The sequence below is a fragment of the Octopus bimaculoides genome, chromosome 4 (genome assembly GCF_046866305.1).
Source record: "Octopus bimaculoides isolate indiv1 chromosome 4, ASM4686630v1, whole genome shotgun sequence".
Classification (NCBI taxonomy): Eukaryota; Metazoa; Mollusca; class Cephalopoda; order Octopoda; family Octopodidae; genus Octopus; species Octopus bimaculoides.
Window position 1 is genome coordinate 92,499,297 of NC_142931.1, and position 140,000 is coordinate 92,639,296.

The following is a 140,000-nucleotide window of genomic DNA, read 5'->3' on the forward strand; positions in this document are numbered from 1 at the left end:
TATATAGTATATATATATATATATAATATATATATATATATAGTATATATATATATATATATATATATATATATATATATATATATATATATATATATATATATATATATATATATATATATATATATATATATATATATATATATATATATATATATATATATATATATATATATATATATATATATGTATATATATATATATATATATATATATATATATATATATATATATATATATGTATATATATATATATATATATATATATATATATATATATATATATATATATATATATATATATATATATATATATATATATATATGTATATATATATATATAGTATATATATATATATATATATATATATATATATATATATATATATATATGTATATATATATATATGTATATATATATATATATATATATATATATATATATATATATATATATATATATATATATGTATATATATATATATATATATATATATATATATATATATATATATATATATATATATATATATATATATATGTATATATATATATATATATATATATATATGTATATATATATATATATATATATATGTATATATATATATATATATATATATATATATATATATATATATATATATGTATATATACATATATATATATATATACATCATAAGGGTTTTTTTGTTGTAACACTTTCTTTTTTAGTTGATTTTCACCTAGCAAGACTTATCGTAGATAGCGTAATAAGTCACACTCGGACAACGTCGGGTTATACTGCTAGCATATATATATATGTATATATAGATAAATATATATACATATGCGTATATAGATATCAGTACATTTTGTAAAGCTGAGTTTGTGAGTGTGTGTGTGTGTGTGTGTGTGTGTATGTGTGTTGCATCTATAGAAATTCACACCTTACAAGATAGCAATCTGGGAGTCGCACCAATGGATTCCTCATGGGCGAAAATGCCCGGAATCGGCCATTCGTTTTTTTTTTTTTGTTGCTTCCTAACATGTGAATTTTTGCATTAAAAATAATTTTAAACCATAACTTCTAACAATTTTCAAGTCGCAGCCATTGGCTAAATAAACCTGTCGCCTAGCTTCCCTTCTGGCAGATGTGTCTATATATATATATATATATATATATATATATATATATATATATATACATGTGTGTGTATGTATATAGATTTTATATTTTTATATATATATATATATATATATATATATATATATATATACACACACATATATATATTCATTGACATAGTGGCAGAAGGAAAGAATGCAATAAAATACTTACCACACATGACATATAAAAATGCGTAAATAGTGCTTTTTCAGGCATAAAAGAATTACGTCAGATGAGTTAGAGAAATATGCATACTAACCTGCTGAGCAGCAAATAACACTGGTGCTGTAGCTAGACCAAGCCTTAAGTCAGCTGCTGTTGGTTTTCCTATAGTTTTATCGCAGGCCACAAAGTCCAGCAAATCATCCACCAACTGTTGAATAGATTACAATATGTACCATTATATATATAATATAATATATGTTTACACACACACACACACACACACACAGTTGGATATATGTCACAAGACTTCCTGAAAACAGAAACAAGAAATTATGGATTATCCTAGAGTAATAAGATTATAATAAATAATAATAAATGCGCCCTTTTAAAGCCTAGCCAGGCTCATGGGCCCGGTTTCAATGGCATATGTGTTTCCCAGCTGGATGGGACACCAGTCTATCGCAGCGTTACTCATTTTTGCCAGCTGAGTGGACATGAGCAACATGAGATGAAGTGTTTTGCTCAAGAACACAACGCGTCGCCCGGTCCAGGAATTGAAACCATAATCTTACGATCATGATGCTGACACCGTAACCACTAAGCCACGTGTCTCCACTAATAAGATTATACTCAAAGACAATTAGTGAATACACACACACACACACACACACAAACACACAACATACATAATTAAGATTCTGTTGAATTAGGTATTTAAATTGAGGCACCCTGTAAGGTCTGTATAATCTGCACACCCAAACAATATTAATTGAATATTGAATATCAAAACTCTGTGCAGGAGTGTTTGCACCTGATATTCCTGCTGTGTGTGCAGACAACACAACCCAGCTGATTGAAGAGATCTGCTCCAGATAGTTCAGACATGTACTTTACATAAAGATACTTTTTATAGTATTTCCAAAGTGCAGATTTCAAGGTAGGTGAATAAAACATAAATGAGTAATGAAGATGTACAGGTGTCAATTCATTACAGCCATTTCAAGTGACTCCTTTAATTGATTAATGAAAACATTACATAATATGAAAGAAACTGTTGTCATCAGATGACTGCATAGGCCTCAAACATACAGGATAAAAACCACTGCTTTAACATATATATCTACATATCAGGTCATCTCATAAGTAATGTCCAGATTTTAAATAAGGAAAACAAGTGATCAAATCTTACATTTTAATGAATATAGTTTCCATGACCATCTATGACATCTTCCCATCTACTAGCAAGCTTTTTAATCCCATTAGTGAAAAACTCTTTTGGTTTCAAAGAGAAGAACTCTGAAAGGTCAGTTTTGACTTCCTCAGCTGTTTCAAGAGTTAATCCATCCAAATGATTCTGTAAACTACAGAGCAAGGTCTGGGGAATAAGGCGGATGAGCAATTTTCTCTCAGCCAAGTTCCTTTATCTTTTATGATGTGATCTTTGCAGTGTAGGGTCTTGCATTGTTCTGATGAAACACCACTGCCTTTCGATTCACTGAAGCAAGCCTTTTTTTCTTCAAAGCAATGTTCAAATGCTCTAATTGCTGATAGTAGAGTTGAGCATTGATTGTTGCATTAGTTGGTAGCAACTTAAAGTGGATGACTTCTTTGCGATCCCACCAAACAGAGAGAAGAACCTTCTTTGCACGGAGTTCTCTTTTAGTTGTGGTTGGGCCTTTTCCCCTTCACCAAGCCAATGTCTATGATGCCTAACATTTTGATAAAAGACCCACCTGTCTGTCCAAAAAGGGCGAGATGAGTTCATGAGAATGAAGTGAAGGGCAGATGTACACTCAGGATTTGTGGTTGGCTTCAGATAAATCATGAGGCACCCATTTTTCAAGTTTTGGGTCCTTTCCAAGCTCTTGAAGATGGTGGTGAACAGTTGTATGGCTTGACTGAAGCTTGCTTGCCAATTCTTCAACTGAAACTGTATGATCTTTTTCAAGTTCTGCCAAAAAGGAGCTTGTCATCAAACTCAATTGGCCTCATCCTCAAGACTGACATCTGCACTTTTGAGTTTTACAAACCATCTCCATAAGCTGAGTGAATATTTCAAGTTACTTCAGCTGCAGAGATCCCCTTTTTTTAAACTCATAAATGCTTCTCAGACACTTCCGTGTTTGAAGAGCTATAATTAGTGAAATTTAAATTAGATTATCCTGCAAAATGAAATTTAATTACTTTAAATCTGTCCAAATACATATAAATATTACTCGATGCCATTAGATATTCTAAAATACTGTTAAAGAGCATACAAATTGAAAATATAGAAGTCCAAACATTATGTGTGTACCCACATACATGCATTCATCTACATTTTGATGTATGTGGAGTGTGTAAAGTGTTATACTTAAAAAATATGTGATGACACATTTACATACAAATGTAAGCATACATATATAATATATTCTCAAATGTACATGTATGTTTACACTTGCATTTGAATGCTTGAGAATATATATATATATATATTTGCATGTATGTATATATATATATATTTGGTAAATAAAGCAATTAAGAGTATGAAGACAGGGAAAGCCCCCAGCCCATCAGGAATCAATGCAGAGATGCTCAAAATATCTGGCAGTGTTGGCTACAGCCTAGTCACCCGTATTGTTAACCAGGTGATACACGAAGGAGTCATACCCAATGACTGGTGTAGCAGCACCATAGTCAACTGCTACAAAAGTAAAGGTGATACTTTAGATACAAATAATTACAGGGGTATCAAGTTGTTGGATCAGGTAATGAAAGTCACGGAGAGGGTCATAGCCCAATTAATTAGGGAGAGAGTTAGTCTAGACGAGATGCAGTTTGGGTTTGTGCCAGAGAAAAGCACCACTGATGCTATATTTCTGGTAAGACAACTGCAGGAGAAATCTCTATACCTGGCTTTAGTTGACATGGAGAAAGCCTTTGACAGGGTCCCCCGATCCCTTATCTGGTGGTCAGTGAGGAAATTAGGGATAGATGAATGGTTAGTGAGAGCTGTGCGAGGGTTGGCAACAAGTACAGTGAAGAATTCCAGGTAGAGGTAAGGGTCCACTAAGGTTCAGTCCTCAGCCCCCTATTATTTATCACGGTCCTCCAGGCAATAACACAGGAATTCAAGACGGGATGCCCCTGGGAGCTCCTCTATGCTGATGACCTTGCTCTAATTGCTGAGTCACTAACAAAACTAGAGAAGTTTCAGGTGTGGAAGCAAGGATTCGAATCGAAGGGCCTTAGAGTCAACCTAGCTAAAACCAAAGTCCTAATAAGTAGGAAGGTAGACAAACCACATACCCCTTCAGGTAGATGGCCCTGCTCGATTTGTAGAAAAGGCAAAGGTAGAAACTCTATAAGATGTACCCAGTGTAAGCTATGGACACATAAGAGGTGCAGCAATATCAAAGGAAGGCTAAATAGGAAGATAGTTTTTGTATGTGGCAAATGCTGAGGGGCAATAAACACTGAAAATGTGCAGTAAACAGCTTCTGTCACATTGCAGGGGAAAAAACTACAAGTAGTTGGTAGCTACAATTACCTAGGTGACCAAGTCAGTAGTGGGGGTGGTTGCTCTGAGAGTGTGGCTGCCAGAATAAGAATAGCTTGGGCAAAGTTCAGAAAGCTCTTACCTCTGCTGGTGACAAAGGGCCTCTCGCCCAGAGTAAAAGGTAGACTGTACAACGCATGTGTGTGAACTGCCATGCTACATGGCAGTGAAACATGGGCTGTGACTGCTGAGGACATGCGCAAGCTTGCAAGGAATAAAGCTAGTATGATCTGCTGGATGTGTAATGTTAGTGTGCATACACAACAAAGTGTGAGCACCCTGAGAGACAAGTTGGACATAAGAAGCATCAAATGTGGTGTGCAAGAGAGACGACTGCCCTGGTATGGTCATGTGTTGTGTATGGATGAAGACAGCTACGTGAAAAAGTGTCACACCCTAGCAGTAGAGGGAACCTGTGGAAGACCTGGGATGAGGTTTTGAAGCAGAACCTTTGAATGTTGGGCCTCACTGAGGTGATGACAAGTAACCAAGACCTTTGGAGACATGCTGTGCTTGAGAAAACCTGGCAAGTCAAGTGAGACTGTAATTGTGGCCTATGCCAATGCAGCATAATCAGCCTATTTAAGAGTACCCTTCAATCATTGGGCAATAAACTGCACTTGCAAAGACCTGTTGAGGCAAGTCAAGTTGTTGTTGTGGCCGATGACAGTACCGCCTGATTGGTACATAAAAAGCACCATTCGAGCATGGTCGATGCCAGTACCAACTGACTAGCCCTTGTGCCTGTAGCATGTAAAAAGCACCCACTACACACTTGGAGTAGTTGGCGGTAGGAAGGACATCCAGCTGTAGAAACATTGCTAGATCGGATTGGAGCCTGGTGCAGCTTTCTGGCTCGCCAGCCCTCAAACTGTCCAACCCATGCCAGCATGGAAAGCAGACGTTAAACGATGTGTGTTTTTATGTGCATATATACTATATTAAAACAAATATATAAGCATAAATACAGTATATCTGAACTTACATACACAAAAACAAGATTTCATACAATGTATATGATTAGTCCTTGAAATTCATATTAACACAAGCATTAGGTCTATAGTTTTACATATAATATGTTCTATTGTAAAATATAGAGACATTTTTATTTGCTGTAGTATAAATTCATGTAATATCATTCCAAGTGTGCGTACATAAGTGTTTACACATATATTTTATACACACATAACAGATCCATAAATGTAATTCTATATTCAATAACTATACAAATATTTTTAGAATAGAATCATTATTTAAAATTAAAAGATATGTAATATATTTTTACAGTATTATTAATGTTATGATTGTGAAAATGATTATTTAATTTATGTAACAGTTTTATTATTGTAGTTGTTATTATTTACATTATTGATTTGAATATCTCTTATGTTACTTCATATGTTGAAACAAATCTTGTGTATTGGGAGGGTCACTACATCAATAATAATAAACATATGCACTGGTTCGATATTACTTCTTTATTGCTAGTCAATCATTTGTTTAATGTGTTGGTTAAACAATCAATCAGTAGTTTGTTTGTCGAAGTCCTTTTGTCACTATTGGTGATCTCATCAATGACATGCCTCTTCTCTTCAAGAGTCTGTCTGTCTGAGAATTAGCCTTATGCCTGTGTGTATGTGGATGTGTGGTTGCTTACAAGAGAAGGGAAGGCTGAGAGCAAAAGAGAAGAGAGAGAGTGTGTGTGTGTGTGTGTGTGCGCGCATTGGCCATCCATAACCTCTTTAAGGCTTTAACCTTTCGCTGAAGGTCAGTTTGGTCTCAGATCTGCTGGGATTTGCTTGTCATCCCATAAAGATTTATGGGTGGAGTTCCTTATGTGGGGAGTGAGAGAGAAGGGGGTGGACAGCATAAGTGTGTGTGGGTGTGAGAGAGCATCCACATGAGCATGCGTGTGAATGTATGTGTGGTTGAGTTGGTTCTGTGAGTGAGTGTATATGTACATATGTGTGTGTGTGAATGTGTGTTTGTTTATGTGAGTGCATTCCAGTATGTGTGTGTATGTGTATGATCCTGCATATGTGTGTGCCTGTGCATGTCTGTGTTCATGTGTGTGCATAGTGCATAGTGGATGAGTATGCTTGCGTATTGGAATTGTTTATAATGCCATATATTTTCTTGTATCCTACTGTCATACAAGCCCTGCCCTACATGTACCTAGCTATGTGTGGATGTGTGGATGTGTATGCTTGTGTATTGGATTTGCTCATAATTACACATATTTATTTGTATGGATTACCTTGTATTCTACAAGGATAAACATACATTAACACACACAAGAATGTAAGAACAAACCACCACACACCCATCCAAGCTCAGGTACACATACATACAGACACACGCATACAAGAATGAACACAGACACATACACAATTGAATCAACCTAAATTGGCCTCTATATAAAGTTAATTCGAGACCATCTAGCTTTTATATCCTTTTTTGAAACAATTAGTAAAATTAATCTCAATAATAGAAGTGTTATGAACAGCAATATTACGAGGGTAATATCAACAGTACTAATAATAATCCATGATTTGGGTGTAGAATGGGGCCAGATGTTTTGTTGTGAAAAGCAAAGGGTAATTTAGATCTTCCAAGGAAGCAATTAAGCAGAGAAATGGTCAGTCTTCATCACTATATTAAATTAGCTCAAAATCCTGAATTTTTCTTCATCATATTTTGCCTTTTCTTCCTTACAATTTGACCATGAATTTTTATTTGTCTGTTTCTTTATGTCTGTATTTTGTATTTCCCTTATAATTGTGTTTTGTCTGTCACTATATCTATGGGTTTAGTTTGTCTACAAATTACTGAAAATAGCACACTGCTTTAGGTATTCATTCTAACACTGAGTGAAATGACAGTATGATCTAATGAAGGACTTATTTGAAATAATCACTAGAAGAAACATATTTTATGCCTTTGATGGATGATTGACATTACACAATATGTTAATTATATAATATCATCAATGTACTATAAATGTAAAAATGTGTTGAAACAATTGTAGTGATTTTAGATAAAGAACAAACAAACAAATATCCATCCATCCATCCATATATATATATATATATATATATATATGTTTCTCCCTCTACCACTCTCTCTCTCTCCCCCTTACCCCTGCATGGTCACATGCTTCCGGTCACTAATCCTTTTCTTCCTTGGCTATCGCCGAGCAAACACGCGAACTTACTTCGTCCCCACTTTCAAGTTCGTGCCTCACAGCGTTCATATACACATAATTTTTCACGTCTGGCCGTATAGCCTTTTCCGTTTGTTTTCCTGTCTTGTTTTTTGTCCGCCACTACATTCCTCCATGGCACAGGTTTAATTTGTGTATACAAATTTAATTTGCGGTCCATGGGAAGAGCCGTTTTAATGATGCGTCCTGCCCAACTCTTCGAAACGCCGGTGTTAAAACGGGGGTAGGAAAATGTTCTCTATGTGGCTTGTGTGGTTTCTGTACTCTGGTTATTATTTTTTTCTTGTCTACGTTTTGTTTGCAATGTCCTGTACCCAGATATGCACCTATATATATACAGGTAGACGTAGGTATGCACATACCTGTATGTATATAAGCATATACTCATTTATTATTTGTTTTTATATATATATATATATATATATATATATATATATATATATATGTGTGTGTGTGTGTGTGTGTGTGTTATTAATAAGGTATTATCAATCTGGGAAAAATACTTAGTCTCTTTGCAAATACAGATATATGAAGCTAAACAAAAAGTTCTTTGATTGATATAGAACTCTAGGTAATCCTAATACTCAAACGTTTAAAGAAGTAAAGCCTCTGATGTTAAAGAATACTTACATATAAATGAATATAAGTCTTGTATTAGCATTAATGTGATAATAGCATTAATACTTGCTAATTTCTTATTAGAAAAGGAAAAAAACCCAAAACAAACAAACCTGAAAAGCTAAGCCTATGTGTCGGCCATAAAGGTAGGCAGTATTCACAATGTCATCGCAACAGTTTCCAAAAATAGCCACCTATAACGACCAAAGCATTATAATTCAGCATGAATATTTCTCTAATATTAATTTTTGGGGGTCAAACATAAGATACATTTTTGCAACTGATATATGATACCTATTATATCTCCAGGCATGAATAGAAGCATTGATCGTAACACAAATTGAAATGGGAATTTTAAAGGACTAAGTGAATAGTTAAAAAGAAAGTATATGTTTGAACATTTTGAAATAATATAAAACATGGAAAATTGCAAATACAAGCAAAAGTGATATGCAATAATTACAGAGTATTAACTTATTATTCTTTTACAAGTTCTCTCTACTGAACTGCAATCATGCTGTGGTACTACTATTAATGTAATCTTCAATCTGAGTTTGGTATTTGGAGAATGTTGCTGCTTTCATATGTGTTTCTTGCTGTGATCTTACAAAGTTGAACATCAAATTGTCAGTTAAATTTGTTGACATTAACTCTATTACAGATCCTTTATATTTTGTGGAAGATATTGAAAAGCTGTGGTCCTTTGAACCGGAGTTATTGCAGTACAGTCTAACCTGTCAATAACAAACTTGTTGTTTCACGAAATGTTTGAACATTCATTACTGAGCAAGTTTTTAATATAAATATTTGTCAATAACAAACTCTTTTTTGAGAAAAAAGTTATGAATTTAAGTTGCTTTCATGTATTTATTTACCTTAATTATGATTTATGATGCTCAATTCTTCTTTGCAGATGTCAAATTCATAAGTCTTTTTTAGTCTCTTTTTACTGTTAATTGAGAGAATATTTTTTTCTGCTGAAAATATGTGCTTTAAGACTTTTTCCAATAAAAATGGGTTTTAACTTCTCACCAGTTGCACTACATGTCAATAATATTGTAATTCTCTCTTTTGATTCCTTTAATTTTGTATTATCATCGTTAAGAAAAACATAACTCTTAGTCGGCAATTTTTTGGAGAACAATGCACTTTCATCAGTGTTAAAGATATTTTCTGCATTATATTCAAGAAGCTTGTCTTTAAATTTATCATGAAATTCATTTATTTCATTTTCAGACAGGTCAACTTTAGTACCAGTTAGAGTTTTAAATTTAACCTTATTTCTTTTTAAAAAAGAATTTAACCACCCATTACTGGCCTTAAACTCCTTTTCATCATTCTCTTTCACAATATCCAGAGCATTTTGTTTGATCATATTTACTGGGATTTTTAGTGATATAATATTTTTAAGGTGAAGTATATTTGCCACTTAAATGTGGCTGACCCCTAAGGGTGGATGTTACTGTTGCTTTTAGCCCCAGGAGAACATCTCCTCCAGTTCTTCAATAAGTGATTCATCTTCTTTGGTCTTAATTGGCTGTAGTTTTTTTGTATTTAAATTCTTTCCTGATTGAAGCATGTCATTATAAGTACAAATTATTTTTTTCTCATTTTTTTAAAGTTTGGATATTGTTGATTTTTGTATGTTTCTTTTTTATATTACAAATGCAGCTTTGTTTTGTTTCAAATCATCAAGAATTTCATTTTTAGTTTTGATACAATATGCATTCCATTTATGTTCTGCCATGTGGTTGTATACTATTTTGCTTGTAATTTAAAAATGAAAAATATAATTTGTTAAGAATTTCCAAGTAAACTATAAAGATTTTGAAATACTAATAATGCTGTAAAAATAAAAACAAAAATATAAAGAAGTCTTGGAAGCCTTAACAATGCACATGGGTAAATCTCCAAGTAACAAAAAATCTGGTGGTACTGAGAGAAGGAGACGTAAGAGGAAGTGTAGAAATGCAGAAAGAGATGTAGAAGGTGTAAAAGAATGCAGGAAAAGTGTAAAATCTCGTCTCACATCTCTCAGATAGATTTTTAATCAAAAGTGCTTCCTTGATCCTTAAAGTCTATTAGTGTTAGTTTCCATTGTAGACGAAAAAAAAAAAATCTATTTAATGAAAATCTGCTAATAACGAACTTTTCTTTGGAGTTCGTTATATAGAGGGAAAATTCATTATTGACAGGTTAGACTATATATAGTTTTAACATGGATCAGAATTTTTGGGTATTATAAATTTCAGGTGAAAGTCTGTTCCCAGATCTTCCAGGTATAATTAACTGCAAATTATTGCTGTTTATTAGAAACAGTAATGACATAAGACCATTCCTTAAAGCACTCCATACTGAATTGTTGACTTTTTTGAAAGATTACTATTAGCAGAAACAATGTGACTTCAGTCTCTTAAAAGTTACACAACACCATCCCAGTTTTCTAACAATGCAGGGGACATATAACTTATGGTATATTATCCATTGAAAAGCTTTGCAAAGTACAAGGATACTACTTCTGGCTGATTACTTGAGTAGCTTCTACAACATCTAGTTAAAAATCAGTTTCTCTTTGATAACTTCTTCATGACCTTCATTTATGTACACACAAGAACAATCAGCTGGTTTCTAAATTCAAGCTCAGTTTATTGTAGGATTTTATATCATCTTTAGCATCAATATAATTGATGTCTGCCATTGCATCATCATCATCATTTAACGTCTGCTTTCCATGCTGGCATGGGTTGGATGGCTTGACTGAGGATTTGCAAGCCAGAAGGCTGCACCAGGCTCCAATCTGATCTGGCAAGGTTCCTACAGATGGATGCCCTTCCTAATGCCAACCACTCCAAGAGTGTAGCGGGTGCCTTTTACATGCTACCGGCACAAGGGCCGGTCAGGCGGTACTGGCATTGACCACGCCTGAATCGTGGTTTTTACATGTCACCAGCATGGGGCAACGACCACGCTTGAATGGTGCTTTTTAAGTGCCCGCGGCACGGGACCAGTCAGGCAGCACTGGCATCGACCATCCTGTGCATAATTAATTAAAAATGAAGAATTTTCTGGCTAATCTAATGTGTACCATTAAAGCTGTGAAAACATTTAAAAAATAGATGAGCTAAAGGAATCAATTCAAATACATCAATGACATGAATTTGAATTAAGGGGTAAATGCTGTACCAAAAAGCTTAGGGTACTGTCTTACAATTCTATATTTGTGAGATGCAGAATGTATATTTATATTAGTTGGACTGGTGCCCCCGTCTTGATTGCTGATTGTTGTATCAGAATTCCGAATGCAGAGAGCAGAATGAGAAGTGTACCCTGTGGATCAAATAAAAGGTTAAGTTTGAAATTCTGATACAACTGAGTTCAATGCAAGACACCTGAAAAAGGCTGGAGCATACAACAGCCAAAATGTAGTGAAATCAACAATCAAGATGAGGACATGAATCTGACTAATACAAATAGTATAAGTAATCTCTGATCTTGGTTTACAGGCAAGAGATAATTATGGATTTGTTTCAGTTTGTCTCATTAGCAAGGTATAGTCAGCTCAGTTAAAAAACTATTTTACATACAAAGAAACAATTAGAAATAATTTTTGATTAGTATAACTTGCATAATTAAATAAATGAGTGAAGGGAATTAAACTCAAACAAGTCATTGGCAAAACTAGGTCAAATAAGTTTAGTGGTAATGTATTGAATGCCACACACAAAAAAATTCTTAACAGAAATTTTCTTCCAAATTTAAGAAAGAAACACATACAAAGAACAGCAATTATTATTCATAACTCTTTTTCTGTGTATAAATATAACTGTCAATTGATGAAGCAGACTTGAATAGACTATACTATCCTAATGAGTATAGGCTAAAAGATGTCTATAGCTGTTGTTCCTTGGCTGCAAAGAAAGATCAGACTTTTCCTTATGCAAATAAATTATCTTTGAGATTAATTTTTAATGTCTTGAAATTACCCCTCCTTTCCTTTAAGTGTTGCCAACAATTACCTCTAGTTTTTTATGAAAATATTATTAACTGTTCAGTTTCCTACTTCCTTTTTGAATGAACCGTTTCCTTCAAACAATGGCTCTATTTGCAATATACTGAAGATATTTTCTTTTTTTAATCTTATGAATCTGTAGAATGCTTTAGAATTTTTTTTTTAAATAGTTTTCTGCAGCATTTCTACTCTCTTATTTTCATGAGAACATAATATTCTGAAGTGGCATTTCCTTGTCAGTGTTTTGCCACTAAACAACTGAGATCTCTATTCATTGTCTTATGAGAATTATCTTCTCCCAGGGAATATTTTAATTTGGCCTTCCTCATGGGACATTTCTTTTTGGATCATATACTCTTTTACTTGTTTCAGTCATTTGACTGCAGCCATGCTGGAGTACTGCCTCTAGTCGAACAAATCGACCCGAGGATATATTCTTTGTAAGCCTAGTACTTATTCTATCGGTCTCTTTTGCCAAACCACTAAGTTACAGGAACATAAACACACCAACATCGGTTGTCATGTGATGGTGGGGGGACAAACACAGACACACAAACACACACATATACAATGGGCTTCGTTCAGTTTCCATCTACCAAATCCACTCATAAGGCTTTGGTTGGCCCAAGGCTATAGTAGAAGACACTTGCCCAAGGTGCCACGCAGTGGTTGGGAAGCAAGCTTCTTACCACACAGCCAATCCTGGTCAGAGAAAACTATAGGTGGATTACCTTCACATAATGGATGTATTCTGCTAGTTTGTGAAGCAGATACTTAGAGTGCTGTTGCCTCTGGTTGGGTAGAGGATCATTTATTCCATTAATAACAGAGGCCAGTCAGAAATTCTACTTGTCTTAGGTTAGGCTGTGACATTCCTGAGAGAAGATGGCCTTCTGATTATCTGAAGCTGCAAAGATTGAAGTTACACAAAAAAAAAGACATTTAAATGTCGATCCACTTGGTTAATAATTGATCTGCCTTTCTGAGGATTTCCTCAAGTTTTGTACCATGATTTGAGGCACCAGATTTGTGATATGTATCAATGTTTTGATTCCTTTTATATATATATTGTTAATGTGTCTGACAATGAGTTTTAGTGTGATAACCAAATAAAGAGACATCCTCATGAGTGTACACGGCAACTCCATCATAAATTTTTTCTTCCCTATAAATTCTGAAGATGATGATGATGATCATCATCATCATTTAACATCCATTGTTCATGCTGGCATGGGTTGGACGGTTTCACCAGGCTGGTGCGCTGGAAGGCTGCACCAGACTCCAGTCTAATTTGGTGTGGCTTTCTATGGCTGGATGCCCTTCCTAACACCAACCACTATGAGAATGTAATTGGTGCTTTGATGTGCCACTGGCATGGGTGCCATTTGCATGACATTGGGGTGTTTTTACATGCCAATTTGCGTGACTCCGGTATCTGCCATGACTGCGATTTTGCTCGGCTTCAGGGGTCTTCTTCTCAAGCATGACATAAGGCTAAAGGTTGCAGTCTTTGCCTCTGTGACGCCCAACACTTGAAAGGAACTCAGCCACTTTGCCTCCATGAGGCTCAACAATTGAAGGGTATTCTTTATGTGCCACCAGCACAGGTGTACTTGGTTTGTCAGGTCCTCTCAAGAACAGCACAGCACAACATCAAATATATTTTGAAATGTATATTTCTGCAACTGAATTGTTTCTTAATAAATATATTTATCTAAGTATCATACAGTTAGTAAGGTCTCTCTCAGAAGGAAATTTTTGCTCTTATTACTCAGTTGTAAGAGTTTGCTTACTTATTTTATATATTTTAAAATGATGATATTTTTGTTTATTGCTTAAATGCAAAATGATGATGTCAGTTTTTCATAAACAACCACATAAATTGTATCTATATTAAGTTATTATTGGTGCCATTTGGGGCTTCTGCACTATAAATCATTTATTTTGTATATTTATTTACACCTCATTTTATTTAGTTTATTAGCTGATATGCACATATTTTGAGTTTGATCCCAAAATGTTATAAAGCTGCATGAAAAAAAAAGTCATTAAATCAAACCAAGTCAAAATATAAATGCACAAACAGCACACTTAAGAGGACTGAAACCAATGTAGATAGAAATACTATTTTTTAAATGATCATTCTTCAAAATCTTTTTTTTTCACAGTTCTTAGAAAAAAGTTGAAAAATGAAATAAGTGAAATGAAAATACTTACTGCTTTGCAGCTATTAGCAATTAGACTAGCAGTTTTTTTGAAAGATTTTGTTAAATAGTGATTAAAACGTTCAGTTTCATCTTCTTTAGAACCTAATTGCATAAATTCCCCTGAAAAAATATGAACCAATTTGCATGCATATAAGATATTATTCAACAATTACCTTCAACAATTCTTAAAATTTCTCATTTTTAATTCTCAACATTCCTTAGAATTAATTACCCTGAGAATTACCTTTAACATTATTATTCTTAACATTCCTCATTACTAATTTGTGAAAGGTTACGATACTGGATATGTAATATAACGAGCATAAGCTAAAGCCCTATCACAAATGATTACATTGTGTCTTTCAGTCAACAAGATGCCTGATACACTTTATGACAAAAAGATTGTTCTTAAGAAGATTATCAAATTGTTAATTAAGAATACAAATATTTATTTTTTACTGGTTTCAGTCATTAGACTGTGGCCAAGCTGAGGCACTTCGAAGAATTTTTAGTTAAATGAATCGATCCCAGTCCTTTTTTGTTAAAGTCTCTTTTGCTGAACTGCTAAGTCACGGGGATGTAAACACACCAGCACCTGTTGTCAAACAGTGGTGGGGGCGACCAAACACAGACACGTAAAATACATACACACACATATACACGACAGGCTTCTTTCAGTTTCCATCTACCAAATCTACTCTTTGGTCGGCCCGAAGCTATAGTAGAAGACAGTTGCCCAAGACGCCATGCAGTGGGACTGAACCCAAAACCATGAGGTTGGGAAACAAACTTCTTACCACACAGCCACTCCTGCACCTGATATTAGTATCATTAAAATGTTTTAACACATATGGAGAATTAGTTTAAAAAAAGACATAGGTGCAGGCATGGCTGTGAAGTTAAGAAGTTTACTTTCCAGCCACATGGTTTCAGATTCAGTCCTACTGGATGGCCTCTTGGGCAAGTATCTTCTACTATAACTTTGGGCCAACCAAAGCCTTGTGAGTAGATCTGGTAACGGGAACTGAAAGCCAGTCAAATAAATGTACAAGTGAGTGTGTGTAGTTCTCCTTGTCTTGATATAGTGTGACAGTTGTGAGAGTCCTTTTTTTATATTCTGCAAGAACATATCCGGTTATGGGGAGATATTATTTTGCTTAGAAACAGGTAAGGGTTGGCAATAAAAAGGGCAACTGGCCATAGAATACCTGCCTCAATAAAATTTATCCAATCCATACAAGCATGGAAAAGTGGATGATGATGAAAGAACAGTTGTATAATATTCTGTGTGCTTACATTATTTGCAAGATCTATATTGAATCTCATAAGTTACAAATTTGAGAAAGTGGAAAAAAAAAATTGCAAAACAAAATCACTACCAATAACTAAATTATTATAATCCATATGAAGTTGATATGTTATCATTTAAATACTGTGAAATATACACTTACATACAGAGCAACTAAAATTTAAGCACAATTTATCACATGTAATAACCTTACCTTTTACTAAGTCTTCTATAACACATGAAATAACAGATATAACATATTCATTTTTGAGCTTGGCTAAAGCTGATGATGCACTCCCAAGTATGAAATTTCCAGCAAATACTGCCTGTAAAATAAATAATAAATTATGTGTAAATGTCAGATATATATATATATATATATATAAGTACTTGTACCCGATTTAGCACCACTGAATGCAAACTTTTATAGTCAATCATAAATGGATTATGTTTAATATATTTCACTCTAATTTAGGAGACAGAGTGTGAGTGTGTATGTGTTTGTGTGTGTGTGTGTGTGTGTGTGTGTGTGTGTGTGTGTGTGTGTGTGTGTGTATAATAAGTGCGAAAACGAATGTCAGTGTGTCACACTTTTTCAACTTTACTCCTCCGATCCCCTCTCTCACTATTCAATGACACTTCTACTTTTCTTCATGCTTTACCCATCTTTCTCACTATTCAATGGTACTTCTACTATTTCTCATGCTTTACCCCTCTCTCGCTATTCAACGACATTTCTAACTGTATCAAGTAATTTAACCATAACATGTACTTCATAACGTTTGGAACTGAAATATGTATTGAACTCATTCTCTCATAACTCTCTACCATAAAAAAGTTGGAAACTTAGTATTTTTTCAGATATTAATAAAATTTGTCAGACCTATTTTCATGCCGTTGGAGCTATGGAAACTTAGTGCACCCCGACTGAATGAAAATAAATTCAATTAATTTTATTATTACTTTAAAAAATACTAATTCTATTCTCTAAAAAAGTTTCTTTCTTAATCCTAACATTTTGAAAAAAATCTGTCTCTAAATATTATAACTGTATCAAGTAATTTAACCATAACACTACTCTCTAAAATGTTTTTTCTTAATCCTAATATTTTGAAAAAAATATTTCTCTAAATATTATAACTATTTCCAAAATAAACAGTTTGAAAAAAACTCTCTATATATTATAACTGTATCAAGTAATTTAACCATAACATGCTTCATAACGTTTGGAACTGAAATACACATTGAACTCACTTTCTCATACAATATTACATCTCATAACTCTCTACCATAAAAATGTTGGAAACCTAGTACGTTTTCAGATATCAATAAAATTTGTTGGACCTATTTTCATGTCATTGGCCGTTGGAGCTATGGAAACTTAGCACACTCTGACTGCATGAAAATAGATTCGACTAATTATATTATTTCCTTAAACAAATACGAAATTTCAAATACCTTTATGGTCAAATATGTTTAGAGCAATTCCAAACCATAAAAATCACTCTTTAAAATAGTGTTTAGCAACAGTGGTGTAATTTTCCTTCAAACTATAAACAGGAGTTTGGATATGTACCAGCTACTATAAATAATTGTCTGAATGAAAAGTAAGGCCCTACGTACATCAAATTGTCTTTAGATTAAGTGGCAGCAAAAGAATTATTGTTGAACTTTTAAAAGGTAAGTTTATTGTTGCCTATGGCTAGCTATAATTTGGTTGTTCAAGGGTAGGGAATGGAAACAAGCTAGTTGTACTGACCCTGAATGGGAAGACAAAAAATGTTTATCATGCAGCTTTGCAATAAGTTCCAATCGACAAATTATTGTTTCAATGAAAATTGTTCATTGCTGGAAAAATATTGCTCAAGTTTAATAAAATTTAATATCTACTCAATTGCTTGAAGTGTCACTGTTGGGCCCAAGGCTCAATGAAGAGCCCTCCACAGGAGCTAGCTTAAAAACCACCCTGTTGCGCAGCTTTTAAGCTAGTGTGTGTATATATACAAGGGTTGGACAAAATAATGGAAACACTTAGCATCATAATTTTGAAATACCTATAAGACCATCAAAAGCTTGTTTATTTTTATGTTTCAAATTGCTGTTTCCTTTCAGATATCAGAAAAAGGTAATTAAAATTCATTAAAATAACAGATCTATTGGACTTTCAAACAGGTCAAATTGTTGGTGCTCGTATGGCAGGCATGAGCATAACGTAAACAGCGGAAATGTTCAGTGTATCAAGAAGTACTGTCTCGAAAGTAATGACAGCCATTGAGAAAGAGGGAAAAACTTCTTCGTCGAAACAAAACTCCGAAGAAAACCAAAACTTTCAGATTGGGACTGTCAGACTCTTACGCGAAAATTACTGCAGAACTTAATGACCACCTTGAGAACCCAGTTTCCACAAAAACTATTTGCCAGGAGCTGCACAAAGCTGGATTTCACGAGAGGACTGCAATCAGAAAGCCACTACTTTCAAAAACAAATGTTAAAAAGCATTTAGAGTGGAGTAAAAACTACAGAATTGGTCCCTAGAACAGTGAAAGAATGATATATTCTTGGACGAGTCATCCTTTACCTTATTTCCGACCACCGGCCGAGTATACGTGTGGAGACAGCCAAAAGAAGCATTTGACCCAGACTGCCTTCTTTCAACTGTTAAACATGGAGGAGGATCTGTGATAATCTGGGGGGCTATATCTTGGAAATCCGCTGGCCCAAAGGTTTCCCTTCATGGCAGAATTAATAGTCAAGACTATTTAAGCATTTTATCTGATCAAATTCATCCTATGGTTGCGGAACTGTTTCTGGAGGGAAACGCAATCTTTCAGGATGATAATGCACCAATTCACACAGCTAAAGTTGTTACTGAATGGCACGAGGAACATTCTAGTGAAGTTGAACATCTTATCTGGCCATCACAGTCCCCAGATCTCAATATTATTGAACATTTATGGTGCATTTTAGAAAAACAAGTAAGGAGTCAATATCCTCCACCATCATCACTACAAGAACTGGAGACTGTTTTAGCTGAAGAATGGACACATATTCCTTTGGAAATAATTCAAACTTTGTATGAGTCCATAACTTGTAGAATTCAAGCTGTAATTACTGCCAAAGATGGTCCTCATATTAAAATAAATTTGTTTGAAATTTTAAGGTGTTTCCATTATTTTGTCCAACCCCTGTATATATAGTAAGCAGGAAAACAGACAGGCTGCTACATTTTCATGAAATGATTCTGTTTAGTATGTAGCAGAAGTGTAGGTAGAAATTCCATATGATGTATATAGTGCAAACCATGGATTTATTAGAAGTTCAATGGAATCATAGGAAGGTTAACAGAGAAAGTAGACTTTGTTCATGGCAAATGCACAGCAATATTAAACACAAAGAACATGCAGGAAATAGATTTTCCTCAAATGACCAGCAGTGTCCCTAGAAGTAGCAGATACTTTCTGTTATCCAAGCAAGCTAATTAGCTGTGGAGGAATAAGTTCTGAAAGTATAGTAGGTAAAATAAAATATGGCCTGATAATGTTTAGACAAATATTACATTTGTTGGTAACAAGGAGCCCCTCTCTCAGAGTGTAGAGTAGATTGTATGGTGCTTATGTATGAACAGTGATGTTATATGGTAGCAAAATGCAGGTTGTGAATGCAGAGGACATGCAAAAACCCGAAAGAAATGAAGCAAGCATGCTCTGTTGGATATGTTATGTTAGTATGCAAGTACAACAAAGTGGTAATATGTTGACAGAAAAACCGGACATAAGAAGATTCAGATATAGCGTGCAAGAGGAGAAGACTGTGCTAGTATGAACATGTGATGTAGATGGATGAGGACAGATGTGAAAAATGTTGATTGCTAAATGCAGATACAACCTGTGGGAGAAGGAGATCCAGGAAGATGTGGAATGAAGTAATGGAGATTGACCTCAGGATGTTGAGCATTTCATTTCTGAGGAAATGAGAAAGAGCCAAGATGACTGGTGATTTGCTGTGCTCAAGAAAAGTCATCCATTTCTGCCCTGCTCCCAAGAAAAGTGGTACTTAGAGTATATAATTTATGTTTATGCCCCTGCAATGAATCTACATCTGTCAAGCCTTCTCCACAATTCAACCTTCTAAATCTCATCCCTCTATCAATCTTTTTTAAACTACAGCATATTTGCTCAGCTGCTATAAGTATATGAAAGTAGAAATGCATATATTTTGTTCCTTACTACATTATTTTCCCCTGAACACCCTCTCATATCTACCATTGATGGTCTGTTACTGTTCATCCCTCCTTTGCCCTCAATTTCATATCATCTCCCTATTTCTCATTTAAGGTTTTATTATACTGCTGTGCTTCACCCTCTAATGTACTGCAACTTATCACCTCCTCCCCACTAACTTGTTCCTATTTCCTTCACCTTCTCCTCCAAACTGATAGTCAACACTGACCACACTTCCACCTACATTAACCATTTACTGCATTCTCCTCTATCTCCATCTCTAATTATCTGTGACTCTCGTTTCACACTCTCAAGAACTTACCAATCCACTTTCCTAATTCTCTGTCCCTATTCTCTCTTATATTCACCTTCCTGTACTATGAGAGTATGTGCTGACAACTTGTCACCATTGTTTCTTTCTAGCCAGGGTATCACCTCTACAGCAAGACACTTGTACCAATCCTTCAATCATACTTTGGCTTCTCAGCATCTGGTATAATGCAATGTCCCTTAATACTACATCACCACTCAATCATGGGGTTTTGTGAGTTACTTGGTGACTTCACTAGCAATAGAGCCTTGAAAAAAGCACCCAGTACACTCTGAAGAGTGGTTGGCTTGATGCGGACCTCTACATCAAATTCTTGTCAAACTGTCCAACCCATGCCCACATGGAAGATTGATGTTAAATGATAATGATGACCATGATGATGATATAGAGACTTTTAAGGGAAATTCTTGTAAATCACATTGGGGACAAATACATTACTTTTAAATATCTGCCTTAATAATATTTGTTCATCAAAGCAGTGAATGTATCACTGATTAATAGTAATGACATTTTATTTACTAACTCATAAAGGAAGGCCTCCTACTCTTTGAAATATTGCAGGTAACATTTTTCCAAATAAGGTTTGGAAGTAATAAAAATATTAGTTAACATCTTTCAAGTGTAACACAAATATTAAAATATCAATCTAACAATTTTTATTAACTAACACTAATATTTTATTCTTTTTTAAAATTCTTTTTACTTGTTTCAGTCATTTGACAGCCAACCATGCTGGAACACCGCCAGGGTGTTTGTCAAAGAAATGACCTCAAGACCTATTCTTTCTAAGCCTAGTACTTATTCTATTGGTCTCTTTTCCCGAACTACCAAGTTACGGTGACATAAACATGGGCATCAGTTGTCAAGCAATAACAGGGGGAACAAACATGAACACATACACATAAATATATACATACATATATATATATATATATATACATACATATATATATACATACATATATATATATATATATATATATATACATACATATATATATACATACATATATATATACATACATATATATATACATACATATATATATACATACATATATATATACATACATATATATATACATACATATATATATATATATATATATATATATATATATATATACATATATATATACATACATATATATATATATATATCATCATCATCATCATCATCGTTTAACGTCCGCTTTCCATGCTAGCATGGGTTGGACGATTTGACTGAGGACTGGTGAAACCGGATGGCAACACCAGGCTCCAGTCTGATTTGGCAGAGTTTCTACAGCTGGATGCCCTTCCTAACGCCAACCACTCAGAGAGTGTAGTGGGTGCTTTTACGTGTCACCCGCACGAAAACGGCCACGCTCGAAATGGTGTCTTTTATGTGCCACCCGCACAAGCCAGTCCAGGGGCACTGGCAACGATCTCGCTCGAAAATCCTACAGGAGCCAGTCAGGCGGTACTGGCAACGGCCACGCTCAAAATGGTGCATCTCATGTGCCACCCGCACAAGAACCAGTCCAGGGGCACTGGCAACGATCTTACTTGGCTTGCCGGGTCTTCTCACGCACAGCCCATTTCCAAAGGTCTCGGTCCGTAGTCATCGCCTCGGTGAGGCCCAATGTACGAAGGTCTTGCCTCACCACCTCAGCCCAGGTCTTCCTGGGCCTACCTCTTCCACGGGTTCCCTCAACTGTTAGGGTGTGGCACTTTTTCACGCAGCTATCCTCCTCCATTCTCACCACATGTCCATACCAGCGCAATCGTCTCTCTTGCACGCCACAACTGATGCTTCTAATGTTCAGCTTTTATACATACATATATATATATATATATATATATATATACATATATATATACATACATATATATATATACATACATATATATACATACATATATATATATATATATATATACATATATATATACATACATATATATATACATACATATATATATATATATATATATATATATATATATATATACATATATATATACATACATATATATATATATATATATATATATATATATATATATGGAAGGACTGGAAGAACGGTGGTAGCAGGGAATTGTACCAATGTGCCAGAAGGGAGGCTAGGCGACAGGTTTATTTAGCCAGAGGGGAAGCAGATAAGGAAAGATTTGCCAATGTTCTGCGCCGTGAGGACCAAAGACTCGAGGTATTTCGGGTTGCAAGACAGTGTAGGAGAGAGAATAGTGATGTTGTAGGAGAGAAATGTGTTCGCATGGATGATGGTACGCTTGCATTAAATGAGGATGCAAAGAAAGAGGTCTGGAGATGCCACTACGATAGATTGCTTAATAAAGAGAATGAATGGGAGAAAGAGAGCCTGCCTTATGTCGACCCAATAGAGGGACCAGCTATCCGAGTTGATAGTACCAGGGTAGATAAAGCAATTAAGAGTATGAAGACCGGGAAAGCCCCCGGCCCATCAGGAATCACTGCAGAGATGCTCAAAATATCTGGCAGTGTTGGCTATAGCCTAGTCACCCGTATTACGAACCAGGTGATACACGAAGGAGTCATACCCTATGACTGGTGTAGCAGCATCATAGTCAACTGCTACAAAGGTAAAGGGGACGCTTTAGATACAAATAATTACAGAGGCATCAAGCTGTTAGATCAGGTTATGAAAGTTACAGAGAGGGTCATAGCCCAACTAATTAGGGAGCGAATCAATTTAGATGAGATGCAGTTTGGGTTCGTGCCAGGTAAAAGCACTACTGATGCCTTATTTCTAGTGAGACAGTTGCAAGAGAAATACCTAGCCAAGGATAAACCTCTGTACCTGGCTTTCGTTGACATGGAGAAAGCCTTTGACAGGGTCCCCCGATCCCTTATCTGGTGGTCAATGAGGAAACTTGGGATAGAAGAATGGCTAGTGAGAGCTGTGCGAGCCATGTACAGAGATGCGGCCAGTAAGGTGAGGGTTGGAAATGAGTACAGCAATGAATTCCGGGTAGAGGTAGGGGTCCACCAAGGTTCCGTCCTCAGCCCCCTATTATTTACCATAGTCCTCCAGGCAATCACAGAGGAGTTCAAGACAGGTTGCCCCTGGGAGCTCCTCTATGCTGATGACCTTGCCCTAATTGCGGAGTCACTATCAGAACTAGAGGAGAAGTTTCAGGTGTGGAAGCAAGGTCTAGAATTGAAGGGCCTTAGAGTCAACCTAGCTAAAACCAAAATCCTAATAAGTAGGAAGGTAGATAAAACACAAACCCCTTCAGGTAGATGGCCCTGCTCAGTATGTAGAAAAGGAGTAGGTAGTAACTCTATAAGATGTACCCGGTGCAAGCTATGGACACATAAGAGGTGCAGCAACATCAAAGGCAGGTTAACTAGCAAGTTAGTTTTTGTTTGTGGCAGATGTTCAGGTGCAATAAAGACTGCAAACAAACAGGAAACAACTTCTATCTCATTCCAGGGTGAAAAACTAGAGGTAGTCGATAGCTTCCGCTATCTGGGCGACCAAGTTAGTAGTGGGGGTGGGTGCGCTGAAAGTGTAGCTGCTAGAATAAGAATAGCCTGGGCAAAGTTTAGAGAGCTCTTACCCCTGCTGGCGACAAAGGGACTCTCACTCAGAGTAAAAGGCAGACTGTATGACGCATGCGTACGAACAACCATGCTACATGGCAGTGAAACATGGGCTGTAACTGCTGAGGACATACGTAAGCTCGCAAGGAATGAAGCCAGTATGCTCCGTTGGATGTGTAATGTCAATGTGAATACCCGTCAGAGTGTAAGTATCTTGAGAGAAAAGCTGAACATTAGAAGCATCAGTTGTGGCGTGCAAGAGAGACGATTGCGCTGGTATGGACATGTGGTGAGAATGGAGGAGGATAGCTGCGTGAAAAAGTGCCACACCCTAACAGTTGAGGGAACCCGTGGAAGAGGTAGGCCCAGGAAGACCTGGGCTGAGGTGGTGAGGCAAGACCTTCGTACATTGGGCCTCACCGAGGCGATGACTACGGACCGAGACCTTTGGAAATGGGCTGTGCGTGAGAAGACCCGGCAAGCCAAGTAAGATCGTTGCCAGTGCCCCTGGACTGGTTCTTGTGCGGGTGGCACATGAGATGCACCATTTTGAGCGTGGCCGTTGCCAGTACCGCCTGACTGGCTCCTGTAGGATTTTCGAGCGAGATCGTTGCCAGTGCCCCTGGACTGGCTTGTGCGGGTGGCACATAAAAGACACCATTTCGAGCGTGGCCGTTTTCGTGCGGGTGACACGTAAAAGCACCCACTACACTCTCTGAGTGGTTGGCGTTAGGAAGGGCATCCAGCTGTAGAAACTCTGCCAAATCAGACTGGAGCCTGGTGTTGCCATCCGGTTTCACCAGTCCTCAGTCAAATCGTCCAACCCATGCTAGCATGGAAAGCGGACGTTAAACGATGATGATGATGATGATGATACATATATATATACATATATATATACATATATATACATATATATATATATATATATATATATATATATATATATATATATATATATATCCACACACACACATATTAGGTTGTCAAGATAGTTCTTGCGGAATTTTTAATTTTGGTTTTAAATGATGTATTTTCAAATTAATTTTCATTAAATTACTTTGATTTTATATATCATTTTAAAGCCTGCTTTTTGCTCTATCTAATCGTGTTACGCGTTTTCTTTTTGACTAATCAGGCCATTTTTTCCAGAATGTTGAATATAACATGGATAAAAAGTAAATTTGCACAATTTTCTTATTCCAGTTCAAGCTAGGCCGAAAAGCTGCTGAAACAGCTCGCGATATCAACGATGTGTTTGGCCCAGGAACCACTAATGAATGTATAGCACAATGGTGGTTCAAGAAATTTCGTAGCAGTGACAAGAGTCTTGAAGGTGATAAGCGAAGTGGTTGGCCATCAGATGTTGACAACGATCAACTAAGAGCCTTAGTCGAAGCCAATCCACGCACAACTTTTTGAGACCTTGCTTCTGAATTAGACGTAATGTATATGACAATTTCCAACCATTTGAAAGAGATTGGAAAAACAAAAATACTTGAGAAATCGGTGCCACACAAATTGAACGTCAACCCCAAAAAAACCCCGCCGTTTGCCGTTTTGAAGTGCTGTCTTCCTTCCTTTTACGCAACAGGAACAACCCGTTTCTCAACTGAATTGTGACTTGCAATGAAAAGTGGATTCTTTACAACAACCAGCGATGCTCAGCTCAGTGGTTGAATGCCAATGAATCTCCACGGCACTTCCTGAAGCCAAAGTTGCACCAAAAGAAGGTCATGGTGACTGTTTGGTGGTCTGCGGCTTTTTTGGTTCCAGGCGAAATCATTACGGCGGAGAAGTACTGTCAGCAAATGGATGAAATGCATAAGAAACTCCGACAACAACAGCCAGCATTGGTCAATAGAAAAGGACCAATTCTTCTCCACAACAACGCTTGGCCGCATGTCGCACAACTGACCCTGCAGAAGTTGAATGAATTGGGCTATGAAACTCTGCCTCATCCGCCATACTCACCAGACCTCTCGCCTACCGACTACCACTTTTTCAAGTATCTCGACAATTTCCTGCGTGAGAAATACTTAAAACACCAAGACGATGTCAAACACGCCTTCAACGACTTCATTACCACTAGAACCCAGGATTTTTATGCTACTGGCATGAATAAACTTGTTTCATGTTGGCAAAAGTGTGTTGATTCTGATGGTGTTTATTTCGATTAATAAAGCTTTTTTGAGCTGAGATATGTGCATCCGAATTTAAAGGTTAAAAACCGCAAGAACTTTCTTGACAACCTAATATATATGACAGGTTTCTTTCAGTTTCTCTCTACAAAATCCACAAGGCACTGGTTGGCCTGGGGCTATAGTAGAAGATGCCCAAGGTGCCGTGCAGTGGGACTGAACCTGGAACCATGTGGTTGGGAAGCAAGTTTCTTACCACACAGCCATGCCTGTGCCTAGCAAGCTTCTTACCACACAACCATATAGAAACTGAACTTTTAGAAATATCTGTACTCTGCATGATGGATATAATTTTATTTTCCTACAATGAAAAATACTACATTAAGACTGCATTATCAATTGACTTTAAACAATTTCTAAGTAATTCAAATAACTTCTATAGTTTCACTTTTTAGGATCTCAACAAATGTTACAAAAAATGTATTTGAAGCTTTGATTTTTATCTTGTGACTTTTACTAAAACTACCAATTTTATATCACCCATGCAAAGATTTAGATGTTTTTGCAAATTCAACAATCCCATACATTTATAAAATATCAAAATGTGATTAGCATTTTAATACTTAAGTTATCCTTTAAAGAATCCTCAAATCTAACTGGAAAAAGTGCTGCCTGCAATATTTAAAAGTTAGGTTCCTGTAACTTAGCAGTTTGGCAAAAGAGACCGATAGAATAAGTGTGAGACTTAAAAAAAGGTACTGTTGTTGATTTGTTCAACAAAAAGTCCTTCAAGGAAGTGCCCTAGCATGGCCACAGTCTAATGACTGAAACAAATAAATGATAAATTCTTCAATTTATTTATTTTGCTGCTTCAAATACATCTTAAGTTTGGTCTTATCACCTCTAACTTTGGAGATACAGCATACCCCATGATGTACCCACTTGTGCACTGAAACAAGGGACCTCAAAATGCCCTTTACATTTTAGGATCTTAGAAGTTAGACCTATTTTTTAATCTAGTTGAATCCCTAATTAATTAATGAGCTGCTATTCTGATACAAAAATAACAAGAATACTAATGCCATGACAATATTATATGCTTCTGAATGAAATACTTATATTTCATTACAAAAACTTAGAGTGCAGCACTATAATAAAATCTATAGCAATTGTAATACAGAAATAAAGATGAAACATGTAATTGGTTTATCCTTGCATGTTTTTGGATTTAGATACATCATCATCGTTTAACGTCCGCTTTCCATGCTAGCATGGGTTGGACGATTTGACTGAGGACTGGTGAAACCGGATGGCAACATACATGATACAATAAAAATTATTTTGTTTCCATGAATCATTTTGTAAAATAAAACTGTACATTACATAATCTAAATCACAAAAGCAAAAAAGAATTACCTTACGCTCACCCCACACAGCTTTCACACTTGGCTTTCCTCGCCGTATGTCTGATTGGTCTATAACATCATCATGCATGAGGCTGGCTATATGAATCATTTCCGAGATCATGGCTATCACATATTGTGAATGAAGGATACTAAAGAATAAAAGAGATCACAAAAGCATAAAAAAATAAATAGTGGCTCTACACATTATGTTTACATATATGGCACCAAAGATATAATTGTTCTACGAGGTCTGATCAATAAGTATCCGGATTGTTGCCATAGTAACGAAGCTAAAGCATGCAGAGTAAAGCCGCTTGGCAAAGATTGACCTTGAACTCTGCTGTGCATGTGCACTAAGTTTTAACTTTCTAGCTCACTTCTGCTGTTTACAACAGTGCTTGGAAGGAAGGTGTGTAGCATGTGATCGTCGCATTGACCATGAAAGAGAAAGTTGTCATGGCAATACCTGCTCAGAGGCCTATGCAAGGTTGTAGAAAGTATATGGAGAGGAGTATATGAGCTGTACACAAGTATATGAGTGGTTCAGACGTTTTCAAGATGGCCAAAAAAATGTTGATATTGATGATCGTTCTGGGAGACCTGCAACCAGTAGAACCGAGAAAAACATTGCAGATGTGTGTGCAGGTGTGATGGGAAATCAGGAAATCACCAAATCAACGTCTGTGAATTATCAGAGGATGTACAGATTAGTTACATTTCAGTTCAGTCCATTATCACTGAAGATTTGGGTATGAGACGCGTGTCTGCCAAGTTTGTACCAAAACTGCTTTTAGCTGACCAAAAAGACACTCAAGTTTCAGTTGCACAAGATACCCTTGATTGTGCCGAGAATGATGAAAACGTTTTGAAAACTTTGCATAGGCCTCTGAGCAGGTATTGCCAAGCTTTTGGTAAAAGTTGATGCAGATTTTCTACTCAACTTTCTCTGTCATGGTCAATGCGATGATCACACGTTACACACCTTCCTTCCAAGCACTGCTGTAAACAGCAGAAGTGAGCCAGAACATTAAAACTTAGTGCACATGCACAGCAGAGTTCAGGGTCAATCTGTGCCAAGCGGCTTCACTCTGCATGCTTTAGCTTTGTTACTATGGCAACAGTCCAAATACTTACTGATCAGACTACGTATATTTTCTAACATGTTGATAAAATCACTACTAATAGAAAAGCTGGATGATATACTTCTTGTAAACAATTTAACAGCATAGTTCACACTTGAATATTTGATACTTCTGTTAGATTTTAGAACTAATATATGTCTCTTGGTTTGTGTTAATGATTTTCTGTATTTTAACTAAAAAAAAAAATGCTTTAACAAAACTTTCAAGCCAAAAGAAACGTATAAAGAATGATATTTTGCAAACAAAAAACTTGCAGTTGGGAAAATACTTTCAGTAGCAAACAAAGAAATAGAATTCAAATGCAACAGAAAAACTTTGAATCTGTGAAAACCAAGACTACAACCTATCAAATGTCTAGCAAAATTCTAGAATGTGCACAGGTACATACACAGGAAAAAATTACATGAGGTGAGGAGATGCACTCAGCTAAGATATAACCCATTTTCAATATTATTTTTTAATTTTTTATAATGCAAAATGTAGTTTCAGTTCATAAGTTATAGAACAATAATTGTCAGTTATTCATTGGTATAAATATTCTCTCATTCATCTGTCTTCCCATTTCTTTAAAGTCCATCAGAATAAACTATACTGTGACATGGAGATAACTTCATTCTCAGACAGCTCTTTGTATCCTACCTTTGCCTACCTACATAACTGAAGCAATCTTAGACTGGTAATATTAACTCTTTGATAGCTAACCACTTCTCTACATCATACAGAATGCATGGCATCTTAATTGTAGTGAAGGCATCTATCTAACAAATTTCAGTTCTCCAAAGAAACTCATTGAGTAGTATCTCTGAATAAAGGGTGATCAGTGGAGAGCAGACAACCACTCTAATGCCAGGAGTATGATAAAATGTATCCAGTCAGTACTATAAAGTGGTTGGTGATATGAAGGATACCAAACTATAAATACATGACATCCAAAGCAACAAAGTTGGCTAAATTTTTCTGTGTGCCAGATGATGAGATAGGCTGATGAATGGCAAGACAAGAGAATGGAAATGATGATGATGAAGATGACTGATGATTACAATGGTTATAATGATGTTGCAGACTACACAGTAGGTTGCCTAACAATGTGGCAGGTTGTACCAGGTTACATATTACCAGTGGCACTAAGAGTGACCTGACAATAGTTTGCCTGCAATCACTGAGCTGTGTATGCAACTACTTATTTTCTTGCTCAGGAGCCCAGGTGAAGAGTAAAGTTAAACACAAGGGCCCAAGTCTGAGAGGGTTAATGCAAATATATTTGTATAATTTTTTGCATACTGAAGTTAATACTACATGGAAAAGGTTACAAAACAACTTTAATCATAAGGAAGTCATATAGCTAAATAAATCTACCTTCACCTCTCACAACTGCTTTACTTTATGCAATATATATCTCTCACTGAATAATTGATCATTTGGATTTTTCTGGATTTTCAGTTACACAGACTTCTGGAATGCACACACACACAAATACATCATCATTATCACCCTTTTAATGTGTACTTATCCATACTCACATAGGTTGGATGGAAATTGTAGAGATGGATTTTCTACAGCCAGATGCCCTTTCTATTGCCAACCCTCACCTGTTTCTAAGTAACATCACTAGCATGATGGTGATACTTGTTTTACAATGTGATGACAAGGCAAGTAGACATAACACACACACACACATATACAATAGGCTTCTTTCATACTCTTATCTACCAAATCCACCCAGAAAGCTTTAGTCAATCTGGGGCTACAGCAGAAGACACTTGCCCAAGGTTCCACACAGTGGGACTGAACCCAGAACCATGTAGTTGGGAAGCAAACTTCTTACCACACAACCATACCATATAGAAATGTGTGTGAATGTGTGTATATATAATGGGCAAGAATACATAAAAAAAAACAACAGACACAGAGAATTAGTGTTCAAACCAGACAAGATATGTAAAATCTAATGCTGATTGAAGGGACAGAATCCAGGGAAAGAGTTGGCTACAGGCAATGTACCAGTTGAGCTTATGAAAGTACAATAAAATAAAATATAGGCAGGCAGTTGTTAATGGCTTCAAAGCATAAAATAGTTATACAGGAGTATGGAAAATATATATATATAATTAAGCAGAAATGCAAAAAAAATCAAGAAAGCAAGAGTTCATAGAATTCTTCATAGATAGGTATATATCTTCAAAGTTCATACTCAAACCTCACAAATAGGACAGTGGATAATATAGTAACCCTTTACAATTGTGTTCAGTAAGTGCTGTATTGTGCATCATGTGTATATGTACATGATGTAGATTGGTGTTAGCAAATGTATATGAAATAACACAATAAATGAATTTTGTCTATCCCATGCAAAAGTAGACATTAAAAAAAAATGAAGAGAAAAATAAAATTTCATGGAAATTTTTGCAATAAATATTTAAATATAATTAACTCACGTTGAATCACCAATATGGTGAAAATTACATGATTTTGCCATGAGCATGACTGTCATGGGTCGCAGAGATTTGCCCCTGCCATCCAAATGGTAGTGTGCAATTTCCTGAAGGTCTGGATGGATTGTATAAATTAACTGCAACATAAAAGAAACAACTTAATTAAACTTCAATAAGAGTATTTTTTCATATGATCTTTACTGGAGCCAGATCCATAAATCAGGCATTGAATCTTGAATTGTTACACATTAAACTGAGATTTGAAGCAACTTATTTGGTAGAAAAACAGAAAAAAACATAAGTGATATATGAACAGGGAGACAAAGTAGAGCATCACATTTCTAAAATAAATGCTTATGTGCTGGTGTCACATAAATTGCACAAGTGCCAATGCTACGTAGATGCAACCATGCCAATGGCATGTGAAAAACACCTGGCACACTGAGTAAAGTGACTGGCATCAGGAAGGGCATCCAGCCGTAAGAACCATGCCAAAACAGATAACTGGAGCCTGACAGCATGGAAAATGGACATTAAATGACAATGATGATGATGATGAGTGTACAGGAAATAATTATAGTGTACTGGACAATATAACTATTTTCTGTACACTAAGTATTTTAGGTGCAATAAGAAATATAATAATATGAGCAACCATCAAGCAAAGACTTTCATGACATAAGTACAGGAAATGGAGTAGTGATCAGTCTTCTCATGTCTTCTAGGTAGTGAGAGCTAGTTTAGGTTGGTTTGAATTGTAGCAGATTTGTGATAAGAAAAATGTATATGAATGTAGTTTTGGTAACGAAAAATGTTTAGTGAGAGTTGAACACAGGGATTGGAACAAAAAGTATGCAATATGTTATCATTAGTTGTACATAGGCCTCAAAAGCAGGAAATCTACAATGACATATTAATATAATGTGCAGAAGTGCTATACAAAGCTTGTAGAAGAAGTTAGTCATAATTGAGTAGAGATCACTGAATGTAGGATGATACCTTTGCCTGTAAGGAAAAGATACACTCTGACTGAAAACGATCTCAGAGCCGGTGGTTAGATACTTGTAATAAATACTAATCAAAGAGTTTGAAGCAGTTAGGATTACAGACAAGATAATGCAGAATCAAGATACAGAGCTGTATGGTAAGAAGCATGCTTCCAAGCCACATGATTCTGGGTTCAGTCCTACTGCATGGAACCTTGGGTAAGTGTCTTTTACTTGTGAGTGGATTTCATAGACATAAACTGAAAGAAGGCCATTGTATGTATCATCATCATCATCATCGTTTAACGTCCGCTTTTCATGTTAGCATGGGTTGGACGATTTGACTGAGGACTGGTGAAACCGGATGGCAACACCAGGCTCCAATCTAATTTGGCAGAGTTTCTACAGCTGGATGCCCTTCCTAACGCCAACCACTCAGAGAGTGCAGTGGGTGCTTTTACGTGTCACCCGCACGAAAACGGCCACGCTCGAAATGGTGTCTTTTATGTGCCACCCGCACAAGCCAGTCCAGGGGCACTGGATGTATATATGCATATGTGTGTATGTGTATTTTCCACCACTGCTTCACTGTGTTTATATCTTCATAACTTAACAGTTCAGCAAAAGAAACCAATAAAATAAGCCATCATCATCATCATCACATAAGTACCAGGCTTAAAAAAAATAAGACATGGTGAGGCAAGTGAAATCGAAATCGAACTAAATTTGTAGGAACACTAAACTCGGCTTGTGAAGACCTGTTGGGGCAAGCGAAAGCGAAATCGTGATTGCACCTGTACCAGTGGAGCACTAAGAGCACTGTCCAAGCGCGATCGTTGCCAGAGCAGCTGTCTGGCTTCCGTGCCGGTGGCACGTAAATAGCACCAGCGTGATCGTTACCAACGTTGCCTTCCTGGCACTTGTGCCAATGGCACGTGAAAAGACATTTGAGCGAGATCGTTGCCAGTGTCGATGGACTGGCTACTGTGCAGGTGACACGTAAAATACGCCATTTCGAGCGCGGCCATTGCCAGTACCCGCCTGACTAGCCCTCGTGCCGGTGGCACGTAAAAGCACCCACTACACTCTCAGAGTGGTTGGCATTAGGAAGGGCATCCAGCTGTAGAAACTCTGCCAAATCAGATTGGAGCCTGGTGTCGCCTCCTGGTCCACCAGTCCTCAGTCAAATCGTCCAACCCATTCTAGCATGGAAAGCAGACGTTAAACGACGATGATGACTGGGGGTCGATTCATTCCAATAAAAATTCAAGATGGTGCCCCAGCATGGCTGTAGTTTAATGACTGAATTAAAATAAAACAAAAGAAAGGTAGAGGTGTAGCGAAGCTTCTCTCTCAGTTATATACATGTGAATGCGGACGTAGCGGGTAACATCTAGCTTTCGGCTGCATCTTTGGCCTGTTGTGTCCACCACTCCGATTGGTTGGTATTGGCGCACTTTTGTCTCTAGTTCTATTTTGCATCAGGGTGCATACCAACCAATTGCAGCCTTCTGATAAGGTCACATGGAACAGGTTTTCTGAACCCCTGCTTGAGCCGATTTTTCCTCTTAAATAGCTTGCCTGTCTGCACTAAAGTTTGTCGCGACTTTAGACCTTCTGAGGTCTAGTCGCTGACCACAGAGCACCAGCCAGTTCCAGCGACAACATACCACCGTTCAACACCTTGCTGCAAACTCCATCTTCGTTGCCACTTCCAGCTTCTTAGCGTCTACACCGTCGTCTCAACATACACACCACCAACAGCGCCTGCACAGTTTCTCTCAACACTGTTTGTGTGAATTGCTTCACCATGAATAACAGCCAGAATTCAACCTGTGAGACTCCTGTACCAAGTAACCGGCCACAGCATTGAAACCTCAACTTCTTATGTGACATGTCTTACTACGGCTCTGCCTACTCGACGCCATAACCTCTTGGTACAGCATTTCAACCTACTGTGTACCTTAGCTACGAACTGGTAATTCACATCCTTGTGTCTGAACTTTTAACGTCCTTATTTATTGACTTTTCTATGCTCTGTATCTCTTGCATCCACATACACATATTTGTATACACTCTTTTGTATACATGACGGCCTGTCTTATATTGTGTTTTATTATGTCGCATTCACTCTCACACAGACATACTAGTTGACAACCAATAAACCTTACTTCTATACATGTTACCAGATGAGTCTCTCTTTCTTTCCTTGTTAGCACTTACCTCATTCCATCTTTTGTACAAACTAGTTTGTAGACGACTGTGCGACCAAGGAGATGGTGACGAAGGAACGGCTCCTTTTAGCGCGTCGCACGGTCGGCAGAAATATAAGAAAAAACAAAAGATGGAATGAGGTAAGTGCCAACAAGGAAGGAGAGAGAGACTCAACCGGTAACATGTATAGAAGTAAGGTTTATTGGTTGTCAACTAGCATGTCTGTGTGAGAGTGAATGTGACATAATAAAACACAATATAAGACAGGCTGTTGTGTATACAAAAGAGTGTGTCTATACAAATATGTATATGTGAATGCAAGAGATATAGAGCATAGAAAGTCTATAATAAGGACGTTAAAAGTCCAGACACAAGGATGTGAATTACCAGTTTGTAACTAAGGTACACAGTAGGTTGAAGTGCTGTACAAGAAGTCGTGTCCGAATAGCAAAGCCTGGAGAAATGGTACATGTTACCCGAGAAGTTGAGGCTACGATGCTGCAACCGATTACTTGGTACAGAGGGTCTTGCTGTTATTCGTGGTGAAGCAATTCACACAAACAGTGTTGAGAGAAACAGTGCGGGAGCTGTTGGTGGTGTGTACATTGAGTAGATGCTGGCGACGAAGAAGCTGATGGTGGCATCGAAGATGGAGTTTGCAGCAAGGTGTTGAATCTCCATGAAGCTGTGTCGAGTTGTCGCTGGAACTGATGAAGCAAGCTATTTAAGAGGAAAAATCGGCTCAAGCAGGGGTTCAGAAAACCGTTCCATGTGACCTTAGCAGAAGGCTATGATTGGTTGGTATGCACCCTGGTGTGAAATAGAACTAGAGACTAAAGTGCACCAATACCAACCAATCAGAGTGGTGGGCACAACAGGGTCCAAAGATGCAGCCAAAAGCTAGATGTTATCTGCTACGTCTGCATTCACATATATATAACCAAGAGAGAAGCTTCGCTACAGAGGGAAGATTATATTAAGACAGAAAAAATAAAACATTACTTAAATGATGATGATATAAAAATATCTTTACCTTTTTTATATCATTATTAAGCATTAAAAATTCATCTTCAACTAATTTATAAGAATTTTCAAACTGTTTCATATGTACATCCTGATTACTGTGATGAGTTGATGCATGCTGCTGGTAAGAATATAGTTTTGATGGTATTTCTGAGATCAGGGGCGAGACAGTGTTAGCTGGACGATTTCTGATTTGAAAAATCTGCAAAGAGATAACTTTTCAATGAAATATTTACCAACCAGAAATCCTATGCAAGAACAAAGACAAAAAAAAAAACATTTGAAAGAAAATGAAAAACCCAATTTTTGGGGTAGTGTTTCTATGAATGTTTTTTTTCTCATCTATTTGATTTAATTTACCATTTTTGTAGGTTATAAGGAAAAGCAAGATATAATATCAAGGACCTTGACTGACTGATGATAAGCATTGATCTTGCAGATTTCTGAAAATTCACAGATTAATACTAGTCTATCCCATAAGTTCATATTGAAAATCATAGAGGTAAAAATTTGGTGTATGCAATTGGGTAGTATTTAAATTAAAATAAGCCATCCATGTATCAGTCATAATGCATATATACACCAATGACAGGCAAATTACTGAGGCTTCTGTTTCTTATAGAGGGAGATGAAAAATCAAGTGAGACTGCTAGCAGCATTTTGGCCTTTCTGGGTCTTGTCAATGACATGTACTTACAGCCAGCCATATGCCTGGATGAGATTTGTCACCTCCAACATAGGATACAAATCTTGTCTAGGTGTGTGGCTGGCAGCAAGCACACATGATTAACAAGGCTCCAAGAGGCCAAAATACACCTATCATTCATGCTAGCTGCTGCTGGGACGATTTTTCGACGCCTTCCAATCCATATAGTGTGTTTTTAATTACAGCACATCTACAAAAACAGACAAAAACTGCAGTAATTTGCCCGTCACTGGTGTATTTACATTAAGCATGATACTGGGATGGGCTATTTCGTTGAGGTAAGTTTAAGTTTTTCTAGGCACCTAGTACATTGCTCCTATTACAGTTAATTAGTAGATCCAGTGATTTTTGGAATTTTAATTTGGAAGTAACTCACAATCAAAGCAATAGAATTGTTATGTTTCTTGGACTTCTAAAGTGTAGACCCAGATTCGGTGTGGTTCTTTATGGGTTTAAATGCAAGTGATGGCAATAGATCATGCTTTACTTTTCTTTTGCAAAAACTAAATGATTTTATCAGCTGCAGCAAGTTCCGATTCGGTAAATGGGTGAATACCAATGTTGTATGTTTCAATCCTTAATGTAGGTATTCTCAGTTGTTCTAAAGTTCTGCTCTTTTTAATACTGTTTCTCTGTTAGCCTCTTCCATTAGATTGACTTTTAAGATATTCACACGCAACTCACACTAACATAAGTCTGATATAGATCTAGTTCAAACTTATTTTTGAGAGAGAGAAAGTTATTCTTTTTTAAAGTGTTTACAGCATAATTCATATCCATAAAATTAATCTTTTTCGAAACTAGAGATATCTATGTGTTCACAACTGATCATTGTAGGGAATGCGAGATGAAGTTCCCACTAAATAAAACGTTAGCGAAAGACTTACCATTTAAAAAGTAACGTACTTTAATTGTCTCTTATTCTATTTTTTTATTATCAGTTTAATATAATGTAATTATAACAGAAGGTATGAATATTTACATCGTTCGGCGTTAATTAGCCGTTCACGTAATATATGGCAATATCATATTTCTGAAGGGCAAGTGTGTTTATTATATAACAAATAACAGCTCGGTACACCTTACCTAACGCTTAGCTAGGTTAATATACTTCAGATTAAAATATATTCTAAAATTGAAATAAAAAAAATATTTATTTCATTTTCGATCAACTTCAGACAGCAATTTAGCAACTTAAAAACAAGGAGAAATATGTATAAGACACAAGGTTAAACTTGCCGGGTTTTTAACTCCAATACAAATAGAAATACTTACTTTGCGTTTCAAAAGACATGGAGTACAATTATGAACAGGATAATATTTTTGATTAAATGTAGTATATATCCTTCGTATCATCCAGTCCACAGACACTCGTGATATTGAGAAAATTCTAACACTACAACAGCAGCTCCTTACAAAAGTCATACCTCAGATAATCAGGTTCACCATCCCAATTAAGGACATTAATACAAAGACAGTAAGTTTTACTTTGGCATTTTATTTTAAAAACTGCATTTTAATTGTCAATAAAAATGTTTAATTAATTGTAGTAGACAACTCATAATTATGAGATCTGTTATTTAATATACTGTAATAGTACGCAACTATCTAACACTTTTGAGAGGCATTATTTAAATTACCTAAACACGCCCTTTCATTTGTGCAAATAGGCTTATTGCCATTCAGTGAGTTTTGCTGTGTATCTAATGATCAGGCTAGTTAAACGATTGAGACTTAGGGAATTTGTTTTTGTTTTCACCTAAATTTATATTCAGTAAAATCTAAACGAGAACGAACATAAACAGAACATTACTCTTCCTACTCATATGATAGTTAACGAAAAATACAACAAAAAATTTGTGTGAACGGCAACAACTTTGCGCTTAATCATTTTTCAGTATTCTGTTAATCCTTTTGTTTTATTAACTTTGTATTTAGTCCAAACTTGCTCCATTTTAAGTTTTGTAATTGAAATTAAAATCTTAGAGCATAAATGCATTATTATATGGAGGATAACATTATATTATTTCAAAGAGTATTTACTGTTTGTCCACTAACTTCTTGATTACTTCCCTTCGTACACTTTCCCCATTAGGTAACTAGTTAGTCGTTTAATAATCACTCATTTGATTTCCAATTTGAGTAAATTGTTTATATATATATTTACGTCCAATTTTTCTTTGTATCCTTCATCCGTACGATAGTACTCAATACGAAATAAATTTCGGGCATAACTTCAGAAGTGTGTACCCTATTGATTCTGTTTCCGCATAACTTTCTGGAAATGTATATTTTGATGAAATTCTCTGCAAATATATTTCAGATGGCGTAGATTACAGTCATGTCGGAATTTATCGTGAAAAACCTTTTCATTACCTGGAAGCTATCAGAAGAACAGTCAGTTTCAGACTCTCTTTTAGAACCTGTATAGTTGCAACTGCTCGGTGATCAAAGTAAATGGCCACCTGTTGGAACTGTTCCTCATTGCACACTTAATTCATCAACAGTGTTCCATCTCGCCTTTCCTGTATGTGTTGCCTCTCGAGCCATTGGTGAAGAAATTGCAACAGTTGAGAGGGTCATGTCAGTTTATGTGAATGACAGCACCGTCATGATGTCGAATGCCACTAAAATAGAGGCGGTCGGCCCCAATCTAAAGAAATATGAGATGCTACCAGAGGTTAAAATCAATCTGGACAAACCAATAAGTAGCTGCTTGACATTTGGAAAAGAAAGTTCATGACGACAGACATGGTGATCTATCTTTCTGTATCAGGTAGACTGCATCATCATCCTTCATGCAACATGCTTCTCTTTCTTTTTTTTCCTCAATCAATTTTCTACGTAAATCCCCCCACCTTATATATGTCTTTGTCACTGCAAACCCCTTATCCATTGTCCTGGTGGCAAAGAAGAGATATCATCATCATTATCATTATCGGTGATGGTAGTAGTAGGAAAAAAATCGCTTTGTGGTATTTTGCCAACTCTCAATATTCTGCTAAGCTTGACTTTGTTCAAATTCTGCTTATCTTGTATAGAAACAATTTCTGTTAAGCTTGACTTAGCCTTTCATCCTTTTTTTTTGGGGGGGGGGGAGAAGGGAAGCGGTCAATAAAATAAGAACCAGTTAAGTATCAGTGTTGATGTAACTGACTACTCCTCCTCTAAAACTGCCGAATTTCTGCTAAAATTTTGAAACAATTGTTATGATCCATCTATCAGTTTTTTCCACCCATTATTTCTTGGAGGATCATGTAGAGGTAGAGTCCTCATGTACTGTTTCCATAGGGTCCTATCAGAAACAGCCACCATTAAACTTCCCTGCTTGATTCCCAAACATGACTAACTGAGACTATTATCAAACCATCTCACTTATGATTTACCCCTAGGTTTCTTACTGGTTGGCTCTTTCATGTGATTCTTTCCTATGGCATTCCAACCACATGTCCATAGTACAAGAGCTGTGCTCTCTTAATGCAGAGAAGTACTGGCTCAACCTGGAGAGACTCCTTAAACTTTGAACTACTTTCCTTTGGAGGAATCCCATTTCAGGCACTTGTACTCATGGTTGTAATCTTTTGGTCATTATCCAACATTCATTTCAGCCTCCTGCTTCCCCATCACACATGAATCCAGCCCTTGAGATACTTCTTATATGACCCCTACACAAAACTTCAAATACTTATTATACAACTTCTTCATAGAAAGTTTATAAAACATTGATAAGTCTGATATGTCTTGGAAATTTTAAATACACTGTTTTATAGGATTACAATTTTTAAACTGGATAATTGAACATTTTATTTTCAGCATCCATTGCTTGAAGAAATACCATAGGTAAAACTATTTTTACACATACTTAATATTTATACAAAGGCACCTAAAATTACACATAATACATAACTAAAACTTTCAGTCTACATCAAACAAAATACCCACCCCTTATGGTAACCACACATATACTGCATAGTTAAGTTATAAGATTTGTTTTCTGTTTCGGAACCAGCAACATCCTATATCATGTGATTCTTTACAAGATAAAAACTCACACAACACTGAAATAAAGCTAATTCCTCTGTCTCCCATGGTATTTTGATAATTGTGCTAACAGGGATTTTGTTAAGGCAGATTTTCTATGGCTGAATGCCTCTCCTATCATAAAGTCTTGTGTGTTTCCAAGCAAGGTAATATTTCCTTATAGCTGGACATGTTTTTCCAAAAGATTGGAAATTAATGGACACCGCTTGTATGACAAGGATGTTTGTTTACAACAATCATGCATTATCAAGCAAGGAAACCCAACCACACACACACATGATGAGTGTCTTTCAGTTTCCAACTACCAAATCCACATACAAGGCTTTGGTCTTGTTGTGGCTACAGTTGAAGCTACTTGTCCATACTGCTGCATGGTAGGACTGAGTTTAAAACTACATGGTTGGGAAACACACAGCCATAAATGTTTTCTTTTCTTTCCAAGTACACAATTTGATTTTAATTCTTGTTGAAACTTATGTTTTTGGAAAAATCAACTTTTAAGAATTAGTTTCGAGAGGAAGATTTTAGTTTTGTTAGAACTAATATATTGTTAGAGGTTCTGGGGGAGAAAGATTGGTTTTTTGTATCAGGAGTGAGACACAATAAAAGTAATACGAGCTGGGAAAGTATAGAGTTGTATTTGGAAGAATAGAGAATATTATAAACCTTTCTAAGGTTTGTAATATGTGGGGAAGGTAAAAGGAAATGGTTGAATGCTGTTGAGTGAAGTTTTGCTTCTTAGGTGAATGGTTTCGTTTTTATGGGTTATAGATGTATGGTGGGATCACTGTCATTGAGGATTTAACTTTATTTCAGTGTTGGGTGAGATTTTATCTTGTACAGAATCACAAGATGTTTAGAAGTTGCTGATTCTGAAACAGAAAACAAATCTAAACTATAAATTATCTTGAGTTGTCTAGTATTAATATTTTGCTGCTACTAAAAATGAAACTTGGTTGTCATCAGTTCATAAAAGTTATTTTTGTAAACTATTTGACCATAGATGAGATTTGAGTACTGAAACATAGGAGTACATGTTCATTCAAACAACAACAAATTGGTTATTAATAGAAAGCTTTGAGGTACATCTATTTTGACAGTGTGCTTTGGGTATTTTCCCAACAGAAGTTCAATACTATACAAATAGGCAAGTTTGGTAAATCAGTTTGGAAGATGGTTTCATGCTAAAAACACTACTTTTGAAATCTTGGAGTGAGCTATCAATATTTACTGAAGCAGAATCACTTGATAGGAGATATTGAATCCAGTAGCAGTGCCTAATGTTTACTGGTTTAATAGAAAAGAAAAAAAAAAGATTGAAATGTGCAGATATAAATATGGTTAACTTTTCAAAGATGTGGTTAATAGGAGAAAAGAAATTAAAATCTTATTAACAGTAAGTTACCTCATTTTCTTAATTAGATTTCTGATCTGCATTAGATAACTAACGCTCAGTTAATGGTACAATTCTTTCTTTTTTTTGTTTCAGTCATTTGACTGTGGCTACGCTGAAGCACTGCCTCAAAGGGTTTTAGTCAAAGAAATCGACCCCAGGACTTATTCTTTGTAAGCCTAGTACTTATTCTATCAGTTTATTTTGCTAAACCACTAAGTTATAGGGACATAAACACACCAGCATTGGTTGTCAAGCGATGGTGGGGGGACAAACACAGACACACAAATACATGCATATTGGCTGTGTGGTAAGTAGCTTGCTTACTAACCACATGGTTTTGGGTTCAGTCCCACTGCGTGGCACCTTGAGCAAGTGTCTTCTACTATAGCCTTAGGACGGCCAAAGCCTTGTGAGTGGATTTGGGAGACAGAAACTGAAAGAAGCCTGTTGTATATATGTATATACATGTGTGTTTGTCCTCCCAATATCGCTTGACAACTGATGCTGGTGTGTTTACGTCCCCGTAACTTAGCGGTTCGGCAAAAGCAACCAATAGAATAAGTACTAGGCTTACAAAGAATAAATCCTGGGGTCGATTTGCTCAACTAAAGGCGGTGCTCCAACATGGCCGCAGTCAAATGACTGAAACAAGTAAAAGAGTAAATATATATTTTTATATACATATATGGCAGGCTTCTTTCAGTTTCCATCTACCAAATCCACTCACAAGGCTTTGGTCAGCCTGAGGCTACAGTAGAGGACACTTGCCCAAGGTGCCATGCAGTGGGACTGCTGGAACAATGTGGTTGGGAAGCAAACTTCTTACCTTACAGCCATGCCAGTACCTATGCAGCTACAAAAATCATTTATGTTCAGTTAGATAAAAATAATATACAAACTATGGGGAAAATATATACATCGCAAAAGCAATGTTAAAACAGTACTAAGGCTTTCATAGAAAATTTTATTAGGAAATGTGCAATCAACATTTCTGATAGCTTTGAAATGCAGTTAGTTTTGTATTGCATATTGAATATTATTGAAGAGAAAATATGGACATTAGTGAATAAGAATCATGTGTGTGTGTATGTGTGTGTAACCAGTTGTATTTTGGGTGACATTTCTTGATTGAACCCTTTAGCATTCAGATTACTCCGGCAAATGTAATGCTTATTTATTCACTTTGTTTTAAATTTACTCATGCATTATCTCATAGCTTCAAGATTTCAAGGATGTGATTGTTTATTTTTAGTATGACATTTTAGTGGGGTAGCTGTGAGAGGATGAACCCTAGTGGCTGAGACTTATAAATGGGTGCATATCCTGGGCGCTGGAGAATGCCAGCAACATTGACAAGAATAGTAGCCTCTCCTGGACCTGCGATAAGTACATCACATCTCATCATGAAGTCTATCCAAGAACAGGAGATAGCCACTAAATACCTCATCAACAAAAGTGATAGAGAAGTCTGATGCCATACCAGTGTGGAAGGAATCACTCATATCATCAGTAGCTACCCAGAAATGACTACAAGATACTCCTTCCCCATGAGACATGATATCATTACCAAAATGGTTTACAATGCTATACACAAGTAAGAAGGATTGTCCTGATGGCCATGCTGAAGGCACACAAGGACCAGAGAGTATCTACAACTTCAAAAATAAAGAATGCTGGTGGAAGATTCCAATAAAAACAGCAACATAGTGTAAGCACAACAGGTCAGATGTGGTTGTGTTGGACAGGGAGCAAAAGTCATGTATTGTTTTAGAGATCAGCTTCTAAGCAAATGTGAATGTTGCTTCAAAAATCATGGGAAAAGAGAACATCAATAGTGAACTGATGAGAAATCTAAAGCTCTTAAAGCCATGCTACAGATTTTCATTTGTTTCTGTTGTACATGCACTGAGCTATGTTCAATAAAATCTAGAAAGGCTTGGTTTCTCAAAAGTAAAAAAATGGGAAAAAAGTGAGAACTGATTCACATTCTCCAGATACAATTGATCAGAGGAACGGTAAATATTTGTACAACATTTCAGGGGTTCTCAATTTGAGTATTCATGGGAGAACACATCCACAAAACGATATATACATGTGATATACACATACAACAGTAATGAAATATGCACATTGTTCTATGTGACCCCACCCAACACAAATGCATATTTATCCACACACACATATATGCATAAATCAACCGATTCCGGTAACCACAAAACCCGAGAATTGCATGACTTAAGAGAGCCTTGCCACTTTGGCTTGAATTTTGCAGCGGTAAAAATTTAAAATAAACGTTAAAGAAACATACATATGCATGAATATATATGTGTGTGTATATATACATACATACATTTATATGTAGATAAAATCACTATATTTTTGATTAGTTCCTTGAAAAGATGCTGAGAATCAGCAATTTGTCTGAGAGGATTGTTTCACTAGAACTTGTTGCATTTTAGAAGATGGTTGAAGTTGAGCTTCACATGAGGACTTGCCCAATACATATACCAGCATAAAAATGCGAATGTAAAATGTATTTAAACTGGTAACCATGAATATTAGCAACATACATTTTCTAAATACTTTAAGGAATCTTTTCATTCTGTACATATCTTTTACTTGCATTACATAGTCAAACCAAAGCAGCTGTTTCTCTTGCATACCCAGCTAATTTAGATGTTCAGTGTGTAAATTATCTCCCCTCTTCTTTGAGAACTGCAAATTACGGCCTAATTTCTTTTTTCCTTTTCCCAAGAAAAATTTCAATTAAGAACTTTATGCATATATCATCCCTTAACTTGTTTAAATCTTTAATTTCTGTTCAGTCTTTCCCATATGTTTCACAATACTTAGCTTAATCTTTTCTAATTGTAACAAATCTGCTTTCACTGTTGTGCTGCTCCTTACATTAACGATCAATTCATAAAATATACCTTTTTTTTTCAGAGAAAACTCTTTGCTGCCAGAAATTCTACCATATTGTCTGCAAAACAGTGTCTCAAAGTCACCTTATACTGGTGAGTCACATATTATGAACACATATTTAAAAGGAGGAAGTATTGTCTGGTGATACAAAGCAACAGTGATTAGGTGTTTATGGTTGAATCTGCAAGAGCATATTAAGAATGAATTTGATTACATTGAAAGTAAAGTTCAACCACTGGAAAGAAGCGTGTAGCTGTTTTGAAATAAAAATGATTTTGAACTTGATTCTTCTCTAGTGCTAAAAGTGATCTACACCCAGAACCATGCTAATAGCTTAGGAGTGAAATTTAGGATTTCTCAGTTTTCTGTGAATTGATTTTGATAAAACTTTTCCCAGCTGGTTTGCACACTATGGCAACACCATTGTTATATTTTCATTATTCTGTGTAATGTCCTTTCTTTTATATTTCAGATTCTTCAGTTTTTGGGTGAACCACACTAATAGCGTCTCTCTTCTCTGAGAACGATGTGATGTGGAAAAGGCCTTAATGATGAAAAAAAAGTCTGTCATTATCAAAGAAAGTGCTAAAAGCACCTCTCTTCATGTTACTGCAGAGAAGTTAGGTTGTCATGTGGACACAAATCATTCCTGAAGGACCCTTTGCCAAGGAAGAAATGATCTGATTGTGGGACCTCCAAGACTGTGACAGCTAGGGATTTAAGGAATATTTGCTACAAGTTGCGTGGGAAACCTGGACAAACAAGCAAATACATTTTCACCACCCCTGGACTTCCCCATGTACTGAAAACCATCAGAAATCATACCTTTGGGACCATGGCTTCTGTGTGAGAACCCCTGAAACTGCCCCACTTAATGCACCATCCCAAGAGTTTGAGGCTTTAATAGGGCCAAAAGTACATGATGTTAGACATGAGTTGTGTTCTGTTCACTGATGAAACCAGGGTGACCCTTGATGGTTGGGTCTATTTTGGAGATGAGCATCAGCATCAGGGTGGAGGGTTCATGTTGTGGGCTGGTATCATTGGGGATAGACTTGTTGGCCCAGTCAGGGTGCCTGAAGGGGTTAAAATGACCACAGCCGCCGACTGAAATCTCCTGAAGGTCTTGGATCCCTGGCTAGATGACATACAACTTGTATTCATGCATAACGCTCCCTCCCATTCTGCTAGGACCACCCAAACATTACTAGGGTCTTACAGCATACAAGCTGAAAGGCTGATGGTGTGGCCGCCAGCATCTCCAGATCTCAACCCTATCAAAATTCTTTGGTCCATCATTAAACAAGACGTTTACGCTGATGGACACCAATTTACGTTGAAAGATGTCTTATGGGTGACCATCAAAACTGCAGCAGAGGCAGTCCAGCCTGCTACTATTAAGCAATTGACAGATTCCATAACTAATAGGGTTTTTGAAGTTATCCGTCGAAATGGCGCTTGTTTGGCAAAATAATTCATTATGTCAATAAATGTTATAATATTATTATGGTTTTCTGTTAAATAAATATTCAATGTATGCTTAATATGTAACATAACCCTTCATTTTCTGAAAAAAAAAAAATGTCTAGTTGAGCTATTTTCATTCAAAAGCTATTAGCATGGTTCACCCCAAAACTGAAAAATCTGAAATAAAAAAGAAAGGACGTTACACAGAATAATGAAAACATAACAATGGTGTTGCCATATTGTGCAAACCAGCTGGGAAAATTTTTGTCAAAATCGATTCACAGAAAACTGAGAAATCCTAAATTTCACTCCTAAGCTATTAGCATGGTTCTGGGTGTATACTTATGTCCTATTTTCTTAATCTTAAAATGAGCTAAATCTGTCTCTGGATTCAATAAAATCAAATTACAAATAGATAAATATATATTTACTAGCTAGGAAAATCTGAAGCTAGTTGGAGTTAAGAAAATGAATTACAATTCTTTGCTGATTTGTTTTTGTTCAGCAACAAGTTTGGAAGAAAACTAACAAAACAAAAATACAAGGGTCTAAATTTTTTTTATATAAATATTTAAAGTTTATACATGGCTGACACTATATGGTATCCCTAAAGCTCCACTGTTGGTATCTTCATCACTTAGTCTTGATTCAAGAATTCAATAGCTATCAAGAATACATCTCAGAATCAGGATTTTCTACATCTGTGACACGTTTCACTGAAAAATAGAAAATAAAATAATTCAACAAGAATTCAAATAAAAAAAACCCTTTAAAATTTATTAAATTGTAATATATTTCACAGCATGTATTTGAAGCTTAATGAAATAGGTAATATCTATTTCCCGACCACCACAACTTGTACCTTCTTCCCTTGACCCTCACAAATCTTGCACCCTGGCCCCTCCACCAAACCTCTTGCACACAGTACACATCCACCCTCCTCTTCCTCAATTCCCCTTCCACACAGACTGCTCATTTCCAACATCCCAACCTCACCCCAATCTTCTCCTCAGGCCGTCGGCTATCATAAGGCAAGTCATGTTTGCACAACCCAGGATAAGGGTTTGCACCTTCCTTTTTCAGGTAGACAGGTGCAGCCCACCCCAACCCTTTGGATTGGCTGGTGCCCATTCTCCTTTGCTATTATCATGATGCTTTTCTGTAGCTAGATTTTCTATGGGGAGCATGCCCTTGCTTACCCCCAACCTCAGTTTCTAGACATGAGTGGTCCTGAGACTAAGGCCTCTACCATGATTTTTAAGAAATGTGGTGGAAAACTAGCTCAGGAAGGCAGGGACGCTACTCTCTGAGACCCCTTATCAGAGACCCCCTCACACTGTGTTGTAATATTTATTTGATATGGAATTATATGATATATGTAAGAAATTACATATTCAAAAATACTTATATATGTTAATATATGCATTCACATCATCCACTGAAATGCTGGATTTAGTATCAGTTTTGATGATAAATGCTCCAGTTGTTCAATCAACAGAATCACATCCTCACTATATTATATAGTAGAATGGCTGAGTATCCCAGACACTAGTTGGTATTTTGAATTACTGGAAACTATGGTATTTGACACCCAAGCTACTGCATGGTAAGATGAAGCACATATACATTCATATAAATACAAAATACAAGCATCTCATACATAGCATGAATCAGACCCAGTGCATACTTTAAATAGAAAGACTAACGTGAGGTTATGCAACCTAGACTTGCTTTCCACCAGCTCTGTCAAATGGTTTGAATTTAACATAACATGTCAATAATGTATTTCCAATCTTCAGGGCAATTAAATACTCTATAAGCAATTTATTATTTTTTACAGAGTAATTATACATGAAATTACTGTCTAAGCCTGTTCCAAATAGTACTTAAGGCAACTTCTTCTCATTGTTTAACCATGTGGTTTCAGGTTCAATCTCACTGTGTGGAACCTTGAACAAGTGTCTTCTACTAAAGTCATGAGCTAAGCAAAGCCTTGTGAGTGGTAGACTGAAACTGAAAGAAGGCCATCATACTTGTGTGCATGTGAGTGATCACTTCTATTGGAGTGCAGTGTTATCAGGTTTTCAAGTCAGCAAATTGTTTCACTTCTTTCTTTGGAAGCCAAATAGAAATCCCTTACTAGAAAATCAGATAAGGGTCAGTATCAGGAAGGGCATCTGGTCATAAAAAAATGCCTCATCCAACCCATGCAAAAAGGGATACATTTGAGCATTTTAAATATGAGAAAATAATTTAAACTGAACATAATAATTTAAATTAAAGAGGCGCAGGACTGGCTGTGTGGTAAGTAGCTTGCTAACCAACCACATAGTTCTGGGTTCAGTCCCACTGCGTAAAACCTTGGGCAAGTGTCTTCTGCCTTGGGCCAACCAAAGCCTTCTGAGTGAATTTGGTAGATGGAAACTGAAAGAAGCCAATCGTGTATATATACATATATATATATATATATATATATATATATATATATATATATATATATATATATGTATGTATATATGTGTGTGTGTTTGTCCTCCCACCAGTGTTTATGTCCTCGTAACTTAGTGGTTTGGCAAAAGGGACCAATAGAATAAGTACTGCTGTTGATTTGTTTGACTACAGGCAGTACTCCAGCATGGCCATAGTCAAATAACAAACAAATAAAAGAATGTAACTGGGGAATTTATAATGAATCAATAAATTAAGATAAAATCATTACTTACCAATATAGCGTTTCTTGTACATGTATTTGTTTTCTCCGAGATGATTAGAATACTGTAGCAGTCCAAGCCAACCAATAACTCCTGATTAAGGTATAAATAGCGTGACATTGTGTGTAAACAATATAAAACATATAACAATTTCATAATCATCATCATCATCGTTTAACATCTGCTTTCCATGCGGGCATGGGTTGGACGGTTTGACTGAGGACTGGTGAGCTAGAAGGCTGCACCAGGCTCAATCTGATCTGGATGCCCTTCCTAATGCCAACCACTCTGAGAGTGTAGTGGGTGCTTTTACGTGCCACTGGCATGAGGGCCAGTCAGGCAGTTCTGGTAATGACCACGCTCAAAAGGTGTTTTTTACATGCTACCTGCATAGGAGTCAGTCCAGTGGCACTGGCAATGACCACGTTAGAATGTTGTTTTTCACATGTCACTGGCATATGTGCCGGTAAGGCGATGCTGGCAATGATCACGCTTAAATGGTGCTTTTTATGTACCACAGGCAAGGGAGCCAATCCGCGGCCCTGGCAACGATCACGCTCGGATGTACTTTTAACATTCCACTGGCACGAGTGCCAATCAGGCAGTACTGTCATCGGCCACATCAACAATTTTGATTTTGATTTCACTTGCCTCAATAGATCTTTGCAAGCAAAGTTTATTGTCCAATGAATGAGGGGTATTCATAAGTGGGCTGGTTACGCCCACTGACATAGGCCACGGGCTATGGTCTCACTTGGCTTGTCGGGTCTTCTTAAGCACAGCATATTCCGAAAGGTCACGATCACTAGTCATTGCCTCGGTAAGGCCCAATGTTTGAAAGTTGTGCTTCATCACCTCATCCCAGGTTTTCCTGGGTCTACCTCTTCCACGGGTTCCTTCCATTGCTAGGGTGTGACACTTTTTCACACAGCTGTCCTCATTCATTCGCAACACATGACCATACCAGTGCAGTTGTCTCTCTTGCACACCACAACTGATGCTTCTTAAATCCAACTTTTCTCTCAGGGCATTTACACTCTGTTGTGTATGCACACTGACATTACACATCCAACAGAGCATACTGGCTTCATTCCTTGCGAGCTTATGCATGTCCTCAGCAGTCATGGCCCATGTAGCATGGCTGTTCGTACACATGCGTCATATAGTCTACCGTTTACTCTGAGTGAGAGGCCCTTTGTCACCAGCAGAGGTAGGAGCTCTCTGAACTTTGCCCAAGCTATTCTTATTCTAGCAGCTACATTTTCAGAGCATCCACCCCCTCTACTGACTCGGTCCCCTAGGTAATGGAAGCTATCAACTACTTGTAGTTTTTCTCCCTGGAATGTGACAGCTGTTCTCTGCACATTTTCAGTGTTTATAGCACCTGAGCATTTGCCACATATAAAAACTATCTTCCCAGTTAGCCTTCCTTTGATATTGCTGTACTTCTTATGTGTCCATAGCTTACACTGGAGTTTCTACCTACACCTTTTCTACAGATCAAGCATGGCCATCTACCTGAAGGGATTTGTGGTTTGTATGCTATCCTACTTATTAAGAGTTTGGTTTTAGCTAGGTTGACTCTAAGGCTCTTCAATTCTAATCCTTGCTTCCACACCTGAAACTTCTGCACTAGTTCTGATAGTGACTCAGCAATTAGAGCAAGGTCATCAGTATAGAGAAGCTCTCAGGGACATCCTGTCTTCAATTCCTCTGTTACTGCCTAGAGGACTATGATGAATAAGAGGGGGCTGAGGACTGATCCTTGGTGGACCCGTACCCGGAATTCTTCACTGTACTCATTGTCAACCCTCACCTTACCGACGGCATCCCTGTACATGGCTTGCACAGCTCTCACTAACCATTCATCTATCCCTAGTTTCCTCATTGACCACCAGATAAGGGATTGAGAACTCTGTCAAAGGCTTTCTCCATGTCAATGAAAGCCCTGCTAAATACAAGGAAAGCTAAAACTAATTGATTTAGGATGAGAGAGTACTTTGCTCAAAGTACATGCTGATAAAATTTGGATAATTCTACAGAGATATTTGTTTGAAATTTTTGGAGCTGTATACCCTTAGTTTTCAAAATGAAAGAATATACTTGGTAATATTGTTTTCTCCACTATATTATTTATCACAAGTTTTAAAGTTCTTTTATGTCCCAAGGCAAGCTTTAACACAATAAAGAGTAACTATAACATTGTCCAAATGGAGGAATAGTATCTAATGTTTAAACAAAAATTTTCTTTCTAACTACACATCAACATTTCACACATTTTGCTAGTGACCTTGCATTAATAAAGACCATCATCATCATTTAGTACCCATTTTCCATGCTGGCATGGGTTGAACAGTTCTCATGAGAGCATGGAAGATAGGCATTAAATGATGATGAAGATGATCTTCATTAATGAAAGGTCACAATTTCTATGAGAAGGCATTCAGTAGGCTTTTCTCTATCAAATTCGATTTATCATCATTAATATTTAATGTTCATTTTCCATGCTGGCATGGTTTCTACAGTTGTATGCTCTTCCTAATGCCAACCATTTTACGGAGTGTACTGGGTGCTTTTATGTGACAGCAGCTCTAGTGCTTTTTACGAGACACTAACACCAGTGGTTTTCATGTGGCACCATCACCAGTGCCTTTTATGTGGTACCAACAATGACAGAGTAATGAAGTACCTTGTAAGACAAAACCCCCTCAACTAGGAGGAGAACAGTATTGAGAGGTGTGGCTTTGTGCCAGTTGAGTGATTTAAGGTACAGATATAGGTGTCTTGCTGTAGAATAGATACTCACAAGGAGTATATATATATATATGTAGTGAAACTACCTATCGCCATTAGATACAAAACTACTATCGCCATTAGATACAATCTTCTCATTTAAATATAAATAAATGCGAGCGTAGTAGAGAACCCATTCCTTGTCATCACGTGACTGATCATTATTCGAATCGGCAACTTCTTCGAACCGTTCCCGCCAGACCGCAAACTGACCAATCACGGCCCCTAATAAGGTCACGTGATAGAGTATATTTCTACCATCTGGTGAGCCAATAGTTTGTTATAAATAGCTTTAACTCGGCAGCCAAATTTGTCTCGGTCCAGTTTCTCTTTGAGAACTGTTCCGTGTACCACACGACAGCAGCAGCAGTTCCAGCGACCACTTCAACAGCTTCGTCCAGCCAACGATGACCACCGCCGTCGCCACATCAGCAACAAGAGTCTACGACTACTATCCAGCATCATCGTCATGACCAACACGATTCTACGATTACTACTACCAAACAGCCTCTACACCACCAGCGTCAACACGACTTACTATGTACACCAAACAAAACCTCCGCGGCACATCTCTCTCTTCGATTCTGTTAGGTGACTCAGCTTCACCACGGTAAATAAACAGACAAGAGTTCTCAGCCAGCGACGAACATCTGTATCACAAGAATCACGGCCCGGCATCGATGCCACGACATCACAACTAGTGATCAGCACTGCCACACTCAGCCTCTCCTCACTTTCACATACAGAACTTTTCCTATAGTGTACTAACGAATTGGTATAATTGCTCACGTGTCATTTACTGACTCTTTCTATCTGCTGTAATAACTCACACATGTATCACTCACATACACACTTTTCTTTGTATGACGGCCTGTCTTTGATTATGTTCTTATATGTCGCATTCACACTCTCACACAGACATACATCTTTAACGCTACAATAAATATCTCTGTTATTCATCTAATACGGTTGTGGTCTTTCATTACTGGTCATCTATGTTATCGTCGCATAACATATCATCTATATCATCCATCGATATATTATTGTGTGTTCGACCGTGTGACTCGTTTCAATAAAAGGAGTCCTCTGTTTTTCCATTCGTCACCATATCTCCTTTTTGAGTTCGCACGGTCGTCCCTTACATATATATATAAATATGCAAATATCATCATCATATAATGCCTGTTGTCTATACTGGCATAGGTTGGATGGTTTGACCAGAGCTGGCAAGCTGCACCAGACTCCATCTGATTTGGCATGGTTTTTACAACTGGATGCCCTTCCTAATATCAACCACTTTACAGAGTGCACTGCCACGAGTGCTTTACATCATTGGGACTGGTCTTAGCACTTCTGCTGTGAAGTATGGGTCTTCTTGAGTACAGTAAAGTGCCAGGCATCTCAGTCCTTTGTTATCTTGCCTGAAATGATCGGCGTCTTCAGTATTTCATCCCATATCTTCCTGGATTTCCCACTTTCAGATGTTCCATCCACTTTGAGAGGTTGGTACTTCTTTATGGAGCTGTTGGCATCCATCTGCATCGCATGACCAAACCAGTAGTCTTCTCTCTTGCACACAGCAACCAATTCTGCTTATGCCTAACTTCCCTCTCAGAACACTGACACTCTGTCGAACATGTACATTTACATTACACATCCAGCGGAACATACTAGCCTCATTCCTTTCTAATTTGTGTATGTCCTTGGCATTCAGGGTCCACATCTCACTACCAAGTAGAATTGCTGTCTGGATACATGCATCATACAATCTTCCTTTCATTCAGAGAGAGAAACCTCTTGTGGACAACAGAGGTAACAACTCTGAATTTCCTCCATCCTACCCTACTACTAATTTGGTTCCCTAGGTAGCAGAAATTATCTACTACCTCTAATGAGCTACCAGGGCATTTGAAAGTATCAATTTCCCAGGTCTCTAAAGTTTTTACAGATCCAGTGCATTATCCACATATGAAAACTATCTTCTCTGATAACCATCCTATTAATCCAGTGCAACTCTTGTGTGTCCATAGCTTACACTGGGTATATATATGCATACACACATACAGAATTGGTTGAGGCAGATTATCCTCTTTAGTACACACTCTTAAAATAATGAAAATATATGTATATAATCACATATTACCTATAGTGCAATAAACCAAGGATCCTACAATTTCAGGATTTTCATGCCAGCCTTCTTTAACAACTTGGACAAGACCTAAAATAACAAATACAATATCAATATATAGATCAACATAATGAATAGAGAATCAAGAATAGCTTTAAAACCCTTTTTTGAAATAGGCAAGGTTATAATGTATATAACATTAGATAAAATTGCATCTGAAGCTGATATTGAGAATATGCTGGAAAAAATACTACATGAATTAAAAAGTAAAGTTATCCATTTCAGTTTGTAGCATTGTTAAATTTTAGAGGTCCAGAATCTATAATATCACTAATAAGTATTTTAATGCTTTTTCTTACTCATTATCTCACACGAACTCTTTGGATTTAGCTGATAAAAGTGGTTCAGTTTTCTCAGCATGTGTCGGACTAAACCTATAATTTGTTAAGCATAATATCTTTTTAATGTTCTCATTCGATCATAGTTTCATTATTAGCTCATGAGATGAAGGAATTCTCTTTTCAGATATATTCATTCTCAGAAAAGTCAGATTTGCTTTGGAGAATGGCTTTTCTTTGTTTGTAGAGAATTTTACCTAAGTTAATCAGAATGATACCTTAGTTAATCATTCTTTATTTATTAACTTTGATTCAGTGTGAAGTGCAGAGTGAAGATATCTTGATATACTTTTACTACCCCATTCGTTTTTTTTTTACAGTTCCCATGCAGTTCTGAAACACACCTATTAAATCTTTAAGACCTATCTAATGTTTGCCTACTAAGTACAGATCATAGATTGTATCAATAGCAAAAATATATCGTGCATCCTGAGCTAAATACATTTGCCAATATGCATGCTTTAAATGAAGCACTAAGAAAAATTTGTATCTCTCGTGCCACAGAAAATTGAATCGATTGATGGCACGGGAAAGAATATGTGCATTTTAATCTGCCTTGTAATTAGCAGATACGAAAAGACCCACTTCATTTTCTTATACTGATCACAGGTGAGGCACAAGCTTCAGGATGACACCTTCAATTAAAATCCCTAACTTTACATCTGATGATAAGTCAGTAATAAAAACGAGTTTGTTGATTCTGTCTGGATTTTCTTTCTTTCTATTCAACAATCACGACATAAAAGAAACTGTCAAAAACCGAACATTTACACAAGAATCATAGCGGTAGGGAAAAACTAAAATTCCCAAGGAAGATGTTCCTGTAATAACAAATCTATTGTACATTTATTCAAGGTCGTTTATCAAATCGAGATATTACGATAAAATTTACTTATTTGTGTCCTTGTTAATAGGCGAGAAATATTTACGTTTATCTTAAAATTCGTTAAATAGATTTTTAAGAATGCTAGTGCTCATGTAAAGATACTTTTTAATTTTACAAAAAAGAAATATTTGAATGATATTAACATTTAAGTAACGACAAGACCTTAAAAGAATGAGGAAAATATACTAATATTTCAAAGAAGACGACTAGTTTCCTTTGTATGCAACGATCTTAACTTACTTTTGCCCTTGAAGATACGGGTCCAACCTCCAATGACAGGACGCGACATTTTGAATCTGCAAAATGTAAACAGGAACCGGAATTAAATATCACGTGATCAACAACACATTTCACTCTCTGTTTTGGTGTCTTTTTCTTAATGTTTAGTAAAGTTTATATGCCAACAGAATGTGACAGTCCTATAAAGGAAGATGTTTCTGTTGTTTTACCCCAGGAAAACATCTTTTCCAGCTATCGACTTCTGACGTAATTTAGTTTGGTGAACTAAATACATGAGAATTGACAAACGAAATGCAGAAAAATATAAAATACCCGATTGAATTTTTTTTTTAAATGGGCTATTTTTCATTATAAAACGTAATTTGGAGGCTGTGTTGCGGTTAGATTTTTTTTGCGTCATTGGTGTACACACATACACACACACACACATGTAAAAATATGTGACACTTATTCAGTAGCCATGATAAAACTCTGAGTTTCGGATGCCAGGGTGGGAGCCCACGCCAACATCTCTTCAGTTATCCGGCCAATTAAAAATTCCTCGGAGTTTTATCATGGCTACTGAATAAGTGTCACATATTTTTACAGATAAATTCCTCTATTTGCATAATATCGAGGTCTCTTTCTTTCTTTTGTTGTCCTTCCTGTCAAATATATATATATATATATATATATATATATATGTATGTATAAAGAAGACTTCTAGGTGGACGGCTAATGTGCTAGAAGAAGATCACATTCTTCTAGCACATTAGCCATCCACCTTGTGGTCTCCTTTATATATACATATACAATAATCCTTTGAGACCTCAGATAATTTTTCTGAATCTCCTGATTCTTTCAATGTGTTAGTTCCATGGTATTAAATTGATATTAATTAATATCCAATTTTTTACCTTACTGTTTTAATTTACGCACACACACACACACATATATATATTCACAGCAAGTTGTTTTACACCTATCACACTAATTATTTTTTGCTTTTGAGCTCGGGTCAAACACTGTAGTTTAGAAGCCATGGACTGACGATGTGAATGTTCCGAGTCCTCTCCCCACCCCGCCTTTTGCGAGAGCCTATTTTTTTTGTCATATTCGTTCAGAGCAAGTCATTTTACATCTATTACACTATTTTTCTTTTGCTTCTTGGCTCTGGTGAGGCGTCTTGGAATATTCACATCGTGAATGTTCCGAGTCCTCTCCCCACCTCCCCGTTTGCGAGCACGCATTTTTTTCTTCTTCATATTCGTTCCCAGCAAGTTGTTTTACACCTATTAGACTAATTAAAAAAAATTTTTATCGCCGGGTTAAACGCTTTAGTTTGACCCAGAATATTTCACTTTCAAACAGCTTGCACGAGCACTTTATGTGTGCATAAAGGAAGTTCAGCAAAACAAATAAAATAATGAAGAGAATAAATACTTATCTTTGTGTTTGCGTACTATAACGACAAAGACAGATAAAATAGGAGGCAACTTTACATGTAGCTTATTAATCCATCCATCCAGCTTTCCATCTACCTCCCTACCTACCTACCTAAAACCCATTAAGTACATGCCAGCATGCACTGAATGGATTTACTACTGAGTGCTGAAAGGTAAGGATGAGTGTTAGTGTTGCGACGACTGAGACATTGGTCCCCTCAAGAAAGTCTTCCATGTTAGTTAGAACATCATTGAGGCAAATGGAGAAGTTTAAATATGTCGAGGCCATAATCAAGAGCGATGGGAAGCAGGAGGCTGAATTGGATGCCAGAAATGCAGGTACTGGCACAGTAATGCACTGACTTCAGTATTTGATCCCCAGAAGGGTGGGGTGGGGGTCGGTAAAAATAGCCAAAGTTACTATCTTCAGTTCAGTTTATGTGCCTATTCTTATCAATTGTCATAAATGTTGGGTAATGGTCGAAAGACTACAATTGTAACTACAAGCAGCTGAAATTGGGTTCCTCTGAAAGATCTCTTACCTGTCAGGGTACATAACTCTTTCCAGTTCGAGCCACTACTACGGATGTATGATTAGAATGTTACAGGAAAGAATCGCTAGATGCATTCTTCAAACCAAGCCAACTGACAGGTTGGATAACATCCTGATATGACGTACGACTTCTTGTCGTCACTGTTATATCTGAGCTGTTATAATATCAAACGTTCCTGATGTTCTCTTATTACTCTCCAACTGCGTATCTTCAACAAGCACTCCATGATATCTCCATTCGATAATTCCTACGACTTGTATACTATGACTGTGCATATGACACTCTTTTCAGAGTGTTCTGCACATGCTCATTTATACTAACTAGTATAGTTCACTTAGCCAATCATGGAGGTGTACAGATTCCCCTTACAACACATCCATATTCTCAGTTTGTCACACTTGGGAACCCATTAAGGAAAGTGTAATGATGGTCGTTTCTGATAGGATGCTTCAGGACTCTAACACGACGACCCTTCCAGGAATGGTGAACGGAAAAAATGGATAGTTGAAAGACTTGGAAATTAACAATATGAAAGTAATTGATACTGTGACAGAAATGTGTGTGTGTTACGAGGTTGGGCTGAAAAGCTCATAGGCTGACTATAAAGGAGTGATATTAGAACTGTGAGATTTTGCATGCATCAATTTCAACACTTCTTATTAATAACTGTAATGTTTCTTTCTAGGTAAACTAGCACCTGACTGTTCAAAGAAGACTTCAAAAGTAACTTGTAGCAACTTCTCTTAAAAATCGACAGAATTAGGCGTCAATGTGTTATCAAGTACCTGCGGGAGAAAACGGATGCAAAAGGTATTGTGTTTATTGACTATCTTCAAAAAGGCCACACTATCAATGGAGAGTAATATGCTACTTTGCTGAGGCAGTTACGAAAGGCTATCAAGACCAAACGCTCAGGAAAACTGATGAAATGGGTCTTGTTTCATCAGGACAATGCTCCAGCATACAAGTCCTTGCTTTCAATGGCTGTTGTGCGTGACTATGGCTTTGAACTGGTTGATAGTCCTCCCTATTTTCTTGATCTGGCCCCATCTGACTATCAGATGGAGCCAGATCCTCAACATGAAAAAAAAAACACTTGACTGGGAACCTGGCTGCTAACTTTTTTTTACCAACAAGATGAAAGCTTCTTCACTAATGGGATCCAAGCCTTGCAACACTGATGGAAGCAGTGTGTGGACCGCAAAGGGAACTATGTTTAAAAATAAACTTCAGTTGGTCACATTCCATGAGAGTATCTTGGCCAAGCTATGAACTTTTCAGCCGACCCTTGTAAAAAGAAGAGGATAAAATACCTTACTGTTAAACTAGGTTTATATGTGTACTTTTGCTACTGTTGTTTAACAGGTGCTGACTGAAAGATACTATGCAACATTCAAAGGCTGTCCCAGGAACCTACCTCCTTCAAGTAAGGTCTGCATATTGCTTTCTGTGAAAGTTTCTAATTGATGGTTGAGTATCAGACAGTGAAATTTTTCCGAACAAAATAAAGGCATTATTTTAGGTCAGGGCACTTGATTCACACAAAGAATCTGAGTTTCTTTTTTTCTAAGTGAAAAATTGTGTGGGTGAAAAGGTCAATGGGGGTGGGGGATGAAATTTCCGAAGCTTCCACCTCATCCCACCCTGTTTTCTGAACACCCCACCAAAAGTTTTGTAGCTTATGAGGAGGTCACCGGAATTCATTCAACGCAAAAAAAAAAAAAAAAATCCCAATGATTCTGGGATATAGGGGGGGGGGGGGTCCGGCCCCCACCTTTTTTTCTGAACAAAAATAAGGAGTTTGCAGCATATTAGGAGGTCAGGGTAGGTACTTGATTTCACGCAAAAAATTCGAGGTTTATTTTTCTTAGTTAATATCATATAGGTGAAAGAATCAAATAATACCTATAATATAATTTAATATAATATAATATATTAAATGAAGCACGTTTCTCATAAACATATCTTTGAAATTTTTATATTAGTTTATAAAACTAAATTTGAGATAAAACATATTTTAATAGTAATTACAACTTTAGTGTACTTAGTTTTAATATCAATTATCTATAAATAGTATCTGTTAATGTTTAGGTTTTGCTTTTGTTAACAAAATTTATATTGACCGTAGATTTATATGTAAATATTGATGCAATACTATTATATGGTAATTAACTAGCAGTTTTGACACATCATATTTTTGTTGTCTTCAGTATTTTTAACAAATGGATGCACCATTCTATCTCTCATTCGCTTTAATCTCTCTCTCTTCCTCCCTATAACATCTATTTTGACCTAACTATTGTACCACCACCACCACCAACAGAACCATCATGTATCACATATGCATGCGCACAAGTATATCAAACATGTTTGTTTATATGTAAATATATGAAAATAATGGTTTTTTTAAACAACGCACACATTTGAGTCTGTTGCAGATCAACCAACATGTTGAAATGTAACTCCTTTTCGGGAAAATTATTCCCTGGTGAAATATCCAATTAACCAGTTTCAATATGAAAATTTAAATTAATTTAATTTAATTTAATTTAATTTCTGTAATTGAACTAGTTGGATATGGAAACGGCTGTAAGACAGGAGTTTCATCATATGGTTTTTAATATCTTTGAATAAATTGATGTCTGCATGTGAATTTCTCCACTTTCTTTTGTCATCAATATATGCTGCCTCCTAGAAGTAAGGTGAAGAGGAGGTTCCGCTAGGTTCCTCACAGGCAAAGAACACGGGTACAAGATTTTCTGGGCAGGGAACACAGATGGGGTCGGGGGCGTGGGTATACTTCTTGCGGAGAAATGAGTGGATAAGGTAATCGAGGTAGCCAGAGTATGCGATAGAATACTTAAGATTAGATTAGTCCTTCACCATGGTTTAGCAACCATTATCTTGGCCTATGCCCCTCAGCCCAGGCTACCCGATGTACAGAAAGACCGATTTTATGACACCCTCTTGCAGACTACCTCATCGATGAATGACAGGGACCTTCTCTTTGTGGCTGGTGACTTCAATGGAAAGGTTGGACAACATGCAGGGGGCTTCCATGGCATACATGGAGGCTATGGCTTTGATTTCCGCAATGAGGAGGGAACCAGGCTGCTGGAGTTCTGTGATGCAAATGACCTTACGGTTTGCAATACTAACTTCAGGAAACCTGCCAGTCACCTAGTCACCTACCGTTCTGGCAGGCACACCAGCCAAATTGACTACATCCTCGCTAGGAAAAGGGAAAGATGGCTGCTTATAAATGCCAAAACCTTCCCAGGCGAAGAATGTACCCCACAACATAGACAAGTAGTTAGTGACTTCAGAATCAAGGCTAAGTAGTTGCCCACAAGATGACCAGCATAGAGGAGAAGGGTCTGGAAGCTCAAAGATCCTGCGAATGGACAGAAATTTAGAGACTTATTACTCGAAGCCTTTGACGAAATAGAAGGGGATATAGCTTCACACGATGTAGAAGACAACTGGAAGTTGACAACATGCAGAGGGCCACTGACCAGATCTGTGGATGGTGCAAAGTCCCCTCTTGACCCAAAATAACGTGGTGGTGGAACAATGTTGTTGACAGGGCTATTAGACAAAAGAAACAGGCTTGGAAGGACTGGAAGAATGGTGGTAGCAGGGAATTGTACCAGACTGCCAGAAGGCGACAGGTTTATTTAGCCAGAGGGAAGCAGATAAGAAAAAAATTGCCAATGTTCTGCGCCATGTGGACCAAAGAGTTGAGGTATTTCGTATTGCAAGACAGTGTGTGAGAGAGAATCGTGATGTCGTAGGAGAAAAATGTGTTTGCATGGATGATGGTACACTTGCACTAAACGAGGCTGCAAAGAGAGATGTTTGGAGACGCCACTATGAAAGGTTGCTCAATAAAGAGAATGAATGGGAGAAAGAGAGTCTGCCAAATGTCAACCCAACAGAGGGATCAGCTACCCGAGTTGACAGTACTATGGTAAATAAAGCAACTAAGAGTATGAAGACAGGGAAAGCCTCAGGCCCATCAGGAATCACTGCAGAGATGCTCAAAATATCTGGCAGTGTCAGCTATAGCCTAATGACCCATATAGTTAATCAGGTGATACACAAAGGAGTCATACCCAATGACTGGTGTAGCAGCACCATAGTCAACTGCTACAAAGGTAAAGGTGATGCTTTAGATACGAATAATTACAGAGGTATCAAGTTTTTGGATCAGGTAATGAAAGTCACGGAGAGGGTCATAGCCCAACTAATTAGGGAGAGAGTCAGTTTAGATAAGATGCAGTTTGGGTTCGTGCCAGGGAAAAGCACCACTGATGCTATATTTCTGGTAAGACAGCTGCAGGAGAAATACCTCGCCAAAGATAAACCTCTGTTCCTGGCTTTCGTTGACATGGAGAAAACCTCTGACAGGGTCACCCGATCCCTTATCTTGTGATCAATGAGGAAACTAGGGATAGAAGGATGGTTAGTGAGAGCTGTGTGAGCCATGTACAGAGACGCTGCCAGTAAGGTGAGGGTTGGCAACGAGTACAGTGAAGAATTTCGGGTAGAGATAGGGGTCCACTAAGGTTCAGTCCTCAGCCCCCTCCTATTTATCATAGTCCTCCAGGCAATACCATAGGAATTTAAGACAGGATGCCCTTGGGAGCTCCTCTATGCTGATGACCTTGCGCTAATTGCTGAGTCACTATCAGAACTAGAGGAGAAGTTTCAGGTGTGGAAGCAAGGACTAGAATCGAAGGGCCTTAGAGTCAACCTAGCTAAAACCAAAATCCTAATAAGTAGGAAGGTAGACAAAATACAAACCCCTGTTGAGGCAATCGAAATCGAACCAAATTCGACAACTGGCACCCATGCCAACCTCTCCTTCATTGGACACTAAACTGGGCTTGCGAAGACCTGTTGGGGCAAGTGAAAGCGAAATTGTGATGGCACCTGTATCAGTGGAGTGCTAAGAGCACCGTCCGAGTGTGGTCGTTGCCAGAGCAGCTGTCTGGTTTCTGTGCCAGTAGCACATAAATAGCATGATTGTTACCAGCGTCACTTTCCTGGCACTTGTGCCGGTGGCACGTGAAAAGATATCCGAGTGACGTCATTGCCAGTGCAGCATATATAAATCAAAGTGTCCTGTATTATATATCCATTATGGCTGATCTTACCAATAGGTTTTGCACTTGAGGTTCAAGGGAGTGTTAGGTAACAGTCCAATTATGTAAACCTGCACTCATCAGAGGTAGCCATTATGGAATGAATCGACCTCAATACATATATATACCCATCTTCGTCTTTTGTTTTCCTATAAATTTCAACTATATATATATATATATATATATATATATATATATATATATATATATATATATATATATATCCACAAAAACACGGACACAAATCTATGTATCTATAAATTTATGTGTATGAGTCCTTGTGTATGTGTCCTCCACCACCGCTTGACAACCGATGTTGGTGTGTTTACGTCCTTGTAACTTAGTGCTTCAGCAAAGGGAACTGATAGAATAAATACCAGGCTTTAAAAAATATGTCCTGAGGTCGATTCATTCGACTAAAAAGTCTTCAAGGCGGTGCCCCAGCATGTTCGCAGTCTAATGACTAAAACAAGTAAAAGATAATTTCATAAATGATTTCATAGTGTATATGAATGTTCACTTCAGAAATTACTTGTATAAAAAAAAAATTACACATACAAAAGCAGGGTTAATAAAGACTTACATTCAATACAAATTCAAATAAAAATCCCTTATTTATTTTGATGGTAAAAAATATTTGCTTGTTTTAGCTTAGATATTCCATAAAAGTAATTGCAATCATTATCTAAATTTTCATGGGTTCTAATTGGTGACTAAGAATAATTTATTCTTTCTTATACCTGTTTTCACATTTTTCTACTTTTTGTTTACATATAACAATCGAAAGTGCATTGTTCTAAATAACCTTCTTATTTATAAACACTGATGGAACTATGAAAAAGTAAAAAAAGTACAAAACTATATTAATAATTTTAAACGGTATATTTCTACAGCATGAATTGTTTTCGATGGCCACCGTTTAAGTAATTTTCTGTACACTTTCCCAAAGCAGCTGGGTTGAATGCTATTATGATCGAATCCCCTTGCAAATCATTTGGGTTGGATATTTCCTTTTCGTGAACAATGAGGTAACAAACTATTTTTACTTCTGACTCCACTATATTTATATTAATTATTTACCTTACAAACAAACAACTATGAGAAAGTTACAAAAATGATTTGTTTTTATTTCAGTTTATATTTTATTCAACAACTATACTGCTGCAGATATTTATGAAAAGGATCTACCCTCACATATTGATCCGAAATAAAATTTGCTGTATTTCTCTTTCACTATATTGAAACTAAAAAAAAAAAAACAAACAAACAAAAAAACCTCCCCATAAAAACCCGGCTCGATGTTTCGGTAGCTACAATATAAGCATGTTCTATATGAGCTAATAAATTGTTAATTACCCTTTGTCACTGACATACATGACCAGGGAGATAACCTGTGTCTCACTCATGTTTTTATTTATCAGAAACATTCACAAATGATTGCTTTTTGTCATGAATTTCCCCTCTGATTAGTTAATTGCTCATGGAAAACTCCTTGACGTTTAAAGACTCTTCATTGCTTTTTATAGGTATATTTTTTATCGGGTGTTTCTTATTTTAGTAACATGTCGAAATGGTTCATCCGTAAAACGGAAACGACGAAATGTACTTAGTTTCAAGTTATGCTGTTATGTTCTTTGTGTACATTTACTGTTGTAATGTCATATACTTCTGTTTCAGTAACCCGCTGTGAATGAAGATAATACAGGTGCTCCAGCAGTGGCTATCCAGTCAATATGTCGTTAAATATAGAGTTTATATAAAGATGTGAAGCGTATGTATCTTATGCAAATAACACCTAGAATACCTTCGTGTTATTTCCAATTATAGTGTTATTGAAACGGAAGTATAATTTGAAGAACTATACGATCTTGCAAGTAGTGTAAGTCAAGATTGTAGCAGCGTATGAAGTGAAACTAAGTAATTTTATAATTTCCATTTCAGTTTTTCATTTCACTTGTGAATCTTTTCGACGGGTTAGTTAAATATGAAATAACTTCCTTACCACGCATGTCGTATGCGCTTACCAACACATAGACACGCACAAACACACGTGTGTGCGTGCGTGTGTCTATGTGTAAAGTATTAAATCATTTTGCCGGCTACTAAATTGTAAGTGGCTTCTTGGTGCATCATATTGGATATGAAGATTTTTTATTTGTTTAAAATTACTATTTATAGGATTATTGAAAACCACCACAATTGCTGGTGACATTTCTGTTGTCAGTGTTGTAGTTCACGCGAAAATATTCTCTGGAAGATCATTTTTATCAGAGCAAGCAAGTTATGTAACTAACATCAAAATATTTTTTGCGTGTAAATGCATTTTTTTTCTTAAATACGAGATATTGCATGTAAGTATTTAGAATATATGATAATATATTATAAATAATTAGTGGAGTAAACAATAACCAGCCTTACAATATCCTATTCGTTTTATCACGATCTGAATACAACTACAACTATGATTGTATCGTTATTCGGGAGACTATATTCCTCCACCCCACCCCAAATAAAAGGGAATAGCACAGAAAACCGTTTATTATTGTTAACATTTTTAGTATATGAATAAATAAAGAGATCACTTTCTAGTAACATAACTAATTTTTTCTCATACATGTAATTAAAGTATTTCTGAATTGCTCAGCGTGTTCCTAGAGAGGGTGTAACGATATGTACAGCCGGGATCAGATATAATCGACCTTACTCCCTCCAAATTTAATGCTCTGTGGTTGAAAGCCCTCCCTTTCAGTTTTCGGCTATGAAAAGCTTACCGTAAGTGATACGCTGTCAGACCAAATTCGAAACCATGTGGTTGCCAAGCAAAATTCTTAATCACACAGCGATGACTGCCCATTCACACACACACACACACACACATGTATTCTTATAGGTGGATAATACCTATGGAAAAAGACATCATCCTTATGCGTTCATTTGGTTGTATAGGTACAGTTACGTGTATACAATTGTTCATGGTAGAAATTCTAACAAATATCTATAGTAGCATAGTCTCCTCAGTCGTACACTTCCCAACATATTCAGTTTAAAATTTCTTAATAGACAGCTAATAACACCAATTCAACCTCAGCCTGACCCACAAAAACTGTTTCCCTACATCCAGCCAAATTAAATCTCCTTACCATAGCTTTGTATCAACCCACGTTCTATAAACATATTTTCTTCCTATCTCTATCTAGCCTTCCTTTCTACACAATTAGTATTTCATCTGTATCACACTGTATCATTCACGAAGTCGCCGACCTTACTAAAACTTGCCAAAGACTATATAAAGCTACTGCCTCCCTCCCCAATAAATCACAGCTTGATGAAATTGAACAAGCCAAAACTTCGAAGTCACTATGTAAAAAATTAATATGTACTCTAGCAAAAAAATATCGAGTAATGTTAAATTGTCTCTATGACTTGACATAAAAACAGTATTAATATTCTTTTACTTGTTTCTTGTGGCCCTTGCTGGAGCACCACCTTGAAGGGTTTTAGTCAAACAAATCGATTCCAAGGCTTTTATGTTTTAAAGCTTAGTACTTATTCTATTGGTCTCTTTTGCTGAACTCCTAAGTTATATGGACGTCAACACACCAACACCGGTTGTCAAACGGTGCTGGGGAGACTGGACAAACACACACACATGACAGACTTCTTTCAGTTTCTGTCTAGTAGAAGAAACTCCCAAGGTACCATGCAGTGGGACTGAATCTGGAACCATGTGGCTGGGAAGCAAGCTTCTTTATTTCTTTTAAATTGCCATAAAGGCATTACATAGAGGAGGACACTACAACACGCGGGGATATATAACAATTAAAATATGATGCTATGGATGACATATGAAAATGAACATGAAAAACATTAAAATCAAAATATTAAAATTATGATTCATGAATGATAAATGAGAAAGGAGAATATGAAAAGTGTGTTACTCACCCCACACTGAGTAACACTACTCGCCACCTCTGAGTCTCAAGTCCTCTTTAGTCTTTGATCTAGTCTTTCGTTTAGCGTTTTCCCTATCGCTCAGTGACAACACTCTCTCCTCCATGTACTCTTCTCCCCTTTTTTACCAGGGGTGGGGCTTGTAGATTTTGTGGTGTCTGTTCTTTTTTTTTCCTGTGGGGAGAGAGGGTGGGTGGGTTTGGTGTTTGTATGGGGAGGGTGGGTCAGAGTAGTCTTGGGTGGGATGGAGTTGGTCTGGGGTCCCACATCACACTGACTGTTCTTCCTCTTTTTCCCTTTATTCTCTGTCACAGCCCATTCATCCTCCTTGTTCCTTCCTTCTATCTGTACTTCTTCCTTTTTATCCTCCATCTCCACCACCACTTCTGCTGTTTTCCACTGCAGAGGGCAGTGCGTTCTAATGTGGCCCTTTTAGCCACATTTAAAACATCGTAGGATTCTGCCCTCCACCCACACTCTTAACACAATCTCTCTCAACGTCACCGTTTCCACCAAACTCTCCAATTGCCTCTCCTCTGCCTGTATAATGAGGTCCAGTGTTGTTTTTCCTCTCCATCCTCTGTCCTCCGTTTCCGTGGTTTGGATGACAGCCATCTCCTCCTCACTTCCAACGAGTACGGCTGCCGCAACCCAAGCCACTTCTATATCAGGTGGAATTCCTTCTACCCTCACCTTAGAAGTCTTTCTTCCAAGGTACGTGGGTAGAAGTACCATTTCCTCCATTTTTACAGTTGCACTCACTAGCCTCCTTGCCTCCTCCGCTGTCCTAAACTGGACAACCACCGTCCCATCTCCATTTCCTTTTGCTATGTATGTCACTTCCTTCAAAAGCCCCTTAAATGCTTTTTCTACTTTTTCCATCTCCATCCGCTCCACCTGCCTATTCTCCACTGAGAACATCTTGTAGGTAATGGTCTTCTTTTCCATATTTTCCATAACCCTTTTTGGGGGTAATGACTTTACGTCACCGTCCACCTTCTGTGTCATCTTACTCAGCTCCTTCAGTCCGGCTAGGTCCACTTCCCTTTTCTTCACATCTGCAGCCTCAGCAAAACTCTTTATTCTTTCCAAATGCTCGTCCATTCTATTTACCGCCTTAACGAGCTCCTCCTCTGCTGAGGACAGCTCATATTCGCTAAGGTCCAAATACATTCCTTTCCACTGGTACAACACTCACCGACAAACCACTGCCAAGCAGCACAAAAATTCCGTCCGACTCATCAAAAATCAACACATCGAATAGACCGACAGATGCATGGGAAGCAAGCTTCTTATCATACAGCCACGCCCGCACCTATAAATATACAGAAGCTACCAAAAAATGTATACACACTTCAGGAAAAGAAGAATCTGTATGAATACTTAACTTGTAAAAGTATCTTTATAAATACAAATACCTCTTCCGATGTTTTATCAAATTGCAATAACACTGAATAAAAATATTTATGCAGATTTTTCCACAGCAACCCTCAAGAAGCATGGAGGTGAGTTTAAGAGAGGGTATGGGTGTCCATTAGGACGGGGAAAGGAGGGAGAATAAAAAATGGTTAGAGATGAGGGTAGAGGTGAATGTAGTGAGTGCTGAACAGAAGTGGAAGTGTAGCTTGATGGGAAATATCAGTATGGGTGGGGTGGAATAAGATGTGAGAGATAGGAGTAGATCAAGAAATAGGGGGAAATTAGTGAGGCATTAGAATGGTGGGGTGGGAGTACAGGAGTACATAAGGGTGGCTAGAGTGAGTGGGGTATAGTGGCAGATACTAGAGGGCATTGATAGCAGGTATGAGAGGTGTTACGTTGAAGTATGATAGAGGAGAGAGAGTGTAAACTGGATGCACAGAAAGGAGGTGATCAGGGAAAATAATGTGGGAAGAGGTGATGAGAGTGAGGCATGGAAGTGGTATTTAATATGTGCTGAGACTGGATGGATGTTAGGGGAAGATGGGGGTAATGGAGATGGGATGTGGGATATGTTTGATGAGACAAAATGGGTGTAGGGGTAAAGCCCAGCATGTACAAGCATAAACAAAGTGTTTTTAGAATCTCCTTTTTGCTGTGATGGAGAGATCTTCTTGAGAAGCAATTTGCTTCTTGTATTTCCATAGGTACAGCATATGGGATTTGTACCTATCCTTTTCTGCATATTGAGCAAGGTTATTTCCCTGAAGATACTAGAGTCCTGTTTTCTTTTCCGCTAAACCTTTAGTCCTTACTACTTTCACCTTGAGGCTCTTTGATTCGGGGTTTAACTTCTAAGTCTGAATTTCCTTTCTTATTTCTCTGTAGACTCAGCTATGAGAACTAGATTATTAGCATACAAGATTTCCCATGTGCAGCCAGTTTTAAACTTCTCTGTGTTAGCCTGTAGAACTATGATTTATTGGAGGAGATTGAGGTTTGAACCTTGATGGATTCCTACCCTCATGCCAAATTCCTCACTGAAATTGATGCTGACTCTCACTTTACCTACTGCATCTTTGTACATAGCTTGTCCACACTCACAAGCCATATGACTACACCTAGTTTCCTGGATGACTACCAAATTACTGAGCATGGCACACTGTCAACTGTCTCCTCCAAGACAAAGAATGCTAGGAATAGTAGTTTACAGTTAGCCAAGTACTTCTGAAGTTGACTTACTAGGAATATTGCATCTGTAGTACACTTTCTGGGCACAAAGCCAAACTGCTTCTCTTTTAGGTTATGGATGAATTTTGCAATAACTTTCTCCATGGTCTTCATAACCTGATCCAGTAATTTGGTTCTCTCATAATTAACAAAAGGGTGGAGAGCAGCAGTGTAATGAATCTGTAGATAAATGAAAGTGGTGCAATGATGTGTGGGATGAAAAAGAGAGAGAGAGAGATGTAGTGACAGATGGTGGTCAGAGATACACAGGGGTGGATATAGTGAGTAGCAAAGTTAGGGGTGTTTATGGTAAATATTAAAGCAGATAAGAGAGAGTATTACAGATGAAGTATGGTGGTCATAAGATGTAGCTCAAGGTGAAGGGAAAGATAACTGGTGGCACAAAAGAAATGATCGGGCAAAAATAAAGTGAGAAGGGGTGATGTTGAAATGAGGGATAGATATCAAAAAGAAGTGGTTCCTAAGACAGGAATAACTGGTGGCACAAAAGATGGCATTTGTGCAGTTTGTTTCTCATATACTTACAGCAGCTGAATAATACTGTAATTAGAAGAGTAATGGAAAGAAGAGGTTAGGTGAGGTGGGGAAGGCCTGACAAGAACAGATTGAGTGTGGGAGAAAGGCCCAGTGTGTGTTTAGACATAAACATAGTGCTTTTAGGACCTTAATTTTGTTGTGGAGGGTGGGTCTTCTTGAGCACAGCAAAGCACCAACTGTCTTTCTTTTTTTCATTTCCTCTGTGAGTCCTGACATCCTGAGTTTGATCTTCACTATTCTGTCTCATGTCTTTCTGGATCTCTCTCTTTCATAGCTCCACCCAAATTTACTATCATTTCTTTATGTAGCATAGCTGTTCATAAAGAAGCATCATACAATCTGCCTTTCACTCTGAGGTGGAAACCTTTACTTATCTACAGAGATTATAGTGTTCTGAACTTTTTCCAGCTTATTCCTATTCTAGCAGTTATACTTTCAGAGCATCCTCCTCCACTGCTAATTAGGTAATCTTAGTAACAAAACCTATCCACTACCTCCAGGTCTCCTCCTGATCGTTTGATAAAATCTACTTTTTGTATGTTCTTACTGTTTATTGCACCTGTGCATCTGCCACCTTGTGATTCCATGTACCTCAGGTGTGTCTACAATTTGCATTGGGTACACAGTATGGCATTTCTATGTACAGTAATCCCTTGATTATCGCAGGTGTTATGTTCTAAAACCTCCCGCAGAAATAATTAAAATCTAAAAAAATTATAACTACCTATCGGTCGCAGAAACCTAGATATACTGAGTGCTCGATAGGTGAACCATGATATGGTGAGGGATTACTGTACATCTTTTCTACATAATGAACAGGACCATTTTCCTGAAGGGTGTAGAGTCCTGTCTATTTTCTTGTTTAATAGAATAAAACATTTTTGGCCCTTTGATTCCAGAATTTGCTTTCACACATGGGATTTTATAATTTTGCTACAGATTCAGCTATAACAATGACATCATCATTGTAAAGAAGTTCCCATGGGTAAGTGGTCTTAAACTCTTTAGTTATGGCTTGAATGCCTATGACAAATAGGAGGGGACTAAGAGCTGACCTCTAGTGAACTCCTATCTGCACACTAAATTCATTGCTGTATTCATTGCTAACTCTTGTAACATGGCTTGTATGGCTCTCAGAATCCATTTGTCTACTCATAGCTTCTGCAGCAATCACCAGATCAGAGATCAAAGAATTCTTTTGAAGGCTTTCTTCAGGTTGAAGAATGCTAAGTGCAGCAGTTTTGGCTAAATACTTCTACATTACTAGAAAGAGTACATCATTTAGTACTTCCCCGATATAAAATCATAATCATCCAAGCTAATTCACCACTTCATCAATTGAGCTCTAGCTGTTTCCATAACTTTTGTGACCTGGTCCAGCAAATTGGTACCTCCCTCTAAGGCATCTCCATTACCTTTGTGACAGTTGAATATAATGTTGCTATGCTAATTGTTGGGTATGATACATTCCTGCACAACCTGATTAGCTATACAAGGGACTAGGCAATATCATACTTTGCCAGATATTTTAAGCATCATATAAGTAATTTCCAATGGACCAAGGGCTTTCCTTGCTGTCATATCCTTAATTGCTTTATCATACTGCTGTCAGACCAGTTATTCTGGCTGGTCTCTCTGACAGGTTCACATTAGGAAAAGTGTCTTTCTCCCATGCATTCTCCACATTTAATAGCCTTTCATAGTAGTACTTCTCTATCTCGTTCTTTTCAGAATCACTTATTACCAGTGCACCATTATCCCTCCCTACACACTTCTATTTACAAAATCTTGATTTTCTGATACTCACACTGTAGAACATTAGCAAACTTCTTTCTGCAGCTCCTTTTGTTAAGTAACCCTATTGCCTAGCTTCTTTTCTAGCTAACTGATATAATTCTCTGCTGCCCCCATTTTTCTCGTCTTTTCAGTCTTGTCACTTCTCTTATATGGCATTGTCTACCTTATTGTTCTACCATGACATTATCCCTGGTCTGTCTGGAACTTTGCACCAACTACAGATGTTGTCTAATCTTCAATAGTTTGTCTCATAGGAAGTTCTAGTTGCCTTTTGTGCTCTTCACCTCTCTGTCTCTTTCCTTCTTGTCAAATACTTTGACTAGTATTTCTCTAAATGTCTAACTGTCCAATGGATCTTTAAGCTTCTATATCCTTTTCCAAACTAGTTTGCATATCTGAGTACTTCTAGTTCTAAGCTACTAGCCATTAACCTATGTTGGGTTGTACATTCTTTACAAGAGAAGGACTTCATATTTACTAGTGTCTGTCTATTCCATTCTCTGGTGAGAATGTAGTTAAACTGACTTGTGTACATACCAAATCAATGGGTGATCAGGTGGTTGGAGTCCATTGGAGTGCTGCTCAACATGTCCATTGAAGTCATCAGCCACAATGAGGTCATTGTCATTTATCATTGAGGTAAGCTGCAAAAGGGCCTCATAAAATTGCCCCCTCTCTTCACATGCGTGTCCAGTGTTTCCAAGCAAAAGGGGTTACTGGTAGCACAAGGGAAAGGAATATGTGTAGTTCTGCTTCCATATAATTACAAAAGCTGAGAAATAATATAATTAGTGGGTGAAGGAAGGATTAGTGTTATGCAAATGAGTTGCTGGAAAGGCTTGACAGGTAGAGATTGGGTGCAGGGTCATAAACATTAGCAATATGCTTTTAGGGCTTCCTTTTTGCTGAGGTCTTTTTAAGCTTGGCAAATAGTCATTCATCTCAGTTATTTGTCATCTTGCTTTGTGAGGCTCAATAACCTGAGGTCAGACTTCACAACTTTCTTGGTCTCTCTCTTCCATGAGTTTCATCCTTATTTAGTGATTGGCACTTCTTTATGTAGCTGTCCTCATCCATATGTATCTTTTGCACATTACAGCTGATGCCTCATATGCTCAATTTTTCTCTCAATAGATTTGTACTTTGTAGTACAAGTGCACTAACATTGCACATCCAGCAGAGCATGTTTCTAGTTTTTGCATGTTCTCTGCATTCACAGCTCATGTTTCACCACCATGTAACATTACTATTCATACACAAGCATCCTATAATCTACCTTTCACTCTGATAGAGGCCTTTTGTAACATAAGAGTTCTCTGAACTTTCTCCTACTGGTTCATATTCTAGTAACTGTACTTTCAGACCACCCTCCTCCACTACTAATTTGATTACATTGATAACAGAAATTGTCTATTACCTCTAGGGATCTTCCTGGGCATTTGAGAAAATCTGTCTCCTCTGTGTTCTTAGTGTTAATTGTTCCTGCACATCTGCCCAGAGTCTACTTTCTCTTTTAATCTTTCAGTTATTCCATTGCATCTCTTACGTATTTATAGTTTCCACTGGACATACTGGATGGAATTACTACATAAACCATTTCTGCATACAAAACAGAACCATTTTCCTAAAGGGATGAGCATAGTGTCTATTCTACTTCTTACTAGAACTTTGGTTTTTTTCTAAGTTAACATTAAAGTACCTTGATTCCAGGTATGGCTGCTATACATGAAATTTCTTTTCTAATTTTGCTATAAGACACAGTAATCATCATAAAGGAGTTCCGTGAGCAAATGTTCTTAGAACCCTCTGTTATGGCCTGGAGAAGAATGATAAATAGGAGGGGACTGAGAACCAAGCCTAGGTGAACTCCTACCTACTCACTAAATTCGTCACTGTACTTGTTAACTCTCACCTTACTAACAGCTCTCACTAGCCATTCATGAACTTCTACCTTTCATGGCAACCTTCAGATTAGAGAGCAAGGGATCCTGTTAAAAGCATTCTCTGGGTTGATGAAAGCCAAGTGGTTTACTTTTGGCTAAATACTTCTGCTGTTGCCTTACTAGGAAGAGAGAATTAATGGTACTTCTTCCTGGCACAAAATCTAACTGTATCTCATCTAGTCTAACCCTCTTTGTAAGTAGTTATTCTATCACTATAAATTTCATGACCTTGTTCAGCAATTTGAAAGTGTTGTAATTACTCCTGTCTAAGGCATCTCCTTTACCTATTTAACAAATAAATGATGTTGTTACACCAGTCATTGGGTATGATACCTTCCTGTACAACTTAAGTAACTACATCAGTGACTAGGCCATATCCCTCCACCAGATATTTTAAGCATTTTAGTGATGGGCCAGGGGCTTTCCCTGTCTTCATATCCTTAATTTGTTTTTATTTTTCATACTACTATCAATGAAAATGGCCTGTCCCTCTGTCAGGCTCACATTTGGAAGGATCACTTTCTCTCATGCATCTCTACATTTAGCAACCTTTCGTAATAGTACTTCTATGATTTTTTTTTCAGAACCATTAAGTACAAGTGTACCATTATCTATCCACACACACTTCTGTCTGTCTGATTGACCATCCATAAGTCCGTGTGTGTGTGTGTTTGCTGGGATTGTATTTTTATCTTTAGATTTGAAAGCTTTGTAGGCTTTCTGTTTAAAACAATGTTCTCTAGATATGGTGTATGTTTGTAATGAAACCTACTTGGTTTGATAGAATATATAGAAATAATATCTCAAATCTAAGATATGTTTGTGACCATCATTAAAATTCAAAACCTTTTGTATTATGTCTGAAATAGGTTTTTTGATTACTGAGTTAAAGACGTGTTTGCTAACTGATTAGTGTTTCACATTGTCACCAGTGCTGTGCCCATAGTTTACATATTTAACATTCACTAACCTAGATACAGAATGGCTATTAAGAGAAAGTACTTATCACCACTACTTCAAATTGTATAACTAACGCATACTTTGGTCAAATGCATTACTTGAATTAAGTTTCATTGAGCAAACTCTTTGATAGACTGGACTCCTGTACATGTGTAATGTAGAAAGGTCTGATCTCGATGGAGAAAGAGAGAGAGAGAGAGAGAGAGAGAGAAATGACTCAAACACACAACTCTTTGAAATCTTACATAATTTTATTCTATAGCACATCTTCCAATATTAGCAATAATAGGAAGAAAACTTACGATTGAAATAGCTTCCTAAAATCCAGATGACTATGCCTCAGAATAGTTTCCAGATAAATCAAATTCCTATATTATATCTAAATATATTGAAAAATAGTAAATAGGCACAGGAGTGGCTGTGTGGTAAGTAGCTTGCTTACCAACCACATGGTTCCGAGTTCAGTCCCACTGCGTGGCATCTTAGGCAAGTGTCTTCTACTATAGCCTTGGGCTGACCAAAGTCTTGTGAGTGGATTTGGTAGAGGGAAACTGAAAGAAGCCCATCATATATATATATATGTATATGTCTGCGTGTCTGTGTTTGTCCCCCCCCCCCATCGCTTGACAACCAATGCTGGTGTGTTTACATCCTTGTAACTTAGCGGTTCGGCAAAAGAGACCGATAGAATAAGTATCAGGTGTTGATTTGTTCAACTAAAGGTGGTGCTCCAACATGGCTGCAGTCAAATGACTGAAGCAAATAAAAGTAAAAGAGTAAAGCATATGTCATAATGAAACCCTTCTAATCATGCTGGTATAGAAGAATGATTGTTAAAAGGATGATAATTTCTCTCTATATAAAATCTTTTGTCTGTCTGTTCCCTATGCATTCTCAAATGGCTCCAGGAAACCAAATCAAATTTTATAAGGTAATAGTATTAGACCCTGTGAGTGTGAACATGTAATTTTTATTTTCATTTGGGTTAAAACAATATAACATTTTATCTCAAATAATCTTTCTATAGTCACTATAGTAAAGGACATTTTATACAACGACAACATCACAATTTGTATATGAGTGTGTCTGTGAAAGCGTGTGTGCTTGCGCATTCATTACATATGACATAGTGAAGGATATTTCTGAGTGTGTGTGTGTGTATTTGCGCGTTTGATATGTACAAGATAGTAAAGGACATTTTACACCACCATGACACATTTTGTATATGAGTGTGTGTGTGTTTGTGTGTTCATTACGTATGATATAGTAAAGGACATTTTACTTGATGATGACACATTTTCTATATGAGTGTGTATGTGTCTGTAAGTGTGTGTTTGCATGTTCATTACATAAATGTATGTCTGTGTGTGGCTGTCTTAGTATATGTATGTGAGTGTATATGTGTGTGTCAGTGTATATGTGATTGCCTATTACACTGATGTAAACTGGCCATGTGAAAGAGCTATACTGGCTCCAACTAATGAAATGGTTGATAAACTCAATCATGAACTTCTTCAAAAGTTAACAGATACATGAGAAATTACTTTTCCATCAATTCATGCAACAGTTGATCAAGATCAGGCTGTTCAATACTCTGTTGAATTTCTGAACACACTTAAATCCACTGGGATGCCACCGCATAACTTGACACTAAAGCTGGATGCTTCCATTATGTTGCATAGGAATCTTGACCCACCTTACCTGTGTAATGGAACTCACTTAATTGTTACTTCTATGAAGTAGAATTGGAGAAGTTTCGGGTTTGGAAGCAAAACTTGGAATCAAAGGGCCTTGAATTTAACTTAGCTAAGACTAAAGTTGTTGTTAATGAGAAAGGAGATAAGACTCTCATTCTGGCTGGCAAATTGCCCTGTTTAATATGTAGGAAAGGAATGGGATGTAATTCCATTCATTGCACCAAGTGTAACCTATGGATGCATAAGAGATGCAATGGAACCGTGGGAAGATTGTCAGATAAGTTTGTTTTCGTGCGCAGGAACATTAAGTACTAAGAGCACGAGGGACTTAAACTCTCTCAAATGCTCAAGTGGCTCTCTTGAGGTAGTAAATAATTTCTGCTATTTAGGTGACCAAATTAGTAATGGCGATGGATGCTCTGAAAGTAATGTTTCTAGAATAAGAATGAGGTGGAGGAAGTTCAGAGAACTACTATCTCTGTTGACAGCAAAAGGACTCTCTCTCAGAGTGAAAAATAGGTTGTATGATGCTTGTGTGAGAACAGCTGTGTTACATAGTAGTGAGATATGGGTTCTGACTGTGGAGGACATGCATAAGCTGGAGAGGAATGAAGGTAGTATGCTTTGTTGGATTTGCAACATCAGTGTGCATAACTGACAAAGTACAACTGTGTTAAGAGAAAAGTTAGACATAAGAGGGATTAAATGTGGTATGCAAGAGAGGAGACCGCGTTGGTTTGGACATGTGATGCGTATGAGTGAAGATAGCTGTATACAGAAGCGCCTGTCACTGAAAGGGGATGGTACCTGTGGAAGAGGGAGACTCAGGAAGACATGGGATGAAGTGGTGAGGACTGATCTTAGGATGTTGGGGGCTCATGGAGGAAATGGCAGTAGACTGAGATATTTGGCGCTATGCAGTCCTAGAGAAGACCTGTCCATGAAACTGAGTGCTAGAAGTGTTGTATCCCACCCACATGTAACAACACACTCTTCACCCACTCTACCCTAAGAAATCAGACTACAATTCCTCTTCTAAGCGCATCTTTCTCTTTCTCACATCTCCTCCGCATACATTATGATTGTTTTCCAATCCCCTTTCTTGCCTTCACTGCTGTGCTCACTGTATTACTGCTCCCCACCACCCACACCCATTCCCTATTTTTCTAACCAGGTTCTACACTCATATTCTTGTTACTTGTGAGTATACCCTAGCACTACACTATCTCTCTTCTGCTCTCTCTTACACTTTTGCTGTTTCCTACTCTCTCTCTTTCTCTTTGGTCACTCTCTCTCTCTCTCTTTGGTCACTCTCTCTCTCTCCTTCTCTTGTTTTCCCTCTGACTAAGTAACCAAGTATCATCTTCACACTTGTTTCTGGCCTCTTTCTGTACCGCTCTATCACTGGGTAACCATGTACCTCCTCTATAGCAAGGTACCTATTTCTACCTCTCTATTTCTCTGTTACGCTGTAATCTTTCATCATTTAATATTGGATCACCTCCCCTAATGCTCTGTCTGTTGTGGCAAGACACCTGCTTCTGTCTCTTTGTCACACTCTAATTTTCATCCTCTGACACAAATGCCCTGCCCCTCTCATAATTCCTTGTCTTGTGAGTTACTTTGTTACCCTGCCAGTGCTGGTGCCATGTTAAAAGCATCTGTAATGTGGTTGGCATCTCGAAGAGCATCCAACTGTAAAAATCTTGCCAAAACTAACTTCGCCTGTGCTAGTGCCATGTAAAAAGCACTGAGTCCACTCTACAGAGTGGTTGGTGTTAGAAAGGGCATCCAGCCATAAAATTCCTGCCAAAACAAACACAGTAGCCTTGGGTAGATTTTCTACCTGGCTGGCTCCTGTCAACTGTACTATTCATGCATGCATGGAAGATGGACATTAAACAATGATGATGATACCCCATGTCCTACAGGCAACAATCATAACAGGTAGTCACAAAGAAAATGTCTTTATTCCAAAATTTCCTCTCATACCTACAGACGTTCCATTTGAATTTAAGAGGCTTCAGCTTCCAGTCAAATTAAGTTTTGGCATTTCAATTAACAAATCTCAAGGTCAATCCCTCAAGGTAGTTGGACTTCATCTCTCTACTACATGCTTCTCTCATGGCCAACTCTATGTTGGTTGCTCTGGAGTTGGAAGCAGCAACAGTTTATTCATTTGGACACCAACAAAAAATTACACAATGAATATTGTTTACCCTGAGGTGCTTCAAGATTGACAGATTTTCAGTTCTAAATTCTATTATCATTACAATTTGGATATTTTAAAATAAAATATAGATATTTTGAAATAATTATGTGAAAAAAGATATATCTTCATATTTATTGTTTACTAATCTAAATAAGAACAGCAGTGACCTGGGCAAGACTGGGTGATTCAGCTAGTATATAATATGTGAAAATGACATGATCTTTTGATTGCCTAAAATGGAACATTTTTGCACTTGATATGTCAGAATGGGAGAAATCAGTTATTACTAATCTCCATGGTTTTGATGGGTTTATATAATAGTATTTTTCTAATAACTCTGTATCTTTTTATTACTCTAAGTGTGTGTCCCTAAAATTAATTATATGTAGCCATTTGTCTCATTTGGCTACACTTCCTAAATTTATTATTGAATACTTTCTGCTTCAGTTTACATAAGTTTTTATAGTTGTAAACTTATAAACTTATAAAAATTTTAAGTAACTTTTTTATACCTTCTTACAATTTGAATTAGCTACAGTAAAAGAATGATAAAAGTAACCAAACAATGTAATTCCAGATTTAATTGTATGTGTGTTTGTGTGAATTTGTAAATAAAGGATGCATTTGATATAGGTTTATTGTTCTAATTATAACTAAGAAGTAACAGCTATACCTGTTTAGTTTAATAGCTGTTGTTAGCTCTGAACAGACTATAGCATGTGAGCAAAGAATCAAACACTTGAATACCTTGTCTGTTTTATCGAGTTGAGTTTTCAGGTCAGGGCCATCTTGTGTGAAGTTAGTTGATCTTCCTCAGGTATTAGAATATAAAAGCTTTGAGACAGCAGAAAAAAATTAAAAGCACGAGTTGGCTTTAAAACAGGCAACTCAGGTGATAGGGTGATGTCATTTTATTTTACTATTTATTCCTTCCTAATTACATTATTACTTATTCCTCAGGTTTCTATAATTGTTCTATCTGACCTTGTTACAAATTTGCACATATCTGAGGATAAATGCAATGATAAAAATATTAAAACTTAGGAAGGAACCCAGTGAAAATGTTTAGGAAGATATTTGGATCAACTGTTGTAAAAAGATAACTATTTGTCGTAAATGTACTGACATGGAAGGCAGATGTAATAGAAAATAACCAAGAAAAATATTTGTTATGAGGTTAGTCTTAAATAATTATATCTATAATCAAAAATTTGTTATTGTTAGACATTTTCACATTTAAATTTCTTTTCATTACAAGTGATAATTATTTCATTGAAACAATTTGATAAATAAAACAAAAAATGGTTTACATTTAATGCCATCAAAACTGTCTCTCTGTCTCTTTATCTCACACCATATTTCCCTTTGCATAAACATTTAGTACATATAATATAGTTTCAAGATGGATTGATGTTCACTTTGATCCTGTGTCTCAAATTGCTTGAGGTCATCTAAACTCCTTTAAAAGAGTTCCTACTTTAGATAACTCGAGTGATTACATAAATATTAAAATGTAGATGTTTACTATTCAAAACTGTTAACACCAAAGGTTATTTCTAATTGGTAATATTATCTAAGTCACCTTAACTGTTTCTGTATTGGTGAAAGGGGGTAAACTTGGTAACATGTTGGTGTACATGATTATGTTGATGCCACTGGAGATGTTTTGTGGTAATGCTGGATAAATACAATAATTTATATAGAATTGTGTTATTCAGTTTTATTTTGTTGCATGTTACTTCTGCAATTTTCTTGTGAAGGAAGACTAATATTTTATGAGTATAATTCATTGGTTTTTAATATTTTACTATTAGTATTTCTGAAAATCTTGATGCTAAAGGAATATATCTGCAGATATAAAATATCATTTTCTTAATTTCTTTTTTTTTTTTGTTTCTTATAGGTAAAATTGACGTTGTTTGGAATTTTTAACACTTCTGCTGAAATTTGACAATTTATTCTTCTGCTGTCATTAGAGACTTGGTAGCAATATTATAATGGCATCTGATTATCCAGAATGTTCCAAAGCTACAGAATTAGAGGAAATACAAGAAAAAGAATGGATTGAACTACCAGAATCTTCACCAGAAGATCAGCTACAAGATAATGGGGGTGATCAACATTTTGTGACATTGACTGGAACAGTTGCTCGTGGCTACCAAGCTGGTCAAGTGGTAGATGTCCAGCTACAAATTTCTCGAGATGAGTTACGTAAACTAACACTTGAGAGAGGGACGAAAGAGGAAAAGCTCAAGTACAAATCTTCACCATGTTCTTGGGGACTGCATTCAGGATTGCATATTGTATTTCTGAGCATCATCTGTATACCTCTTGCTTGGCTTGTTTCTTTAGGATATTCCTTCTACATTGGCTGCAACACCTGGTATAATATTTATTTGTATTTTTCTGAAGAAAAGACAATCTGGCATAAGATTTCTATTTGTCCTGTTCTCATATTAACATTTCCTTTCACTGTTGGTTTGTCATCTCTCATCATAAGTTTATATGCCTCAGTTATTCAAATTTCATGGAATTTCTATAAATGGCTGCAAGAATTTCAAGATTATGAAAAAGGCTTTTATGGCTGGTTCTGTAACTGGATTGGCCTGCACCAGTGTTGTCCTTATGAAGTGGTGATACTTGACTGCCCTGAATCAATAAGAGAGACAAAATTACCTTCAAGTTAATTACTTAAAATATGCTCGCCAGATGCTACACAAACACCCACCGTTTGTTCTGGACTTATATTAGCTGACCTATAACTACTGGTTCAATTTGTAATTTGATGGAATTTTGATTTAGATATATTGCTGGTGTATTAATCAATACATACATATGTATATGGTGCGCGTGTGTGTGTGTGTGTGTGTGTGTGTGTGTGTGCGTATTTGTGTATGTATGTGTATGTGTGTGTATATATATGGATATGTACAAATATGTTTTTATATGTCTCGATGTATGTGTGTGTATATATGTATGTATATGTGCCTGTATGTATATTTGTGTATACATTTATTTATCATAGTATATATATATATATATATAAAATATATATATATATATATGTATGTGTGGGGTGTGTGTGAATGTTGTGAACAGTGTAAACCAGTGCAAAACTATGAGTAAATGTTTGAACTATGTAAAATGTATTTCTTTTTTGTTTTAATATAATTTATAACTAAGATCAGTGAGCTGGCAGAATTGTTAGTATGGTGGTCAAAATGCTTAGCAGCATGTCATCCATCTTTATGTTCTGAGTTCAAATTCCACTGGGGTCAAACTTTGCCTTTCATCCTTTTAAGGTAGATAAAATAAGTACTTGTTGAGGACTGGGGTTGATGAAATTGATTTATTCCTTCACCTGATTTGAGCCAAAATTTGAAACCAATATAACTTATAACTTGTATATTATAATGTGCGTGCGTGTGTGTGTGTGTGTGTGTATGCATGTGTATGATTATGAGTGTGTATGCATGTGTATATATGCATATAGATTTGTATACATGCATGTATATATATGTATATATGTATACATATATGTACATATATGTATGTGTATGTATATCTGGATATATCTACACATACATATGCACATGTAAATATATAGGTACCGTTGACTGAACACTATTCAATTTTTTTTCTCCGTGTTTTTCTCCTTGTCTCCGTATTCTTTCTGTTGAAGAGCGTAGCTCGAAACGTCAAAGACTTTCCGTATTCCCGAGCGTCATACTAATATATACTTTTGTTATTTACACCACCTGTCCTCGTCTGTTGTTATTATTTGTATATTCTCCCATATATATATATGTATATATATATATATATATATACATACGTACATGTATACATGTGTATATATAGATAGATACATATGTATATATATGTGTGGGTGTGTATCTATATGATAGATGATGATGATGTGTATATATATATATATATATATATCAAACTATAATAATTTATTTTCACTGCTATTATGTCCCACCTGTGACTTTATTTTTCTGCACATTCTAATGATCTATCAAAATTTTCCAGTCAATATCTTTCATAATTCATTTAGTAATTCATTTGTAAATGTTTAGTTTATCTTGTTTTAGTTGTTAAGGCAAAGTGGTTCAGTAAAATTTGCCAGTGCTGAGATTGTGAATTGTTTATCTTGTAAGTTGTTATTGTTGCAAGTGAAACAAAATTATGGATTTCAATTTGATGTAAAATTTATTTGAACTGAATACCAAATTATGTTTCAACAATACAAAAATTTTTGTTAGGACAGATTTTTGCTAACTCTTGCCTATAGATTATTTTTATGATGATAAGAGAAATGATTTCTATAGTTAGAGCATATCTGCTATCCTATTAATTCTAGGCAAATACACATATTCACTCACGAAAGGTGAAGTAGGTTTGTAACTGTAATTTTTTTTTGACTCTTTACCTATAATTTGTTAGTGAAATAGAGTTAATTCTTTCATTAAGTATAATAATATGCATTTATTTTATAAGTGTAGGTTATTTCAGGTACACCATATCAAGTCAGTAGGTTGAATTTATTAGGAAATATGCTGATTAACTAGGGAGTCAAAGTCAAAAAAAGTAATAAGATTTTAAAGTTTTCGGAATTAATTAATTGTAGTGCTTATTATAAGAAATGTAGGTCTTGACAGATATTTGCTTGTGCAGAGGTACTTTAAATTGTTCATTACAATTTCAATGAATTACAAAGTAAATTTTTATTGCCATTTGTTGTAAAATTAACATTATAAATAATAACTGAAACTATGACACAATGTAACATTTTTCAGTTATACTGAAATGATCTGTTGTCATTTCAATTTGTTCTTTTATATTTGTATATTTTAATTTCAAATCTGTATTTATCTTTAATTTTAAGAAAAATTATTTCTTTTTATTAATTGAAATAATTCAGCTGGAGCTAAAAAATTAAATATTTTGATATTATTATTAAAACAAAACAAAGCAAATTGATCTATTAAGAAATAAAATCTGAATGAAAGTTTTTCTATTGATTAAATCATAATGTTTGGCCATCTATAAATGTTATCTCTATGTAAAGTCATTTTGTCTTTGTTGTTGTGCAGACTAAGTGTAAAATTACACTTTAACACTAATTTTGAGCAATAGCTTTCTTTTCATAATTTGATCTATGATTGTATCTGTGATAGATGTTTTCATGTTTATATAACAACTGTCATTTCTTTTTGTGATGGGCGGGCTGGATGAATGCTTTTTACTTTATATGAACTCTTTGTAACAACTGAAATATTCCATATTTTTTTCTTCATATTGTGATATGTTCTGAATTTTTTCATTATTCATTGAGATTAAGTCTTAAAGTTATTGATTGTAATACTGCTGCTATGAAAGATTTTATTTTGGACAATTCTTTTTCAACCATTGAAAGGAATTTATGTTTTTACATGGACCGGTCATATCAACCTACTTAACTTCATGAAAGTCTTACAATATATTTAATGTGTGTTTTCATTAATCTTCTTTATTACCACTGAAATTCATTGACTTGTTGAACTGAACCATAAATTTAAAATTACTTTTTCCAAGTACTGAACTCATTCTTCAAATGTCCATGCAAAATTTGACAAGAAAAAAAAAAAGAAAAAATGAAGAAAGAACAAAATCACCGATCACCTTCAGGATATTTGTGCATTTACGTGAACATTTTTCTGAATATATTTGCATAAAGCTGCAGAGATTTTTCAGACAACTGTTTTATATATGTTACTGTAACAATACGATATAAAACGTTTTATTGGAATAAGTAATTTGATATTTTCCACTTAATTTGATGTGATGATTTGTCATATGGAGCCTGTCAGTTTAAATTTAGAGTGGGCACTTCTCGTGTCTATCTGAAATTAGCTACAGAGAAAATACTGTATCTGTCATCTCCTTAATACAGTTGGATCCCAATTAGCCAAACAAGATAGATGGAGAGTATTTTCATATAACTGATCTAATTGTAAACATAAGAAACCAAACTGAACATAATTACATAAAAAAGCATGTTTTCAGATGAAATGTGGTGCTCTAGTGCAATCTTTAATGCCTCTTCACCATGATTCAAATGCTGTAAAATCTTGCTTTTCTGTTTGATTGTCAGTAATAATATTTGTTTTCTCTTCACAGAAATGGCAAAAAGAACATAATCGATTAATTGTAACAGATAGGTACTTTGAACAAAGTCTTGGTGTGACTGAAATCAGCATTGATTTTGCCTTGTAGTTAAATCTTCTAGCATGTCAGTAATTACGGCTTTTTCAGTGTTACCCCTGCATAACAAATACTTAAATATTATTTCTTCATTAGCACTTTTCATATGACCATCGAGAGACTGCCATCTTTACATTGGTTTTTTAACATGACAAAATATAGACAACGCATGCAAATATAGAAATTAAAAATGCCATGTGTTTGCCTTTGGCACATGAAATAAACATGAAAAAAGAGAATACAAAAAACATCTGAAAATGCTACATGTTTGTCTTTCATAAACATATGAGACTAAATAAACGAAAAAAAAAAAAGAATTTTGACCATATGAGAAATATCTATGTCTGTCTGTCTTCATAATGTCTACTTTTCAATGATTGCATGGGTTAAATGAGACTTTGTTCAGGCAGAATTTTTTATGGCTGCATGCTCTTCCTGATGTCCTCACTCCATTTCCTGGCAAGGCAATATTTCCTCTAGTTTATGCGACATGACTGGATATTTTCATGGAGGATTGCAAACAAGCAACACTATATGGCTAGTGATGCTTTACAATTCGCACACATATGACAAGACAAGACAGACAGACAGACAGACACACGCATGCATGCATGTATACACATGCTTCTTCCAATTTTCATCTACCAACTTTTGCTTACAAAGTATTGGGTAAACCATAATGATAGTAAAAGACACAAGCTGACAGTGTCCACACAGTGGGAGCAAACTTCAAACCACATGTTTCTGAAGTGCAGTAAAGTATATATACTTTCATTAGACTGCAGTCATGATGGGGCACCACCTTGAATTTTTGTCAAATCAATCCCAGTACTTATTTTTTGTTCAGCCTGATGCTTATTATGTCAGTCTCTTTTTGCTGAAGCGCTAAGGTACAAGGATGTAAACACACCAACACTGATTGAGAAGCAGTGGTGGGGGACAAACAAACAAACATACACACACACACATACATGACAGGTTTCTTTCAGTTTCTGTCTACCAAATCCACTCACAAGGCTTCGGTTGGCCTGAGGCTATAGTAAAAGACACTTGCCCGAGGTACCATGCAGTGGGACTGAATCCAGAACTATATGGTTGGGAAGCAAGTTTCTTACTACACAGCTACACCTGTGTGTCTATACAATATATATTTATATATCCAGTTGAATAAAGTTACAGTATGGTCTGGTTTTCACATTTTTTATTATTGTATTTAAAAAATTTGTTTTTACAATGTTGAAATGTGTTAAACACTAAAAAGAATATTTAGTAATGTTCATAAAGTTCAATTAGCACTTTTACATGTTTGTATTAATCATCTGATTTCAAAATGTATTGAATGACAGTTGAATTGAGTACTTGACAACTGTAGTAAAGTGACTGACTCCCCCCTTTTTATACCTTTTAGAAGGCTCCAACAAGCTGAATTTTTTGAATACTGTTTTGACCAATCAGCATGCAGTTTAAACATCACCAATATTACTGGCATAGATCAAGTAAAACCAATATTGTAGCAGTGGCTAGTGGACCCTGACTGGCTCCTGTGCCGGTGGCACATAAGAAGCACAATCCAAAAATGGTCGATACAAGGTCTGACTGATTGGCTCCTGTGCCGGTGGCATGTAAACAACACCAACCAATGGCTGATGCCAGTACCCCCAGACTGGCTCACGTGCTGGTAGCATGTAAAAAGCACCAACTGAATGTGGCCGATGCCAGTACCCGCTGACTGGCTCTTGTGCCAGTGGCATGTAAAAAGCACCATCCAAACATGATTGATGCCAGGCCCACCTGACTGGCTGCTGTGCTAGTGGCATGTAAAAAGCACCCACTACACTCTTGGACAGGTTGGCATTAGGAAGGGCATCCAGATCAGATTGGAGCCTGGTGCAGCTGCTGGCTCTCCAACCTCAGTCAAACCGTCCAGCCATGCCAGCATGGAAAACAGACGTTAAATGATGATGATGATGATGATGATCCCACCTTTATTTTAACCAATTAGCTTGCAGTTTACATATAATGGTTTTATGAGTGAGCAAACTTAGTTGGTTTCTATTGTTTTTATTTCAATTGGTGGGAGTCTTCTGTAATTTGTTTATATTCATATGTTAAAGGTATTTTTTAATCCACATTATAAACTGGTTGTTATATTATTGTTGTTATTACCATTCAGAACAGGTTTGAATATTTTAATGAAATTTTTTTTCTGTCATCTTTCTTCCAATCTTACTTGTGTCACGTAGTTTGTGGAAGGGAAAATTAGAAACTTTTTGTGACCACATGTTTCTCAATGGAATTTAGTGAACATTAGTGATCCGGAATTGTTGTCTGTGAACTCATGAGCATTCCAATAATCCCTGTCTCGCTAATGCATAGTTTCTCGCAATTAGGGTATTTAATGCAGTAGATCAAATTTCTGCTTTTGCACTAATATCAGTGTGCCTGGCAAACCGCGATGTTAAAGCTGCATGCTGATTGGTCAAAACCATATTCGAAAAATTTGGCTTGTCGGAGCCTTCTAAAAGGTATAAAAAGGAGGAAGCCAGTCATTTTACTACAGTTGTCAAGCACTCAACTCAACTGTCAGTCAATACATTTTGAAATTTGATGATTACTACGAACATATAAAAGCACTAATTGAACTTCATGAACATTACTAAATATGTTTTTTTAATGTTTAACACACTTCAACATTGTAAAAAAATGTTTTTTTTAAATACAATAATAAAAAATGTGAAAACCAGACCATGTTGTAACTTGATTTAACTGATATATTATTCTATACAAATTCAGGAAAAAAAATTATACATACATGACGATGGTGATGATGATGATATATGCACACACACACACACATAAATATACATATATGAGGTCTGATCAATAAGTATCTAGACTGTTGCCATAGTAACGAAGCTAAAGCATACAGTGAAGCTGTTTGGCAAAGATTGACATTGAACTCTGTTGTGTATGTGCACTAAGTTTTATTCTAGCTCACTTCTGCTGTTTACAGTAGTGCTTCAAGGGTGATCATTGCATTGACCATGACAGAGAACGTTGTTATGGCAATACCTACTCAGAGGCCTACACAAAGTTGAAGAAAATGTATGGAAGGGAGTGTCTGAGACACACAGAAGTGTACGAGTGGCTCAGATGTTTCCAAAGTGGCCGAAAAAATGTTGATATTGACAAAAGTTCTGGGAGACACACAACCAGAAGAACTAAGAAAAACATCACAGATGTGCATTGAGCAGTGAGGGGAAATCATTGAATCACCATACTTGAGATATCAGAGGATGTGTAGGCTAGTTACGGTTTAGTTTAGTCCATTATAAATGAAAATTTGGGTATGAGATGGGGGTCTGCCAAGTTTGGACCAAAACTGCTTTCAACTGACCAAACAGACACTTGGGATTCAGTTACTCACAATCTCCTTGATTGTATTGAGAACGATGAAAAATTTTTAAGACTTTACATAGGCATCTGAGCAGGTATCACGAAAGATTTGGCAACATTTTGTGCAGATTCTCTGCTATGGTCAATGTGATAATCATGCCACACACCCTCTTTCCAAGCACTGCAGTAATCATTGGAAGTGAGCTAGAAGGAATATTATTTATATAATATATATAAATATATACTTATATATTTATATATTATATATATGATATATATAAATATATATTTATATATCAAATGTATATAAATATATATTATTAGCATTATCCTGTGTTTGAGAATTTAAAATTACTTATTATATATATTTTTATATCATATATATACAGTTCTATACAGTTCTATATTTAAGAGATGAATTATGTACATTATTTACATTATTTACAATTGACGGATATTTGTTCTCATTGTGTTTGTTGTTAACACGGTGTTTTGGCTGATATAACCTCCAGCCTTCATCAGGTGTCTTGGGGAAATTTTGAACCCGGGTACTCATTCCTAAGGTATTTTTTGATGTTTATTATTATTATTATTATTATTATTATTATTATTCAGGTCACTGCCTGGAATCGAACTCGGAATCTTGGGGTTAGTAGCCTTCACTCTTAACCACTACGCCATATGACCATGGGCATATGGCATAGTGGTAAATAATGTAAATAATATATATAACATATATATGTTTATATATTATATATATAACATATTATATATATAACCTGACTGGCCTTCATGCGGGTGACACGTAAAAGCACCCACTAAACTCTCTGAGTGGTTGGTGTTAGGAAGGGCATTCAGCTGTAGAAACTCTGCCAAATCAGATTGGAGCCTGGTGTAGCCATCTGGTTTCACCAGTCCTCAGTCAAATCGTCCAACCCATGCTAGCATGGAAAGCGGACATTAAACGATGATGATGATGATGATAACATATATATATATAATATATGTTATTATAATATATATATATCATATATATATAATATATCATCATCATCAGCATCATTTAACGCTCACTTTCCATGCTGCCATGGGTTGGATGGTTTGACTGAGGACTGGCGAGTTAGATGGCTGCACTAGGTTCCAGTCTGATCTGGCAGAGTTTCTACAGATGGATGCCCTTCCTAACGTCAACCACTCTGAGAGTGTAGTGGATGCTTTTACGTTCCAGTCAGCTGGTACTCCTGATGGACTTACTCAAATGGTGATTTTTATGTGCCAACTGCACAGGAGCCAGTCCAGACCTCACTCGAATGTTGTTTTTCACATGTCAGTAAGATGACACTGGTAGTGATCACACTCGAATGGAGCTTTTTATGTACCGCCGGCACGGGAGCCAGTCAGTGGCCCTGGCAATGACCACACTCGGATGGTGCTTTTAACATTCCACTGCATGGGTGCCAGTCAGGCGGTGCTGTCATCAGCTACGTCAGCGAATTTGATTTTGATTGTGATTTCACTTGCCTCCACAGGTCTTTGCAAGCAACACATAAGTAGGCTGGTTACACCACTAGCATAGGCCATGGGTTATGGTCTCACTTGGCTTGCCGGGTCTTCTCAAGCACAGCATATTTCCAAAGGTCTTGGTCACTAGTCATTGCCTTGGTGAGGCCCAGTGTTCGAAAGTTGTGCTTCACCACCTCATACCAGGTCTTCCTGGGTCTACCTCTTCCACAGATTCCCTCAACTGCTAGGGTGTGACACTTTTTCACACAGCTGTCCTTATTCATTCACACCATATGTCTATACTAGCGCAGTTGTCTCTCTTGCACACCACATCTGATGCTTCTTAAGTCCAACTTTTCTTTCAAGGTGCTTACACTCAGTGGTGTATGCACGATGACACTACACATCTAGCAGAGCATACTGGCTTCATTCCTTGCAAGCTTACACATGTCCTCAGCAGTCACGGCCCATGTTTCACTGCCATGTAGCATGGCAGTTCGTACACATGCGTCATACAGTCTACCCTTTACTCTGAGCAAGAGGTCCTTTGTCATCAGCAGAGGTAGGAGCTCTCTGGACTTTGCCCAGGCTATTCCTATTCTAGCAGCTACACTTTCAGAGCATCCACCCCCTCTACTGACTTGGTTGGCTAGGTAATGGAAGCTGTCAACCACTTGTTTTTCTCTCTGCAATGTGACAGAAGTTCTCTGAACATTTCCAGTGATTATTCCTCCTGAGCATCTGCCACATACAAAAACTATCTTCCCAGTTAGCCTTCCTTTGATATTGCTGCACCTCTTATGTGTCCATAGCTTACACTGGGTACATGTAGAGTTTCTACCTACGCCTTTTCTACAGATCGAGCAGGGCCATCTACCTGAAGGGATTTGTGGTTTGTCTGCCTTCCTACTTATTAAGATTTTGGTTTTAGCTAGGTTGACTCTAAGGCCCTTCGATTCTAGTCCTTGCTTCCACACCTGAAACTTTTTTCTCTAGTTCTGACAATGATTCAGCAATTAGAGCAAGGCTATCAGCATAGAGGTGCTCCTAGGGGTATCCTGTCTTCAATTCCTGTGTTATTGCCTGGAGGACTATGATAAATAGGAGGGGGCTGAGGACTGAACCTTGGTAGATCCCTATCTCTACCTGGAATTCTTCACTGTACTCGTTGCCAACCCTCACCTTACTGACAGCGTCCCTGTACATTCATCTATTCCTAGTTTCCTCATTGACCACCAGATAAGGGATCGGGTGACCCTGTCGAAGGTTTTCTCCATGTCAACAAAAGACAGTTACAGAGATTTATCTTTGGCTAGGTATTTCTCCTGCAGCGGTCTTACCAGAAATATAGCATGAGTGGTGCTTTTCCCTGGCACGAACCCAAACTGCATCTTATCTAAACTGACCCTCTGTCTAATTAGTTGGGCTATGACCCTCTCCGTGACCTTCATTACCTGATCCAACAGTTTGATACCTCTGTAATTATTTGTATCTAATGCGTCACCTTAACCTTTGCTGCAGTTGACTATGGTGCTGCTACACCAGTCATTGGGTATGATTCCTTCATGTATCACCTGGTTGACTGTACGGGTGACTAGGCTATAGCCGACACTGCCAGATATTTTGAGTATCTCTGTGGTGGGCTGGGAGCTTTTTCTGTCTTCATACCCTGAATTGCTTTATCTACCAAGGCACTGTCAATTCGGATAGCTGGTCCCTCTATTGAGTCGACATTCGGCAGGCTCTCTTTCTCCCATTCATTCTCTTTATTTAGCAACCTTTCATAGTGGCGTCTCCAAACCTCTCTCTTTGCAGCCTCGTTTAGTGCAAGTGAACCATCATCCCTGCGAACACATTTCTCTCCTACGACATCACGATTCTCTCTCACACACTATCTTGCAACACAAAATACCTCAAGTCTTTGGTCCTCACGGCGCAGGACATTGGCAAATTTTTTCTTATCTGCTTCCCCTCTGGCTAAATAAACCTGTCTCCTAGCTTCCCTTCTAGCAGTCTGATACAATTCCCTGCTACCACCGTTCATCCAGTCCTTTCAAGCCTGTTTCTTTTGTCTAATAGCCCTGTCAACCACATTGTTCCACCACCACGTTATCTTGGGTCGAGAGGACACTTTGCACCATCCACAGATCTGGTCAGTGGCTCTCAGCAGGTTGTCCCATAGAAACCTCCAGTTGTCTTCCGCATCATGTGATGTTATATCCTCTTCTATTTCGTCAAAGGCTTCACGTAATACGTCTCTAAATCTCTGTCCATTTGCAGGACCTTTAAGCTTCCAGACCCTTCTCCTCCATGCTGGTCGTCTTCTGAGCATTACTAGTCTATGTTGAGGGGTACATTCTTCACCCGGGAAGGTTTTGGAATTTATAAGCAGCGATCTTTCCCTTTTTCTGGCGAGGATGTAGTCAATTTGGCTAGTGTGTCTGCCAGAACAGTAGGTGACTAGGTGACTGGCAGGTTTCCTGAAGTTAGTATTGCAAACCAAAAGATCATTTACATCGTAGAACTCCAGCAGTCTTGTTCCCTCCTCATTGCTGGAACCAAAACCATGGCCTCCATGTACGCCATGGAAGCCCCCTGCATGTTGTCCAACATATCCATTAAAGTCACCAGCCACAAAGAGAAAGTCCCTGTCATTCGTCAACGAGGTAGTCTACAAGAGGGTGTCATAAAATCGGTCTTTCTGTCCATCAGCTAGATTCGGTTGAGGGGCATAGGCTGAGATAATGGTTGCTAACCCATGATGAAGCACTAATCTAATCGTAAGTATTCTGTCGCATACTCTGACTTCCTCAATTTCCTTATCAACCTATTTCACCGCAAGAAGTAAACCTACGCCCTCGAACCCGTCAATGTTCCCTGCCTAGAAAATCTTGTACCTGTGTTCTTTGCCTGTGAGGAACCTAGCGGAACCTCCTTTCCACCTTACTTCATGAAAGCAGCACAAATCGATACATCTCCGTTCAAGCATCTCAACAATCTCACCAGACCTACCTTTTAGTGTGCCGACGTTGAATGTGCCAACTTTGAAGGTGTGAGAAGTGTGGGCCTGTGAGACCCTGGGATGGGGCAAGCAGCATCATGTTCCTGAAATATGTATTATACACACACACACACACACACACACACACACACACACACACACACACACACACACACACACACACACACACACATTATTTTATTTATATTAAGGGCATTACTATACATAAATACCTCTCGCTAGGAGGGACTCTTAAAGTCAAAACTAGCATAATGAACACAGAGTATCGAACGCGAGGAAATGCAACTCTCGAAGCGAGCCTCCTAAAATCAGACTCACCTGTATATCATATGATTTCGAAATTAGTGCACAAGATGCACTCCTTTTTTCATCAGTACAAGCATAGTCAAGACATAAAAATAAACAAAAATCAACATACCAGACGACCATCACATGTATCCAGCGTAGTACATAGAAATTGTTTACACCTATATATATGAGGCGGACTTTTCGAATTGCATCTCTGTACACGTGTTTGTTCAGAATATATATATATATATATATATATATATATATATATATATATGTGTATTGTATATATATATATTATATTTATATATGTATTACATTTATATATATATATTATATATAATAATATTAGGGACAAAATTCAAAATTACAGGTAAAAACTCAATTAAAATCAATTTATAAAAAAATTAAAATTAAATTGAGCTTTACAGATTAAAACCTAAAACTATATATTTATATTATATATATATATATATATATATATATATATATATATATATATATGTGTGTATTATATATATATATATGTATTATATATATATATATATATATATATATATATATATATGTGTGTATTATATATATATATATATGTATTATATATATATATATATATATATATATGTGTGTGTATTATATATATATATATGTATTATATATATATATATATATATATATATATATATATATATATATATATATATATATATATATATATATATATATATATATATATATATATATATATATATATATATTTATATATATATATATATGTGCGAGTAAAAATAAATACAAAAAAGGTGGGTTTTTTTTGTATGATTGTGTATAGAGGAATATATTATTTTGTTTAAAAGAGTTCCAACACTGTCTGTTTTTTATGTTTTATTTATATTCCTGCAGAACCAATGTGGGGTATAGAATATGGAATATACAATATATAATATAATATACAATATATAATATAATATAAAACAAAATAAAAATGGATGGCACCATGAAATAAAGTATTGAATGTAGATGAAATATTGAGTGTTCAATATAAAGGATCAAATATATAAATATAAATATAAATATATAAAGGCGACTCGAGTTTCAGGGCCATTTCCCTTCGTCATGGCCGGTATGACAGACTTTAATATATATATATATATATATATATATATATATATATATATATATATATATATATATATATATATATATATATATTATGTACATTATATATATATATACATATTATATATATATATTATGTACATTATATATATATATATTATATACATATATACAATATATATATATATATATATATATATATATATATATATATATATATATATATATATATATATATATATATATATATATATATATATATATATATATTATATATATATAATATATACATATATATTATATATATTGGGCTGGCAACTAAGTTCCCAACTTATTTAATAAAAAATAACAACTAATTAATTAATAATGTATTCACCCTTGTTGTTTACAATATCTTCCCAACGTTGAACAAGATTTTCAATACCTCGTTGGTAGAAATCATCCGATTTCGACTTGAGAAATTGATCCAACCAAGCTCTCAATTCTGCATCAGTATTGAACGAAACTCCGCGCATTGCATTTGAAAGAGATCGATAGAGGTGGAAATCTGTTGGTGCCAAATCAGGAGAGGATGGCGAGTGTGGTAGCACTTCCCAGCCATGCGTTTGAATGGTTTCTTTGGTCATATTGGCGATATGAAGGCGGGCGTTGCTGTGCAGCAGAAGAACTCCATGCTGTCGATTAGGTCTTTTCTCTTGAATAGCCATGTTGAGTCATTCCATCTGTTGAACATAAAGTTACGCGTTGACCGTTTAGTTCCGTTCAAGCAATTCGTAATGGACAATCCCCTCTCAGTCTCACCATATGCACGACATCGTTTTACGCGGATGAAGATCTTGTTTCATGCGCGGTGTCGCTTGTTTACCGGGGCTAAACCATTCCTTACGCTGCTTCATATTAATGTACAGGTACCATTTTTTGTCGCCAGAAACGATTTGGTAAAGAGATGAGTGGTGACGAGCAAGCAAACCAGCGGAGATTGTGACTCGTTGATTTTTGTTGTTGTCACTTAATGCATGTGGAACCCATGCTCCATACCTCTGAACCTTTCCTATCGAGTGAAGATGCTTCTTTATAGCAGTGTGGGAGCATTCTATTTTCTCTGCCAGTTCCCTTGTCGCTTGACAAGACTTTTCGTGCAAAAGTTGGTTTAATCGTTCTGCATCGAACTCAACTGGCCGGCCAGAAGGCAGGTTTTCTCTGTGTGTATGCATGTTTAAAATTTATACATTTACACAATTCCAAAGTTTGTGGATGAAAAAATCGGAATTAATATTCCAAATACCATAACGTAGGTCATAAGGTCAGTTTTTCAGTCAAAATAGCTCCTAATTACGAAAAAAAAAAATCGGTAAAACTACATATATAATCATTTCCCCCTCTAATACAATCTAATTTACTCTTTCTACTCCTATTACAAATCGTTTCAACTGCTACTTTCTCTTATGAACGTTTACAAACGATCCAAGTCAGAAAGAAACGAAGGAGAAAGAGTTAGAGTCAAATAAACAGACACACTACCAATCATACGTAAATACACACATATATCTACACATATATACGTTCCTATGGTTACCAATGACCTCATTGTAATTGGCAGGAATTGTAAGTTCACTTTCCATTTCTAACACCGTCCTTTACCTCATGGTTATCATTAAAAAAAAAAAAAAAGCGACACATCTTTTTCAAATAGGATCTACAAACATTTATTCCCTACAAACTGAATTTTTTTTTGAAAATCCTTTTAAAAACACATTTACTTACTACCATATATATATATATATATATATATATATATATATATATATATATATATATATATATATATATATATACAGACAATACACACTCATACATACATACGTACAAATACACACATACATACAAAGAAACACATACATACAAATACCTGTCAATCTTTTTTCAAATACGATCGACAGTCAAACATTTATTCCCTACAAACTGTGAATGTTTTGAAATCTTTCTTAAAACACATTTACTTACTACCCTATATATATATATATAGAGAGAGAGAGAGAATACACACTAATACACACATACATACAAATACCTGTCAGTTTTTTTATTATTTATTTGCCGTTTCTTATCACCTTTTCCCCCTTCAATTTTACGCATACTTTCCAAGACAATTTCTCTGTACAAGTAACTTTCACCCTTTCTTTGGGACATGAAATGCCACCGAAAAAGTGAAGTCGCCATATCGCGTCAGCGCTGGTGCTAAAAGCGATTAGAGCAAACGAGTCCTCCGACCAAACTCCTTTTAGACTTTCACAGAGCGCCTTATGTTCAGCGGAATGCCGAGCTGCTGAAAGTTTTTAACAGCATACCATACGCCTAGCCAACATGGCTTCATACGATGCTGCTTCCTGGGCTACAGAGGGCCCAGAACAAAGGGTAACTCGCTTGGCTAGAAACGCTGCTGCTAATGCTGCTTCCAGGGCATCAGAGGGCCACTCGACTGGCTACAAACGCTGCGGCTACTGCTGCTTCCAGGTGTTCTGAACGTTTGGAACAACGGATGACTTGCCTTGCTAGGAACGCTGCCGCTATGACTGCTTCTCTGGCTTCTGAAGATGCAGATGGGCGGTCCATTACCATTGAAAATGTGGCTTCTGCTACTGCTGCGAGACTTTCCCACGACCAACATAGGCAATGTTCCACGTTGCAGCGGAACAGTCGACGGCGAGAAGCTGGGTGCGGTGTGACGAGTCCCAACAGCACTTACTGGCACCTACGGGCTTTCAAGTATGAGCCCAACTTTAATTACTCCATTCGCGCTGACATAAATATAGGGGAAATGCGCTTCAATTGCCTCCAGAGGACCACCGTTGTTTCCTGATCTCTTGTTCTAAAATTCGTTTCTCATTGTGTTTAACGTTTTTTTGATGTCCTGTACCCATATATGCATGTATGTATACATATAGATGTAGGTATGTACATATACATATGGTTATATGCATATATCGATATATTTATATTATTATTTGATCGAACGCCACGCGTCCTTTTCCAAGTAAGTTTTATCTTAGTACATACATTATATATATATTTCATATATATATATTTATATATATATATTTCATATATATATATATATATATATATATATATATATATATATATATATATTATATATATATATGTAACGGTTGGATTTTAATTAGTGTAGCGATGTGTGTCATGGTGCAACGTCGTGATCGCCAGTTTGTAACGATAAAGTTTTTAGTGGAAGTCGAGGATCACCACTTGTAACGAGGGAAAAATTGATTAGTAAACAATATTAAGATATGTCGGAGTCAGCAGTTGTGACGATCAAAATTTGTTGTTGTTATAACGGCCTGTTGTAGGATGCGAAAGATGAACAATGCATGAAGTTTTAAGAAAATATTTATTTACCGTTACATTAAAAAAATACCTTACCTCAACGGGCAGGTTATAACATCCGAGAGCATGCGAAAGAAAGATGTGGTAGAATGTTTCTATGCATAGTTTGGCGTATACGAATTGTTAGCAGTAACCCACAGATAGCGATAGAATGATGTTGTAAGAGAACAGAATTAGAGTTAGTGAAAGTTGTAGGGTTGTGGATCATTGTCTCACAGGTGCTGACAGTAAATTTCATTTCTCTCGCTGACCATTGTCTTTAGTAGCTGCCTTCCTTGTGATCATGATTCTAGTAGTCCGTTCCCTAATTGTGTTGTCACGAGCCGCCTCGCTCAGTTGTCGCTAAGTGACTACTTGATTTTTGCTTGGGGTTTCTTGTTTTCATAACTATCCAGAAAGATAGACATATCATTGAGAACAATAGATTTAGTTGGTGGTCTTGTTATCTCTATTCTAGCTTTTGGTGAGGTAGAAGAGGTTATAAGAGTCAAGTGGCGAAGAGATTATTTCAGCCTAGCTAAAGGCAACTGGAAAATGTAAAACTGCTGTAACAGAAAAACCATTGTTCCACCGTGGGAAAAGTTCTGTTGTAGTGTTAATTTAAATTTGGCTATGGTGGATCGAATCCACTTGATGCATGCAAGATCTACTACATATATATATATATATATATATATATATATATATATATATATATATATATATATATATATATATATATATATTATTAAAAAATAGGGTAAAAAATCATATATTAATTAATATTGATTAATTACCAGGAAGCTAGCACATTTAAAGAATCAAAGAGATTCAGAAACAGTATCTGCAATCTTAGGGGATTAAAGTACATTTTTATATATAACGTTGACCACAAACGTGGACATTCAATGTACTAGAAATAGATCACATCTTGTGTCTATTAAGACCTAAATTGTTCTCAACATGAAATATAGCGGGATACCAAAACGTAAGCGGGCAAGACATTTAAAATCACTGAAAAAAATTCATTATTAAACAGGGACCAGTTTCAAAATTTAACAATCTTACCGACTGTCTATTTCTCTTCAGCCTGATTTGTAATGTAACCATAATCATCAGAACCCTATACAAAGTTGCCCACCGCCATAGGTGCACGTGTATATGGTTCTGCTAATTACAGCTTAATGGTAAAATTCAAAAGTCTTCGTTTTGGCGCGCTAATTCCAGGAATATGTCTGCAGAAAATATTTACTGCGTCGCATATATCCAGTATGAGAACTCGGTAATGGTTAATATATTATTAAAAAATAGGGTAAAAAATCATATATTAATTAATATCGATTAATTACCAGGAAGCTAGCACATTTAAAGAATCAAAGAGATTCAGAAACAGTATCTGCAATCTTAGGGGATTAAAGTACATTTTTATATATAACGTTGACCACTAACGTGGACATTCAATGTACTAGAAATAGATCACATCTTGTGTCTATTAAGACCTAAATTGTTCTCAACATGAAATATAGCGGGATACCAAAACGTAAGCGGGCAAGACATTTAAAATCACCGAAAAAAATCATTATTAAACAGGGACCGGTTTCAAAATTTAACAATCTTACCGACTGTCTATTTCTCTTCAGCCTGATTTGTAATGTAACCATAATCATCAGAACCCTATACAAAGTTGCCCACCGCCATAGGTGCGCGTGTATATGGTTCTGCTAATTACAACTTACGCTTACGTTTTGGTATCCCGCTATATTTCATGTTGAGAACAATTTAGGTCTTAATAGACACAAGATGTGATCTATTTCTAGCACATTGAATGTCCACGTTAGTGGTCAACGTTATATATATATATATATATATATATATATATATGTGTGTGTGTGTGTGTGTGTGTGTGTGTGTGTGTGTGTGTGTGTGTGTGTGTGTATATATATATATATATATATATATATATATGTGTGTGTGTGTGTGTGTGTGTGTGTGTCTATATATATATATATATATATCCATATTTTATATTTTTTTGATCTAGTTTCAGCTCACGAGCTGTGGCAATGCTGGGGCACCGGTATTTGTTGCTTTTTAGGAATTAACATTTGGTGCATGAGGGAGTTTGATGCCGCTGCCCTCATCTGCACCTTCTGCCGTGAAGTTGGTTCATCTGGGATACTTGTCAGTAAGAGGTCTATCTTTATTTTGAAAACACCTACATCCACCCCATGCACCTCTCTCAGGTCCTTCGGGAGGATATTGAAGAACTGTGGTCCTCTGAAGCCCAGGCTATTTCAGTATCTTGTCCTATACCTTGGTGGCAAATTTGGAGTCCTTGGCACTATGCAATGATGCCTAGTTCTAGTATTTGTGTATCTCTCGATGCCAAAGTTTGGGACAAGTCTTTGCAGGATCCTCCAGATGTATATTATGGCATATCCTTCTTTCCTACGCTCTAAGAAATAGAATCTTAATCTCTTGAGTCTTTCCCAGTAGCTTATATGCTGCATAGAGGCTATCTTCTTCGTGTAGCTTCGTTGGATTGCCTCTAGTTCTGAGATTAATTTGAAACCGGTTGGTGACCATAGCTGAGAGCAATAATCAATGTGGCTTAGGACAAGTGTCCTCCAGAGGACCACCATTGTTTCCTGATCTCTTGTTCTAAAAGTTCTAAGAATCTATCCGGTCAGCTGCCTGCATTTCATTGCCAATTTAGCAACATGCATATGAAAGGATGCATCATTACTCATGTAAATGCTCAGGTCTCTATTGAGGTGAAAACAATTACGCCGTGGAATGTAAACAATGGTGTCATGGAATCTTTTCCCTTGAATAAAATTAGTGCCGTTGTTTTGTCAACAACAACTATCCGTTGTCAACAAGAATTATCAGCGGTATATATTTCGTTTGTCACTGTTATTTATGACATCGTTCGTGCGTTTGTACTGGTTTTAGCTTTAGGGTTTTAGGGTTAGGGTTAGGGTTCGGGTTTTAGAGTTAGGTTTAGTTTTAGGATTACGGTTAGGGTTATGATTATTTTTGCCATAACCTAACTCATAACCTTAACCCTAAAACCCTATAACTCATAACCATAACCCTAACCCTAACCCTAACCCCAACCCTAACCTTAAAACCCTAACCCTAACTCTAAAACCCGAACCCTAACCCTAAAACCCTAAACCCTTACTAGGGAATAATGATATAATTAAACAGGGAATAACACACTTGACACCGAACAGCACTAACTGTATTCAGCTGAATAGACGTCAGTGATTGGTTGAAATTACAGAAATACGACAACTTTAACATGAAATAACTTGCGATGTACGATTTTTTGTTAAGAAGGCTAAGAGAAAAAGATGTTTTATATGACACATTCTACCAGTGTCCCAAGTTTGAAAGTGTTTCGTTAAGAAAACAAGTGTTGCCCGTCACGCACAAATCCTGTTTTCTCACTAAAAATGATGAAACTTTAAATTTCAATAACTTAAAAATTTTTTTTTCTGAAATAAGTGAATTAGGCCCTGAGATTCAATGTGAAAAATTACATCAATACGCCAAATTTGAAAATTATCACTTAATTTTAGAATTTCAAAAAGTGCAGCCAAACAGAGAAGGTCCCCAGTTTGTTTTGTAGACACATCGGGGCACAGATTTTCCCCGTGTTCACTGGCCCAATTGAGTCAAATGGTTTTTATATCGACAACTGTATCAACGTCATATCAATCGGTCAACAATTTCTACCCTGTACAAGAATTCGCATTCACCATCCCTGACCCCTAGTAATTTCCCAGACATTTCTATTTTTATTGACACTTAACTTCCCACCCCCATTTATCATAAACCAACCAATTCTCACCTTTTCCACCCCTGCCCCCTCTCTCTCACATACACACACATGCAAAAGCTGCCATCTTCTTTGAAAACTGGAATAAGGAAAAATGGTGTGGGTGGATGGGTGTCGAAGGGGTGCATATGCGTATAGATTTGTGTTGGAGTATGATGGCGTTGGTTAGTGGAGATGTGAAAACATGTCGGTTTTTGTGTAATTGTTAGGTGGATGGTATGAAAGATTGTATGTGAGGATGTGTGAGAAAGAATAAATAAAGGTGGTGAGGAAGCGCTCTGGGATGGCATATGCAATGTGGGTTATTTATGTGTTTGCATGTAGGGATAGAAAAGCGTTTTCTCAACTGTGTGCCTTTGAAACGACCAACGAAGGATAAAGAAAAGATTAAGATACCAAAAATCGGATAAGAGATTAAGAGTTCAAGACAAGAAGACAGTAAAAGTCTGAGAAAATGGTAAAGTTCAAGAAGAAAGTGAAATAGCGTAGATGATAGAAGATAACAAAAATGAGAAAAAGTCGTAGGAAAGTTGGAACACATGTTACTGAAACGGTGGAAAATAGTAGACCAGTGGTTCTCAACCACTTTTTTTTTCAATGGACCTCGTTGAATACCGTTTTACCCCCATAAAATTCAGTGTTATAGATATTTTTTTCAAAATTCTTATTTTGTTCTTCACATTCACTTGTGTAGGTTTGCAATAGCAATCACTGAAAGATGTTTCAGTGGTCAGAGACATGTTGAACTAAGCTAAGCATTAGAGCAGTGGTTCTCAACCTTTTTTGGTCCATGCGCCCTCTCATCATATGTCAGAATGTCATTCCTCCCTTCCCAAAATTATCTGTCCAAAAATGTGGATTCAACATAATAATATGAATATGATACTGAAAATCCGTATTTTCCTCCATATTTGTACGTAACATTTATATACATAGATTAATTTTATAGTGTGATTTTATACGTTAAGTGGCAATTGAACACTTTGATGAATATCAAAACATAAATAATAGTAGTTTTTGATATTCATAATGTATTACTTAACAGACCAAACAGAAGCGTAATACAATAAACAAAAAATAAAGTGCCAAAGAATTGTGATTCAAAACACGAAAATAGAATGCTAGAGGATTGTTTCACCAAACAAAAAGCTGCATAGAAAACCAGGATAGTTTAATTCTTTTCTTAATTTTATTTAGATAAAGATTGTAACTAATGAGAAAACTGTGATTGTTTTTTTCTTCAGCAATTCTGAAATACGCGGGTGAGAGCTTGAAAGAGCACAACGAAGATCATTTTCAACCCCCAGTCTAGTACATCGTTGCGTTAGATCTGAAAACCCTGACTCACAAAGATAGGATGACACAAATGGAAGCAATGCACGGATTGCTTTTTCTGCCACATTTGGATATGAACGGCACATTAAGGGCCAAAATTCTGTGTTTGATTTCTCGTCGAACATATCTCTTGCTCCCGAATCAGTTTTCAGCTCCAGAAATTCATCTTGACAATCGTCAGGAACTTTTTCAACTGATAATTTGAATGGATTTCGCACCAAATCCAGCTTACCATCATTGAGTTCAGGAAAATATCGCTTAAATTCATTTTCTAGTGCTGTCAAATGTTGCAAAATTTCAATTTTTGAAAATTGTGGAAGCACTTGGTCTTCACCATCAACAACAAGAACGGATCGTAGCGTTTCAAACATTGCAACATTTTCCAGTTTTCCAGTTTCCTTATGAAAGCTTTCAAGACATCCACAAATTTTATGACATTTGTATTCCTTCCTTGCATCTGAAGATTATCAGCCAAATAGGCAAAGCACACGCTCTATTCCTTATCATCTAGCCACGCAAAAAAAAATCCATTTTCCCCTGAACTTCAAAAGATAGTTTGAGTTCGTCTCTCAGCTCATATACTCGCGCAGTTACACTCCCTCTTGACAGCCATCGAACATTTGTGTGGAAAAGAAGCAAATGGTGGCCTGCATCAATGTCAGTGTATAACAGCCTGAAAAACCGTGAGTTGAGAGCTCCTCCTTTGACAAAATTCACAATCTTAATTGTTTGGTCTGAAGTATGAATATATGTTCAGTATCAAGTATTGAAATGGCTGCATGTATATTATTAGAAGAATTCTTACAGAGAAAAAGAATAAATTTAAGAACTATATATTTACTACATAAAAATTTATTTTATTCATCGATTGTCGATGTAACATAATCAAAATGTAGAATCTAGTTGAATGAAGTAATCTATGCAAGGAAATTCAGAAATGTAGAAATAACAGCTAAGTGGTTTTCAGTCATGTGGCGTAGAGAAAAAGACAGGCATAGCAACGACGTAAATGGCTCAGAGTCTAATTGACTAAGAAGCAAAGAGCAAGGCAAGCAAGCTGTTTTTGTTAATGGAACGATAGGCATTCTAGAAACTTCCAAGAGAAACACGAAACTTCTTGAATAATTAAGAATTACTTCTCATGACGTAGATTATGCTATAAAACTTTCTGCAAGATAGATCATTCAACTAGTTTAGCTACAGACCACAAACTACTACACACCCCCTAGGCAAAATTAACGTTACACAATAATGAAAATAAATATATACATCATAAAATGTCACACTATAGGAACAATATCACAGTTCAAATGTAATAAATGTTTGCTAAATTTTTGGGCTTATACACATGTCTACCGCTTTTGGTAGTCCGAGTTTGTGAAGTTGTGTGTAAAGGACGCGCTTGTAATGCTGTGTGTGTGTTGTCTGTAGTGGGGTTGGAAATAGTTTTTTCAATGTGAGTCCTTTTGAGTCTATCAACTGAAATAATGTCTTTACGACCGTTAAGGTCTAAGGTGAAAAATTTATCTGTACAAGAAAGCACATGAAATGGCCCTGAATAAAGGATGTTTAACGGCATCGTTATGAACAAAAGCATGAGTCCAGGAAGAATAGTCCTTAGGCAAATATGTTTTAATGTGTTGCCCTGACTCGCAGGCCAGGTCCTACTATATCAACATGTATGTGCTGGAATCGTGCAACTGGAGTGGAGAAAATACCTAACGGTGCACGGATATGTTTATGTATCTTGAAGTTTTGACAATTGACACAGGTACGAGTCCAATTAGTTATGTCTCGACGCATGTTTGGCCAAACGAAACGAGCTGTATTAAGCTTCAATGTTACTGTTATAACTGGATGTGAAACATTGTGTAGTGCTGAGAAAACGATACTGCGGTGCTTTTCAGGAAGTAAATCTAAAATATCCAATAAGTTTTGAAGTGGTAGTGAGGCAAGGTTGAAATCCCATAGCGTGTCGAGCTAGACGATCTACAAGCTCGTCGATAGTTTAGTGTCTATATCTGAATGGGATAAAGCAAAGCAGCGACGAAAGGGAACCAGATGTTAACGTTCCGACATTTAGACAGCGACTGGATAAAACGCCTTTGAAAAGCACGCGCTATTGCTTTTAAAGAGCGGAGGAATGCAGCACCTATGTGCTGCTATGCAGGGGCGAAATAATTCGACTGCCCTGCTAATGCTACATTATCCCCCCTCCGAGACCATTTTCGATAACTTTTAAAATTTGTAGTAGAGCAGAGTAAAGCAATGGCACAAAATACGGAGGAAAGGAAGAAAATGTAAAAACCTACTTTCTGTCGTCACTTGTTGAGCAGAGAGAGTGAGTGGTCTCTGAGTGGCAGAAAGTCAAAACTGGCAGCCAAAAGTACAAATCAAGGAAAGCAGGAATGCATGGATGTACCAGCAAAAGTTGCAATAAAAAATACAGGTGCTGAAAATGGAAAGTGCAAATATATGCAACAGCACTGTGAAGGATAACACCGTTTGCAGAGTCTGATGCAAAAACCTTGAACTAAAAGCTGTGCATCACAGACTAAGTGTGCAAAAAGAGGTGTTGGATAGTAGATCACAGCATTGGAAAGCATGCCAGTGAATTAATGCGCATGCGAATACGAGCACACAAGCATGAGGAATATAGAAAATGTACCAAAAACCAATTGAAAATGCGACAAGAAAACATGCTATGGGATTTCAACCTTGCCTCACTACCACTTCAAAACTTATTGGATATTTTAGATTTGCTTCCAAGTACTGGAACTAACTACTTTGATGTGTATTAAGGAATTAACTGAAGCCTCCTACACCCTATTGTTTTGTACGTTTATCTCTGTTGTGCCGGCTACTTTATGTGTGAGCAAAGAATAAATCCTGTCTGTAAACCAAAAGCTTTACCTTCTGATTTTTATCGTTACATTTATGTAAACCATGCATTTATACGTTTCAAACTTTCTTACGTGCACACATCTAAATATACTTCCTAAACTGGCAAAGCCCAACTCTTAATTTACCTCTTGTTACAGGTCCAAAACCTTTCTCAGTGGAGTTGGAAGTGTTTTGGAAGCCAAAGCCTGACGATGGATCATGCAATGAATGTCCTTCACTTTTGAAGCTCGTTTTTTCACACTGGCTTGAAATCCTGATTTTGTCCCCAACATAGCTGGTGCTCCATCTATACAGCACCCACTCATATTATCCCACGAAAGATTTTCTGATTCAAGAAAAGATGAGACCTTTTCCAAAATATTAGAGGCCCTGGTAATTGTTTCAAGAGAAGAGCAAAAAATAAACTCCTCCTTAAATGAGTCTGAGTGCACATACCTTGCAAACACCATCAACTGTCAGTCGATTTATCAATTTGTATTGAAAATATCCCAAATGATGCAGACTTAATCTCTTGCACAACTTGGTCCTTGATGTCGATGGCCATATCACTGATCCTCCATTGAACCGTACCATTTGATAGTGAAACCGCTGTAATTTCTTTTTCTCTAATTCATTTCCCAACACAAGTTCCACCATTTTGCGACAGCAAGGTTTGATCAAAGTTTCCCCGATTGTATGTGTTTTTTTGTCTGCTTTGCTATCTCCAGTGCAACGATATAGGAAGTTTCAATAACCTTTTGGTTTGTTTCATGGAATGCCCCTGACGTTCAAAAAACGTTTTGTCCTTGTCTTTGTGTTGAAGATGAACATTCAGCAAATGTTGCTTCAACTTTGTCGGTTTCATAGAATCATTTGACAAACCTTTGAGGTCTCTCTTCTCCATTGATGACGATGGATGTGAATCCATACTGAATATATGAATGATCGTGCTTTCTTTTTTTGATACTCATGATGAGCTTTAGATTCTGTAAATAAAAAAAGAAAATGTCAAAGACAAGTATAAAAAGATTATTTTCACAGATAAAACGTGTAATATTTATCTACATTTTATTTATTCTGTAACATGGCTAGCAAGAAAGAAGGGGATCATGCCTTCTAGCGTCTCAAATTCACATATGTAAAGGCAAAAATAAATAGCGTCCCAAATTAGAGAAAGGTACATTTCCCATTTGATAGCAGGTTCAATACATTGCCATCCAGTGTTTTTTTTCAAAGGTGAGTTCACGGGTATGCCGCTGCTTCCCATGGGTACAATAATGGTTATATGCACCGAGTGAAAACAGAGTATTTACTCTCTTCGAACATACATTACTGAATAGGAAACCAATTTTCAGACTTGATATCGCCCGGGCCAGAAAAAATTATGAAAACTCATAAATTCTTACTGATGTCTTACACTCGCCAAAACATAGGCGCATGTATATTTTCAAAAATTTTCAGTAATTATTTCTAGGAGCCTGTAGGTTTGTATTATCATTTCTACATATCTGTACGCACGTACACAGAACTTGTAAATTTTGGTAAGCTATTGTAGGCGTTCGTAAGTATTAGTATATTTCTGGGATCTAGTTGGTTTGGTTGCCAGCATTTCAAAACTTAAAGTTTACCGAAAATTTTAAAATTTGACACAATAATACACTTGCCCAAACTGAATTGCTGGAGTTTCTTCACTTTATTTTTGAAAAATGTTTTTAAAAAGTTATAGACGTTTAAAGTTTGATAATTTTCACCCAGTCAGGAAACAAGATTTGGAAGCTGTCATTTTATGCATGACTGCACATTTTGTCGTCAATATCCTGAAAATAGCACGTGTTATGCAAATGCGATGAACAACACATTGCATGCGATAAACACATAACAATTTTTAAGAGAAAGATTTCGAAGAATTAGATGAAAGTTCTCCGGTAATTTTCTTTCATGTAAATAAATGTTTATGTTAATCTAAAAGAGTTATCGAAAAAAACCTTATTTAGCTGTTATTTTTAGCACACCACACAACCACCTCATTGCTCAATGACAAAAAGAAACAAAACAAAAAAAAACGTGTAAATAAACATTTAAGCATTCAATATACATTTAATGCAAATGCGATGAACACATTACATGCAATAAACACATTACAATCTAAATATGTCTAATTACAATTTAAATATGCTTAAAGACAAAGCATTTACTATGTATTTAATGTAAATGCGATAAACAACATGTTACATGCGATAAACACTTTACAATTTTTAACAGAAAGATTTAGAAGTATTAGATGAAAGTTCTCCGGTAATTTTCTTTTATGTAAATAAATGTTTATGTGAATTTAAAAATTTGCCAGCAAAATCTTATAAAATGACAATGTTCCAAAAGATGTACATGTTATGTATAAAAATAAGAGTGAACAAAATATGCTTAAAAGACAAATTTTTAAGCATGCAATAAGCAACACATTACAAAATATTTTAAAAATTAGAACCGAAAGTGAGAAATACAATCAATCAATTTTTTAAACACATCACAATTTTCATACCTCATGCGCTACATAAATTCACAGAGATATGAATCTACCATAGAACGGTGAGTGCCACAGTATCGTTTATTACCTCGTTTCACAGAGGCCCACGTACTCTCCACTTGTTGAGTGTGGGTACCATCTTTCGGGTTAACAAATCCAACGCTGTGGTTCACCATTCTATGCTTAAAATTGTAACCATCAATTTCAGAAATGTGAGAATACGTCTTCCATATATCGCTGAAAATTGTGGTTCCTGGAAGAATCGAGTAACGTATGCATTCTTCCAGTGTGTCACGATTCTGATATGGCACTGCATACAGAAAAACCTGTCTGGTCTCGCGACACACTCCTCCGAAAACCCACTATTCAGGGAAGACGAATTGGATGACGGAGCATAGCCTCCGCACATATTTATCTAACATAGTTGTTGTAATCAATAACTGTACTACGGTTCATCTCTGGTTCTTCAATACAAAACCGGACTGAAGTCAATTCCTTAAGCGTCAAATTTGTCAACACGTACTTTCTTGCAGATAAAAGACTTCTCAAAGATTTCACAGTTTCGCTTGTTACTATGGCAACAGGCATGTGCTTTCTCAGAGACAAAAAAGTTCTCATGTTCCGCTTCTTACTATCAAAACAGGCATGAATGTGTCTGGCTTACAGTTGGCGAAAATTACCAAAATTTTCAAACTTTAATTACTAATAACTCTTTTATTTATTGATTTATAGTGTAAATGATTTTCACGTCATTAATTAGCCTATAAAAGTGTATCATTACACTGAATATGAAATCAATTCAAACAGAATTGATGCTGGCAGCCAAACCCCGACTAGATCCCATTTCTGAAAGCGCGAGTAAATTATATCATGGCGCTCTTTTACGTATGAAAATTTATACGTTTGTATAAGTTAGGCACATAAATCGTAAGTATTTATAAGCACATGTAAGTTTTTGTGGGTTATTTTTTGTCCCGGATGAGCATTTGAAATTGAAAGATGAATGGAAAACAATGAAATCGTGATTCTTTCTTGTTCTGATCCCTAACAAAATTTCGATATTGTTTGATATTTTTCAATCAAACATTATTTATGTTATGACAACAACGTAAACGATAAATCGAATATCAATGCTTATTAACATCGTTTTTTCAAATATTCGATTTTCAAATACTCGATATGACGTCACATATGGCCGCTCAATGCAGAAATTTAGTTTCCGTTAAATATAATTCCGTTTACTTTCTTTTCCCGCCTTCCTGAGTAACACGTTGAAATACTGTTTTATTTGAAACACAATACCTTCACTTTTCCAAATTTTTATAATATTAGTTAGTAAAAGGTGACTCAGCTAATCCTGTTATCTTACGAGTAAACAGGAGAGAGGAAAATCAAAGAGGAATTAAGAGGAAAAATTCAACCCAGAGCGTACAAATAAGAGTCAATAAAAAAGAAAAAGAGTTTATAAACTCTAGGCCAATGACGGCGACGACCCGATGAAACGACTAGATTTCTTTAATGTATGTTTAAAGTAATTCCTTCTTTCATTTTCTCAAGCTGCGTTCTGTGTAGACCTGGAGCCAATTTGAGTTAATCAATCTGTGGTCTTCATTCCTCACTGAAAACTCTAAAATTCCCCACTTCGGGAGATTTCCCCACAAATTGAGAGCCACTGCATTAGAGACAGGAACCAGTTGTTTCTTGCAATAAATACATCTAAAGCAAAACTTTTTTCATGGAACCCTAAAATGCTCTCGTAAATCCCTATTTTACTATTTTGACTGCATGCCCCCCCCCCTCCACTACAAAAAAATAAACTTTGTATGGATCCCACAGTGGTAGACGGAAGAAGGAGGCGAGTAAAAGTAATCCTTATAACAGAAGAGGTGACACGGGGGAGGGGGTCAGAAAAGGAATGTGAATCTGGATGTATGTGTGGGTGTTATATAACTGTTAGTTTAAGAGGGATGAAGCAGTAGCGACATATGGAGGTGATTTAAGGGTATAAATAAAAAAAAATGCCAAGGAGTGAGGTGTGTATGTGTGAAAGTATCAATATGTGTGTGTGCGTGTGACGAGTAGGTGTGTGTATGTATGTGTTCGCTGGCTGGTGTGTCAAAGTAACAAAAAAGAAAATGAATAGAGGTATGTACGTGTGTAAATGTGTGTATAAGTGATGGGTGCAACTGTGTGGAGGAAGGATGGTCGAAGGGAGGTATGTGTTTGAGTGTGAGTTAGTATATGAAGAGTGTGTGTGAGACTGAGGAAGAGGTAAAATGCAGATGATAGAGAGGGTGTGCTGGAGTGTGCGGGGGCATATGACCGACTGCGAGGAGAAAGGAAGAGAGTTGAATAGGTAGTGTAATTCTGCATCAAGTAGTGAGGGGTGGAAGTGATATCCAAGAAATTGTTTTGGACGGGTTTCGATAGTAAGTTTAAAACCAAACCCTTTAAAGAATTTAAAGAATTGTTTTTGGAATTTGCCTGTTTTTATTTATCACGGTTTCTAAGTATGATAAACTCATCGTCTGCTGCCTGCCGAACATATACGTAAAAGCTTAAAGGACCAACCCTTACACATTAGAAACCATCTAAATCAATGGTTCAACAATTTTTTACTTGTAGACCCCTTTCATTACTGTTTTACTCTGGTGGCATTTCAAATGCTACTTTTTAACTTTTCAGGACCGGAACACTTTCTAGCCAAGTTTGTCATTTTAGCTTATTTAATTTTGTTATGTCTGCATTGCATACGCATTGTTCACCTGTTTTTATTACATGTTTTCTGCTAAATGTTCTCCTTTTGAATGTCTGCAGTTTCTTTCTTCGCACGCCCCTACTCTGTATTTTGTTTGCAAAACAAAACATGCGCACACTCGTGTACTCTGCCTCAGTCGCGCACCGACCGGCATATTCAGCATTCTACGCCAGTAAAGCGACACCGCTATTCGGACGCACACGAATAGATACTTGTCCCGTATACCTTCTCAAGATTCTCTCTCCTGATATGCACAATTTTTCTCAGCCTTGTATCGCATTCACCAGCAACAAAATACTTTTCACAATTGAACGTTATTTTCACCTTGTCTTCAAATGCATTTTTGTATGAATGCATTCTTTTCCCTAGATCGTTCGTTTCCTTTCCTCGGAACCTCACTGGGGAGGGGAGTGATCTGGTGAATCTTGCTGGCATGATGTAGATCCAATCCTAGATAGCCAAATTTAAATTAATACTTCAACAGCGCTTTTCTCACGGTAAAACAATAGTTTTCCGTGACAGCAATTTACATTTGCCAGATGCCTTAGCTAAACAAAATAATGTCTTCGCCACTTGACCCTTCTAACCTCTTCTATTTCAGCAAAACCTAGAATTAAGATAACAAGTACCACCAACGAAATCCATTGTTCTCAACGATATGTCTATCCTTCTGGATAGTTATAAAAACAAGAACCCCCAAGCAAAAGTCAGTTAGTGACAACTAGAGCTAGTGAGAATCCAAGTTAGTGAGAACGGAGTCTGGCTAACCGGCCGGCTGAACAAAATGCCGTCTCTAAAGAAAAGGGCACAAAAGGACAACTATGGTAACTCATCAACGAAGTAGTTGTTTCCTCCCACACTCTCTCACTCTCACTGGCTCATTTTATTTTCTCCTACATAAGGAGAGACTGGTTGCCCTCCTTATATCATCTTTGATTTTTCTCAAAATATACTTGATTACTGGCCCAATTTCCGATTTACCTGGGTTAATCAGGTGGCATTTGGGATTGAAAGCGAAGTTCGGTTTTTGATCTTTGATGGCATTAAACATATTTCTCGTACCTAATTCTTCCATCCAGTCGGCTACTCCTAGATTGCTGGATAACTGTTTGGATTCGTTGTTTATGCTATTGTATGTGTGCTGTTAAGCTTGTCTATAATTTTTTGTAATGGTATTCTCTAACAGTTAATGGCATCTTCGCTATACAGGGTTTAAGTTTTTAGGGGAGGGGGTTATCAGAGAACAGTAAAGCCCAATCTAAATTTTTAAGGTGATGTATAAGGGAAGAAAGCTTGCGTTGAAAAGGATTGATACCCAGTAGGTCCGCTTCGGAGGCCTCAAGGTCTTTGATTCTAGGTGGGATACTTCTGGATCTGATGGTGTAACTGTTGACCCCCGAGGGTAGTGTAGCTTGGTAATAGAAGTATGCCTTCCATCTCATGCGCCTTATTAGATCGATGATCTTCTCGGGTAGCATCCTCATGTAATCCTCGTGTAGAGTTCGTTTGAAGGCCTGGGTATATTCAGTAAGCAAGATCTTATATGTCCATATCCATAAATAGAGTATCTTTTGTGACTATGAATATGCGCACAGCCGGCGTGGCAGCTATTAAACACAAATCAAGTGGTGGCCTATTGCTATACTTTTAGCGACAGGGGAGCGAGAAGAATCGATCAGTTGTCCATGAATCTGAAAAAGAAGTATATTCTAAAACATTTTTTTGAGCAGTAATATCTTATGTAGTTGTTGGTTATGGCTGATCAGGAAATGAAGATTAGTTCCACGTCTATTATTACACTTGGCAATATGGGCGACTCATCGGACCTTATTTTCAAATGGAAGTAAAAATGGAGATAAAAATACTATGTTGGTCAGTTTGGTGGTAACCACCCAACCAAAACAAAATTAAAAAACAAACAAAAACCTGAAACGAAATTTTTTCGAAGCGGAAACCCTTTCTGGGAGAGACGGAGTTACCTCTCCTTGAATGTTACCATGTCTAACTAAAATGTACATGTACCTCGTAAATTCCTAGTCATTTTATGCCGAAACACTGTTTGTGTGCGAATGTGGGAGCATCTAACATACACGTGAGCGCACGCCACACGCGCGCATACACACACATACACGCACGCACAGACACAGAGACACACACACAGACACGCGCGCACACACAGACAGACATAGACACACACACACATACACACAGACACACACACATACACACTATTAGTACGTCCGTCGTTGTCAATGATGACCGAGGACATCACGTGGGTGAAGATGACAAGTTGCGGTGTCCGGCTATGGTCGGTCAGTCTGATGCATGTTGTGAAGGCTCTGCTGCAGGTCGGGCATTAGTGGTCTGTTGGGACTGAAGGCAAGGAGTTAGCTCTGGACTGGCGAAGTTCGCGTTTTTTTTGAGTCCCTGCAATCTTATTTTGTTCGTAGGAGGGGGCACCTCTGTTGGTGCAGCTTCGCCAAGTAGGGCGGTCTAGTGCTTGCGTTTCCCAGGTATTGGGGTTGACCTCAAAGCTCTTCAGTGAGGCTTTGAGGGTATCCTTGAAGCACTTTTTCAGTCCACCTTACATGCGCTTGCCTTCCACCAGTCCACTGTAAAACAGTCTCTTGAGGAGGTGTGCCAGGCATTCAAACAAGGTGGCCTTCTCACTTGACTTGCGCTGTTCTCAGCAGTGATCTTGGCAGATAAGCTCGAGAGAGGGCCTCCGTGTTTGGGACCTTGTCTTGCCAGGTGATTTTCAATAGCTTTCATAGGCTATTTATGTGGAAGCGGTTTAGCTTTTTGGCGTGGCGTTCGCAAGCCATCACAGTCTCGCAGGCGTATAACTGCTTGATACATCTTCGATTTAGTGGCCAGCCCAATGCCTCTCCTTTCTCACACTGATTTAAGTAGACACCCGAATGCTGAGCTTCCCTTGGCGATGAGTATGTCGACTTCATCGTCAATGTTCACAAATCTGGAGAGTGCTGCCGAAGTACGTGAACTTGTCAACAACCTTCAAGGTTTTCCCTTCGACAATGATAGTTGGTTCTACATACGGCTTCTGCAGGGCAGGTTCGGGCATGACTTCTGTCTTCTGAATAGTGATTGTGAGGCCAAAGTTGTTGCAGGCAGTAAAAAATCAGTTCATGCTCTGCTGCATCTGAATTTCTGTGGTGGCGTTGAGTACGCAGTTGTCTGCGAACAGAAAGTCTCGCACTGAGTCGTCTTCTACTTGACCTTGGCCTGTAATCTCCGCAGGTTGAAGAGTCTGCCATCAGTCTTGAATGTGATCTCAACGCTGCTTTCGTCAACGTCGTAGAAGGCATCCAACAATAATGGTGAGAACATAATGCTGAACAGCGTAGATGCGAGTACACAACCCTGCTTGGTTGAGTGACTGGGAATGCATCGGAAGAATCTTTACTGTTCAGTATTCGAAAGAGCATACCGTTGTGAAACTGACGCACCATGCTGATGAATTTGTTCGGGAAGCCGAACTTTCCCACGATCTTACAAAACCCCCCCACAACGAGGGCTTGATTAAGTCTACAAACGGCATGTATAGACCGCTGTTCTGTTCTTGAGACTTCTGAAGTTGGCGTGCCGCAAAGATCATGTCGACTGTCCCATGGCCCTCTCTCTCAGGTAGATGCTCGTCTTCTATGTGCTGAGCGAGGTGGTATAAGGAGGACTCTTGAACGTATATTGCCAACTATGACAAGAAGATAATTCCTCGGTGGTTGTTACAGGACTGACCGTTTCCTTTCTCCTGTAGAAGTGGACAATAGAAGCATCCTTGAACTCCTGAGGAATAATTTCCTGCTGTCACTTGGTCTAAAAGAGATTAGTAAGCTTCTGTGCCAAGACCGCTCCCTCTGACTTACATGTTTCAGCTGGGACGGAGTCAGAGACTAGTGCCTTGCCATTTTAGAAAAGTTTAGTTGCTTTCTGGACCTCTGCTTGTGTTGCAGGCTTAGCCAGAGAAGCGTCGATGTCATCTTTAGGCATTCGAGCAGTGGCCTCACGTTGATAGAAGGAGGTCTGTTCAGGACGTTGTTGAAGTACTCTGCCCAGCTTTGCAGGATTTGCAGTTTTGTCAGTGGGGAGAGTAGTTTCGTCAACACTGAGCAGTAGTGATGTTCCGGAGGACTGTGGCCTGTAGATGGCTTTCAGAGCATCGTAGAAACGCTTGAAGTTGTTGCTGAGCCAGGAATCCTTCATCACTCTGAGCTTTCTCTGCACCTTGCTTTTGGTGGCGTTGTAGGTTTCTTGGAAGCCGATGTGCTGTCTTGCTGAGGGAAACTGTAGGCTTCACACTTCTTGATCAGCTTCTGAATTTTCTAATCGTTGCTGTAGGATCAGTCCTGGTGTCTACGTTTGTTCTGGCCCAGATGAGTGAGTGCAGTGTTGTACACCACGTCTCTGAACATCACCCAGTCCTCCTCTACTCCCTTTGTACTAACGTCGAGATGGCTGAACTTGCCCAGATCTTCGCTGAGGTTCTACTTCATATAGTGCCGTACCAATTTAGTGATGTTTAGTCGTTTGATTGTTGGCTTCCCTTGTGATTGCCTGTATGTCGAGTTTTTCGAGGATGAGTCTGTTATCTGTCTAGCATTCAGCACCGCACATGGCCTTTGTTACCCTAACATCTTGTCTGTCCCGTCTTCTGACTATGACATAGTCTATTAGATACCAATGTTTGCTGCGTGGATGCATCCAGATGTCTTTTTGTGGTTTGGCATGCAAAATGCTGTGTTGGTAATCAGCAGGTCATGTGCTGCACAGATCTTAAGCAGTAGATGATCGTTGCTGTTGCTCTTGCCAACTCCGTTTCTCCCAGCGATTCCCTTCCATGTTTGGTAGCCTGCACCAGTTCTGGTGTTGAAGTCGCCGAGAACGACGAGCTTGACATTAAGCACACCTACTCTGAGGGATCTCAAATCTTCATAAAACATATCTTTAACCTCCCCAGGCTTAGTCATAGTGAGAGTGTAAGCACTGATGATGGTGGAATAGCCCTTTCATCTGAGGGAGAACCGCAGTCTGTCATTCATTTCTTTGGGGGAGCTGGTTAGCTTGCTGAACACACCAGATCTGATGGCAAAATCCACTCCTGCTTCACGACGTTCGTCGCTACTGCAGCTGCTCCAGAAGAAGGTGTAACCGGTTTTGATCCCAGTCCCTGACCTTTGTCTGTCAGCCTGGTATCGCTCATAGCTGCAATTTTGCTCTACCGAGTTCTTTTACAAGTGTTTTCTGTCTCTCACGCCAGTTTGCTTTGGAGCTGTCCATGACATGCAGCGTTCACACATTTCATGTGTCACTGCTGAGCGCTGTCAACAATATCTTCATCTTAATGTTTCAAGCGTATGGTGAAGCGGGCTATATTTAGAGAACCTTTTCTAGCCCTGCCCTCAGGCCATGGAGGTGAGCAGATCAATCTTAGAGGGTGAAATCCTTAGACACAAAGGGACTGGTGAATGCTACAGCTACTTCAGTCAGTGGGGAGCGGCCCTATGTCCTAGGCTGCCTGCGTTTGTAATTACAGCCTCTAGTGCCTCCATACCTTCTACTTTGTCATTTTCCCATCGTCACAAGACTTGAAGGTGGGTTTGGGATGGTGTGATGTTTTGACTTGCGCGTGACATGGATTAAAAGTGAGGGATGGTTGCGCAACATCATCTGCCTCACTCTCTCGTCCGTCCGTTCCCATTTGATTCCAGTAGCAGGACGAGGTCAAGACAACTGTCCACCCCCCACAATGCTTGCAGATCCGCCTTCCTACCCGTTGTACTAATCTCGTGGTTTCCTCCACACAGTCCGTCGGGTCCAGTCTTCACATACATTAGTAAAGAAGTCCTTGCTCGCAGAGGGTTGAAAGCTGTCAACTACTCTCACCACGCTTTAGCCGGCTTGTGGAAACCATTACCCGGGATGTGGCCGCAGTTTCATGCAGACAGCTTCGAGGAATCACAGGTGAGAGCTAGGTGTCATGTGAGGACCAAAGTGGACGAACTACCTCGCAGAGCCACACTTGTTCTCCGATCAGAAGTACTACCCCATCCAGACGCTCACCACGCTGCTGCACTATATCGAACATTGAATGAAGAATGCTGTTTTATTATAGAAATAACTTTAAATACTTTTGAGCAACAAACATTTTTATTCAAATACTCACTATGTGTATGAAATATATTGAACATCGAATGGAGAATAAATGTTGCTTTATTATAAAAATTATTTGAAATGCTCAAACATTTTAAATAGCAAAACTTATTTTTTAATTAAACTACTCACCATGTTCATCGAATGAAGAATTCAGGTTGCTTTATTATAGAAATAACATAAAAAGATGTCCAGACATTTTGAAAGTAACAAACTAAATTTTTATTAAAATACTCACCATGTCTATAATTATTGTCAAGTGACAATTGTTTGTTATTGATTGCTATTTAACGTTATTGTTATCGACAGCTGTACTCTCCCTTAACCGGACAACAGGCGTTCAGCATAAACCCACATTTCAGATATCTCCGGACACTGGACAATAGCGTGATGGACAGTTTCCCTATCCCCCCGCATCTTGGACAGGTCGGAGAGTGAGACTTTCCATGTCTTGCGAGTTTATCCCAAACGGGCAAGGCGCCCGTGTAACATTGCCAGGTCAAGGACTTTTGGAAATTGTCCAACGTTCTCAACCCGAATGTACGGTGGAACAAGCTGTCAAGTTGAATATGCCCGAGACCTAGAGTCGTCCCCAGGTCATCGTCACATTCAGACTCTACCAACCCACTATATAAAAAACGTGTAGAACCCCCACCGCTGGCATTGCCCGAGCGCCGGAATAGCAGGAGGGCCTTACGACACTCCATATGCCACTTACTCGACCTCGGTCTACGAGAACACCAGGCTTCCTGTTCGCAAAAACTTTTGAACTTGGGGAAACATTTGTCTGGCTAGCAGAGACCACACCCGTTCACCATCCAGGAGAATCCAGAGGTGCCTCAACCTCAACGCATGCCTGCACATCATTAACCAAGGCATCCCCAAACCTCTCTTTAACGGCTTCTGACAACAGATAGAGCGTTTCATAAGTGGCGACTTGCCCTTCCACAAAAAGCGAAAGAGCTGTCTCTCCAACCTGATCACTCACGAATCCGGACAGGGCATGACGGTCAGGCTGTAGGTAATGAACGATGCGATAAACACATTGGCCACCTCCGCCCTCCCTTTCAAGGATAGCCACCACCAAGACCAGGTGTTGACTATTGCAGCCACCTTGCTCGAAACCTCCGTCCAGTTCTTCTCTATCTGGAAGCCTGGTCCAAACCAGTCTTCCAGCAATTTAACCGGTTCCTCCGTCCAGCGCCTAATAATTCTGTCTGAAGGCATCGACTTGCCAACCCAGGTGCCGAGCTGCAAGCCGACCGGCTTTTCCCGGTTGATCTTTGCTCCTGCCACCGTCTCTTAAACTTCAATAGCCTTACCCACTTCACGTAGGCGTGCTACTGTGGTAACGCTGATAGTGATATCGTCCGCATAAGCCGAAACAAATTCCTCTGATCCTGGTTCTCTCGGGATGTCACTGAACTTTCGCAGTAGAAGCTCAAGAGCCACCACATACGAAGGTGTTGAGAGCGGACATCCTTGACGAACCGAGCGTCTGATGCAGAATGGCTTCGAAAGGAAACCGTTCATCCGAACTATCGAGTCAATGTTGTGATACAGAGCGATGAACTACCCCCGAGGAAGCCAAGGCCCAGGTCAAACCGCGCAAGCACAGTCGCCAGGTATCGATGGTCGACCTTGTCAAAAGCTTTAGATTGGTCTAAATGCACCAATGCCCCACCTTTGTCAGATTTATCACCAACCCTCTCTATGGTATGGCGAATAAGGTGGAGATTATCTTGAATGGTTCAGCCTGGGATGGCACATGTCTGCACCTCCCCGACTATGCCATTCGCGACACGCGCCAACCGTTTTGTTAAAACCTTGGCCAAAATTTTCACGTCTGCGTTTAACAGAGTGATGGGCTTGAAATTATCTAAAACGTCCCCCTTGTCCGGGTCCTTTCTGATCAACGCAACAACTCCTCGGCGCACAGATCTGGGGATAAACCCATTTTGTTGCCAGTTTGCGTACACGATAGCCAGTAGGTGCCCGAACAAGTCTGGCATACATCTATATAGCTCGTAAAGAAGACCATCAAGTCCTGGCGACTTAGCCGCTTTACAGTCAGCCATAGCCTCCATCACCTCCCCAGACGTGATCGACCCCTCGCAAGCCCCTGCATCTGACCCCGAGAGGCGTGGTAGCCTGGCAAGAAAGTCCTCGAGGACTTCCCTACCATCAGGACCGCCATCACTCCCGAACACATTTCCTCGGGTTCGTTTACCAAGACACCATTTTGATTCGTCATAGACCGAATAGTGGAACTATATCCTTGTCGAGCTTGCCCCATTCGGGCCCATCCAGCGGCCTTGATTCCTTCACTTCCCATCGCACGTAACTTAGCTCTGGTAATACTTCCCATGTGTTGGGTTTCAAGATACTGGTTCAACTCCAGTCTCTTTACCTTCACTTGGTCCGCATTACCAGACCTCACAGCTTCTTCTAGTTCCTTAACTATACCATCACTTATTCTACGTACTTTCTTAGCTAAACTTATGCTAAACCTAATAGACTCATATTTTATGGCTCTTTTTAGGGCGTACCACCATTTATTATTAATGATGGTACCTGTTAATGCCCTCTAAATTAACTTCTTGATCTGCTTTCTGTACTCCTCAATCGCCATAAGGGACGTATTGAGTTTTCAGTAGCCAGATCCCTGTCTATGTAACTTATCTACTGTCAGCTTACGGGTAACCATATTGTGATCACTGTAACTGACTAGATGAAATTGTGGATACTTAGCTATGCAATTATCTGTTTTTCTAATTAAAAACCTATCTATATATGTTCTGGAAGACCCATCACTATTTGACCACGTCCACTGTGGAGTGTTCGGATGTTCCAACCTATATGGATCAGCCAATTGAAAGTGACTTAGCAGATCTCGAAAACCAGGGTTACATTTTCTATTCATGTTCGAGCCAACACAATCTGTGCGTGCGTCACAAATTGTGTTAAAGTCTCCTATCAATGCTAGCGAATGCGACGTAGCCAGGAACTTGCCCAGGTCACGAAAATATTCACTTTGCGGACCCATAACGTTGGGTGCATAAATTGCAACTAGCCTGATTATTTTGCCACAACTGAATGTCAGGTCAAATTCATAATTTTTATATTTTTCTGATAGTTCAAGTAGCCTAGTGACTGAGTTTTTCGTTTTTATACCACGCATTAAGTCTTCGTTTTTGCTGTATAGTGCAACTATTCCTCTGTCCGTCTCACCCTCCGCCATCCTCGGTTTGACTTTCTTAGCTGTCTTTTTTGGTCTCGGCTCGCTCTGCTTTTGCAGGTTCGAGCCTTCCATTTTCCTTTTGTTTATTTTTCCTTCAGCTTCCCTCTCTCTTTCTTCCCCCTCACCGTCCGATTCTTTTTCACCTTCTTTACAATAGTTTTAATGTGACTCAGTTGGCCACACTGGAAACATCGGAGCTTACGCCCCTCAACAAAAATATTCAGAACTTCCTCCTCTACTTCTACTATTTCTGGGAGCTGTTCTAAAATTTTCTGCTCTGCCTGCATTAGCAGGTTGAGCGTTTGTCCAGTCCAGTATGTATTCTCTGTGACGGTAGCCTGCAGGAGGTTTATATTATCCTCCCTGTTTGCCAGGACTGACGCCATCAAGCACATAGGGTTTACTCCGGGTGGAATTCTTGGTATTCTAACCTTAGATGTCCTCATTCCCATGTAAATTAGGATTAATATCGTGTCTCCCGACTCTAATGATTTTACAGAGTATTGTTGGAGTATTGTTGGGCCGTTTCTGCTTTCTTGAATCTCACCTCGATGGTTCCAAACTTCTTCCTTCTGGCTAGGTATGTAATATCCTGCCAGATGGTTTTAAACATTTAAAAATTTTCTGCTCACATATCTTGTCAATTTTTCGAGCTTTTAAGCAGATTGTCTTAAAAATAATAATTTTCCTTTTTTCTGCCGTTAATTGTTCTTCTGGTATTTCCACTTTTACCACTCCATCTCTTACCGTTATCATTTCCTTGTATTTTAATAATTCTTTTTTGTCAGTTGAAATCTGTTGCGTTCCACTACCAGCTGCTGACGCAAAACTTTTTCTTTCTTCATTTTGAATAGTATTTGCTTCTATATTTCTTTTGGTACCCGTAACTTTTGGTAATGCAAGGAACTCACTTTCCGAAACATCAGAAATGTTATCAAAAATTAAACTTTCAATCTTCCTTGCTTCCCGCTCGGTTGATGAATTTCACCCGACGAAGACACTTTTCGGCATCTTGCCGGCAATTAATGTTTTCACCCACAGGGGAAAACCACAGATAGCTTTCGAAAGAAAACTATAATACAATTTTTAAGCAATAAGTCCAGCAATAGGCACAAGAGGTATAACGATATAACAATTAACAGAAACTTACTTTACGAGCACACTCCAACAATAAATTTTCAATAACAGACAGACGAAATACCGCTAAGCATTTCGCTCCGCGTGCTAACGATTCTGACAACTCGCCGCGTGGAGAGTGTTTGTGGAGGAATGAGTGAATTTGATGTTGCTCAAAGGGGTACAGAACCAGCATGATGCGGCGGTGAGGGGTGGGGGGTAAACCAGTATATGGTAACGAGCCCCGCTGCTGATATCGGGGGTTACGTTCTATGCCTTGACCGGGACTCACCTCTTTGAGGTGGGAAATGAATGGAATGCCTGATGTGTGTCTTGTTGTGGCTACCTACTCCCCCAAAAATGGGGAATAAGCCTGGATATATACATACACGCACACACACACACACACACACACACACACACACATACACACACACACACACACATGCACACATAATGTCTATCTATTTATTTCTGTCTCTCCCCTCTCTCTATATGTATGTATATCATGGTTCAGTTTATTTCAAGATTTCTTGCCACTATGTATGTATGTATGTATGCATGTATGCATGTATGTATGAATGTATATATGCAATATATGTATTCATGGATATATTGCAAGCATGCATGGGAAGCGTGCTCACTCCCGAAAGTAGATGTCTGTTGCGTATAGAAAATTCTAAATTCCTAATCCCCAGACAAAACTTGTTACGTATAATAATACATGTGTTGGACCAGAAATGTGAAACGGAGGCACAATATATGAAAAGTTGTCTTCAGTGCATGCACGCCCCCCCCCCCCCAGGCCATTATGTAAATTTCATTGTGTTGTGTGTCCGAATTCACAAAATTCATAATTTTTAAGGAACTATTCCATCTGTTAAACACACCATGTTCCAAATTAGTGTTCGTTTTCGTTCTGTCTGTTAAACATCTTGTATTTATATTAAATGTATAAATGTGTTTTCTTGAACAATCCTATATCAATTTATGAACAATCCTGTATCAATTTATGATTGGACTCGCATTTTTTTCAGTAAATAACTCATCTAGACAGTGTTTGTATTGAGTTAATTACTTGTTTACGCAAACTTTTCCCTAAAACAGAGATATTTTTCCTTTGATATATTAATTTCTTTTGAATATATTCTTTTCATCCTTTTGTCTTGAATTTTATACATTCAAAAAGAAATAGATCAACTGAAACTATCTCTGATCATTATCTGCAAAGTACTGAGAAAAAATAAAAATTCTTCTTGTATTTTTATCCAGAAAAAGTATATGTAGGAATGTTTACAGGAACATTTAACTAAATGCTTTACAAATTATGGCTATTTATTTCTCATCCTCTACACCTTAGTCATCTAAAGGACACTTCTACCTTATATACACATTAGACGTTAAACGAGAAAGAATTTCAGCTCCAGTATTAACCTCTTAAAGGAAAATATTCGATTTGCCTATGATGCAGCAAAGTCTTCGTGAACTTTTTGTTGCTTTTTATTGGTATTTCTGCTATCTTCCAACCAGAACTGAAAAAAATTGATTGGGTGTATTCGATTAAATACATTGATTCTCCATGTGAAACCAAGGCCATATTATATTTATAGTATATTGTGTTCCATTTTAAGTCATTCTTTCTTTCATTCTTTCATTTGTTTCAGCCATTTGATTGCGGCCATGCTGGGGCACCGCCTTTAGTTGAACAAATCGATCCCAGGACTTATTATTTGTAAGCCTAGTACTTATTCTATCGGTCTCTTTTGCCGAACCGGTAAGTTGCGGGAACGAAAACGCACCAATATCGGTTGTCAAGTAATGGTGTTGGGACAAACGCAGACACACAAACATATATATATATATATATATATATATATATATATATCGTTTTTGGATTTGGTTTGCAAGATTTTTTATGTGATTTCATGTGTTGAAGCATATTCTGTTGTGTCTGGGGAGAGTCATTTTCTTATTGTGCCTTAAAATTTAACACACTCACCGGTAAAATTTCCACTTATTTCTTATTTTTATTTTCCTAAAATTTTCGTTGCGTCTTGCAACCTTATCAATAGTCTTGACAGTCAAGACTATTGACAGTCAAGACTATTGACAGTCAAGACTATTGATAAGGTTGCAAAACGCAACGAAAATTTTAGGAAAATTAAAAATAAGAAATAAGTGGAAATTTTACCGGTGAGTGTGTTAAATTTTAAGGCACAATAAGAAAATGACTCTCCCCAGACACAACAGTATATATATATATATATATATATATATATATAAGGTTAAGAAGTGTATTGGATTCAACCAAACCCCAAAATACAGGTAATACCAAGTAAGTGTTGTATACCGGCTAGTTTTGCCCCATTCGTTGTATAAACAAGAGTGGGGATTATAACATAGGTCGTGTATTAGCGTGTGTATGTATAAAGAGAGAAAAGAGAACAATGGCAAAGTTAGCAGTATATTTTATGGATAAAGTCTATATACTATGTGGAGGCGCAATGGCCCAGTAGTTAGGGCAGCGGACTCGCGGTCGTAGGATCGCGGTTCCGATTCCCAGACCGGGCGTTGTGAGTGTTTATTGAGCGAAAACACCTAAAGCCTCCACGAGGCTCCGGCAGGGGATGGTGGTGAACCCTGCTGTACTCTTTCACCACAACTTTCTCTCACTCTTACTTCTTGTTTCTGTTGTGCCTGTAATTCAAAGGGTCAGCCTTGTCACACTGTGTCACGCTGAATATCCCCGAGAACTACGTTAAGGGTACACGTGTGTGTGGAGTGCTCAGCCACTTGCACGTTAATTTCATGAGCAGGCTGTTCCGTTGATCGGATCGACTGGAACCCTCAACGTCGTAAGCGACGGAGTGCCAACATACTAGCAGAGATACCCAGCGTTGCCCATGTTACATGCAAATGAAGGATGAGACTTTTCTCTTATATTTTGTGTAAGGAACTGGAATACATATGATTCGAATTTCATCAAAATTGTACATGAGGGTTCTTTCCCTCTTTACACACCCTAAAAAATTCTAATCATGAGACATGTATCCCATACTATTGATCTTTATGCGCACATTCTAAAATTTCAGTCTTCTGGAACTTGTAAAAAGGATTTTGCTCTTGAAAAATGGAGCTCATGGAACTGTAAAATGTGGGAATGAAGGCCCCTATTGGGGTGGGTGTGCTAATGTCAACCAGAGAAGTTGAATTGTTTTTAACTTGGGTCTTATAGTATGCCTGTATATATGTGAGAGTATAGTTTCACTTTAATAGTTTCAGTATGAAATTGAAAGTATTAAAGTGAAAGTATTTGAAATTAGAGTAGCGACATGTTATTGTTTCACTTTTGACATGTAATACTGAAATAGTGGAATAGTTTCAGTGTTAAAGTGAAAGTATCTGACATTACAGTAGAGTGATGTTATTGTTTCAGTTTTGACACGTAATACTGAAATAGTGGAGGAGATATGATATTGCTGTGGGCTCGAACTATGCAAGAAGTTAAAAATGTTTTGGGCCTAAGACACTACATGGACCCTAAGTAAGGCATGTATTAATTTGGAAGGAAATTGGTTGTGTAGTTCTCAAGTTTTAGGGATTCACACAGACACACATACTCATCTTTATATATCTGATATTTATGCGCACATTCCAAAATTCCAGTGTCATGGACCCTGTAAAAAGGATTTTGCTCCTGAAAAATGGAGCTCATGGAGCTGAAAAATGTGGGAGTTAAGGCCCCTACTGGGTGTGGGTGTGTTAATGTCAACCAGAGAAGTTGAATTGTTGGGAATGTTTTTAACTTGGGTGTAATATGCATTGTTTGAATTTCTTTGAAATAGGAAATATATGTATGTTCACTGGGTTTGTAAAAGAGGGCAAAGCTACAGGAAACCAAAAGACGAATGATCACGATAATCAGTCAGCTACTCTAGCCTAGTCGTTACTACTCCCCAATGTAGGATTCCTCATCATACAGGTGACAGGCACAGCTGTAAGATGCATTACGGATGTATAGCAATTGGAAGGACATGACCCAATTGAAATAACAACGTGTGACGTTTGTAGTAAAGGTAAATGAAAGCGTCGCCTCTGGAGTTTGCAAATGACCACTATACCGATAGGTAACTGGACAGAAAAAAATTACAATCAATAAATGTCTTAGAACAAACAGTCACTCATCTGGGAAGGCCTTGAAATCAATGTTACCAACTGGGGACTATGTGTGACCCAGTGATAATAAAAAGACTCAAAGGAAGTCTGCAACGAAATAATTTTACTCTACACTTCGGAAGTGAATCAGTGGAGGTAAAAATGCGTCTCATTTACTTGACAATTTATGCACCACATTGCAGAAATCACAATGTAACTATATTTGAAAGGATAGTCTTACACTGTTGTACCGTTGAATTAGAAATAATGCTCATCTGTTATGTTCGGGCGACCCTATAGCTTCCAATAGTACAACTGTATTCGTCTTTGCTTAGGAAAAATGACTAAATTGTGGGTGTGAAGTCTCATTGAAGAGGTCTTTGTAACTTTTAAGAAGAAATTTTAGAAATATTACTTCATTTGTGTGTAATATGTATGGTTAAAATTTCATCAACATCAAAAATATATGAATTTTCATGGGGGTTATGGCCGTTATGCATAGAATATAATTTCGAAATTTCATAAAGATCCATTCAGTACTTTTGACGTAGTTTTGGATAAAAAAACAAATGACTAATGTGTGTGTTTGTGTGCATGTGTATGTGTGTATGTATGGGTGTATATATGTATAGATATCTGTATGCATGTATATATGTGTACATATTACATGTACATCTATATATATACATCTACACATATGTATACATATAAATGTATGTATATAGATGTATATCTATCTATATATATATCTATACATATACGTGTACATATACATCTATATGTACACATGTATACATATACATCTCTCTCTCTCTCTCTCTCTCTCTCTTTATATATATATGTATATATATATACATGTATATGGACACATTTGTGCAAATATATATATGCATGTATGTATGTATATATGTATGTATGCCTGTATATATGTGAGAGTATAGTTTCACTGTAGTAGATTCAGTATGAAAATGAAACCATTAAAGTGAAAGTATCTGTCATTACAGTAACGAAATGTGATTGTTTCAGTTTTGATACTGAAATAGTGGAAAAGTTTCATTTTTAAAATGAAAGTATTTGACATGAGTGTTTTTGTTTCACTTTTGACACGTAATACTGAAATAGTGGAGGAGATATTATGTTGCTGTGGGCTCGAACTATGCAAGAAGTTAAAAATGATTTTTGACTAAGACACTACATGGACCCTAAGTAAGGCATGTGTAAAATTTGAATGAAATTGGTTGTGTAGTTCTCGAGTTTTAGGGATTCCCACAGACACACACACACACACACACACACACACAGATAAACATTCTCATTTATATATATATATATATATATATATATATATATATATATATATATATATATATATATACGACGGGCTTCTTTCAATTTTCCTTCTTCTGAGTCCACTCAGAAGGCTTTGGTCGGCCCGAGGCTATAGTAGAAGTTACTTGCCCAAGTGGGACCGAACCCGGAACCATGAGGTTGATAAGCAAGCTACTTACCACAAAGCCACTCCTGCACCTTAATCTTCTCAGATAAATTGCGCTCACAATTTGTAACTGATATTCTAGAATTGGCCAATACGTAAGGTTAGTGGGGTGAAGTTCTTTGAATTTCAAACATTTTTGCTATCAACTCAAAAAACAAAAACAAAAACACTTTATAAATCAGTATATTGAAGAATTTACATATATCTTTATTTTTTTTTATTTAAGACATCAATCAGTATATGAAAAAATCAAAAGGAAACAACTCAAACAATAAAGAAAATTTTATTAAGTTTTAGAATTCGTTTTTATCTTAAACAAATTTACTTCGATTTGTTTTGAGGGTAGTAAAATAGTTTGAGAACAAAATTTAAAATATAGAGTAAAATAATTATCTAAACCAAAATTGATATTGATCAATTCACAAATGTCCTTGAAAAATTTAGAACATGAACCATAATTAGTTTATGGATTTCTACTGATTTCATCGAAATTCATTTCGTTATTAAATACTTAATTATGTACGTTGATTGCATTCCAAAATTTCGATGAAACCCATAAAGTAGCTCGGCTTTAATGTCGAGTTATTTCTTCTTTCTACACGAAAGTTATTGGAATAAAAACCGAATTTTATTACCTATAGTAGTTTTAAGTTTAAATTCTCTTATTCTTCAGGGTGTCAGTCAACTAGAAAGAAGAATAGCGTCTACTGTAGAATATTCCAGTAAATGTGTTCATCGTACACCATTTTTGTACTGGTGAAAACAGCAAAACCTAAAAGGATGTTCAGGATTTCCTCTTATATACTGCGAATACTTTCGGTAGCAACTGGCTGTGTGCTACGTTGTCGACAAGATACTGATATGTCGGTATGTTGATTAAGTATTTGCTGTGTGGCTGTGTGCTTAATGACACAAGAGCTCTTATGTTTCGCCAACGTCGCTTGCCAACACTGACCAAATACATTTCAAAACCCGAATCTTTAAAAGCATTAGCTTCGATCAACATATCAGGGGTGATATTCGTTACTGAAGGGTCAATAAAGAGAACACCGATTAAGCGTTTTAAATGGTTGCCCTGATCTGCTATACCTTTTTTATATAGTATGTCACCCATTCTCTTGATGACTCCAATTATACCCGAAGACTTTTTAATTCTTATGTCTTTAGTGAAATTATAATTCTTTCTTTTAGTGAATGGAGATAACGGTATGCTATAATCTTTTGGTAAGTAAGAGTTCGTCACAACGCCAAAATATCCGGAAGATTTATTTGGAAGTAATAAATTGATAAACTTGAAGATCATTTTAGTACGATATTCCCCTAGGCTCAAGTAGTCGAAACCAAATAACACAGTATCTGTAAAATACAAAAAACAAAAAGAAACAATTACTATAGAAGAAATGGATAAATGGTCATTATATGCTTTCTTATGTAGAAATGTGTGAAAAGTCTCATCGAGTAAAATCGCGTTTTCCGTGAATCTAGCTGGCAATCCCACTCCTAGCTAGAAAGATTTTACACACGACTATTGCGTCATGTATAATATCCAGAACAACATTTGTTCACTGTCCTTTCTTTTTCAAGACAACAAGGTGTGATTAGAGAGTGATATAGCTGCTCTTTCTTAGCGATCGAGCGACGCTGTAGAAGCATTCTCGTTGGCTCGATTATGAATATACAGGGGTTGGACAAAATAATGGAAACACCTAGCATCATAGCATCATAATTTTGAAATACCCATAAAACAGTCAAAAGCTTGTTTATTTTTATGTTTTTTTGATTTATTATTAGTGTTGCTTAATATGGTTTGCTAAAATTGCTATTTCTTTTCAGATATCATCAGAAAAGCGTAATTAAAATTCATTAAAATGACAGATCTATCGGATTTTCAAAAAGGTCAAATTGTTGGTGCTCGTATGGCAGGCGCTAGCGTAACGAAAACAGCCGAAATATCTGGTGTATCAAGAAGTACTGTCTCGAAAGTAATGACAGTCTTTGAGAAAGAGGGAAAAACCTCCTCGTTGAAATAAAACTCCGGAAGAAAACCAAAACTTTCAGATAGGGACCGTCGGATTCTTACGCGAGTTGTTAGAAAGGATCACAAAGATGCAGTTCCCAAAATTACTGCTTAATGATCACCTAGAGAACCCAGTTTTCACAAAAACTGTTCGCCGGGAGCTGCACAAAGCCGGATTTCACGGGAGGGCTGCAATCAGAAACCACTACTTTCAAAAACAATCGTTGCAAAGCATTTAGAGTGGAGTAAAAACCTACAGAATTGGTCTCTAGAGCGGTGGAAGAATGTTATTTTCTCGGATGAGTCATCCTTTACCTAATTTCTGACCACCGGCCGAGTATATGTGCGGAGACAATCAAAAGAAGCATTTGACCCAGATTGCCTTCTTCCAATTGTTAAACATGGAGGAGGATCTGTGATGATCTGGGGGCTATATCTTGTAAATCTGCCAGCCCAATGGTTTCCCTTCGTGGCAGAATTAATAGTCAAGACTATTTAAGCATTTTATCTGATCAAATTCATCCTATGGTTGCGGAACTGTTTCCGGAGGGAAACGCAATCTTTCAGGATGATAATGCACTAATTCACACAGCTAAAGTTGTTACTGAATGGCACGAGGAACATTTTAGTGAAGCTGAACATCTTATATAGCCACCACAGTCCCCAGATCTCAATATTATTGAACATTTATGGTGCATTTTAGAAAAACAAATGAGTCGATATCCTCCACCATCATCACTACAAGAACTGGAGACTGTTTTAGCTGAAGAATGGACAAAAATTCCTTTGGAAACAATTCAAACTTTGTACGAGTCCCATACCTCGTAGAATACAAGCTGTAATTACTGCGAAAGGCGGTCCTACACCATATTAAAATAATTTGTTTGAAATTTTAAGGTGTTGTCCAATACCTGTATATAGGAATTACAGACACTTGGCATAAAGAGGATCGAACAAACATTTCATTGTTTCTGCTGTTCATCCTAATTATTAACGCAGAATAAATCAAGATATATCTTAAAACAAATATACATAAGTTACTCTACCTGAATTAGTATCCTCTTCATATTCTTTGTGTTCTTTCGTGACATATTTAGGTTTTTTAGTAGGACTGACATGCTTTTTTGGCGTTGTTTTTTTGTCTTTTTTCGATGCTTCAGTGGGTTCGACGACATACTCTACCTCACCTTCAACAATTTCGTTTCCATTTTTATCGTCTGGTGCCGTTTTCTTTCCTGGAGATACCTCACTTGAAGCTGTTGGTAAATTCTTCGGCAGAGTTTTATTTTTTTTATTAGGTCGTTTCTTTTTCGATTTTGATTTTTTGTTTTTCTTTGGTTTTACAGGTTTTTTCTTTGTTTTGGTGTTATCTTTAGTAGATTCGGAAGTATTTTCAGCTAATCCATCGAAATCAGAGTCACTCTCAACATCCGTCTCAATATCACCATCAATTACTGATTCGATATCAAATTCATTGGTAGTTGAGTTAGTTGTCTTTTTTGAGGTTATTTCTTTCTCATTTGTATTTGCACTCTGATAGGATTTTATCTGTTGAAATTGTAAAATAGGAAGAATTGTCGGTGATTCAGGTGCTAATTCACTTCGTTCTTTTCGGCCAGTTTTCGCGGGGGAATCTTAAAATATAAAACGATACCAGATTAATGAAATCATTTAGAAAGATAATTGCTGCTAGTTATTTGATTGCTGTAACAGTGGCCTATAGTGAAACATACGATCATTATACAATTGGTACAGACTATATATAGTCATATTTTTTGTTTTATGGTATTTAGTTAAACGCATTTATGCTCCTAAACTCAGTTTCAGACGATAGAACTTACCATTAGGCTAATCAACTCTCTTAGATGTTAATGTCATATTGTCTTAATAGTTGTCAATAGAAATTTGTAAAAGAATTATTATTTTTATTAATCGTATTTATTTATTATTCTATTTGAAAAGGTTTGAAGAGGTCTTCGGTAGATTGAATCCCTCTATAGTATAAATGATATTTATTTTGTAGTTATCTGCAGTCCTAAACTCAATTCAAGTAGGATTTGAACCTAGAATATAGCAGGACAGAACTAAATAAAAGCATTTCATATGGGGATTTACTGTTACTAGCATTATAGTTGCATGTTGAAACTTAATACACAATAAGTTCGAATAAGTTATTCCCATGTAACATTAACCTTATCCAGTGGATCACCTCTTTCATTAAATTGGTTGTTTCTTTAAATATAAATAAACTATGATGAAAGTCGAATAAAATTCTTTGAAAGACTATTACGTCCCTCCAATGCTGAATTTTCTTACACTTATGATTAGCCATTTTTGACCAATGCGGTCACCAGATATAGTCAGACATGATTAGAGTTAATGTAAGCTTTTCCCACGTATCAGTCTTTGTAAAGAATATTCTAAGTTTCTTACAACATGAAGAGAGGCAGTTTGGATTGACTGTAGGACATAAGAACAAAGTTAAGTTTGACCAGCTATGTTTCAGTTACTGGTACTTCGGATACTATGCGTTGCAAACGATACGAGAACCCCTCCCCCGTCCAAGAAAATACTAATTAACGTTTCTGAGGGATAAACAATTTGTCGGTGAAAGAAAGCAAGAAATTAGAGCCTTATTTTCGATCATCTTAACTGGTCATAATTTGCCACCAAAATTTTGCTTCAAAAACGCAGGTAGATTATAGTACTAATTATAAGTGAAAATTTTCAAGAATCACATATCAGTAAGAAAAAGTAAACGTAGCTAAATGATTTCGTTTGAAGATTTTAAACTTAAATTAATAACCGATATCAGTGACATAATGTAACAATGGAAATCGAAAACGCCACAAGAAATCAAAATTCTGATATTTTACTGCTTTATACATGCATTACCTTATACTTGCATATAGGTTTTATATACACTTTTATATCTTTTTACCTTTTCTACAAAACAATAGCGAATTTGTTAATAGACTGATAATACAAATTTGTTTTCAGAGTTCCTCATTTTCTCTTCCTCAATTTAAGTAATCTTGTAGAATTCACATTGTCAAACTTATTGCTTCAAAACTTGTGAATATATATCAAAATGCAAGTATTTAAGATCTTTACATAAGGCAGTGGATCAGAATCGTCTTATCTGTAATAACTAGAACAAAGGTCATTGTATTTATATACTCATAGTGCGTATAGTGGAAGCAGTATGTGGGCATGCGCTGTACCAAAGCGTCGCTGCATCCACCATTTGTTGATGATTCCCTAATCCTGGTGGATGCCTTCTTTGTACTACTCAGAAAATAAACTTCCAACCCATGAGCCTGTATGGGTAATCGTTTCTGGTTAGGATTTTACGAGGTCGGAGTGCAAATCCTAACTCAACCTCTTTTGGTTGCCTTTTAGGACATGCAGAGGAAACGCTGGGTTTATTCTTTGGCATGCCGGTCTCCACACAGTGCGTATCAGACAAATAATTTCCAATTTAGTTTATCAAAATAAATAATAATTCTTACTTGCTCCTCCTTTATTATCATCTGCTTTTCTTACTGCATCAGATAATTGAAATATGTTTCCGAAGGAGGATATTTTATCAAAGTTTTTTGATGATGGTGTTATCGACTTTTGAGTACCATTTACCGCCATATCTAAATTCTTAGAATGAGAATCTTTGTTAGTCGAAGAGGGTATCGGTTTTGTAAATCTTGGCGAAGTTTTTGCTTTTAATTCTCCGTTTTGAACTGAATTCACCGATGCATAGCTGATTTGTGCATGACTTGCCGGAGCATAATTATCAATTGCACTGTCACTTTTATGTGCTAAACGTACTGTTGCAGTCATAAGTGAGGGTGAAGTTATAAGTCGTTGTAACGTAGTAGGAAATATTTCAGTTGTTGTTGTTGCAGCTGATGTAGTTGGTATCGGTGTTGTCGTTGGCGGTCGAGTAGTTGTTTCTTCTAAAAATAAAATGAAACAAGAATGAAACAAAAATGTATTCGATAAAATCTTTTTGTATGACATATCATTTTTGAAACTACAAATCATTGATTATTAGCCATGAAAGGATAAAAGCTGAGATCAATGCAATCGGCTTACATTCTACCCCTAAATCTGATGAACTTGAGTCTGAGATGGCAGAATTGTTTGAGCAGCTGACAAAATAATGTGCGATATTTCTTCTGGCTCTTTACGCTCTGGTTTGAAATCCTGTCAAGAACAACTTTGCTTTTCATTCATCGGGGTCGATAAAATATAGTACTAGTAAGTACTGCGGTCGATAGCATTAAATAACCCAGTCGCTATAAAATTTCTGGCTTTATTCCTAAATCATGGACCGTTATTATTATTATTATTATTATTATTATTATTATTATTATTATTATTATTATTTTTTTTTTTTTTATTTACGCAAGACAGAAAAGACTGCTAGAGAAATTCTAACATCGGGCTACAAGAAACCTTAAATAGCAAGAAGCTTAGCTGTTCAAGAAGAAGGCTCCCCTCCTCCTCCTTCCGAATTAGTTCCTTGCAGTTTCTTTTGGAACGGTAAAGTTCCAGCATCCATCATCAACGTTGCTTATTAAAATAAGCACACTGATTTTATACATTAATCAAAACAGAAAAAGAATTCCTGGTAGATGAAGTAAAATGTTAGTGGGCGAAAATATAAATTCTGCCACTAATGTCAACACCAATCCCATTGGAACTGTTTATTATAAAGTAGAAAAAACATGTCAACCAGCAAACATTTCATTCGGAAATTAAATCCATGGAGGTCTTGAAATGTTTTCATTATTTCAGACAAATTACAAGGATCCGATATAATAATATGAGAACACTTTAATAAAAACAAGTAAAACATTGGACACAGTCAGGTTTTTTTTATACAACGCGCGCGCACACACACACACACACACACACACGCACGCACGCACGCACGCACGCACGCACGCACGCACGCACGCACGCACGCACGCACGCACGCACGCACGCACACACACACACACACACGCACGCACGCACGCACGCACGCACACAAGCTCTCTCATGCATAAATTTTCTCGAAGTATCTTCAACTTTTCTCGACCTTTCCCCACGGACTTCTGAAGGAAATAGTTGCTGCTAATGTATGCTGCTAGCAGCTTCAGAAACATCCTCGTTGATAGCTTTTAGCTGTCAGATAAAGTTTTTATATTATTTTGTATCTTTTGTATGTTATTTGTGCTCCACTGGGTTTAGAAATATTAAATTATTTTTTTGTAGCATTCATTTTTTTCTGATCATATGAATTACTTTTGAGTATATATATATTCATTACGTTATAAACCAGTGTCACCAGATTTTCGAACGACTAAGAAAATCAGAAATGGTTATTAAAAGTAAAATAATGTAACTTGAAGAAATAAATACATCACCTATACATAAACGGTCCCTGAAAATCTTGGCAATGCCCGTAAGAGCTGCGTAACTGGTGACCTCGTGAATGTTTCGCTCACTGCTTGCTATTGATCGTAATTCACTCATATCGTATCTGCTGCCAACACCGATTGCATGTACCCTTATGCCAAGTTTATGTATCTTTAAAGCTTCTTCTTTGGTTTTTTCAGAATTGAGAGACCGCCCATCCGTAATGACGACTGCTATCAATGTGCGATTGCTGTTGCCAATATAAGGTGTCAGTTCTTCTTGCAGAAGACGAAGAGCAGCAGCAGTATTAGTTTCTCCAGCCTCGTACTTGATTTGGGATATAGCCTCTTTCACTTCGTCACGAGTTGCGTAGCGATCAAATGAAAATTTAAGGCGTGCTATATCATTGAATGTTATCACACCTACTCGTACTTGCGACTCGTTCTCTCCTATCTGAAAAGTATCCACAAGACCTTTAACAAACTTCAGTTGTTGATTAAAGTCTTCTTGCCAAATGCTTGCAGAGGAATCCATGACGAAAAATATATCCCCAGTGCAACCTAAAAGCATAGATATAGATAAGCAAAATATTATGTATTATATTACAGTAATTATATAACACAAAGGTTAAACAATTATTGCATTACATCAGATTAGGAATGAAGATGAGCATTCTAAAAGCACAAAGTAGTACGCCTGAATAACAATGGCAGATGCTAAAAATCTGCTGTAACATTTAATTTCAGATACAATTATGCATTTTTAGCAAAAAAGTAACAACAAACTAATAAAGGAATAGGGACGAAAGAAAATAGTGAGGTCGGTGCTAACATATTTAATGTTGTGAGGCAAGAAATTTTAATGAATTAAAAATTTCTTGGTTCACTGCATTTTGTATGTTGAACCGACATTAACTAAAAATGAATATTTAAATTAGTGGTATAACATTTAACGTAATTCTCATTATTAATCTAATCAGAAATACTCATGTGGTGAAGAAAAAGACAGCATTAGCTCAATAACTAATATTCCCGTGAAGTTTATACTTAGTTAAGGGGTTCTCTAGCCAGGCCGATATGTTCGTAATTGCCTCCCGTACATGACAAAAAGAATTAAAATAATATCAATCATTAAACTTAGTTTTGTCTTTCTCCACTGACAAATATTTTCAATTAGGGTTTTCACGTTCATTGTAGTAAATATCTTAACATTAATATAATTGCTCTGTTTCATGCGGATAACATCTCAAAGTAATAATCCTTGCTACTATAGGCTCAAGGCCTGAAATTTTGGAGGAGACCAGTCGATTAGATAGACCCCCTGTACGCAACTGGTACTTAATTTATGGACCTCGATAGGACGAAAGGAAAAGTCGACCTCGGCGGAATTTGAAGCATTTCGCCTAGCGTGCTAACGATTCTGCCAGCTCGCCAAATAACAAACAATATTACAGTTTAAAAAAATGAATAACCCTTAAATCATAAACGCACTCTTCCTGAAAGTATTATACACATATACATATTGGCTTTGATCACTGTTTTTCTCATTTCAAAGTTGTTTCCTCATCCTGTTAACTTATAATTATACATATAACATAATAGTTCGTATGCCATGAGGGAGGGGTGGGGGAACCCCCGCCCGCGGATGCAATTGTGCCTGCTAGCCCGTTTTATTGTGTATGCAGGCTGATATACTCGTTTGTACAAAATATAGTAAAATTTTCAATTATTAAATTTATACAATACTCGTCTGTCTATTTACAACATAGGTCGCAATTCCACTACGACTTAAAACGGTCAGACGCGAAATGAAATCGTCCGGTAATTGCCATTTGAATGGAAATTTTGTTTTCATTATAAAACGCATATTGCTAGGTCTGTACCACCTTCATGAAACTCAAGTACACTCTAGCTAAGAAAACTAAAAATGTATTGCATGTATCGAAATAATTTTTATATGAAACGAAAACTGAAGGATCGTAGAAGATACATGTAAAAATTATTCATATCCACTGCTCCGTCGCGTGACTTTTAAAGGCACCCTGTAACTTTTTGCTTCGAAGCCCCATACCTTCAATCAAAATTCACAATCTACGCACCTTTTATTCACAACTATATTTTACTTTATTCTATCTGAAGTTCAATATTTTACGTTATCCTAAAGAGCATCTTTGAAAGTACAAGTTAAATTTATTTAGGTCAATTACAAATTTCAATAAGTAAAACTTCCAGATATGAATAAAAGAGCACTTTTATAATCTAGGCAACTTTCAAAGACAAACACGGCGCACTTTTCGCTTCGCAAAATCATCGATGAGTTCAGAATAAGCAAGCTGAGAGCTAAGTTCGTGTTCAATAGATACCATAGACATTTCACAAAATCTTGTACACATTCGTGGTACAATGTAATTTTTTTATTACAAGAGCTTTTGCATGTACAATGTATTACCATTTTATTTCTTGAAATTTTCAGTTAACATAGTTTAATTCTTGTTAAACATCTTAACCAAAGTGAATAGATGACTCATCTATGTACTTTGATCTTGATATAGGGGCCCTCAACTGCGGAGGCCCCTTGCGACCGCAAGGGTTGCAGAAGCTTAGTGACGGTCCTGCATATCCAAGAACCCCACTCCCTATTTCATTTTTCACGTTTTAAGAAACAAAATCTCCGAAATTGATACTCACCCTTTTTCTGTCAATCGGTAAGCAAAAAATATTTAAAAAATCTATTGAAGATCAAAAGCAAATTGGTAAAGCTTCATCGAAACAGAAACTATTAGTTTGGTGCTTTGTGAACAGGATTATAAAAAATATTACTAACTTTTTTTCTGAAAAAGCAGTGAAAAATAACTTTTTTCGAAAGGGGTGTCGCATTTTTGCTACCAGTCGGTGTGAAGAAGGTCAACAGGAACTCCTTTCATGTCATCCGCTTATCAGTTGTCGCCCTTCCCTACCCACTCGCTTATCAACACCTGTGTGGACAAGTGAGAGCAAAAAATCAAGTTAAACCTTGCAGAACCAAGCAATATCTTACTTTTTTGCAGATGTTTTATGTTTTACTATTTTTTTTACTACACTGAATGCATGCATATGGACTACGAGTCAGTTGGCTTTTGTTTTCTTGAAAGTAAATCAGTACCTCGAGCTACTTATGCGGTGTGCGAAAATATTGCTAAAGAACTCAAACCACATAGCGATGGTGAATTCGCGAAAGAGTGTGTCCTTACTGCTGTTGAGAGTATATACCCAGAAAAACTTAGTTTGTTTGAAAATATTAGCTATCCATGAAGAACTGTTTTTGATCGTATTAAAGATATTGCTGATGACATAAAAAATTCTCCAAAATTTGATTCAGCAGAATTCGTATTGTATTTATTAGCTATTGATGAGACTATAATGGAATGGAAGGTTTATGATACCTATGGAGTATCTCCTTCTTCCATTATAATTATTTTTTTGTAGTTTCAAGGAGTTAGAACGGGTCACTAATTTGTAACGTCCGTGTGAAGTGAGGTGATGAGAATGACTCTTTAGTATATCACATGGTTGATACAATAAATGTAAATAGAATAATGCATATATGTGCCAGAGAGAAAAAGGAGACACAATCGGGTAGAATGTTTAAGAGAAGATTTATTGATATGTTAACATGTGTGATTGTGTGTGCGTCATATATACAGAATAATAGACAGGCGGTCATAAGAATAAGATCGTTACAAATTTGTGACCCGTTCTAACTCCTGGTAGGTCGTGAAAAAGGGTTCGTAGTTCTGATTAACTAAGGTCGTTAATTTGATAAAGAGCAAAGGGTTGAATAATAGGGAATTTAAGGAATATTTGAAAGATCTTGAAGCCGAATATGGAGATTTATTGTACCATTGTGAAGTTAGGTAGTTAAGTAAGGCCCAAATGCTTAAACGGTCTTATGAACTGAAGGAAGACCTGAAAATTTTTATGGATATTAAATGTGTTCCTATTGTAGAATTGGAAGATAAAAAGCTTCAAAGGGATTTAACATTTTTAGTTGATATAACTAGTTATTCAAATAATTTGAACTTGAAACTTCAAGACACCAATCAGCTAATAACCAGCTTGCTTTCTCATATCAAAAGCTTTGAATCGATGCTTCATTTATTTGTCACAAATGAAAAGAAAGTGATTCACACATTTTCCTAAATTGAGCAAACAATATCCCGACTCAACAAAAGACTACTCTGAAGAGTGTGAAAATCTTTTGAAGAAATTTGAAAGTAAATTTGAAGAAATACAAAATCGATCGATGTGTTTTTGAAACATCTTTTGATGTGTCCCGAGGAGGTTCCGGATTCCTTACAATTAAAATTAATTGATATGCAGTCGGATAACTTAATAAAATCGAAATATAATGTTTTTATTGGATTTCTACAAATCCATCAATCCAGAGAAATTCCCTGCTTTACATAAAAATACCTTGAAATTTCATCTCAATTTTCGACAACTTATCAATGTGAGCAGTTTCTTTCCAAGCTGAATTACTCGTATAAAAAAAGTCGTCTACGTACCAGACTTACTGACGAAAACCTGAGTAATGAACTAAGAATAGCAGTTTCTTCAAAGGCATGCAATATTCCTAAACTTCAAAAAAAAAAAAAAAAAAAAATTCATCCTTCTCACTAAAGAAAACCAAATTTGGTTTTCTTTAGTGAGAAGGAGGAATTTTTTTATCTATCTATCTATCTATCTATCTATCTATCTATCTTGAATTGCTCGAGCCGAGCAAGATGTGCGAGGCGTTTCAGCGGCATTTTGCCCGACTGTTTGGGAGGAGTGGCGAGCGAGAAGGCAGGGTGTACTTTAGTGCCTACCTGCACAGCTTGCCACGACTCTCGGCAAGAGAGGCGGAGTGCTGCGAAAGGGTCATCACGGCGGAGGAGGTGAGGAACGCGATGGCGGGTTGCTCGACGGACAAATCTCCGGGTTTGGATGGTCTGCCCTACGAGCTTTACAACTGTATGTCAGACTTGTTTGGAGACGTCTTGGCGGCCGTGTACTGCAACTGGCAGCAGAACGGGAGCATTCCCGGTTTTGTGAGCCGAGGAGCGGTAACGCTGCTGAAGAAAGATCCAAACAAGGGGGACGCCATAGATAACTTTAGGCCCATCACTCTGCTCAATGCAGACATGAAAATTTTGGCCAAGGTGTTAGCCAAGCGGTTGGCGCTTGTCATCGAGAAACTGGTCGGCACGGAGCAGACGTGCGCCGTGCCGGGCCGGAGCATCCATGACAACCTCCATCTGATGCGCTACATCATAGAGAGGGTAGTTAAGGAACCTGGCATGGGTGGGGCCCTGATCAATTTGGATCAATCCAAAGCTTTCGATAGGGTAGACCATCGATACTTGGAGGCCGTCCTCGAAGCGGCCGGCTTCGGTCCCGTTTTCCGCGGCTGGATGGCTGCCTTGTACACAGGCATCCGTTCGGTTGTTCGCGTCAATGGACGTCTATCGGGACCCTTGGACATTGCACGTTCGGTTCGTCAGGGATGCCCCCTGTCGCCGCTCCTGTACGTATTGACTCTCGAGCCACTACTGCGGAAGCTGGCGACGCTGAGGGGCATCCCGCGAGAACTGGGGTGCGGGACGAGCGTGTCGGCATACGCGGACGACGTCACCGTCATAGCGTCTAGCCACGAGTACATCGAGCTTGTCGGCGAGACGCTGAAAGACTACGAAGCGGTGACGGGAGCGAAAATCAACCGGGATAAGTCGGTGGGTTTGCTGCTCGGCACCTGGAGAAGCAAGCCCATACCGTCAGGCAGCGCCTCAGTAGTGGGACGCTGGACGGACGGTCCGGTCAAGTTGCGCGGAGT

The 140,000-nt window shown here is 37.1% G+C and overlaps 4 protein-coding genes and 1 long non-coding RNA gene across 15 annotated transcripts in view; 2 read left to right on the top strand and 3 right to left on the bottom strand.

Moving 5' to 3' along the window:
- Positions 1-1,358: 1,358 nt before the first annotated feature.
- On the bottom strand, positions 1,359-38,879 carry LOC106871948 (all trans-polyprenyl-diphosphate synthase PDSS1). 3 transcript variants are annotated; one of them, XM_089351001.1, is made up of 8 exons: positions 38,744-38,879; positions 35,672-35,863; positions 31,442-31,575; positions 27,875-28,013; positions 16,413-16,524; positions 14,921-15,030; positions 8,808-8,888; positions 1,359-1,523 (listed from the first exon to the last, which is right to left on the bottom strand). In XM_089351001.1, the coding sequence occupies exons 2-8, from the start codon at positions 35,741-35,743 to the stop codon at positions 1,374-1,376; spliced, it is 798 nt and encodes a 265-aa protein (XP_089207127.1). In that variant the 5' UTR covers positions 35,744-35,863; positions 38,744-38,879; the 3' UTR covers positions 1,359-1,373. The 3 variants fall into 3 exon arrangements, with proteins under 3 accessions (XP_089207127.1, XP_089207125.1, XP_089207126.1); XM_089350999.1 differs by lacking the exon at positions 38,744-38,879 and adding an exon at positions 37,643-37,792; XM_089351000.1 differs by lacking the exons at positions 8,808-8,888; positions 38,744-38,879 and adding an exon at positions 37,643-37,792.
- LOC106871949 (uncharacterized) lies at positions 36,311-46,233 on the top strand. Of its 4 annotated transcripts, none has more exons than XR_016241602.1 (4): positions 36,311-36,645; positions 38,691-40,207; positions 44,751-44,821; positions 45,202-46,233. It is a non-coding gene; the product is annotated as an uncharacterized LOC106871949 (long non-coding RNA). The 4 variants fall into 4 exon arrangements; XR_016241603.1 differs by lacking the exon at positions 36,311-36,645 and adding an exon at positions 36,652-36,949; XR_016241601.1 differs by lacking the exon at positions 36,311-36,645 and adding an exon at positions 37,712-37,844.
- Positions 46,234-46,735: 502 nt separating this feature from the next.
- On the bottom strand, positions 46,736-65,341 carry LOC149136141 (uncharacterized). 3 transcript variants are annotated; one of them, XM_089351003.1, is made up of 5 exons: positions 65,249-65,341; positions 55,353-55,408; positions 53,844-53,918; positions 48,920-49,000; positions 46,736-46,912 (listed from the first exon to the last, which is right to left on the bottom strand). In XM_089351003.1, the coding sequence occupies exons 1-5, from the start codon at positions 65,329-65,331 to the stop codon at positions 46,863-46,865; spliced, it is 345 nt and encodes a 114-aa protein (XP_089207129.1). In that variant the 5' UTR covers positions 65,332-65,341; the 3' UTR covers positions 46,736-46,862. The 3 variants fall into 3 exon arrangements, with proteins under 3 accessions (XP_089207129.1, XP_089207130.1, XP_089207131.1); XM_089351004.1 differs by lacking the exon at positions 65,249-65,341 and adding an exon at positions 57,319-57,467; XM_089351005.1 differs by lacking the exon at positions 65,249-65,341 and adding an exon at positions 56,777-56,873 and having other exon boundaries at positions 55,353-55,415.
- Positions 57,700-84,045, top strand: LOC106871950 (transmembrane protein 169). 4 transcript variants are annotated; one of them, XM_052967248.2, is made up of 3 exons: positions 63,235-63,505; positions 70,575-70,620; positions 80,148-84,045. In XM_052967248.2, exon 3 carries the CDS (start codon positions 80,242-80,244, stop codon positions 80,929-80,931), a length of 690 nt encoding a protein of 229 aa, XP_052823208.1. In that variant the 5' UTR covers positions 63,235-63,505; positions 70,575-70,620; positions 80,148-80,241; the 3' UTR covers positions 80,932-84,045. The 4 variants fall into 4 exon arrangements, with proteins under 4 accessions (XP_089207128.1, XP_052823208.1, XP_052823207.1 ...); XM_052967247.2 differs by lacking the exon at positions 70,575-70,620 and adding an exon at positions 79,205-79,420; XM_089351002.1 differs by lacking the exons at positions 63,235-63,505; positions 70,575-70,620 and adding an exon at positions 57,700-58,756.
- Positions 84,046-126,916: 42,871 nt separating this feature from the next.
- Positions 126,917-140,000, bottom strand: part of LOC106871951 (uncharacterized) — a 20,593-nt gene continuing 7,509 nt past the window's right edge. Inside the window, exons 3-6 of the mRNA XM_014918728.3 lie at positions 134,159-134,710; positions 132,260-132,700; positions 129,794-130,381; positions 126,917-128,086 (exon numbers count right to left, since the gene is read on the bottom strand). Of these exons, the coding sequence (XP_014774214.1) occupies positions 127,515-128,086; positions 129,794-130,381; positions 132,260-132,700; positions 134,159-134,710 (2,153 nt within the window). The 3' untranslated portion in view covers positions 126,917-127,514. The remainder of the gene's footprint in view (positions 128,087-129,793; positions 130,382-132,259; positions 132,701-134,158; positions 134,711-140,000) is intronic.

Bases quoted from the DNA above. Each gene is read 5' to 3' on its own strand.
- LOC106871948 (XM_089350999.1), bottom strand. From the start codon at position 37,792: ATGACTTTTGTAAGGAGCTGCTGTTGTAGTGTTAGAATTTTCTCAATA. The intron at 15,031-16,412 runs GTAAGGTTATTA...ATATTTTTTCAG, and splicing joins TATAGAAGACTTAGTAAAAG to GGGAATTTATGCAATTAGGT. The intron at 8,889-14,920 runs GTAAGTATTTTC...TGGTCGTTATAG, and splicing joins TTGCTAATAGCTGCAAAGCA to GTGGCTATTTTTGGAAACTG.
- LOC149136141 (XM_089351003.1), bottom strand. From the start codon at position 65,331: ATGGGCAGTCATCGCTGTGTGATTAAGAATTTTGCTTGGCAACCACAT. The intron at 55,409-65,248 runs GTAAGCTTTTCA...TACATTTTGCAG, and splicing joins CTGACAGCGTATCACTTACG to ATTCAAAATGTCGCGTCCTG. The intron at 46,913-48,919 runs GTAAGTAATGAT...TCTATTTTTCAG, and splicing joins GTACAAGAAACGCTATATTG to TGAAACGTGTCACAGATGTA.
- LOC106871950 (XM_089351002.1), top strand. From the start codon at position 80,242: ATGGCATCTGATTATCCAGAATGTTCCAAAGCTACAGAATTAGAGGAA.